At 36.5% G+C, this 144,179-nt stretch overlaps 1 protein-coding gene across 1 annotated transcript; it reads left to right on the top strand.

The window, feature by feature from the left end:
- Positions 1-45,200: 45,200 nt before the first annotated feature.
- On the top strand, positions 45,201-109,259 carry SYT10 (synaptotagmin 10). Its single transcript, XM_010954099.3, has 7 exons — positions 45,201-45,788; positions 61,703-62,063; positions 76,603-77,170; positions 94,632-94,752; positions 97,802-97,973; positions 100,319-100,448; positions 103,117-109,259. The coding sequence occupies exons 1-7, from the start codon at positions 45,638-45,640 to the stop codon at positions 103,186-103,188; spliced, it is 1,575 nt and encodes a 524-aa protein (XP_010952401.1). The 5' UTR covers positions 45,201-45,637; the 3' UTR covers positions 103,189-109,259.
- The last annotated feature ends 34,920 nt before the right edge of the window (positions 109,260-144,179 follow it).

Raw genomic sequence — 144,179 nt, 5'->3', positions numbered from 1 at the left:
ACCAGCCAGTATCTACAAATTCCGAACTCCCAGTCTATCCCTTCCCACCCCACTCCCCTCTGGCAACCACAAGTCTGTACTCTATGTCTGTGAGTCTGTTTCTGTTTTATATTTAAGTTCATTTGTCTTCTTTTTTTACATTCCACCTGTGAGTGGTATCATATGGTATTTTTTTTCTTTCTCTTTCTAGCTTCCTTCACTTAGAATGACATTTTCCAGGGACACCCATTTTGCTGCAAATGGCATTATGTTGTCATTTTTTATAGCTGAGTAGTATACCCTTGTATAAATATACCACAACTTCTTTATCCAGTCATCTGTCGATGGACATTTAGGTTGTTTCCATATCTTGGCTATTGCAAACAGTGATGCTGTGAACATTGGGGTGCAGGTGTCTTTTTGAATTAGGGGTCCTTCTGGATACATGTCCAGGAGTGGGATTGCTGGGTCCTATGGTAAGTCTATTTTTAGTCTTTTGAAGAATCTCCATACTGTTTTCCTATGACTGTAGACGGTGGTTTTAATATATACTTTGATGCTAATCATTTGTCAGTTATGTATATTGAAACAAAGGCTTGGTATTTGTCAGACTCGTTGAATGATAACTTCACAGTTTATGCGCTAGCTCATGAGAGTGCTATGTAAATATTAAGTAAGAGTTAATTACAATCAAAAGGTATATTTGTATATAGTCCTCAGGCAGTTTACAGGTCAGTTAGGACAAGCACAATCACCCTCAATTTCTCTGGTTGAAAAAGCATTAGATTACTAAAAATAATCACTTACCTAAAATGAATATTTGTGGTAGACAAATTCCATAGCTTTATTTAGTTTACCACTTGGGTTCCTCTTAGAAGAAAGTGTGTGGGAAACATCCCTCTATGAAAGAGTGAGGTCATTGTACTTCATCAGATCGCTCAAAGACAGCAGGAAAGGAGAAGCGGAAGAACACTGCAGCCCCGAGACACCTGGGCCTTTTGGCCACATTTTACCTCATTCTTTACTACAAAGTGAATAAGGGAAACACCTGTCTAGACATATTACCTGCCCTTTGCAATAAATCAAGAGGAATGATTTTACTTGGTCACAAATTCATGAGCTCTTAAACTTTCATCTGTTTAGATTATTGTGCCTTGAGAAGAGAGGTGTGTTCTGCCCTTTACCAGGTCCAGGTAAATGCCATGAAGTTCTTGTTTCTCATCATTACAAAGTTTGTTCTGCCTGGTAGGAAGAAAAATACTGAATTTTAAAACCTCAAAAGTGTTAAAAATAACTTGTAAATGTGATCATGGGTGTTTCAAAGTTTCTGAACATTTTCAAGGTTTTAGTATAAATGCACCCTAAGACCATCAGATTGAAATTTATCAAAGCCTTTGCAAAATTTAGTGTTCTATGAACACAAGGAGAAGCTGCTTTCAACATTAATCCACAGGCTTCTCAGAGTCTGATGAGAAGGAACAGAGGCCAATATAACTAGGTCTGCCTCCTGACGTTATTCTGTGGCTGAGGGGGGCAGGTGTTCTCTGTGTGGGTCTTTTATAGGGAGGGCCCATTACTTACGGCAGAAGTGAACATGGCTTGTACAAGAAACACATAAAAAAAACAGGAACTACAGAAAATTTTGCAGTTCTAAGTAGGATCCATTTAAAAGTCTCCCTTATCTGAATGCTCATTTTATCACAGTGAATCATTATACCGCTTGGCCAGTATTCTCAGTCACTTGGGTTGCCTCCGGCTTCACCCATCGTTCCTTATTCCGTATTCATTTCCCTCAATGGTTCGCCCTCTTCTCCCTGAATTTACAATGTTGGAGTAGGCCAGGGCTCTTTCTTTGATTTTTTTTTTTCCTCTTCTTTATAGCTCACTCTCTCGGTGACCACATTCAGCATCATAGATTTAAATGCCATCTATTTTCAATCTCTAGTCCAGGACTCTCTCCAATACTGAAGTTTTTTTTTTTTTTTTTTTTTTTTAACTGAACTACTCATTGCCATTTCCACTTGGATGTCTAGATGTATTGCAATTGCAGACTCAGCAAAACCAAAATGAACTCCTGAGGCTCCCCTACGCCCGCTCCTCTGCCCCAGCCGGCCTCTCATAGACTCTTTGACCACTATTGATGGCCACTCCATCATTTCATTTGTTCAGGACAAAAATTCTGAGCCCTCTTTTTCTTATGGCCTACATCCAATCTGCTAGAAAATCCCACTGTTTTCCCTTTAAAATATATTCTGAGTCTGATTGTTTTTCATAATGTCTTCTGTTAACTCCCCTGCTCTGGTCCACTGCCGTTCCTTATTAGGAGGACTGCAATGGGTCCCTTAACAGAACGTCTTGCTAGCAGGCTCACCAAGTCGAGTTACAACACAGCAGACAGAGTGTCCTTTTACTACATAAGTCAGATTACAGAACTCAGATCACGATCTATTTTGCTCAGAACTCTCCAATGACTCCCCACATACTGGCCTACTAAGATTTACATCGTCTGTCTCCATGTCACCCCTCTGACATCATCTGTCCCTTACTTCACCTCTCTGACCACTTTTTCCTTGTTTCTCCTACTCCAGCCACAGCAACCTCTTTGCTAGTTCTCAAATGTTCAGGCAAACACACGCCATACAGCCTTCACATTGTTTTTCCCTCTGCCTGGAACATTCCTCCTCCAGATAGCCACAGAGGTTATCCTTATCTCTTTTCCAGATGTCACTGTGTCGGGGAGGGGTGCCACGGTCACGCTGGGAAGAGCAGCTCACCCACACTGGCCCAGCACTCCCACTCATTCTCCGTCTCCCTCACCCCAGCTTGTCTCCCAAAGCGTTTACCAATTTCTGGCATACAGTATATTTCATTTTGTTCCCTATTCCCATCCCCATAATAGAATATAAGCCCCATGAAGGAAAAGGTTTTTGTCTTTTTTTTTTACTGATATATTTAAAGCACATAAAATAAAGTTTGCCTCACTACAGGGGCTCAATAAACATTTGCTGAATGCTGACTTGAAATCTTCCATATTTATATAGATTATTTAGATTCAGTTGTATGACTTAATATCTAAACTGCATACTCAGTAAAGGCAAGTATTATGCCTCTCTCGTTCACCATGAAACCCCTAGTACTAACGGTGCTGCTTGGCATAGAGTAGGCCTTCAGTATATATTTGTTGTATGAATGATCACAAAATACAGCAATAACTGGTCCTTTATGATCTACTCCAAAACTATATAGAAAAAAATCTACATGTACTATAATCATGACTGATTCTGGATTCTGGACTTTCTCATCAAAGGACTCATTTTCCTATATTATATTACGATTTTCCCCAAAGTGTCACAAAAGTGGCCAGGCTGTTATGCCTGCCACACAGCTTACCCATCAGTCAGTCGATCAGTCCATCCACAGTCAACCTTATTAAGAGCTTTGGGCAGAACTTGGTAATTTTCAAAGTCCTGGTCTTAATTCATGGAAAAATTCAAATGCTTGGTTCTTGGCACTTAGTTCCTATAACATTCATTTGGCAAATAACCTGGAACAGTACTGTAGTCATTCTGATAATCTACTTACTTATTCATTCATTTATTCATTTATTTTTAATTGAAGTATAGTCAGTTTACAATGTTGTATCAATTCCTGGTGCACGGCACAAAGCTTCAGTCATACATGAACGTACATATATTCATTTCCACCATAGGCTACCATAAGATATTGAATATAGTTCTCTGTGCTATACTAATCTTTTAATTTTGTGCTTTTATTCACTTCATCTCTCTCTTTTTTTTCATTTCATTTATGTGCTCATGTACTTGTTACATTTCTTTCTTACCAGTTCACAAGCTGCTTGAGATCAGGACCTAAATCAAATTTCTTTGGATCCTAATTAGACAATATTTTTGCTCCTTGGGTTCAGATTACATGGTCAGGTTCTGCAGTAACTTAGATGTCTAAAAACCTTATCCTGTGCTGACTTCAGCTATCCTCGAAAAAATTAAATCACTACTATAAAAAATTTGGATAAGCACTAGATAAGGTTTAAATATTGTTTGGATCAAAATTCCCACTGGAGATCCTTCTGAAATTTTTCCATGAAAGGAAACACTACCCAAGGGTAAAAAAACAATTTATTAATGACTCACAACATTCTAGGCATTTTACCTACATTATTTTATTTAGTATTCACAGCAACCACAAAAGTTTGTGTTATTTTCCTCAAGTTTTCAGATGAGAGACTGAGAGATGCAGTAATTTGGGAAACGTTACATACCTGTAAGTGTCAGAATGAAGTTTTCAGTCCTGTTCAGTCTGACTTCAAAGTCCATGCTCCTTCCACTTCACCAAGTTTTCAAAATAACCGTGCCTTTTCAGATACAAAATGACACAAGTCTGAGAAGAAACTAAGCACACTGACAGCTAACTCCTCTGTTCTTCTGAGGGGTGCTTTAAATAAAAGGATGTCCAAGAGAAAAACGGAATTGCAATAAAACAGAATATATTCCTCCTGATTTTTCTTTCAATTTTCAACTTTTGGTCTCAAACAGATGTTTGAAGTACAAAACAAGGCAGTCCCTAACAGTCAAATGGCATAGAAAACATAATAAAGAATTAACACTTGACTCAGCTACAGACTAGAATGTGTGTGCTATTTTTTCATAATACAATGTGAACGTAATTTGTGAATTTACATTTGGCATATTCAAGGAAGCAAACAATTTACTGGCTCTATGTTTTCCAAACTTATTCTATTTTTTTTTCAAACTTATTCTATTCACCTACTCTATGTAATTTTTCCTTTCTTACCACTACGTATCACAGAAAATGAGTCTTCTTTAGGGCTCTCTCTACTGATCAGTAACTCTTTCATTCCTGTTGAGTATAAATTCCTTACATAAACTATATATTCCCATAATACAACATTTCATGAAAAGGTCATTACCTAACTACCCTTCTCTTGTAACAGAGAGGAACCAACCTCACCCCAAATTGGATCTATTCCTTTGGCTCTAACCTTTGTGCTCTGTTGCCTGTGCATAGCCATGCTGGCTCTGCACGTTTGTCTAAAATACTGTTGCCTCTAGCCTGAAATATACATGATCACCCATTTTCAAGGCTCTGTCTTCCAGGCTTGACCTTTAAAGGTATAACACATTCCTTCATATGGAAATAAAAATCTGCAGAACAGAAAATAGTATTTGTCTTGCTGGAGGCTTACAGGAACATCATGATGAGACCTATGTGGACAGTTGCCAGAAGAAAGGATAAACATATCCCCTCTGAGAAGGGGCTGGCATCAAGAAGTTTACAACAACCAGTCACACCCCTTCCCCTTCTAATATAAAAGAAGCCTGAGTTCTAACTCGGGTAAGACTGTTCTTTGGGACACTAGTCTGCCCTCTTCTCAGTCTGCTGGCTTTTCAAATAAAGTCACTATTCCTTGCCCCAGCACCTGAGGCACCTGGGCAGGATGAGCTTGGATTCAGTGATACCCTCCCACCACGTGGTAAACACTATTCCTAACTCTTTGGTTAACTCCATGTAGAAGCTAAATCATCCTGGCAGCCTACTCAGGAGGCCTCATATTTTCGTGATGATGGCAAGGTGCGTGAAACGCCTTCTCTGATTATTTTACTAAGGCATCACAAACTCTGAGCAGTCTGAGGGGTGTAATTTTGAAGTTTCAGTCAATCACTTGCCCAGGTACTGAAGCAATGTATCTGAGCAAGACCCTGCGGGGCCTTCCTGGGAGAGATCGCTCCCCCATAGGCTCTGTGGTCGCTCCTCTCTGAAGTACCTAGGTAATAGCATCTTATGAGTTTTTCAGATGCTAAAAACTATCACTAAATGAAAGTAATAAATGAACAGTGAGGAATATGTAATCATATAATATTTGTAACCGCACAGCTGTTATCTAAAATGGCTTCCTTCCTGCTGAAGCACACACTAGCTTGATTTTAAAATGCCCATTTTTCTTTTCTTTAGAACACAAGCCCACAGTCCCCTCCCTGCGCACCCTTTCTTCCAGGCACAGGAATGTGAAGAGATATAGTTCATTAATTCCTGGAACAAGAGACAAACAAGAGACCGCAGCCTAATGAAGGAGGAGGACATGGTCTAATTGTTGCCGAGTCCAAACTCATTCTGTTCACTGCATGACAGGCCCATAAATCAGGAGACAAGGTGTTGGGGCAAGAAATAGTGACTTTATTTGGAAAGCCAGCAGACCAAGAAGATGGCAGACTAATGTTCTGGAGAGCCATCTTCTCCAAGTCAGAATTCAGGCTCCTTTAATACTAAAAAGGGGAAAGGGTGTAGTTGGTTGTTTCAAACTTCTTGATGTAGGAATTCTTTGTTCTTGGAATCCTTTCTTTTTGCACCTGTCCATGTGGGTCAGGTCATGGTGCCCCTGTAAAACCTCTGACAAAACAAACATTATTTTCTATTCTGCAACTTGTTATCTTTATAGGAGTGCAAAAGTGTTAATATCCTTAAAGGTCAGAGCACCTAGAATAGGCTCTCCTGTGTATTTCAGGCTAAAGGCAACATTGTTTCCCAAAAGATGCACAGCTGGCCAGACTGAGCCTAGAAAACAGGGCACAGGGTTAAAGCCAAAGGAACAGGTCTAATATGGGGTCAGATTTGTTCTTTTCTACTACATGGTAACTTCAGGAACAGGAAGCCTCATCACTAGATTTCCTTAATAGCAATGTGACTACATCAAAAGGAAAAGAATGCAGCCCTGTGTATAACTGGATCCTTGTCAGAAGCACTGTTCCTTGGACATTTGCTATAAAACTGCCCACTACCCCTCCCCAAGGGGGCTCACAGTCTTGAGGCAATAGCTTGCTGTGGCCTCTTTTGCCTGGCAAGGAAATAAAGATACTCTTTTTTACTTCACCCAAAACTCTGTCTCCAGATTTCAATTCGGTATTGGGACACAGAGGCTGGGTTTCAGCAATAGCAGGTACAGATCTCCATTATAAAAAGAATCTTGTATTTGCCTACATTACCAAGGAGGGACGATGCCATGTGTAGGTGCAATCCACCACAAAACATGATTCAGACTGCCCAGCCACCATACTGGAAAATCAACACTGCCCATGGTCATGTGTTCCCCACAATATAACAGTGTTTCCTAAATCAGCAACATAAGAGACAAACAATCAGAAAATAAGATCTTATGTCTACCTTTTAATGCCTACCAAAAACCTAAATAAAAGATTTAATATTTCAAAATAAAATTTAGGAAATTTGTAGTTCCAAAATGAGTCAGTTATCAGCCCCATCTGGCAAACTTTTTAAAAGACCAGTTCCTGGGCCTCATTCCTCATGTATAAAATTAGAATCTTTCTCTGTTGGAACCGGGAATATCTCCTTTTTTAGTGTTCCCTGGGTGATGCTGATGATCAGCCAGATTTGAGAGCATCCCGTTAGGAACTTTCTCTAGATATAATAAACTCTAGCTTGTTAGTCTTTGTACTTGAAACACAATGGCTTAGTTCTTTACAACATCCTCTTTTTTGTCCTGTCATGTCTTGAACTTTAATGAAATGATCCCTCAAGAACGATCATATGAAACCTACTTCTACGTTCATAGTAAAACCGTAATAGGGAAGAACAAATCTGACTCCATACTAGGTCTGTTTCTTTTACTTTAAACTTTCTGTTCAATTGCTTTTTCTACAAGTTAATCACTAAAAGGATGTTGCATGCAGCTTAAAGTACATGTAATCGCCCATCTCTGAGAACCCTGACTCCCATGCCTGAGATAAAATACCTTTGTCAAGCTCACAGTGTAATAGGGAAGAACAAATTTAACTCCATATTACATCAGTTCCTTTAGCTCTAACTCTGTGCCCTGTTTTCTGTGCTTGGACATGTTGGTTCTGTACCTTTTATAAAAAGAATGTTGCCTGTAGCCTGAAATATTCGGGAGAGCCTACTCTCAAGGCTCTGACCTTTAAGGGTATAATACTTTTCCATTCATATAAAGATAAAAAGTTGCAGAACAGAGAATAATGTTTGTTCTGTTGAAAGTTTTCAGGAACATCATGACCTGACCCATGTGGACAGCTGCAAGAACACAGGATTCCAACACCAAGTTTGCAACAACCAGCAACAAACTTTTTTTTTCAGTAAAAAAGGAGCCTGAATTATGACTTGGGTATGACGGGTCTCCAAGACGTTAGTCGGCCATCTTCTTGGTCTTCCAGCTTTTCAAATAATGTCATTGTTCCTTGCCCCAACACAATGTCTCCTGATATACTGGCCTGTTGTGCAGCGAGCAGAATGAGTTTGTACTCAGTAACAACAGGAAACATCCTGACCAGGCCCACCTGTGAATGGCTGCAGAAAAGAAGAAATTAACACATCCCCTCCAGAGTCTGGCCAGAAGCAGGAAACATTTGTAACAACTTATCTTTTTTTTTTTTTTTTTTACTTTACCTCTTCACCTCCTCCTCTTTGTTGTATAAAAGAAATGAGCTTCCAAACTCAGGCAAGATGGTTCTTTGGGACACTAGTCCACGATCTTCTCATTCTGCTGGCCTTCTGAATAAAGTTCCTATTCTTTGCTCCAAAAACTTGTCTCTTGATTTATTGGCTTACCACGCAGCAAGCAGTAGGAACTTGGACTTGGTAACAAAACTACCCATTATGCCATTCAATATCCATAATATAAAATCTTGAGTGAGAATTTTTTTAGAATATTGTATCAAAATAATTATCTTTCTTTCCTGATAAACTGGCATGTTTCCAGTGTATACAAAATGTATAAGAATGATTAGAATACATCTTGCTTTCTTTTTGTCTGAGTTGTAAGGAGTCTCAGAGTTAATTTTTATTCTGAGACACAGAAACTTTATCTCTTAAGACTAGTATTTTGTTCCTCCTTTTTTCCCATGCCTGAGTTCTCCATTTACATCTTTGTTCATTAACTTTATTATACAAAGCATCTGAGCAACAGCTTCAATCTTTAGAGATTCTATTGTATATCAGTAACTATGCTAAATACTTTATATAAAATACTTTAACCCCACAATGTCTTAGTCTCTTCTGTTTGACCTGCTATAACAAACTTCCATAGACTGGATGGCTTATATAAGCACAAATTTATTTCTCATCATTCTGGAGGCTGAGAAGTCGAAGATCAGAGCACTAGTGGATTCAGTGTCTGGTGATTACCTTTTTCTTGGTTCATAGATGGTCTTCACTGTGTCCTCATATGGTTAAAGGGGGACAAGAGAGTTTTCCAGATCTCTTTTATATGAGCTCTAAACCTATTCATGAGGGCAGAGCCCTCCCAAAGGCCCCACCTCCAAATACCATCACACTGGAGACTAACTTTCAGCATATGAATTTTGGGGGGACACAAACCTTAAATCTATAGTACATAGCAAACCTTAAAAATAGATATTATCAACTAATTATTTCAAATGAGAAAAAAGGTTTAAATAAAGAAATTAAATATCTTTCCCAGAATCATGCTTCTAGTAATTAGCACATATACAACTTGAATACAGAATCAATTCTTTTGCCTAGTGTGGTATCTTCCTTTTAAGGTCATTCTTTTTTGTGTCTTCAATAATTTTGGGAGGGGGAAGGAAAAGGAAAAGACAAGACAGAAAAGTAAGGAGAGATTTAACAAGTGATGCTTTGTATATGGTTGTTAATGATTTTATTATGTTAGGGTCTGACTTATTCTCTGTATCTGAAATACTCAAATGTATAAAATATAGCATTAAAGAAATGAGTTTCCACCTTCCCCAGGAAGTGATCTCCATTGAGAGACATGAGCATTCTTTTCTCTCGTTCAAGACAACAAGCAATCTAGACTATTTGCATATTATACAATTGAATGCATCTTTCATTATTATTTCTAAATATCACCTTTCCATTAGCGAGAACCTGGGTTTTCTACAATAAAGCATAAAATGCGTAAAAAATATAAATAGTACTTACTAAATGATGCAAAAAATCTCAAATGTTTATTTAATCAGTAGTTGATAATCTAAATACCACTAATATAAATTTATACCTAATATTAATATTAAAATTTTTGGTGAATATTGATTAAATTATTTCTCAACAAATTATATAACTATATGACAAATATGATGGCTTCAAATTAATATGATAGGCCATGGGATAGTCATTCCAAACTGCCCTTGGAGATTTTTTGTTTCGGCACTGCAGAGGTTCAAACGTCTGTACTTAGTACCAAACATGAGACTACAAAAGGAAGGCATCCAGCATCAGTGCATGAAGTGGTACAAAAGAGAAAAAATTTCAATAAAAGCTACTTACACTTTAAATTTTTTGCTCTTTTCATTTTGTGACAAAAAACAAAGAAAACCCCTTCAGTCTTATTGCATGCTCTATTCTCTATTTCCGGTGCAAATTACCTTTGCGTCTTTGATTTCTGAAGGGAACTTCCTTGTGAAGCACTCACCACCTGGTGTCTCGTATTGCTTCATCTGATGAATTTCACTCGGCGTCACTTCAGGCTGTTGTTAACGTTTCACGCAGTAGTCCACATTCAAATAGGAAAGTGCAGCAAAATGAAACTGGCAAAACGAAATCAAGGAAATAAAGTAATTATAGACATTAAGGCTGGACTATCTATTAAATAACAATCCGTTTCCTTACAGTATTGGTTCCAACTATATAAGCTTACATTGCAAAAGGCCAGCGAATACAGGACTGAACAAAATTCCATGCATGTGGGTTAGGAAAATCCTGAAAATTGTGATGAAACAGAACAATTCCTTTTTAATCATTACCTAATTACCATTCTGTCATAAAGAAAGACACTAGAGTTCCTGCTATGTTAACACACAAGAGGTTAGCTGCTTTTTTTCTTATGGAACCACAGCTCTTTGAATTATAAGGCATTATCTAGCCTAATTTGAGACTTCATACGACATTGTGCAACACTTAAATGTTGGCATTATTTATATATTTAAATTGTCCCCATCATATGGCCTGAAATTTGGCATTATGTATTGTAGCATTCCATAACAGAGGTCTGCCTAATTTTAAATCCTTGTTTTTGAATATTCATCATTCCAGATTATTTGTTTGAGATATTGAGAGAGCATTTCCAGATTATGTGCTTTGAGATAGGGCATATTAAAAAGAAATAGTTTCTCCAGGCCTAAACATTAAGCAACAGATCATAAACTATATTTGAACTAGTTAGCAAATTAGACAAGCAGTGGCTCAGAATTGAAGAAGGGTATGCTCAAAACATACAAACAAACAAATGCAAACTTGACTCTCAGAACAAATCAAATTATCTCTCCCTTGTCCTCTATCTCTTCTAAATTATGACATAATAAAAAAATGATGTATGTGGGGGGTGGGTAGGAAGAGGGATGACAGTTTGAAAATATCATCATATTTTCCCCAGTTTATTTTTTATTTATATAAAATCAACAAAATTTTATATTTATATAAAATCAACACATTTTCAAAAATTAAATCTAAAATTATATTAAAAGTAACTATATTATGACCAGCTGCAGTGTATCCCAGAAATGCAAGGTTCGATTAACATTCAAAATTCATTGATATAATTCACCACAATAACAGACTAAAAAGGAAAAAAAAAAGAACATTATAATATAATTAAGTGAAGAATCCAAATTCCATTTCTGATTAAAAACTCTCAGTAAACTGAGAATAGAAAACTCAGGAATAGAAAACTTCCTATTCCTGATGAGAATATCTGATCTTGTCACTTCTGTTTAATGTTATACTGAAGATTCTAACCAGCGCAATAATTCAATAAAATGAGATTAAAAAACATCAAGATTGAAAAATAAAGAATACGACTATCTTTATTTGTTATGTGATTATCTATGTAGAAAGTCCTTCAGAATCCACAAAAACTACTAAGACTCAGAGGTGAGTTTACCAAGTTTGCAAGTCAATATACTAGGGGGAAAAAGTGGTATTTGTGTGTCCCTGTAATGAATAATTGAAATTTTCATCTAGCAAAAAAAAGTCCAATATTACAAAATATGTGAAATATTTAGTGATGAATTTTATGAAAAATGTGCAAGACTTGTACACTGATAACTACAAACCATTGCTGAGAGAAATTAAACAAGGCTAAGTAAGTGGAGAGACAGAACACACTCATGGAACAGAGGACTTAATACATTGTTAATACTGCCAGTTAGCCCCCAATTTTTCTGCAGATTCAGTGCATAATAAATGGAAACCCAGTGGGACTTTTAAATTGACATACTGATTTTACACAGTATATGAAAATACAGAGTACTTAGAATAGCTAAAGCAAATTTTGAGAAAAAAAATAATTTTGAAGGACTTACTGTTCGAATCGGAGAGAAAGGATCAGAGACAGCTCAACAGCAGAGTCAGGTTTATTGGGAGAAACCTGCAGAGGGCGCCTCCAGTTAGACTGGAGCCAGCCGTCTGTATACAGGCTTTGTTATTTATGCCTGGAGGGTAGGAGCTGACTGGGGGGTTCTTAAGGAAATAAGGGCTGCTGAACGTGAGAAAGACGTGTCCGAGAGAGGGACGTGTCAGATGGACTCTCCCACCAGTAGTTCTCACTCAGGTCCGGGGAGGGTTTTACAGGCAGAAGGCGGAAGTTGTGGCTTGCGGTGGGCTCAGCTTGTCGCGAAATGGTGGCGGATCACCAAATTGGAGTTGGTCTTGTCTATCACTTACACCACCTAATTTAACAATTATCATAAAACTTCAGTAATACAGATAACATAGCGTTGATGTGAGAATTGAGAAACAGATAATTGGAACAGAACAGAGAATCTAGTAAAATGCCCTCACATATATGATCAACTGATTTTGAACAAAGTGTAAAGGCAGTTCACTGGTAAAAAGGGTAGTCTTAAGCAAATGATGCTGGAACAATTGAATATTTTTATGCCCAAAAAATGAACCTCTATCCATATCAAACACTATATTTAAAAAGTTAATAAAAATGGATCACACCTACACACACACACACACACACACACACACACACACACACACAAAGGATCATAGACCTAAATGTAAAATCTAAATCTATGAAACCTCTAGAAGAATATAGACAAGGAATCTTTGTAACCTCTTATTAGTAAAAGATCTGTTAGGTATGACGGCAAAGCTAAACTATGCAAGAATTGATGAATTGTATTTCATCAAATTTAAGCACCTTTCTCGTCAAAAGACAGAGTCAAGAGAATCAAAATAAAAGTCCGAGACTCAGAGAACATGTTTGCAGGTTACACTGATGAAGAGTTTGGATCTAGTATATGTAAGAAACATTCAATGAGCAGTAATAAGAAAACAAACAACTCAATAAAAACAAAAAAGCCAAATTGATTTGAGCCAACACTTCACAAAAGAAAATGTGCCGCTAGTAAATGGCCACATCTAAAAATGCTCGACATGATTAGTCATAAAGGAACTGGAAGTTAAAACCACAATGGTACACCACTACATACCCATCAAAACGGCTAAAATGGAAAAGATTGTACCGCATCTTGACAAGGATATGGAGCGCTGGCACACCCACTCGCTGCTGGTGGGGATGTAAAATGGCATATAAAATTTAGAAAATAATTTGTCATTTTCTTAAAGTTTAAACACACATTATTCCACTCCTAGAAATTTACCTAAGAAGAATGAAAGCAGAGCACATATTCACACAAATACTTGAACGTGAATGTCTATAATAGTATTGTATTAACCAAATACCCATCAAGAGAAGAATGCATCCACAAATGCTGGTACGCTCATTATCTCGGTTAGTTCAGGCTGCTGAAACAAAATACCATAATGAACAACAGAAACTTGTTTCTCACGGTTCTGGAGGAAGGAGTCCAGAACGCGGGTGCCTGCGTGATCAAGTTCTGGGACGTAGACTGCCACCTCCTCGCTCTGCCTTTCCGTGAGCGAGGTCAGAGGGAGAAGCAAGCTCTCTCCTGGCTCTTACAAGGGCAGTTAACCCCATTCATGATGGCTCTACCCACGTGATCTCATCTAATCCTAATCTTCCCCAAACTGTCATCTCTGAATTCCAAACATCATCATGTCAGCAGAGTGGGGAAGTAGGGCTTCAACATATGAACATTTGGGGGTGATAAACTTTTAAGTCCATAACACTCATATGATGGAATATTACTCAGCAATAAAAGGGAATAAACTATTGATACACCCAGAAACATGAATGATATTCAAATAATTGTAGTGTGAGAAAGAAGCTAGGTAACCAGAATACACATTAGATGCTTCCACATAAATCAAACGCTGCAAAATGCAGACTAATCCATAGTGACTGAAATCAGATCCATGATTGCCTGGGGCTGAAAGGATGAATGACAGAGGGAATCACAGGGAATATGAGGAAACTTCTGGGGGGTGATAGAGATATGTTACATTTATATGCTCATTGTGATAATTTCACAGGTGTAATACATAGATGTTAAGACTTAAAACTGAACACTTAAATATGGGCAGTTCACTGTATATTATTTATACCTCAATAAACTGCCTAAACCCCACTAACTGTAATAAGTTAGTAATAAGTAATTGAGGACTTTTCTCTAGGAAATTATAGACAACTATTGAAATATAGATGTTACAAAGATAGTAAAATATAGATGTTACAAAGATGGTGATCAAAAATCATCATTATTGTTTTATTAAGGTATAGTCAGTTTACAATATTGTGTCAATTTCTGGTGTACAGCACAATTTTTCAGTCATACATGAATATACATGTATTCATTTTCATATTCTTTTTCACTGTGAGCTACTATAAACTACTGAATATATTTTCCTGTGCTGTACAGTATAAACTTATCTATTTCATACATACCAGTCAGTACCTGCAAATCTCAAACTCCCAGTTTATCCCTTCCCATCCCTTTCCCCCGACAACCCAAGTCTGTGTTCTGTGTCTGTGAGTCTGTTTCTGTTTTATATATAAGTTCATTTGTCTTTTTTAGATTCCACATGCGAGTGATATTATATGGTATTCAAAAATTATTAGTCATTGTAAAGGAATAATTCAGTCACTATTTTACTAGCATTTGAAGGGGAAAAAAGAGCCTTGAAAAGATGAGCTAGAAACAGTATTTCTGGCCATGCAGGAGGAATGGGGGTGAGAATGGTAACTGGGGTAAGAGATAAGTTGAGAAAAGCAACTACGGGAATATGGGACATGTTAAGACATTAAAGCGGGTGAATAGACCCCCACAATTGCAAATCCAGGGCAGTGATTTACATGGCAATCAAGTGGCTAGAAGAAATTGTGTGTCAAGGATGACAGGAGGAAAAAGACTGGAAGTGCAGAGCAGAAGAGAGGAAAACTCATTTAACCCAGATGTGCCTTTGACTGATTTATTTCTGCTAGGACTGGGCCAAGATAGATGGACTTAACAATATTGCTGTGTGTTAATTGACATAAACCTAAAATATTTTCAGGAAATCATTGAAAACTGAAAGGAAATTGTGTGCATGTGTGTGTCCTTTCTGTTTATTTGGCAACTTCTACTTCACGTATCTACCCATTGATACAGACATAATTTTGTGGAAAGTTGGCATTTTCTTTTATGTTAAACAGATTCAGATATAGTGTATAAAACAAAACAGAGCTTGCCATCAGAATTATTTTCTGTGTCCTATCAGATTCCTAAAATTTACCCCAGCATATGCCCTACATAGAAGCTACCCAAATTTTAACACATACTTATTATTTATACCCTGCTGATTCCCAAAATGAAGCAAAGGAAACTCAGTCTAAAAGATATCACTTTAAATGAATAAATTAGAAAGAAAAATGAAGAAAATACCTAAGAGATATTATTGAATACAAAATATATGTTTTCTGGTGCTCAAAATGACAAAAAGTAAGATATTTTATTCTTATTATATAGTGAAAGTATACATCAGATTTAGAAGAGATACGTGTTTTATGAGTACAAATTTCTAAACTTTGTTCATCACAAGTGATAGAACTGTTTACAAGTAGCATTGAAACTGTTGGTATCTGTTTTCAACGATGGTTTAATGGGACATAAGTTTCAAAATTGTGTCTCTTTTAAGACCCCCAAATCTAATTGTAACGTGTATTCTGAACAACAAAAAAGAAAGCAATTTGTTAAGTTCATGGTAAACACAGCCTGTCTTGCTTCTTACTGCTGGAAGGCTTAGTGCAGTGGGTAGGACGGCCATGCCTTGACTCTCCCAGGACAGTTCCCATTCTTCCTGTTGCTCAAGCTTGCTGATTAATAACAACCTTTCACTTCCGAGAGGTGTCAGACAGGATGATAAATTATATGGTCATTCTATAAATAGCTTGCTCGCAAGATTTGGTGACAAATGTCATCAGACACAGATGAGTAATAGCTCCATAGCTCTTAGAATTGTTAATATTGAGTGCTTTTCTCTTAATAACAATCAAGTAAGAGAAATATATTAAGATGAACTAAAAAGTCATGTGAAAAATACTGGAAAATCCAAGTTAAGGTATTTTAATTTCTTTTAAGGAACTACTTTTTCTCTGCAAATTCTTTCCCCCTCTCCCATCATCATCATTGTTCTTTAGAACACGTCACTGTTATGAACAAATTTCCTTATACTTAAATATGTAAATATAGACCTGGTGCTATATCGGGGTCTGCTGATAAGAATGATGACTAAAGTTTTCCGTGTGGAAAATTCATTCATAAGAACATTGAAAAAAAATACATTTCTTCCCATACGTCAAGGCTGTCATTTCAATGACTCATTTGGAGGTTTCTTTCCAGTGGCTAAGAAGACTGTAAGTTAGAGCCACAGTGAGAGAGAGGTAATTAGTGCCCTGGCACAGGACAGAAAGTTCATGTAACACAGCAGGAAGGCTGTTGGCGAGGGGAGACAGCAGGAGCTGTAGAATTCTCACATCTATCAACATTTATGAGGTCAGCAAACAGTGAAACTGTGTTCGTTGAGCTGACCTTTTATTTCTGCGCGTGTTTAAAGTAAAAAGACAAAAATGCTGGTTCCTTTCCTGAAACTTTAGTTGCATAATAAGTACAGATTTTCAGTTTTCCACAGATGCAGTCTACTTACATATTAGGGGATGCTTTAAAATAATTCTTTGATTTCTTGGTCTAAGGCATGGAAATGAGCAAGTGTTGAAATGCTCCCTATGCATGAACGATATTTTGATGCAGCACCAGGGTTCAGGCTTTGGAGCCGTTTACTCAGGGCCACTGTTGGTGGGATGACCACAGGACACCAAGAAAGAGAGCAGGTGCTGGATGCTAGAGCCAAACATGATTCAGGGTCCTAAGGGAGAAGTGTGCCCAAGAGAGGAAAAAAATAGGTAAGAACTGAGATCTCTGTATAAATAAGTCAAACATGATTAAGAGTAAAAATAAGAACAATGCATAGACATTAAAGGTTAATTTTTTTTTAAATTTTTTTAATTGAGTTATAGTCATTTTACAATGTTGTGTCAGATTCCAGTGTAGAGCACAATTTTTCATTTATACATGAGCATACATACATTCACTGTCATTCTCTTTCACTGTGAGCCACAAGATCCTGTATATATTTCCCTGTGCTACACAGTACAATCTTGTTCATTAAAGTTTAATTTTTATGTAACTGAGAATGATCTCTCACAACTCTAAAATGCTGAGTGCCCATATTTTTATTTATTTGTTTTTATTGAGGTCTAGTCAGTTTACAGTGTTGTGTCAATTTCTGGTGTACAGCAGAATTCTTCAGTCATACATGAGTACACATATATTCATTTTCATATTCTTTTTCACCATAAGCTACTGCAAGATATTGAATATAGTTCCCTGTGCTATACAGTATAAACTTGTTTCTCTCTTTTATCTATACCTGTCAATATCTACAAATCTCGAACGCCCAGTTTATTCCTTCGCACCCACCTCCCCCTGGCTACCACGAGTCTGTATTCTATGACTATGAGTCTGTTTCTGTTTTATATATAAGTTCATTTATCTTTTTTTTTTTTTTTTGGATTCCATGTATGAGTGATATCATATGGTATTTTTCTTTCTCTTTCTGGCTTACTTCACTTAGAATGACATTCTCCAGGAACACCCATGTTGCTGCAAATGGCATTATTTTATCATTTTTATGGCTGAATAGTATTCCATTGTATAAATATACCACAATTTCTTTATCCAGTCATCTGTCATGGACATTTAGGTTGTTTCCATGTCTTGGCTATGGTAAATAGTGCTGCTATGAACACTGGGGTACAGGTGTCTTTTTGAATGAAGGTTCCCTCTGGATATATGCCCAGGAGTGGGATTGCTGGGTCTACTTTTAGTCTTTTGAGGAATCTCCATTCTGTTTTCCACAGTGGCTGCCCCAAACTGCATTCCCACCAGCAGTGTAGGAGGGTTCCCTTTTCTTCACACCCTCTCCAGGGTTTATCATTTGTGGACTTTTGAAAGATTAAATAGGCCCATATTTTTAAGGCAACTTTCAAAAATTGTTTTCTCATCGGAATGAGACTTACTAAGCAGCCAAGAGTTTAAATTAAACCATATGTGATGATCCTTATTCTGTTTAAGAAGAAAAATGAAGTGTTTTCTTTTTCTTTCTTTGCTACCTTACACATGAAAAAGGTATAAGGACTTTGCTCCACCAGAGCCTACTGCCACCTACTGCCACCAGAGCCTATTCTAAACTAGTGTTTGTTATTTATTGAATATCTACTATGTGTCAGGCACTGTTCCAGGCAATGATGATAAATAAAAACAAAATAGAAAGACATCTATTATGGAGCTCATGTTATGGAGAAAAAGAGAGACAAAAAAGAAGATAAATAAAATATATGTGTGTAAGATAATGATGATCATCAAGAGAAAAAAAGGGAAAGTGACAGGCACGACCATTTTAGATTGGTTACGGAAGATCTTGCTAAAAATACGACGTGTGAGTCAGGACAGGAAGGAATTGAGGGACAAAGTCGTGTGACTATCTGAGAAATGAACATTCCAGCCTGGGCATGGAAGGTGCAAAGTCCCAGGTGAGAGGTGTTTGACCTACGAGGGGGAAATTTGTGTTGAAAGCACAAGAATGGGAGAAGTGGGCAGAGAGGTAACCGGATAAGATGAGTGAGAGATTATGAAGAGACTTGTAAGATAAAGAAATGACTTGGCTTTTACTCTGAGTTAGAAGACTAGCAGTTACAGTGTTTTGAACAGGGGAGTGATGTGATATGACACGTTTTAATAGGATTTCTCAAGATGTTCTAGTGGTCAGAAATGGAAGTGAGGAAAGAGTGGAAGCAGAGACACCATTATAAAAGTCAGAGTTGAGAATGTCTTAGACCAGGATGGTAGCTGTGGAGGTGATAAGAAGTGATCAGAGTCTGGAAGTATTTTAAAGCAGGCTGTATTTGTGGATGTGAATGAATGCAAGAGAAATCGAGGTGTGAACATAAATCCATAGTTTCTGGCCTAAAGATAGAATTTCCCTTAATAATGTCGGAAAGAGTGTAAACAGGGAAAATTGAAAGGGCTTAGCTTAGTACCTACTCAGTTTGACTTGCCCATTAACCATCAGCATAATCTGCCAGTTTCAGAGCCAGAGAAGCTCGAGAAGTCTTCCTTCACTTACAGCAGATCTCAGCTGCTGTCTGTTAAGCAAGATGCCTACTTTGGATGGTCCACATCTGATTGTTCTTTGTGGATATAATGGTCCAAGATACCATACGCCACAAGTGGGAGTATGTTAGTATGTTTGGAAAGCTCCTGAGTTTGTGCACGAAGCACGAATGTGGTGGGGTGGAGAGAGAATTGGAGTAATGGTTGGTGATACTGTGTTGACTGTAATCCCTGGTAAAAGTGTGATGTTCACTTGGTAATACGATACAATAAATCATCACTGTCTAGTTGGTACTTTCAAATTGATTACTTTGTTTGTCCCACTCCATATCTGTTCTAGAATGCAACCTTTCAGAAAACCGTCCTTATCCATTAGTATCAAGTTGTTTGAACGAAAGAATCAGTGATGTGCTCACATAATCCACTTGTATTGACATTTACTAGGAATCCTTTCTGTAGTTTAGAGAATTATTGTTTTGCATAAAGCTATTATTTTCTGCAAAAGAATTAATTGCCAAGCTTTAGAGGACATATAGTATCTAATTATGTAGTTTTTTCAAAAGTTAATTTTTCTTAAAATACTTAGCACACTTCTAAGGCTGAAATTTATTTTTACCTATTAAACATAGTTTTTCAGTAGAACTCATTTTAAAGCTTTAAAGTTTAACTGGATCAAAGAACAACATTAGAATTTTTAGGAGGGGAAGACAGAGGTAAAGGGAGAGTGTAAAAGAGAAGAAGGGGGGAACCAAGAAAGGACAAAAATAAGTAGGAGTTGTGAATGAAGAGAGAGATGCAGTAAGGATTATTGTCAACATGGACTACAAGACCTAATTCCATTTCTCTACTGAGTGTTCTGTGACCCACCAAGTAGCAAAAAGGCACAGAGTACAAGTCAGTTGGGAGCAAAGCTCAAATTCTATCTTTCTCCTTGTTTACCTGGGACCAGAGTAATAAAAGATGGTGTGAAAATTTGAGTCTTTATGCAGTGTTGCATTTGTTTTCAGATTTATTCATTTATTTCCAAATAAGAGTTTTATGAAGACTTTCACCAAATTTAAGTTTTCGTTTTTCCCTATAACAAACCAAAGTATAAAATAATTTCCTTTACTTTGAAAACAAGAGATGATTACATTACTACCCAATAGCAAAATGAGTCTGCGACGGGTAATTGTACTGGAGTGATCTACCAACGCTGAAGGAAATCGTAACATTTGAATAAGAAATAAAAATTTTAAATGTTCAAATTGTTCAAATTGTATTTCCAGCCCAATTATTTGAACCAAGACTTCAAAAATAAATTTGTATACATTTTTTCTAACATCACATCTAACATTTTTTTTTTTTCACTAACATCACAGTGGAGGAACACAGACCTTAAGCAGCAAACTTTGGGAAAAAAATCATTTCAGATAATCATAAATGTTATGAATAGTGTAAATTAGAATAATGGGGTCAAAGGTAATTGAAATTTGCAGTTGGGGAAGGAGGCTACATAAGAGAATGTTTAGGTGATGCCTCGTTCATGAAGGGACATCTGAATGAAATTATAAGAAGAAAACCATGAGGAGATAAGTGGAAGATAAGAAGATAAGAAGAAGGCTGGGCCTAGAACTACATTCCCTGCTCTTTCTTTGGGAACTGAAGCACCAAGAATGGTACTATGGCAGAGAGGAGTGGGAAGGTCAGAGGTTAAGAGGGGGCACGTTAGGAGCACAATACAACATATTCTACTTTGGAGACCATGCCAGGTGAAGGGAGGTTGTGTACCCTTTATTAAGGAACACAAAATCTGAGCTAATGGGCTGGGGAAGTTTATGAAATCTCTCTTTAAGAAGACAAAAAAACAAAGGTAGGGCAGTTAAAGGAGAGGTCACCAGAAGCAAGAAGACAATTCTAAAGAAAATACATGTGTAGTTACATAGTTTGGAAAAGGTGTTAACTTTTCTACAAGCCTATGATTTCCCCGAGGACAGGCTCTTTGTCATTCATTTTTCTATTTCTGATGTGGTCTGCTTACCCCTTCCGTCATCCCCCAAAGCATCTATGATTGATTGTGTTTTTACAGAATAAATATTCATTAAGTATCTGTACAGAGTATTTGTGATGTGGAGCACATTTAGGCAAACACTATATGGAATTTCACTTACAGGTCATTTGAAAGGGATGGATGCACCCAGGAGAGAGGCGAGGGACACGCTTTCATGGCCATCCACCACAGACAGCGCGTATCACGGAAAATCTCAAATAAGTGAAGATTATTTTTGAACCATTCTGTACAAATTTCTCCAGAAATCTTTGTGAAAAGTATAACCTTTGTTTGAGTTTTACTTTCAATTAAAGTTTGTATATTTTTCAGACTCATCCTTTTCATCAATGAAGAAGGAAAAGAGCAATCACGCAACTGGTAAGAGCTAGGACATACAGCGTGCCAAGCTTGAAATTAGCGGTGGCAACAATAATTAACAGATAATGTCAATGCAAAGAAGAGTTGTCACAAGATAACGGTCTCCAGCTGTTATATAAATGTTGAAGTGAGACCCATTTTTCAAAAACAAATGTCAAAGTTGAGACAAGGATTTTTATCCTGTAAAGTAATAACCTTTAAGCAACATTCTACTGCAATAATTTATGTCTGATACTTCAACCTTGCTCTAAAAATACACCAGGAAAAGTAATTATTATAATAGAGATGCTATAATTGTGTCCCAACAGCTATTTGTTATCATGTTCAATGTTGTGATTATACAACTTGATCAAAATTTAGCTTTTTAACAGTTTAGAAATGTTTTGATGTCTTTTCCAATATAACTAGTTTCAGTTTCCATTATCATCCTATTTCCTATGTAGATATCCTGCCTACTTGAAAATAATGATTAACATCTGAGAGTTAAATGGCAGATTATGCCCTTTTTAAATCAATAACCATGTCTTTGTGTTAAAATTCACTGTTACATTTTTATCTAATACCTTCAATTGGACATTATAGATTTTATGCCTATTTTTTTAACTAAGTTACATTTTTGCCCTAACAACTATATCTTCCCAACTCTAGATGATGGTAATATCACAAACCCAGATGACAACTAAGTAGTCACATAGGGATTATTACACGACTCATGAGCTAATTTTGGAGGGTATTGCTAAAGTTAGAGATCTTTGTGTGACTTATTTTATTTAAACTTACTTTGTTGAAGTAATTGTGTGCCAGTTGTCAATTTATCGCTTCTCAGTTGAAACACCTCTTTTATTTCCTGCTATGTAATACTGAAAATAGTAATGTAACCTTGAAAATATTTCTCCTTTGCCAGTTGGCACAATGTTAAGTTTTGATCAGGCAGAGTGCTGGCGGGATCCAGCGGAAGGAAGGGGCTGACTTTTTTGGTTTCAGAGCAATCCTTTGTTAAATTTCTGCAGTGTTCAGCAGCCAACAGCACTCCTCCTTGAGCAGCTTTCCCCAGAAGGTAACCTCACAGTCCATGACCCTTGCGAGAAGGTAGCCTCACAGTCCATCACCAGTGAGTTCCACAGTGCAGGGTCTCAGCAAACATTTCCACCATCCTGTGGGCAACGGCCACACCCTCTCCAACAAGGTCTGGGGCTGCGCTTTGGCAGGAAATTTCTTCCATATTTGTTCCTTCCTTTGGTGCTCTGCCTCAGCCAAAAGGAAGAGGCTCTTCCTTGTATCTGCTCTTACTGTCTCCCCGTTAGTAAGCAATCCATTACAATTAAATCTTTATATTAATCTTCTTTATATTAAACCTACCTTGTTAAAATTAGTGTGTGCTTTGATTGGACCAGGACTACTGTCAACTTCATCCCTTCATTTTTGTTCTTGTTAAGTCCCTAGAATATACTGGGTTATTTTCTTATTGAGGTAAAACTTATTCAATATAAAATTAACTATTTAAAATTATATAATTCAATGCATTTAGTATATCCACAATGTTTGACCACCGCCTACCTCTATCTGGTTCCAAAACACTTTCATCCTCCCATAAGAAAACTGTTCTCATAAAATGGTCACTCCCATTTCCCCCTGGCAATCATCAGTCTGCTTTCTCGCTTTATCCGTGTACCTCTGCTGATTATTTCATATAAATGTAACCATATAATACCTGACCTTTAGTATCTAGCTTCATTCACATAACATAATGTGTTCAAGTTTCATTCACATTGTGGCACATAGTCCTTCATTCATTTTTAAGCTGAGTAATGTTCTATTACATGCATATACTACGTTTGCTTATTTATTTATCCAGTGAAAGACATTTGGGTTATTTGCACATCGTGGCTATTGTGAAAAGCTGTAATGAATATTCATGTGCCAGAATTGAAATGAGTACCTGTTTTTAATTCTTTTGGGAAATATACCTAGCAGTGCAAACACTGAGCCATATGGTAATTCTGTTTAAATTTTTGAGGAATCACCGAAATTTTCCCATGGTGGCTGCATCATTTTGTATTCCCATCAGCAATGTACGAGGGTTCCAGTTGCTCCATAGTTTGGTCATGTGTTCTTTTGTGTTTTTTTGGTAATAGCTGTCTTACTGGATGTGAAGTTGTACCTCACTGTGGTCTTCATTTGCATTGCTCTAGTGATGTTGAGCACCTTATGTGCTCGTTGGCCTTTTGTATATCTACTCTGGAGAATTGTCTATTCATGTCCTTTGTCCATTAAGTTCAGTTGTATGTCATTTCTGTGATTGAGTTGGAAGAATTCTTTATATATTCTGGATAATAGATCTTTATGATTATATATGATTTACAAATATTTTTCCCCATTGTGTAAATTGTCTTTTTTAACTTTTTGTAATGTTCTTTGCATAAATCCTTACGTGTTTACATAGACCAACTTACCTACTTCTTATGTTGCTCACACTTTGGTGTCACATTGATAAATCCACTGTCAAATCAATGTCATAAAGATTTCTCCCTATGTTTTCTTGTAAGAATTTTATAGCCTTATCCCTTATATTTAGGTCATTGACCCATTTTGAGTTGATTTGTGCTTACAGTGTAATCATCAAATTTAAGCTTTTGCGTGTGGATATTCAGGTTGTATAAGCATTGTTTGTTGATGGGCATTCGGGTTGCTCCCATGACATCACTGGTCGTAAGTAGTGCTGCAATAAATATTGGGTTCATGTATTTTTTCAAATTAATGTTTGTGTTCTTTCCAAATACATACCCAGAAGTGAAACTGCTGAATCCCATGGTAGTTCTATTTTAATGTTTTAAGGAACCTCCATACTGTTTTGCATAGTTGCTGCACCAGTTTACATTCCCACCAGCAGTGTAGGAGAGTCCTCGTTTCTCTACATCCTCTCCAACATGTTACTTGTAGACTTTTTAACAATAGCCATTCTGACAGATGTGAGGTGTTACCTCATTGTGGTTTTAATTTGCATTTCTCTAATAATTAGTGACACTCAGCACCTTTTCATGGGCCTGTCTGTCTTCTTTGGGAAAGTGTCTATTCAAGTCTTCAGCCCATTTTTTAATTGGATTGTTTGGTTTTTCAATGTTGAGTTGTATGAGCTGTTTGTATATTTTGGATATTAACCCCTTGTCAGTTACATCATTTACAACTATTTTCTCCCATTCCATAGGCCATGTTTTCACTTTGTTAATGGTGTATTTTGCTGTGCAAAAGCTTTTAAGTTTAATTAGGTCCCATTTGTTTATTTTTACTTTTATTTATTTATATTTTTTGTCTTGGGAAATTGATCTAAGAAAATATTGCTACAGTTTATGTCAAAGAGTATTTCATCTATGTTCTAGGAGTTTTATGGTGTCATGTCTTATGTTCAGGTCTTTAAACATTTTGAATTTATTTTTGTATATAGTGTGAGGTAATTTTCTAATCTCATTGTTCCATGTGTGACTGTCCAGTTTTCCCAGCACAGCTTGTTGAGGAGACTGTCTTTTCTCCATGTATATTCTTGACATCTTTGTCATGGATTAACTAAACATAAGTATGTGGATTTATTTCTGGGCTCTCTGTTCTGTTTCCTTGATCTGTATTCTGTTTTTATGCCAATACCATGCTGTTTGGTAAATATAGCTTTCTTTGTAGTAGTCTGAGATATAAAAGTGGTATACATCCAGGTTTGTTCTTTTTTAATCAGGATTGATTTGGCAATTCAGGGTCTTTTGTGGTTCCATACAAATTTTAAAATTGCTTGTTCTAGTTCAGAGAAAAATGTCCTTGGTATTTTGATAAGGATTGTACTAAATCTGTATATTGCTCTGTGTAGGAAGTTTATTTTATAATATTTGTTCTTCCAATCCAAGAGCACAGGATGTATTTCCATTTCTTTGAATCATTTTCAGTTTCCATTATCAATATTTTACAGTTTTCAGCATATAAGTCTCTCATTTCCTTGTTTAAGTTCATTTCTAGGGTCTTTTGTAGTTGTTGTTGTGGTGGTTTTGATGTGATTTTAAATGGGATTTTTAAAACTTTCTCTTTCTGATATTTCATCTTAAGAGTATAGAAATGTAACAGATTTTTGCATATTAATCTGTATCCTGCAACTTTGCTCAATTAACTTAATAGTTTTAATAGTTTTTGAGTGGAGACTTTGGGGTTCTCTATACAGAATATCATCTCATCCACAAATTGTGACAGTTTTCCCTCTTTGTTTCCAATTTGGATAGCTTTTTATTTGTTTTTCTTGACTGATTGCTCTGGCTAGGACGTCCAGTACTATGTTGTACAGAAGTGGTGAGAGTGGGCCTCCTTGTCTTGAATTTCACAGAAAGACTTGAAGCTTTTCACTGTTGGGTATCATGTTGGTTGTGGGTTTGTCATGAATACCCTTTATTATGTTGAGATATGTTCCCTCTATACACACTTCGATGAAAATCTTTATCATAAATGGATGTTGGATTTTTCCAAATGCTTTTTCTGGGTCTACTGAGATAATCATGTGGTTTTTATCTAGTTCTTTTTGTTAAAGAGGTGTATCACATTGATTGATTTGCATGTGTTGAACCATTCTTTTGATCATGGAATAAGTCCAACTTGGCCATGGTATATGATACTTTTTATGTACTGTTAGATTCAGTTTGCTAATATTTTCTTGAGGATTTTTGCACCTATATTCATCAAAAATGTGGGCCTGTAATTTTCTTCTTTTTTAGTGTTTTAGTGTTTAGTTATTTTTCCTGGCTTTGGTATCAGAATAATGGTGGCCTCATAGAATGAATTTGGGAGTATTCTTTCATCAGTTTTTTGGAATAGCTTGAGAAGGACAGGTACCAGTTGTTCTTTATATATTTGGGAGAATTCCCCAGTGAAGCCACCCAGTCCTGGACTTTTGTTTTCAGTGATTTTTTAAAAAAACTTACAGATTCTAGTTCACTTCTAATGATCAGTCTGTTCAATTTATCTGTTTCTTCTTCACTCAGTCTGAGGACACTGTATATTTTGAGAAATTTGTCCATTTCTTCTAGGTTGACCAATTTATTGCCATAACTGTTCATAGTATTCTCTTATGGGTTTGTTTTTTTTTTTGTATTTTTGCTTTGTCAGTTGATATTTCTCCTCTTTTGTTTGTTATTTTGTTTATATGGTTCCTCTCTCTTTTCTTCTTGGTGAGCCTGGCTAGAGGTTTGTTGATTTTTTAAAATACCAGCTCTTGGTTTTATTGATCTTTTCTATTTTTTATCTCTATTTTATTTATTGCCTTTCTGATCTTGATCATTTCCTATCTTCTGCTGAGTTTGAAAGTTTTTTAGTTCTTATTTTTCTAATTCTTTTAGGTGGGAGAGTAAAATGTTTTTTGAGATTTTTCTTGTTTCTTGAGGAAGCCTGTATTGCTATGAACTTCCCTCTTAGAACTTCTTTTGTTGCATCTCATAGATTTTGTAAGGTTGTGTTTTCATTGTCCTCTGTCTCCAATTATTTCCTGACTTCTTTTTTAATTTCATCATTAACACATTAATTTTTAGTAGCATCTTGTTTAGTCTCCACATGTTCATTCTTTCCCCATTTTCCTTTCTGTAGTTGATTTCCAGTTTCATACAATTGTGGTCAGAAAATATGCTTGATGTATTTTCCATCCTCTTAAATTTGTTGAGGCTTCTTTTGTGACTTAGTATGTGGTCTATCCTAGAGAATGTTCCTTGCATGCCTGAAATGAATATGTGTTATTCTTTTTTATTTTGGATGTAGTGTCCTGTATGTATCCGTTAAGTCCAACTGGTCTATTGTGTTATTTAAGACCTCCATTGTCTTGTTAATGTTTTGTCTGGATGACCTATCTGTTGGTATCACTGGGGTGTTAACGCCTTCTTGTTAAACTCTCCCTTTAGGTCATTTAGTATTTGCTTTATATATTTAATTTCTTCTGTACTGGGTGTGTATATATTGTGACATGTAATATCTCTTCTTATATTGATCTCTTTATCATTATATAATGCCCTTTGTTGTCTTTCATTATAGTTTTTGTTTTTAAAGTCTATTTTGTCCAAGTATTTCTACCTCCACTTTCTTGTCATTTCCATTTGCATGAAATATATCTTTCCATCTCCTCACATTCAGTCTGTGTGTGTCTTTCTCCCTGAAATGGGTTTCTTACAGGAAGCATACTGCAGGTTCTTGTTGTTTAATCCGGTCAGCCACCCTGTGTCCTTCTGTTGGAGAGCTAAGTCTATTAACATTCAAAGTAATTGTTGATGGACATGTACTTATTGCCATTTTATTCCTTGTTTTCTAGTTGTTTTTGTAGTTCTTCTTTTTCATTTCATCTTTTCATTTTTCCCTTTGTGATTTGAGGATTTTCCTTTGTAATAGTTGTGAGTTCAAATTCTTTTTGGTTTTGTGTATCTACTGTAGGTTTTTGATTTGTGGTTACCATGGGGTTCACATATGCTGACCCATAATTATATCTACTTGTTTTAAATTGATAATCACTTAAGTTTAAACACATTCAAAAGATCTACAATTTTTACTCCCCTTCCCCATATTTGGTTAGATGTCCTATTTTATATCTTTATCTTTTTACTGTTTATTGTAGATGTAGTTGCTTTTACAATTTTCCCCCCAATTTTTAATCTACGTACTGGCTTATTTAAATGATCTTCAATCCTTACTGTGTATTTGCCTCTCCTATAGATTCTTGCTTCTTTTCCATTTAGAGAAGACCCTTCAATATTTCTTGTAGGATAGTTTTTGTATTACTGAATTCTTTCAGTTTTTTGCATGTCTCTGGTATTCTTTATCTCTCTTTCTATTCTAAATGATAATATTGCTGGGTAGAGTAACCTAGGTTGACAGTTTTTCCCTTTCAAGTCTTTGAATATATTATGCCACTCTCACCTGGCCTGTAAATTTTTGACAGAGAAATCAGCTGATAATTTTATGGGACTTCCCTTAAACATGGCTCTATTTCTCTCTTGCTGCCTTTAGAATTCTTTATCTTTTGCTGTTTTAATTATGATATGTTTTGGTGTGGATCTATTTATGTTCATCTTGTTTGGAACCCTCTGTGCTTCCTATACCTGGATATATTTTCCTTCTTTATTGTCGGGAAGTTTTCAGCCATAATTATTCAAATACATCTTTGATCCCCTTCCTTCTCTCTTTCCCTTCTGCATCCCCTATTATGCATAGGTTGGCACATTTTATTATTTTATAGATCTCATATGTTGCTTTAACTTTTTTCATTCATTCTTCTGTCTGCTGTTCTGATGAGGCGATTTCCATTATTCTACCTTCAAGATCACTTACTCATTATTCTGTGTCATTTAGTTGGCTGTTCATTGTTTCTTGAGTGCTTTGTACCTTAGAAATTGAAATATCTATTTTTGTGTGAGTTAACTTTATATTTGCTTGTTCCTTATTAAAATGACCTACTTTTATAACAGTAACCCCTCTTAATTTAGTTAGCATTTTTATTACCACCTTTTTGAATTCGGTGTCTGGTAGACTAATGATCTCTTTATTTTTTCAGAGGATTTCTCTTGCCCTTTCAATTGGGAGAAGCTCCCCTTCCTTTTCATTTTCTTATCTTTCTCTATATCTATGAATTTAGGGAAACTGCGATCTTTTGTGATCTTTAAGGAGTGTTTTAATGTGGGAGCATCCCTGTGTAGATTGAATGTGTCAGATGTCTTTGGTATCAGGGCTGGTTTTGATGTGGGCTTGTCTTTCCTCAGGGTGTGCTGGCCGCTATTGCCTTGATAGAAGATGTGGTTGGTTTTGGAAGATCTACAGCCTGTACAGTGTGTGAAGTGGGATTTCTTTTCTGCTCCATGGCTGTTTCCACACAGTTAGGGGTTAAGTCTACTCCTTAGTTGCTACAGCATAAGCCCTGCGAGTCAGGCTTGAGCAGGCTTTGTTTCCTCTGAGTTTGTGTTTTGCCCCAGCAGATGGGAGTGCTATAGTAAGTGAGACTCCTGTGCTCACAGAGGTCTGATGTGCCACCTAAGCAGACAGCTACAGCTCTGCTCAGACATAGCCCAAGGTTGCATACCTACCCTTGTTTTGGTTGTCCCAGACCTAGTGCAAGGCTATGATGTGAAGTGTGTAAGGCTACAGTATTCCCAGGCTGGGCCTGGGGGTTGAGGTGTTCTGGTTGCAGGAACTGTACTGGCTGCAATGCCATCAGGGATCTGGGCTGTTTCTGGGGGTGCTGATGGATCTAGCACCAACACCGGCTGCCATCACCCCTACTGAATCACACACCAGGCCCTTGAGCCTCCTCTGCATCCTTAGATCTTCTCCCAGGACCTGTCTGCCCCAGATCTGGCAGCAAGCCAGAGCACCCACTTGGCTGGCAGCAGGACAGCAGAGTGCTGATTTCAGTGGTTCACAAGGTGTGGCTTGAGTAAACACCAATAATGGCCACCACTGCTGCACCCAGACCATATCCCATGCCCCTGATCTGTGTCCTTAGGCTGAGTCTTCTCCCAGGACCTGTCTGCTCCAGATCCAATGCTAAGCCATAGCACTGAGTACGTGAGACTGAAGCATTTCTTGACAGGGACTGGGGACTACAGCTTGCTGGTCATGGTGCCTCTTCAGTAAACACCAACAATAGCTGCTGCCACCCCATCCAGCCCACACCCCAAGCCCCTAGGCTCTCTCTGCAAAGCTAGATCCGTTCTTTTCCAGCTGGGCCCAGTTCCCATGCCAAGCTGTGATGTGGAATGAGTGGGCTGAGTTGTTAAAACTTACTTGGACAGGGGAGAGCAGCGAGGCAGCAGCCACTAGTGCTGCGCTGTCTTCATCCTGGTTTTTGGCAAGCTAGCGCCTGCGCCTTCTTTGTGAGTGGAGTCAAGGCTTTTCCAGCCCTTCTGTCTCTCCTAGTGGTTCTTCCAGTAGCCGGGGGGCCTTGTCTCCTCTGTATAGGACCGACAGGACTGGGGCACCCAGTCTGTGGCTTGACCCACTCACTCTCCACGGGGAGGGTCCACCCATGTGAACTTTTCCTTTCAGATCCCTCTCAGGGGTGGAGGTCCTGCCCCTAGGTCTTTTCTCCATCCTACCTGGTATCATGGAGATCTTTCTTGTAGCTTTGGTTCTTCTGCCAGTTTCCAGTTAGATCTCTATGAGAGTTTTCCCACGTGTAGATGTGATTTTGATATTTTTGTGGAGGAAGGTGAGCTCCTCATACTTCTGTTCTACCACCTCACTCTGAATCTATTCACCATTTTGCCAGCTTCATGACTGTTTCAGTGGAGTGAGCTCCATACTTTGCCAATTTCCAGGTTGTCACTCTTGAAATTTTGTTAAAATGTTTTACACAAAAAGTAACAAATTATTAAGACAGAATTCATGAATTACAAATGGAAATAATTCTCTCATTTGCACTCACAACTTACTTATGAAGACATTCTCTACAGGATCTAGATTACTGACAAGCTTCGCTAAACCTCTGAATTCTGTAATGTGATCAGATTATTTTCCAAGCTTGCCCTTTTAACAATGGCCTTTATGTTTCTTGAAAATCTATTTAGAATTTAAAAGTAGTAAAATTTCTTAAGCAGATGTCTTTTAAAAGGGTCTTATTCTATCTATTCTAGCACATTTTATTGGAATTCAAGGATATAGTATAGAAACATTAAATATCTTTAATTATATTAAAATTATAAAAACATTTTATAAGGGATTTCCATTTTCTTTTAATATAATCATGAACACAAGTTTTTACATGGTTAGACCAAGACTAAATATCTTAAAATTTTTAGGCTATAAATGATTGTAAACATCTAAATTCTCCTCTAAAGAATCATGCTACTTCCCAGAAGAGGTGAGAAACCTTCCTCCCCAGGTTGGCTTAGCGTTGTCACACTGTATAGACCAGAACACCATGCAGTTTTTTCCTCTACATTTCATTCCAGTTAAAAATGAGAAATTAACTCAAGAAGAGAACTCATTTTGTAGTAAATTTGTAGACTCAATTCCATTCTTGTTTATGCTATGAAGAGACACTGTATCTGTTTGTTCATCAGTGATGGGTGCTACCACTCTTTGGCTACTTGGAACAATGATGCTATGAACATCAGTATTGCTTTTTGTGTGTGAACAGAGTTTTCAGTTCTTTGGGGTATATTCCTAGGAGTGGAATTTCTGGTCATACGGTAACCCAATGTTAAACATTTTGAGGAACTCCCAAAATGTTTTCCAAAGTGGCTTTCATTTATATTTCTTGTTTATTTTGTTCACCACTGTATCCCCAGCACTTAGAACTCCGCCTAGTAGGTCTCAATAAATAGATATTGAATGAATGAATGAACATAATTTTTGTACTTACTAACACATTTTTCACTATACCAAATCAGTGCCAAGCACTTATTTAAAAGATAGGATTATAAGGAGACATTCTTAACTTCAGTCTCATTAGCTGAAGCAGAAAAGAATCTCAGATGATAACCTACAAGTCAGGAGCACATGTCTTAAGAAATAATCCTCATGAACATAATTTAAGAATACAGGAATTACACATTCAAAGTAACTGACAGAAATATATCATAGTTTATTCATAATTAAAACTTAGTAAATCAGCTCCGTTGGCTAGTATATACACCACTAAAACCAAGGTGGTAAGTTTGAACCCCATAAAAGGTGGTTCTGTTGGCTTATGCAGTGGCCACATATTGCAGTCCACTCTCTGGGCAACTGAACGCTGTAAAAAAAATAATAATAAATTGATTGCAACTTTAGCAGAAATGGCTAGCTCTTCTAGACAAGGTGCTTGGGGTTCGTTGCCAGTTTCAGAACTCTGTCTATATTTACACAATACTCAGGTGTAGATTTAAAGGTAATATTTACCCTATGTGTTCCAGATACTTGAGTTCAAAACAATTCAGAAGCATGATTTTATTTTAAATTCCTAGGCAATTGTGTGCCCTCATTTGCTATTAACCCCACTAAGAGTTATGCTTATGAATCCAAGGAAGCAGTGATTCTTATTTATCAGACACTGATGTGTCACTGTATTTTGAACACTAGGCATCATTTGTGTCAACTTGAAACAATCAGTGATCTGAAAGAATCCGAAAATCACTTAACTACAAAGTAGAATTTGTTTTCTTAAATAATGTCAATGATAATGAAATGCAAGTTCACATAGAGAAATAATTTCTATTTAATATTTTCATGATTTTTTTTCCTCTAATTTAAATTACCTTAGGACATTCACCTAAATTGATTTTGATGTTGTATAATGAAATGCGGTTCAAAGCCAAGCATTTAAAAAAGATATGCATGGATGTTCTTATGGTCAAAATGGAAAAATGTTAGCTCTATAAAAGTTTAAGGGAGGCAGTGAGACTGCCACCATTTAATTCCTGTAAAATAGTAGGCATTGGGATCTCAGCTTTACATATACCTCATTTAATTTTATCACCATAGACAAAATGCTATAATCCTCAGTTTATAGAAAATAACTCTGAGACTTTAGAAGGTTTATGAACTAAAGATGCTAAAGGAGGAAGTGGCAGTCCTGGGATTTAAAACTACTTAGCTAGTAAACTGTAATACCATGTTCCCAAAAGTTACCATAATTTTAAAATAAATTTCTTTGTAAACTTTAGATTTTTTCTAAACAATATTATTATTATATAGTTTTTTTCATATGACAATAGTAATCCATGGTTGTTGAAAATTAGGCAGTATATATAAGCTGAAAATAAAAATAGAAGTTATCCAATCTTATCAGTGTTCAGTATTCAGAGAACAGAATCTTTTCCACCACTCTACACCAAAAGAGACTTTACTAAATACTAAATGGCTTGCAGAATTACTGTAAAAGGTAAAAAGCCAGATTCTAGGCTGTGCTATTGGGCCACTGATTCTTCAGTGATTAGATGTTAGAATTCAAAATCATGCTATGATTTTGCTGCTTTGCAATCTACTCTGTGATTATGATATTACACAACAGCAAAATGCATGTCCCGTGCTTAGCTTGACAGTCACATTATAAATGGCTCAATATTGGGGTCCCTTTGACAATGTAGCAAAAAATCAAACGCTTCCATGACTATGCTTGAGAGCAGAAATGGCGAGTGTATTTTCTGCTTCACTAGTAACTTCCAAATCTCCTGCAGTAACATGGGGTTCACAAGGGTTAAGTAGATACAGAGCCCAAGCTTCGGTGGAGTCCAAGAAATGGAATTTCTAACTTTCTAGTCTCTACAGGACAGGACCGCATCTAAGAAGACGATGAAGGAGGTGTTGAGCACCAACCATCATAGCTGCTAATCCCAACATCTGACATAACCACAGTGAACATTTCTTGCTTTTTCTTAATATTTATAAATCATTAAGTCTGTACCTACTTCTCTATAATCTAATTATTTTATTGAATAGCTGAGTGGTGTTCAATTTTATGGATATATCACAATTGATCTAATAAATACCCTATTTGGAAGTGCAGACATTTATAACATTTTTAATATGACAAATAATGCTTCAATAAATATTTTTGTTGCTAAATCAATGAACACATTTATGATATTTTCCTTAGGATAAACTCTTAGAAGTGAATTTCTAAGTATGCAAAAGAGTAATTTTAGAGAAATAGAGTATCAATTTATTTTTTTAACAGCAGTGTACACAATTACCCACTTTTCCCCCAAATCAAGCCTACACTGGGTCTTATCACTTTCTTAAAAGATTATCATATTGCTAAATTTTGTAGCTACTTGACTCAATGAGGTGTGAAATGTTCAGACCAGCAGCATCTTCACTAGGAACTTTGAAATGCAAATTTTCATACCCCACTTCAGACTTACTGATTCAGAAACTCTGAGAGTGGGGCCCTGGATTTGTGTTTTAACAAGCCCACCAGGTGATTCTAATACATGCTAAGATTTGAGATCACTAATTTAAAAGATAAATAATGACTACTCCTACATCCCTTCTTTTAAAAATCAAAAACAAATGTTTTAAATTTTAATTTAAATTCATTTAAACACACTATTTAGGTAAAAATTTATAAAAATGTGTAAATATGACCATATCGTTCATTTTTTTAGTGAAGTCTTTGAAAAAATGCACTCAAAATAATGGCAAAATTTTTAAAGTAGTAACCTTTATTTTTGTAAGTAGGGGATGCAAAGAAAATTGTATTCTTGTATATTTCTGGTAGAAATATGATTTTATTTTATTTTATTTTCAGTTTCTATGTGGTTTTCTTTCTTTATTCTTTTCTTTTTATTGAGTTATAGTCAGTTTACAATATTGTGTCAAATTTCTGGTGTACAGCACAGTTTTTCAGTCATACATGAATATACATATATTCATTTTCATATTCTTTCAGTAGAATTATAATTTTAAATGTGACTTCATATGGCAGAATTCTCTTCCTTGGGAATCTAAATCATATTAATAAAATTCTAGGGCAGGAGGGTGTAGCTCCAGTGGTAGAGCACATGCTTAGCAGGCATGAGGTCCTGGGTTGAATCCCTAGTACCTTCTCTAAGAATAAATAAATAAACCTAATTCCCTCCCCACACTGAAAAAAAAAAAAAAAAAAAAGGAAAAAGGAAACAAACAAACAAACAAAAATTCTCAGTATGAAAGTAAACATTACTTAGGAAGTTTACTGCCACGGCCTTACAGAAGGATCCATAGTGATGAATAACTAAAAATCAAGTAAATCTCCATCAGTAGAGAAAGATGAATAAATGACGGTATAGCAGTACATTGAAAATTTACAGTCATTTAAAATAAGTAAAGCTACCCATTCGAACTGGAGTTTTCATTCACTACAGTTGGGCAAGAATTGTAACTTTTTGAGAAATAGACAATGACAGAACACCTATCCATACACTTATTTAATTGAATGAGAGGAGATGACAAGATGTGTGCTAAGTTCTTAAATGGCGTAACTACTGGGGATAGAGATTGGTTGCTAATGTGAATGGAGAAGTAGAGAAAAGTCATACTCTTATCACATGATTTTATCAGTTGTACCTGCCTGGCTGAATAGTCCTTTGATCTCATTCTGCCTACTCTGTAAGCATCTCCAGAGGATGGATGAGAAGCAGCAGCACACTGCAATCATTAAGAAACTAAATTTATTCTGCAACCATATGGACTTAATCCAAATCTAGACTCTACTACCAATCATTACATGGCCTAAGAAAGACTCCTCCACCTGTGACTCAGCTTTCTCAGCTGTAAAATGGGGAAATACCAGCGCCTACCTCATAAGTCCATTGTGAGAATTAAGTTAGTACACGCGAAAGATAGAACTATGCCTTGAGTGTGCTAAATGAGTTAGTATATGATTTACTAAAACAATTAGCTTACAAAGTATTTCATTTTATTTATTTAAGACATTATCATTATTAAATAAAATAAATAACAGATGACACAAAGCAGATGCTCAGAAGTTGGTACAGTTCCTGAAACACAAGGGACCATCTTCTTTCTCTCAAAAGATGTATTCCTCTTATTCCGCCTCTGCCAGCCTCCCTGGGAATAGAATAGTTTAATCCATTCCCACCATATCCTGGTGTTTCTCTACTTTTTTCCCTCCAGTTTTACTGATCTATAATTGCCATACCAAACTGTGTAACTTTAAGGTATATGATATACTGATTTGACTTACATACATCATGAAATAATTACCATGACTGGTTTAGTGAACACTCATCATCTCATATAGGTACAGAATTAAAGAAACAGAAAAATATATATATTTTATTTATGGTGATAACTCCAGAATTTACTCTCTTAACAACTTCCATTTATCACTTACAGCAGCAATAGTTTTCTTCATCATGTTGTATGTGACATGCCTAGTACTTATTTATCTTGTAACTGGAAGTTTGTCCCTTTTGACTACCTTCCTCTAGTTCTCCTTCCCCCGACACCCTGACTCTGGTAGCAAGAAATCTGCTCTTCTTTTTAAAATGAGTTAGTTAATTAGTTAGTTAGTTAGTTTCTGAACATTATGTTAGTTCCTGGCCCATACTATAGTGATCCAATATTTCTGTACATTTAAAATTTTCCCCCATAATAAGTCTAGTGGTCCCCTGTCATCCTACAAAGATATTGCATAATTACTGACTATGTTCCAAGACTGTACATTTCAGACCTGTCATTCAATTTTTTTGGTAACTGAAAGTTTGTATCTTTTAATCTCCCTTTGCTATTTCTCTCCATCCTCCACACCCTTCCCCTTTGGAAACCAATGTTTGTTCTCTTTAACTATGATTCTGTTTCCTTTTAGTTACGTTAGTTCATTTGTTTTGTTTTTCAGATTCCACATCTAAATGTAATCATATAGTACTTGTCTTTCTGTGTCTGACTTTTTTCACTTAGCATAATACCATTTAGGTCCATCCATGTTGTTGCAAATGGCAAGTTTTCATTCCTATTCATGGTTAAGTTATATATATATTATATATATATATATATATATATATATATATATATATATATATATATATATATATATTAGGTCCATCCATGTTGTTGCAAATGGCAAGTTTTCATTCCTATTCATGGTTAAGTTATATATATATATATAATATATATATACATTATATATATATACATACACATATATATATATATATATATAATATATATATGTATATGTATGTATCTCCACCAACTGATGGGCACTTAGGTTGCTCATATATCTTAGTTACTATAAATAATGTGCAACACCCATAGGGGTGAATATATCTTTTCTAATTAGTGTTTTCATTTTTTTGGATAAATACCCAAGAGTGGATTTGCTGGATCATATAGTAGTTCTATTTTTAATTTGTTGTGGAATTAAGTATTGTTTAATTCCATATAGTTTTCCACAGTGGCTGCACCAATTTACATTCCCACCAATAGGGCACAAGGGTTTCCTTTTCTCTACACTCTCACCAACATTTTTTTTTTTAATAATAGCCATTCTGACAGGTGTGAGGGGATGTCTCATTGTGGCTTTGATTTGCATTTCACTGATGAGTAGCAATGTTGAGCATCTTTTCATGTGTTTACTGGCCATCTGCATGCCTTCTTTGGAAAAATGTCTACTCAGAGCCTCTGCTCATTTTAAAAATTAGGTTGTTTGGGGTTTTTTTTGTTTTTGTTTTTTGTTTTTTTTGGATGTTAAATTGCATGAGTTCTTTGTATATTTTGGATATTAACTCCTTGTTGGTTTTATCATTTGCAAATATCTTTCCCCAATCAGCAGGCAGTCTTTCTGTTTTGTTGGTAGTTTTCTCCACTGTGCAAAAGTTTTTTAGTTTGATCTAGTCCCCCTTGTTTATTTTTCCTCCTGTTTCCTTTGCTGGGGAGACTTATCCAAACAGATGTTGAAGAGCACACTGCCTATGGTTCAGGCCTTACATTTAACTCTTGAGTTTGTTTTTGTGTATGACGTGTGAAAGTAGCCCACTTGGATTCTTTCACATATAGCTGGCCAGTTTTCCCAACATCATATATAAAAGAGCCTGTCTGTCCCCCACTGTATATTCTTGCTTCCTTTGTCATAGATTATTTGTCGATATAACCGTAGGTTCATTTCTGGGTTCTCTATTCAATTCCATCGATCTACGTCTGTTTTTGTGCCAGTATTAAACTGTTTTGTGATTGTAACTTTGTAGTATGGTTTGAACTCAGGGATCATGATACCTCCTGTTTTGATCTTCTTTCTTAAGATTGTTTTGGTTATCTGGGGTCTTCTGTGTTCCCATACAAATTTCAGAATTATTTTTTTGTAGTTCTGTGAAAAACGCCCTTGGTATTTTGGTATGGATTACACTGAGTCTACAGATTGCCTTGGGTAGTATGGTCATTTTAATATTCCTCCAATCCATAGGCACAGTGTATCTCTCCACCTGTCTGTCATCTTCAGTTTCTTTCATCAGTGTCTTATGGTTCTCCAAGTACAAGTTTGTTATCTTATTGGATTTATTAGCAGGTGTTTTATTCTTTTTGATAAGATTCTACACAGGATTATTTTCTTAATTTCTCTTTTGGATAGTTCATTGTTAAGTGTATAGAAATGCAACAGATTTCTCTACATTAATTTTGTATCTTGCAACTTTACTGAACTCACTGATGAATTCTACTAGTTTTTAAATTGTGTCTTTAGGATTTCTATGCATCGCATCATGTCACCGGCACACACTGACAGTTTTACTTTTTCCTTCTCAATTTGGATTCCATTTATCTCATTTTGTTATCCAGTTGCCGTGGCTAGGGCTTCCAGTACTATGTTGAACAAAAGAGCAAGCATCCTTGTCTGCTTTTATCTCAGCGGAAATGCTTTCACCTTATGACCATTACGTATAATGTTAACTGAGGGCTTATCATAGATGGCCTTTATTATGTTTAGGTATGTTCCGACTATACCCACCTTGTTGAGGGTTTTTATCATAAATGTTGAATTTTGTCAAAAGAACAGAAAGCACAAAGTCAAACAATTCGGTAAAGAACAAAGAAAATGGGCTGAGATCAGGTCAGGTAGGGCTCCAGAGGCTGCGTTAAAGGCACTGTATACATCTAGGGCACGATGGGAGGGCACCGGGGAGACGTAACAAGTGTCCTTTTTAAACAGTTAAACATGATGCACTGAAGATGTGTGTTCCCGCCCTTCTTGAAATGACACTGAAATGACAAAAGAGTGAGAAAAGGCAATAAATTCAACAGGACAAAGAGAATAGAAAAAGACACAGGAGACGACAAAAAATGTCAAGAGCTTTACAGGATGGAAGCAGGTGACGGAGGAGTAACTGCTTTCCGGAGCACAGGGAGCTTAAACCTCCAGAGGCAGATGGCAGATGAGAAGCTAAGGTCTACCTCACAGAGCCTCAGAAAAATACAAATATGGAAGTACCTTGTACTGATTCTCTAGGAGCTGGGGGTAGGGTGAGAGGCTAAAAAAGGTGGGGCTAGGAGTTGGGTGTAATTCTTAAGATGTCTTGAGACTCAGGTCTCCACCCACATAACTCTTATGGTCAGCTGATTGCCCTTCCCCATTCTTGCAAATAAAAATTTTTCTCTGGAGATAGAAAGACTCCAAACATAAGATGACAGAATTCCAAGAGGGCAGAATGAGGCCCAAAAAAGGAGGTTTAAGTATAAGCAGACACACTTTAATTAAGACCCCACGTCTCTAATGAAACATTAGGTAGTTCCTCTCTGATATTCTGGGGTGCGTCACTTCAAAGTACCCTGAATCTCCCTTCAGTGAAGCCCACTGGTTATAAACCTTTCTAATGTGCTTCATTCCATATTATAGTGCTCTTAAACATAAATGGGTAACATTTATATTTAGTCATTTATATCACCAGACACCTGAGAAAATCCCACAACATCAAAAGCAACAACTAAACAAACAAGCAAACAAAGTTATTCAGAGAAAAATACACAAGACAGAAGCAGTGGAGAACCTTAAAATATATATAATCAATATAGTCTGAAAAAGAAGTACAGATGATATATATCCATGAAATAAGAAACAACACAATCAAAAAAAAGTATACAAATCTTAAAATGATAATAACTGAAGCTGCAGTAATTCAATAGAAAAGTCAGAAGAGAAAGTCACGGAAATTTCCTCAAATTTCAACTACAAAAAGTAAGGGGTGGTAGAGAGAAAACAGGAGAATAACATGAGTTAAAGATTCCGTCCTGGTGGTCACAAATGCAACATGAAAGAGTTCCAGAGAGAGACTGAAAATAGAAAGAAATGGAAAAATAGAAGGCAAAGAATTATTGAAGGAGTAAATCAATAGAACTTCTCAAAATTGAAGAACTCAAAACGGAGTCTCGGAAATGCTCACTGAATATCTGTCAGGATGAATAAAAAAAACAAAACAAAAAAAATGAACACAGGGGAACAAGAGAAGACACCAAACCTTCCAGAGTGATGAATTGGGTTGATTTAAAGGATCCGGGGTCAGAATAAAACCAGACCTCTCAGCAGCGACACCCATGCACACAAGCCAGAAGCACAGTCCTCATCGTTACCATTTGGGCGTGAACAGTAATGCCGTTCTCCAAGTTAAGGAGTATGGGAGGAGGCCCAAGCGTGTCCAGGAAGTCTGAGCTCCCTGTAGAACACAGAAAAGAAGGTGGAAAAGCTGTAAGTTAATATATAATATTTGTCTCTCACCTTCATTTTCAGATTGAGCTCAGCTGTTCTGAGATTTCCTCATTTACTCCCCCTCTTACTTCCTGTCTTTGGAATCGAGTAATGTTTGAAATTACAGTCTCAGGGATGAGTCTCCAGTTCCCTTTACCTTGGGGGAGATGTCTACCTTAAGGAGGTAACTCCCTCCTCTCCAGATTTTGAAAGGGGCTTGGGAAGGGGAAAGAGAAAGCATTGGGCAAGGCCTGGGCCTGCCGGGAAATCAGGGAATGCTGAATGCCTAGAATTACCACCCAAGAAGCTAGTTAGCTCACACAGGATTTCTCTTAGGCTGTTCACCCCCAAACCAATTCCTCCTCTTCTTAATGCAAAGGTCATACAGAGGGAAGCTGTGACAAAGACCTTTGTGACTATCAGTGCCTCACATAGCACTTAGCACAGCGAGTCGTGCTCAGTGAGTATCAGTCTAACCTCCTCTCAAGAATTCACAAGATAAATTCTTGTTAGCTTATCCTTCATCGTTGAAACAAATGACTTTCCATCTATTTTCTACTTTTCCAAAGCTCTCACCGGAGCTGTTAATAAGTGGTATGAAAAAAACTGACTTGATTCACCTGTTAATAAGCTGTGAGATGGTCTAAAGAACAAAGAAAATAAATCAAAATCTGATGGTATTTATTTTAGATGAAAGCAAAATATTTCAGATGAATTCAGAAAAATGAATAGCCAAGTGAAATTAATTCTGCTCGTTGTGGGAACACAGCAGTAAAGTAGTAACAGGCCAGGAAGGGCATCAACAAACGCCAGGAAGGTTATTTTCACAACTTGCTTACCTAATAATGTTTAACACTGAAACCAAACGTAAGAGAGTCATGAGAGAGACGTTCTGCGTTATTCCACGTAAGCAAGTAGGGTCTGTAAGTAGTATAAAGTTACTGACTTGGTCATCCCGCACAACAGCTTGTTAATACAGTAAATACGCAAATGCAGCCTTACATTGCAGGCTGTTTTACAGGGCTCTGTCTGTCTGGATTGTGGAGGGCTGGAGGACAAGGGCAATTGGAAAGGGTCTTAATAAAATGTATTACTTACGAAACCGAGCAGGACCCTGCGGGGCCTTCCTGGGTACAGAATCCCCTGTCCGTGTCCCTCATTTCTTATTTGTAGGAAAAAAGGCTTTAGGTTCCTGAGGCCTTCCGTGAGTTACCAAAAGCAGGCTCAATAGCTAATGATTAGAACAACAGTCATAGGACCCCCTAGCCTGTCTTGAAGGGACGCAGATAACAATCTGATCCATATCTTTGAGTTGTTCTGTAGAAACCAAGGCCCCCACCCAGATGGAGGATGGTGACTATGCGCTGACAGCAAGGAGGGAGGCCCCAGACTGGTTGGAACCAGAAGACTGAGATTTCCAAAACATCACCCTGTTACCTCTCCACCAACCAATCATAAGAATGTCCACCAGCTGATTACACATCCTCAGACTCTCCTTCCAACACTGTCTTTAAAAACCTTTGCCTTTAAGCCGTTTGAGCATGAGCTTGCCTGTTCTCCTTGCTTGGTGCCCTGCAATAAACTCCTTGCTTTGCTGCAAACAACCCGTCAGTTTGGTTTTCTGTGCTGTGGACACACGAGACTTTGTTCAGTAACACTTAGCTTCAAACACAGTGGACATTCAGAAATTCTTTAAATTGACAGTGAAATTATTTCTTGAGTCAATCTGATCTAAAACACAACCCACATCAATGTGCATAAAAACAAAAAAGCAAATGAAGCCTACAGATTTTACTGTCTTGATACAAGATAAAAAGCCCTGCTTGTACCAGTTGTCCTATGAATCAGTCAAAATGATTCAACTAATACATGCTTACCTACTGGGATGCTATGCCGAATATTTATAGTAAGCATTAGCATAGTGTCCTAACAGAGGAAATAACTGATCACAGATGACCAAGCAGTTTAAAGTAAAACCACCTATTCTAAGGGAGCAAAACTTGCTACCCCAAAATGTTTCTTTGGCATGCAGATTATTTTGAGCTGAAAACAATCCAGGCCCATAAGACTTAGGAAGAAACTTTGATCTTTCCTCCTAGCTGCCTCAAGAGTGTAGACAAGAGCTGTTCCAGGAAGGAAGTCATCACCACAGATAACTATAGTATGAACCAAGTATGCAGACTGGGAGGAACCTAGCAAAGTCTGTTTGTTAAAATTCTTATTGTCACCTACTGTCTGTGCGTGGTCTAGCAAACATTTATTTACCGATCATTTGCTTTTCCATCTTTATGTGAATTGCCTTCCTCCCCTCAGAAGTCCCAAACCACTACCCCTAACATCCTCTTTTGCCTTTAGTTGAAAATGCTGTATAAGGTGTGGGACTCAGTCTCTCCGATTATACACATGCCATTAAATTTTTGTTTGACTTTCTCCTGTTGATTTGGTGCATATGAATTTAATTCTTAGACCAGCCAGAAAAACCTAGAAGGGCAGAGGGAAATTTCCTCCCTGACACTAACAAGTTCAGGATATTTCACTTCAAAAACAAAGTATCCTTACCAAACAAAGGTCAAATCAATCCTCAGGTTATATGGGCTCAAACTGTGTCTGAAAACAATTTACAAGCGATGTAAACACATTTCCTGCAAACTTGTGGCCCACGTTTATTAACCTTGTTTCATAGCTTTGGCTCCATTAGTGATTATCACTCCTGTGCATTAGAGAATTACAATCAAAGTTCAAGTCCTTCATTTCACAGACTGAGATAAGAGACCTGAAAGCAGTTTCTTCAAGGCTAAGCAGTGATGTGTGTAACAGATCTGAACCTAACCCTCCTCTTTAACACCTGTGCCTTGTCTTTTTCAGTATTTAAGTCACTTGTAAGAGTTGTGAGTGAAAAATGTTGCCTGCCATGTCAGTAAACAAGGATGCTGCAGCCATCCAGCTACTACAGACGCCCCAAGGGAGCCCTGAAGGAACTCGGGATGGAGACAAAGGGCTGCCAAGCCCTCAGCTACTGCAGCCACCCCAGTGCACCCAGAGGGGCCTCGGGATGGGAAAAAACAGAATACTGCTCCAGATAGCTAAAGTGCATATCCAAGGAATGACTTCAATGAGCCCAGGCTCTTGCATCTTCCTATACACAGAAAAGCGCTAAGTTCTTTACCCTGAAATATCTACTTTTCTTTGATTAGCAGTAATCTTTTGATGTTCTGACTACCTGGTCTTTGTTGCAAAAACTTTTGTGTATTCTGGCTCCTCCCTTATCTCTTCAGAGCAGTCCCTCTGTCTCCTGGGCTTGAAGGCTTCAGAAGGTCCACCAAATAAAACATACTTCTCAACTTTGAGGTTGTGCTTTTTTTTTCTTCCCCAGTCAACAAACAGGGTGATAAAAGGGTCAGGTTATTGCTATTTCAATTGCCAGTTGCAGATTAATGGACAGAATCCTAACTTAACATGAAAACAAATAACATTTCATTTTGTGATCTCCTAAGGTTAATAAACAAACAACAAAAAATCAGAAAGGCAATACATTTAAATCTGCCTATTCACTTTATTTACGCATAAAGAAAAACTAAACTGGGTAAACAGTGAATGTACCTTATGGTGAATTTCACTACAAGTAATGAAAAGATCTCTCCGGTTAAACATTGTCTCTAAACCATCATGATTAGAAATCATTTTAAAAATACTTTCCAGGGACGTCTTTCTTCTTTCTATAGACGTCTGGTTTGATTACTCATTTTCTTCAATTTAATTTTTTCCGGCTTGTTTTCAGTTGGAATGACTTTTCAGAAAAGTGGAACAGGATAGAACACAGACAGCAGCACATATCTGTAGTAGGCCTGGGGTGATTAGGAGACTGGGGTACCGGGTACGGATGCTGGGAAAGGTACGGAGAAAAATCGAGATCTCTCTGCGGCGCAGAGCGCACAGAAGAGCACCCCCGGGGCTCAGCAGGCGAGCCCAGCAGGCGCGCCAGAGCCCCCTCCCCCAGTGCCAATCCCACCCCACCCCGAACTAGAGAAGGGGGATCGCGCATCCCGCCGGGGGTCACCGGGCCCTCGCAGGCTGCGATTGGACGCGCCGCTGCCAGGCACCCGCCACAAACACAAACGCTTGTGCGAGTCGAGGGCTTTAGCTTTTCTGCGTCCTCTCCTCCCCTCCGCGCTCCACGCCGGGTCTCTCTCTGCAGCTTGCTTTGGCTCCTTAGGACGGCGTGAGAGTTCCCGAAAACCTCGCGTCGCCGCCGCTTCGCGCCGCTCCTGCCCCAGCCTCTGCGCCTTCTCCCGAGCCCTCCGCTCCCGCCATGGGGCCAACGTGGGGCCCCTAAGAGTTGCCGCCTCTTAGCCGCGCGCTCCCTGGCGGGCCCGAGCCCCTGCGGGCGGGATATGGCTTAGGGCGCCAGAAGGGCCAGCCTAGAGGTGACGCGAAGGGGAAACGACGGCTCCCGGGGGTAAACGAGGCCAAACAATGAGTTTCCACAAGGAGGACGGAGTGAGCAGCCTGTGCCAGAAGGCGCTGCACATCGTCACAGAGCTGTGCTTCGCGGGCCAGGTGGAGTGGGAGAAGTGCTCCAGCATCTTCCCCCCGGACAGGGGCAGCCAGGGCGGCGGCAGCACAGGTAACCGGGGGAGGGCTCCGCTCGCGACCCCGCAGCCCCCCGGGACTGGCATGGGCTCCGGGCTCCCGGGTCCTGCGCCGGCCGCGCCGCGCCCGGGCATCTTTGGGATGCGGCGCCTTCCTGTCCTACCTCGCTCCTTCCTTCTCCGCGCCTGGTGACTTTGCGCGCGTGCTGTTTGGGTTTTGTCTCCTCGTCTCCGTCTGCCGGGCTTCTTCCGCGTCTCTGGTCCGCTCCTCGCCAGCCGGCACCGTCTCTCGCTCCCAGGCGCCCGCACCCCCCTCTTCCCGCGCTCTCCCACGCTTCCGATCGCCCTCCCGGAGCCGAGAGGCGAGCGCGGGCGGCGGCGCCGGGACGGTTCCCAGAGCGCTGCCCGCGGGGGCCGCTCGCCATCGGACTCCGGCTGCCCTCGCTCGTCCCGGGGAAGGGACCGGGCCGGAGAAAACGTGCTTGGGCGCCAAGAACCGCCAAGCAAACGGGGCTGCCTTGGTTCCCCGAGAGCAGAAAGGATCCCGATAGGGGCAACCCGCGACCGCAAACTGTGGAGCATGTGCCGGTGCCAGAGCTCTTTCACGTAATACATATGCTTTTCCAGGGCTTCGTGATGCCTTTGGCGCAACAGCAGGGATTACTTCCATTTTTTTGAGGCGACAAGTAAGGCTCAGCGCAGATACAGAATTAAGTGGGAAGACAGGGAGGAGGTTATAAATCCCTTCCATTCACGCGCTCATACGCATCCCAACACACAGGCATCCTCTCTGCCCCTTCAGGAAACTTGCCAAAACCCTGAGTGGGCTCAAGAGCACAACGAGCAGCAGAACTCTGGAGGCGGAAAGAAGTCTCAGGTGACAGGTTTTTCTTAAAGAGGGTGGGGGGGCGTATCAGAGCCAGTGTTTTGGTCATGCTCGGGGGAGAGGCGATTTGTGCAGCCTGTTGTGCTGTGGACGCGGGCGAGATGGATTTCGGGAGCTGCGGGCCCCGTGGTTTCAGGAGTCCCTTGTGAGAGGGTCACTTGTTGCTTCGGGAGACAAACTGGCTTCAGATTTTCGTCATCGGGCTGGAAGGTTGCCATTACTTCTGTAGTGCCTTGTTTCTTTCTCTCTTTGCTCTCCTGTCATTTTAGGACCGCGGCGGCCTTGGTGGGTTAAGGGTAGCCAGGGCAACAAGTAGAGCTGGACCTCAGCTCAGTGCGCAGCGCGACGGTGGAAAAGCCTGCGCGTTGGGAAGGAGGCGAGGAGCCCACTGTCAGTGATCCCCCAGCCGCCGCCACCACCAGAGGCAAAGGGAGAGGGGATGGAGGTGGGGAATCGGTGTGGCTTAGCTTTTACATACCATTATCTAGGTGGAATATCTGCCCTTGTGAAAAACCTCTGATCATGGCAACAGGAACCAAGAGAAGCTTCTATCTGCATTTGGCAGAACTGGAGAAGATGCCCTGGAGTGGAATGATGCATAATTGCTGCAGTGCATGTGCTGAGAACTTAGACATTTTGTGAATCGCAACAGACAATGAGCTTTTTTCCATTTGTTCAGTGGGTGTTACATTCCTAGGAAGTTATGAAACTGTATTCGTGGAAGGGGCTGAGTGAACACTGAGTATACGTGTCATGTGTACAGCTGCTAAGCATGAGGTAAACACTCCAAATAGTGAGAACTTAAAGTCCTTTGTGATGATGGAATAAGCTCCTCTGAAATGCCTTTGATGATACGCGCGCTAAAGATAAGACTCGGAGACAAAGCTGCAGTGGAAGAAATGAGAGTATTTAAGTTTGAAGACCTATACGTGGTCGTTTAATAGTTGATGCTGTGGATAAAAGTACTGATTTCCACCCCACACCCCCTCCTTCGTGATCATACACCAAGGATTGATTTCCTGGGTCTCGAATTGACTGATAATGAAGAAAATTTGAAGATTGGAAACCAAATACTAGCTCCTAAATCTTTTATCAATACACAACTAGCAGTTTGAGGTCAAACAATATATGAATTGTCTGAGCTTGTCAAAAGCAGAAGTAGTTGTAGCCCTAATTCCTCTCGGACTTCCCCTTGAGAGCAAAAAGTGGGCAAAAAATAGCCTAAAACAATCACATGGATATTTTTTCATCCTTAAGGGAAAATATATGCTATTCAAATAAGGTATTTGATTTAATATAAGACTATTTATTGAATGGTTATCACTAGAAAAGACATTCTACAAGATTGTCTAAGATATAAAGAGGCATAAGATTGATTTACATTCTCTATTTGTAAATTTGTACAATCATTGAAAGTAAAATACTCTAATCTGCAAATAAACTCCCAATACCAATAGAGAGCTATGAAATGGATTAAAGATTAGTTACCAAATCTTAACTTACAGTAATTAGCCACCCAGCCTCACTTTGTTCTTTAAAGTAGGTTTTTTTTTATAACATATGCACTTGTGCCCTTTATTAAAGATCCCTACATAACATACTTCCGGTAGGTGGTCCTACTTGTTTGTTTAATGAGAAAGACATAGTTGTAGGAGGACATGGACATTGAATGGTACAGTGGTTTTTTTACTTTAAATGTCTGTCAGCACTGCCTGCCCAGATGGTGTCAGTTACCCCAAAGGTGCGGTGACAGCTGCAGGTTTGCAGATTGTGTATATTTTTAGATTCCTTCACATAGGGGCAGAGGGAAAGAATGTCAGGTACAGTCCTCCCTTGGTATCCATGGGGTATTTGTTCCAGGAGCCCCTACAGATAACCAAAATCCATGATGCTCAAGTTCCTTATATACAGTGGTGTGGTGTTTGCATATAACCTAAAGCCACATCCTCCCATATCCCTGAACTCATCTCTAGATTACTTATAAAACTTAATGCAATGCAAATACTATGTAAATAGTTGTAAATGTAATGTCAATAGTTGCCCATAGGTGGCAAATTCAAGTCCCGCTACAGCAGTGTTACTGTCTTGAGGATCAAACAAGCAAATTGACAGATCCTCTGCTTTAGTAAAATTTATGAAGCTTAACTGCAGATGACAACACCAGTTAATTTACTCTTTTGGAATAGTTTATTAGAGACTATTGAAGGCATCATTACTAGCACACTAGAAAGTTCATCATATGGAATTTCTTTGGAAAATCAAATTTTTGCAGTCATTCTACCACTGATTCTCCCTCTACCCCTAAATAGATAGTCTACCCACTAAGTCATTAACGTACAATATGATTTAGTATTAGAATACTTAGGGAAAATACAGAATAAGCAATTGGCCTTAAATGTACTGTGATGCAATATACATAATAGTTTTTGAACTGGATTTGAGTTCATTTCCGGTCAGAATTTAATTGCTGCTCCATATCCAGATGCTTATGAGGTTTTTGGAAACCATGGTGATTGAAAGACATACCGCATAAATGCAGCTGATCAAACCCACCTAAGCTCACAGTCACATCACAGCTGTATAGACCTAACCATGATTTAAATATTTTAAATAAACTTTTAATTCATCAATGTTGTAAATTTGCATTTTTACACTTTTAATTTGGTACTGAGAATTCTAAAATAAAAATTTAAACACATTCTTCTAAATTCAGATATATGTTCTTCAGTTTCTTAGCTGTGGGGACAGGTAGGTGTATGGCAAACAATTTCATTGAAGTTACTGGACTAATAAGAAAAAAGACGGCTAAGTAAAAATTTTAATATTACATCATGATTTCCCCCGAGAATAAGTCTACCATAATTGTTTAAAATGAGGAGGGGGCTTCATAGGATTTTTTTCCTACAAGTATAAAGCAAATGATTACATAATTAATTTCATTTTTTTGTGTCTGAGTTTTACACATTCTAATGATTGTATGAAGAATTACAATTTAGAAACTTAGTAGAAAGTTTTCCTTGAGACTTACAGGTCTGAAACCTATAGTTGAACCACAAAGAATTCAAAACTATCAGCCCATCTGAAGAGCTATATGCCCTAGAGGGTTTTTTCTTCCCAGACATTGATACTCCACTGAAGAATGTCCAGTTCCTACTACTTCCAGTCTCATTTTTATATGATCATCAATGCACATTATTCTTAGTCTCATTTGCTTCAAAGGGAAATAGACAACTCCCTTGGCTTCAAAGGCCACGCAGGTATCAGCAAACATCTATTATTCCTCATTCTGAGATGTCAATATTTTGGCAGTATTGACAGGATTTTTTTTTTTTTTTTTGCCGTAATCTTTCTCCCCCTTAAGACAAGTTGAGACCTATATTTCCTCTTTATATGAGCTGTGAATCTCTGAAATCTGATTCTTTCAAGAATGATTTAATATACAAAGTATATAGCTGTCCATTTCATTCTGATCACATTTTCTTTAAAAGCTAATCATCATTGTAATTTTGTTTTATGGAAAGAAAAAAAAAAGGCCATTATTTGGGATACATCTGCATTCATTTACAAATTTTTTTGGTACAAGCTTATGGCAGAAAATAAACATTATCATAAATGTTTAATAAATGTCCAATGCCAATTAAAATAATCTATACTTTGAAAACATAATTGTGTTCTGATCTACATTTTATTCTGCTAATGGCATACATGTTAATTCAATAGACTAAACTTTTTAAGGGAAGTGGCTTATTTACTGTTTTATCCTCAGTGCCTGGAAAAATCTGTGGCTCCTTTAAGAATCTCAATAAACATTTGTTGAATGAATGAAAGAATGAATAACTAATTAACGTGTTTATCCTCAAGGAGCCTCAGTATACTTATTTGTATAGCAATGGGTGCTATTTAATAATCTCCAAATCCATTCTGAACCTAAATTGTATATATTTGTATCTTTGTCTACAGCGTCCAGTACGTATCCTATGTAGATATGCCTACCAGGTATTTAGCTTTCTGATAATGGCAAAAATTAGAGCACTCGAGGCATTTAAAAGGTAGGATATAATGGTCAACATACTCATGAAAAGGCAATTGAACATCGTATGGATGTCCATTGACTTTCCTCAGAGTGTGTTCAGGTAGGACTATGATCCATGGCTAAATTTGTAAATGTTACATAATAAAGGTATTGAGTTTATTAAAGTTCTAGAAAAGTGGGAATATCTGTTTAATACATCCATTTACAATAGTAAAAGAGAACCTTGTTAGTTTGCTTAAGTAGAAAGTAGCATGGGAGAAATAATCATAATCATTATTCAAATTTCTGTTAGTCGTTACCGTTAGAACAAGAAATCATCATTTTGCAGTTTTGAAAACTAAGGGAGGAGAAGTTAGCAGCTTCCCCTCAAATCACACCTCATTAGTGATTTAGCTAGGATAAGAACTCAGGGCTTCTTAGATCCTGTCCTAGGCTCAACAAAAAGTAGGAATAATAAGAGATCCTGGAGACACTCGTGGTGGTAAAGGGCAATGGAACAAATGTTTGTAAAGAAAGGCTTTTTATTATTGTGCTATTGACTATAATTAGTGGCATATTGGGAGGTATCAATTAGATTTCTCAGTGTGCATTATGACCCAAATCCCCAATTTTTTTTTTTGAGGCTTGCTGTCATCCAAATATAAGACACAATGTTTTCATTGTGTATTTACTTGAGTATATGCCTGCATATGTGCTTAAGTGTGCACTAGTGTTTACTCATATTCTTGGCCAAATATAATTGATTTGTTTCAACCTTAACATCATGTAAACAATTTTGGTGTGCTTGAAATGTACAACTTTGAACTCATGTAATTAGCAATAGAGCTCTTTTTATACATTCATTAAAAAGCCTATGGTGAAAACAGATGAAAACTCAATTATCAGCTAAATTGTTTTTTGATAATTTAAAATTAGAAAAATAATTTATTAAAATCTCATCCGTTTTATTTTCCTACTATATTTTGACTAGGTTATGTAATTAGCAATCCATATTATTATTAAAATTCAACACTATGAGGCATTGGAGACAAAATACTACAATGGAAAAGAGCTGAGAGTCATTTGTTCAAAGGTCCCGAAGTATAATAGTATGGATGTTTCCAAGAAAATAGACCTCCTAATGAGGAGTGTTACTATTAAAGGTCAATGAATTATTTTGTTTGTTTCTAATCTGTACAATAGCAATTTCCTCTTTTGGTGGAATGCCCAACACTGACCAAGTTTAGAAACTGAATCCCTGACAGAAGAGATAGCTGCTGCTTATTATCTAAATAAGGTAATTTTTTTCCCTCATAATTTAATTACCCTAAGTGGCCACTAAAGCTGTAAGAGCTGACATTAAACATGGCTTAGGTAGACTATCAGAAAATATAATACTACATGTGTATAATATGTAACACAGTATACACACGCGCACACGCTCCTTCATGGAATGGTGCTGTGATGGCCGAAGAGCTAGAAGGCAGCATTATCAACAAGCGGTGGTGAGAGGAAAAAGGAACTGATATTAACCTTTATTTTTCACTCAGATGGATCCCGAAGTGTGTTATGATCTACTGTTTAATTTAACATTCTGTTATTGAATAGAGAACATTACAGTCAGTTTTAAAAGCCTTGTAAATATCAGCTTGTCCATACTGCAGAATGATTTTAATTAAACAATGAAGACAGTTATTTTCTCTTCAGTCTCCATTATTTCCTTAGTTCTGTTTCAGTAGTCACAGATTTGTAGTCACAGACAAAGCAATATTAAGAAGCCTATTATCATCTCAAATATGTTATAGTATGAGTTGTTAATGTGAGAGGTGGTTTTAGTATTATACTTTTATTCAACAAATAGTTATTCAGCTTGTACCATGTGAAAACCACTGTGCTGGACATTAAAATGTCCTGGTACTAGTAATTAACTGTTGTGCATAGCTGTTCAAGTTAATGTAAAGGTGGAATTGATATACAGTCACAGATTATAAGTCATTACTCAATTATGAATATACATAAAGATTTTAAAAATAAATTTGGATATTTCTTTTTTATTTAAATAGCTTTATATTTTATTTATTATTATATTATTTAATTATTTTATTTTGGTGGGGGGGAGGTAACTAAGTTTGATTTATTTTTAGAGGAGGTACTAGGGATTGAACCCAGGACCTCAAGCATGCTAAGCCAGTGCTCTACCTCTTGAGCTATAACCTCTCCCTGGATATTTTAATACCATGTCTGGTACCATACTTGATACCATGTTTCATTGAATCTAAGATGTTGTTAATTATAAGATGCACCATTATTTTATATGGTATGAAAAAGGGGAAAAGAATGTTGTAAATGAAATTATGGCTTGATGCTTTCTTATCACATAGAATTTTTATTTTATACCTTACGTTTAACTGGCTATTATTTTGGTCTTCTGTTATGGGTGTCAGAATTACGCCCTATTATAGTAACACCGTATGAAGAGTATGAGTAAGTTAACTGCAAAGATAATTAAAACTTTTCACTTTAGAGGCAGCTTTCCTCAGCTTTCTTTGAATAAGAGGTGCTGATCTGAGTTTTATGACTGCTCACTCTCTACAGACTGTTGCCATAAATGTGATCAGTCCTCAGGCAGCAATGGAGAATCAACCAAAGAAACAAAAGGCTTGGAATAGACATGAACTGAATTATAATTTCAGATTAGTTGAGAAATAACTTTTTGGCACATTTGAAAAAATTAAAGAACTAGAATTCTAAAATTTAAAAAAGTGATACAGAAAAGACACAGGATTATCAACTAAGGCAGCAGGAATTAGAATTGAAAGCACACCAATTGGTCTGTTCTTTCCTGCATCGTTATCTGCATGGGTAATAGGTAATTAGATCTAACAGAATGTACAATCCATGGTGATCAAGACTGTGCAAATGTTATGACCTAATCATATACTTCAGCAAAGTTCTATTTTGCTAAAAGTTTGAGGAATTGGCATTTTTTTGGCTTACTGTTTTCTGATGAAAGTGGTCTTTTTAGTGTTTTCAGAACTATGTCACTTTTTTGAGATATTAAGACATGGTAAGAGTGACATCTTTATAGCTAAAAATGGGTCAGAGCTATCAAGTCAGTCAGACAGACAGATGTCTATAGATAGTGGTGGAAACAATTATCCATATATGCCAATGTGTGTGATGAAACCAGAGTTTGAGCAATTTTAAACCTGATTATTTTTGAATGTAATCTAATTTTTGTCAATTTCATGAACTGTGATTCTTACTGAGATAATCACTCAATGAATGGCATATAATGGATTCTCTTTGATTATCCAGAGACATTGAAAGTCTGTGCTAGAGAGATCCTATTCCTCCAGTTTGCTTATTACAGTGAGTAACATCAAAGTCTTAGTGGAGAAGGCAATCCATGCATATTCATCACCCTGGCTCCCCAGTGGCTGGCCCCTTTCCTCCGGTGGCCTTCTCCTCCTCTCTCCGTTACCTTGGCTTTTATGGTCATGCCCAAACACTTGTCAACAGTGCTGTGTTAGAAGTATAAATTCAGATATCCCAATCTCCAACCCAAACCTGCTGTGCTTTTCTCTCTCTCATTGGGAAACTTCATGCACTTTTCTACTTCCTTGTGAATTCCCTGTCAATAAATACGGTGTTGTGCTTAGCATACATCATTTCATCCTTGCAATCACTTTCGAGTTTTATCACATTCGCCTGAGAGGGTAGGGGGTTCTCATTCATGGATAAATCAATCTTCTTCTCTGCTCATACACCAGAGAAACTGAAAATTTAGGAGATTTTAAAACCAAGAAGACCGGTATCATTCTTAGTCTCCAATTTTCAAAAGAACCCTCAATTCTGACCAGACATCCCATGTTTTCCTATTCAGTTTTCTCCTGTTCTCTAAAGTTCAAACTTTTCCCACTCTATTAAATATTTCAGATTATTCCCAAAGATCCCAAAATAAGTGGCTGTTGATCCTAACTCGTACTTTGTAGAGAACATTATAAACAAGAATTCACTTGACTTCCAGCCTATACCTATAAACTTACCTGATTCAGAACCATCTCTTTCCTACAAGGAAAGAAGTGATCCAAACCGCTCACCTTTGCTTCAGAATCCATCCATTGTCACCTTTTATGAGACATTACAATTAATCTTTCACTCTGCTTAATTTCGTATCTCTTGGCTACTCACTCCATTCCATAAATTTTGAAACATGCTAAAATATATTGCACATACTAATAAAAACACCTCCATCAATTTCATGGGCTGCTCTAGTGCTGTCTCCTTCCTCCTTTCCTAAATACAGGTTCCTAAAGGAACTATCTTCATTCACAGACTCCAATTCCTTACTCCTATTTATCCATTAAATGGCGTCAATCTGGTTAACACAGCCTCTGCTTCACTAGTCTCATCGAATTCACTAATGACTTATTTGTTCAAGTTAATGGTTACTTGTCAACTCTTGTTTTAATTAAACTTATTTTAACTTTTTATACTGCTTACCACTTCTTAAAAATACTCTTTTCCAGACTTCTATGAAAACACGGTGATCTCATTTTTTTCATACATCTGCTCTTTCTTGGTCTTCAATGTGCATTCTTTGTTCCTTCAAGTTCTCTGTCTTTCAGTATTGGTGCACTCAGGGTTCTCTGGAGTTTTTAATCTTCTCTTTCATGGGTTCAGATTCTACTATTTGAGAAATTCCTCCAGTTTTATCTTGAGTGGCAATCATGTGTGACCAACACCTTATTCAAAATTTCTGCTTGTGTGAACACAAGTGCTCCCACCCCAGTTCAGCTAAAGGTGAAGTCCTGGTTTTCCTTACTTTAGTCCTGTTCATCTCCCAGCGAGTCCTGTTCTGGTCCTTCAATCTTTATACTTCTTCCCTAGAACTTTTAATTTCCCAGTTATCTCCAGAAATCTATTATTTTTCTCATTTCAGCAACCCTTGTTCAGAGCCACTGTGATCTCATACGGATGACTACCATAATCTGTTAACTACTTTTCCTTTTCTAATCTGGCCTCCACTCTTCTGCCTAGCCAGAATATTTCTGAAGTATATATCCAACCATTTCAAAACCTTGACTTAAAAATGTTTCTGGGACTGCTTATTTTAATTTGAACTAAGTCCAAACTCATACCATCCCCCATGTCACAGTTAAATGTTGAATCATAATCATAAAAAAATCATTTTAGACACTTTGATGAATTTTGATCTCACAGATCCTCCCTTCATCTTTTGATAGTCAGATTCTTAGTAAACAAATTTTGTTGAAAAAAATAATCATAAAGACCTAAGAATTAAAGTCTTGGTTTTGTTTTTTAAAAATATTTTTAAATAATTAGTCATGATTGAAGTAATAAGCAATGTAGAACTATGTAATACAGTAAGCTTGTTTTTATAATTTTAGTTTTATTTTTCTGGGTAAGATTCTAATTCATAGAAGTTCTTTTACTTTTTGCTGTTGTAGGGAAATCCCTTTCCCCCTTACTTTGCATTTCTAGATGGAAGGAGCTACAAGAGAGGAATAATCATAGAATCTTGGCCCATCCCATCTCTAAGAAATGACTTATCTATTTCTTCCTTTTTTGGGGCATAAGCTTGATACCCTCAGGAAAGAACTATTCTCTACTCTTCATTATAGTAAACCTTACAGGGTCAAGTGCCCATGGGGAACACCGATGGTTGTCCAGCCAGGCCTGTGACTGTACGGGCAAGTCCACAGTTAATTCAAGGTGATGTGCTGGCAAGTTCACTTTCTGATAGACCTAAGCTGATGTTTCCTGGTATTTTAATCTCTACCTGTGTCTCTCAGTTGTTCTGAGCACAAATGGGTAGGAAAATAGAATGGTATTTATTAGCTTCTGAAACATTAATATTTACTTAGAAATTTTGGTCTCCATTATAAACAAATTCATTCCTTTCAATGCCATACATACAGCAGTAGAATCACTTTTCTTCTTAGTGATCTGTGAATCAGCGTTCAATTCATACTCAATCCATACCCACGCCTCTTTTCCCCTAGGTACTCTTGTTTAAAGAAAAAAAAGATCATTGATAATAGTGGCAACCCATTGTTGTACTTATTATGCAAATTATGATGCTAAATAATTTACATACATTTTCTATATAAACCCCACAACATTCTGATGAAATAAACATTCCCCTATTTTACTGAGACTGTTATTAAAGTCCAAACAATTTGCCCAAAGTCACACAGTGGTGGAGTTGACATTTGAACCCAGGTCTGAATGGTTCCACAGTATGTTATACCATTTTCCTAGAATAAGGATTTTTGCATATTTCCTTCATATCGCTCAATTTTTAGTTATCCAGCCACCTTGAAATTCACAGGCATTTGCATATCTTTTCAGATACTTCCCAAAGTATGTATTCAGTAGCTCCATAAATGTTTTTGAACATGTGATACACATTGAACACTAAAAATAAAAAGGAATAAAGGGAGTGAGTGTATTGGTAGGATGAGAGCATTTGGAGAGCAAAATATGTAAACATCCACAATTCCTTATCCCCAATTATGAAACCTCCAAACCTCTGGAAACTGAAAATTATGTTGTAAATTATCCAGTTTGGCACCAGCACCTTACCTACATTGGTTTGGCATTAAGCTGCCTACAGTTTCAGTTTCAGATTCAGTGTGACTAATCCGTACATTTTATTACAGATATATTAATGTATTTGGTTACTAGATGTTACCCTAGATAATGTGTACCCTACTACCTTTCTGATATCCAAAAGCAAATAATAATAATTTTGAAACACATCATGTGTCCAACATTTGGGATAAAGGCTTTTAGGCCAATGAATCATTACAGCACTCGTGCTATGGTGGTGGGTGTGCTTTAAAAGCCCTTAGAACAAAGGAGAACGGGAGAGCTTCAGAGGAGAGGTGCTACTCGGTCTAGTTAATGAAGCATGAATGTAGATTTGCCAGGCAGCCAGATGAGAGGAGAAAATGCACTGGAGCTGCTTGAAACAGCCTGAACAAAATCATGAGAGAGTAATTAGTGATCAGGGGAAGGAGAGTGGCAGAAGAATGGCATTGGATCAATAGTCAAATCAGAAAGACACTGAGAAATGCCATGCAAAGTTTGGATTTGAACCCAGATGGCTAAGGGGTGACCTGGGAAGATGTCAGTCTTAAAGAGGTAGGTTGACCATCTGAGTTGCCAGACTACGACAGTTTATTCCCACTACCCTTGTATGGTTTATAGTACAGCCTTTCACTTTCAAAAGTGACTTGACTTGAATGAAATATTTTATGACCCACATTAGTGAGAAGGGAGGTGTGATATTGTGTGTATATGTATAGCCTTTGTCCACAGTTCCTGACTCACAGCTCCCAGAACCCTTGGAATTTCCTTAGTGATGAGAGTCATAAAAGCGTCCTGTTAGGTTGATAAGGTGACTTTTGGACTCAACCTAAGGAGAGGGACTGGCTTCCAGCAGAATCAACCATATGATTAGAGGTTTGGAATTTTCCTTCCCACCCTTGCTACTAATAATCTCCAGGGGCGGGAGGTTGAATCAGTCACCAGTGGCCAGTTATTTACTCAATCATGCCAGTGTAATGAAGCCTCCATAAAACACCAAAAGGATGGGGTTTGAGCACTTTTGCGTTGAACATGCAGACATTTGAGGACATCATGCTTTCAGAGGGCATGGAAACTCCATGGCCTTTTCCCATGCATCTCTTGCATCTGGCTGTTCTCAGTTATATCCTTTTGTAATAAATTGGTAATCCTTTTATAATATATCCTTTTATCTTTTTGTAATAAACTGATAAATAAGTGAGTTTCCTGAGTTCTGTAAGCTGCTCTGGCAAATTAATCAAACCCAAAGAAGGGGTTGTGAGACCCTCCAGTCGGTAGCTGGTTGGTCGGAGAAGAATCTGATGCTACCTGTGGGAGGGTAGTCAGCAGAACGGAGTGGAAAGAACATGCAGTTGGTGTCCAGAGAACTGTTAGCGGTGTGGGGACTCCCCCTCCCCCCACTACACACAAGTTGAAACTGGGTCAAAGAACCTAAAAATGGGAGCATTTCAGTCATAGACTGAAAACTACTTCTCTCCTTTCTTCTAACCCACATTGTCCAGCAGTTTCCTTATGTCTTGGCTTTGGCTCCAGCTGGGTAGAAGTTAGTTTGTGAAAGAAGTTAATTGAGTTAAAATGTCCAGGAAAATCTAATGTAAGTGAAACTGAAAATACATGAAGATTATAAAGCCATCGTTGTAATATTTATTCCTCCATTTTAAAATGAGTTAATAATTAAGAAACACATTAATTATATATTTTTCTCTTTTCCTCAAGCTTTGATGCCAATGAATAATTTTAAAAAGTAAAAATAAACTATAAAATACAAAATACGATCACACATTCCTCATCAATGGAATATAAATGGAAAATATATTCAAGGCAGCTTCAGTAAGCAATGGAAAAATGAAGAGAAACATTGGTGTCTATGGATCATAGCATGTCAAAATTAATTTTTATTCTTATGATTAAGGAGCAATAAAAACTTGGAATCATTTCAATTTCTGAATGGATTTGCATTAGCTGCAAATTGAGAATTTAGCCAGAACCATTTTATCTTACTAATCACGGAAATGTAAATTGAAACAACCTATCATTTCCCCATCAGATCAAGATTAAAATACAGCAATATTTCTCCAAAATTGTCAGAACTGGTAAATTTATATGATGTTTTATTAGTCAGTCTTTTTGGAAATAATTTAGTAAAACTAAATATGCACGTATGACCCTGCAGTTCTATCTTTAGATACTTACCTTAAAGAAACAGTCCCCAGATAGCAGGGACAAGGGGACAAGAAGGTAGCTGTGCTGTAATAGCAAATATTGGGCATTATCCAAATATCTTTTTTGATGAAGTATTATGGAGTGCTGTGACATGAAGTTAGACCTTAAGTATTGCTGAATTTAAAAAAATAAGCAAATTGAATAAAGAAAGATGCAGTAATCATTTATATAAAAGTGTATTAAATCGTTCTACCTGGGTGCTTAGGAGATTTTTTAGTTTATTAGTGCTTGAGCCGAACAGACAGACATAGCACCAAGCTGAGGTCCGTGGTTGCTTTGCCTTGTCCGCGGGACCTCCTGGGTCTCTGGTGGTGGTTAAAGGGAACTGGGTTTGTTCTCTAGTTTGCTAGGCCTGCCGTAGCCTAGTGCCACAGACTTGGCGGCTTCAACAGCAGAAACTTACTCCCCGGAGTTGTGAAAGCTGCAAGTCTGAGATAAAGGTGTCAGAATAGCTGGTTGCTTCGGAGTCCGCTTCTCTTTGGTTTATAGGTGGCTGCTTCCTCCCTGGGTCTCCAAGCGGTCTTCCTCCTGTGACGATCTTTGTCTTCATCTGCTCTTACAAGGACACCAGTCATACTGGATAAGGGCTCATCCGTATGACCTCATTATGCCTTCATTACTAATTTAAAAGGCCCCGCCTCCAAATGCAGCCACATTCCCAGGGACCGAGATCAGGGCTTTAACATAACGCATTTGGACAGGGTGGAGGAACGGACACAGTTCAGCCGATCCCTGTATCCCTAACATCTTTATTTAAAACAAAAGATATTGGATTCATATTGGACCATGATGTTAAACAAAGTTGTAAAAGAAAAGTATAAGCTTATCTAAATCTAGAAAAATTTCCCTTTATGGGAAATCCATTTGTCTTCCGAACTTTGAGAATGCTGTAGCGCCAGATGGCTAACGTTGGTTATTCTGGGAAGGTGAAAACGAAAGTGATAGGGGGATATTATTAACATTTTTGAAAGGATTTTACTTTTTAAAACAGTTGTAGATGTGCAGAAAAATTGGGGAAGATAGTGCAGCGTTCCCATACTCCCCACACCCCCTTTCTCCTGTTATTAATGCTTTGCAGTAGCATGGTACATGTCTCACAGCTGATGAACTAGTGTGGATACATGCTGACTAACGTCCATACTTTATCCAGATTTCCTTAGTTTTTACCTAATGTCCTTTTTTTTTTTTTTTTTTTTAATTCCATCTAGGATACCACATTACATTTAGTTGTCATGTCTTCTTAGTCTTTCTGGGCTGTGACACTTTCTCAAAATTTCTTTTTTGACAACATAGGCAGTTTTGAAGAGTACTGGCCAGGTATTTTGTAGAATGTCCCTTTACTGGAATTTGTCATAAATTTTTCTCATGATTAGATTCAGGTTATTGGGTTGGGGAGGCAGACCACAGAGATAAAGCGCCATTCTCAGCACATCCTGTCAAGGGTACGACATGATTGGGCACTGCTGATGGTCACCTTGGTCACCTGGGGGAGGTTAGTATTTTTCAGGTTTCTCTTCTGTAAAGTTACACCTTTTTTTACCCCTTTGCAATGAGCATATATTAATTTGTAATTATTTTTAAGTAAGAATATTTTAAACATACTTAGGTAACAAGTCATTAACTAATTTTGGACTTTAGCAATTAGGAGCATGCAAGCTTATTAGAAAGGACCTAGGGAGCTTGAAAATACAGCTAACTGTGTACCTATTCTCTCTTAGCAAGGTGTTATTCTCATTTAGACCATAGAAAGCAGTTTATATGCACATATTTAACATTATTACCTGCTCAGAGCACAGGGAGTTTGCATCTTTAGATCAAAAGTGAAGCTCACAGAAGCCCTGCTTGTTCTATACAGATTCAGAGCTTCTTAAGCTTCATGACTTCAAGGCAGGTTACAGATAAGTAGCCTTCATTTTGCATTCTTGGACCCCTTTTACTGTTCCTGGAAATTATATGTACATATCATGCTTTTGTTGTACACAACTGGAAACTTCCTGGGGTGAAATTTTTCAAACATCTCCATTGTGAATTTTCAAACATAATTATTATTTCCTCCTTACAAATAGAACTTAAGTAAATTTTTGGAACTCTAAATCAGCAAACTATTACTAATACCCATAATGTAAAATTATGTCACCATTACTGCCTTATAATGTGTACTGTCAATGACTTTTTTTTTTTTTTTTTTTTTTGCGTTGTAATTTTTCCAGACATTTCAGTCAGCCTGTTAGCAGTCGTTGTCAGCTTTTGTGGCCTGGCCTTGTTGGTTGTCTCACTTTTTGTCTTCTGGAAGTTGTGCTGGCCTTGCTGGAAGAGCAAACCCCTGGCTTCCAACGTCAGCACACTCCCACCGAGCGTTTCAAGTGCTCCTACTGAAGTTTTTCAAGAGACTGAAGAGAAGAAAGAAGTTAAAGAAAATGGAAAGCCAGCACTAAAAGCTATTGAGCCCGCAATAAAAATCAGCCACACTTCCCCTGATATCCCAGCAGAAGTCCAGACTGCTTTAAAAGAACATTTAATTAAACATGCACGTGTGCAGAGACAAACTACTGAGCCGACATCTTCATCCCGGTAAGGAAGGATCAAAATAGATAAAACTACTTGTGGGGCGTGTGTGTGTATGTGTGTGTGTGTGTGTTGTATGTGATTTCCTAAGAGAGAAAAACTGAGGTGGGAAAGGAGAAAAGAAAAAGACCAACAGAAGAAATGAGAAAGACACAGGAAGCAGATAATAGAATAAGGAGGGAATGGGTGGGACAGAATAAGTAGGGATGGAGAGAGAAACTGAAGACAAAGACGCCAAATAGAGAGCAGTACCGTGAAAGGGGGTTAGGGGAATTTGAGGTCTCATTAAAACCATCTAACTAGAGATCATTGTTTATTGACTCTTTCCTTTGAAGTCTTTGCAGTCTTTCAATTTAGTTTAATTCAGCCAATCAATATCAAGAAAACAGCCAGGGATTTCATGCAATCACCCAGAAATTTACAGTCAAAACTGAGTAACAGAGACTAATGTTTAGTCTACAGTGGTTTAGCGCCTGTACCATAAACTGCTGGAAAATTTCATTGCTTATTTGGGCTCACATAGACCAAGCCCTTATCCTGGTCAGAGTATGGTAAGTTCCACAGGAGTGTCAGTGAGTATCCTGGACATACCAAGGAGTGTACACAGCAGGAGGGGAGGGGGAACCCTCCTTAAGGAGACACATTTTAAGGATGTACATTTTAACTTAGCCTGGAAAAATCAGCAGGAATTTGCTTGAATGAAAATAATTTGCTATAGTATATTTCAAATGATGTTAACTATAAAGGAAAAAAGAAGATTCTTGTAAAAAGCCATTTTTTTCTACTAAAGTATGGTCTTTAATCTTTAAAATGAAAAACAACATGTTAGTAGCAGTGTTTCTCTGATTCCCAGAATAGCAAGTAGTTTTACTCTAGGACAGGGTGAAAAATCAGTGGTAATGGGAATTAAGTGCTGTTTCCTGCTGACTAATGGACTTCCTAATCTTACCTTGCTGCCTCTAAATCAAAGATGCATTCATGCTTTTCTGACACAACTTACTTTTGTGGGTCTGGAAGTCAATCAGATTGAAAAACTGCCTGGGTCATGTTTGGTACTAGGATTGAAAGATTATTCACTGTATCTTTTATAAATAAAACAGGATTGTATCTACAAATAAATCCTTTTCTTTCTGAAATAAATTCCAGAGGAATAAGAATAATTGTTACTTTGGGATAAGGAGGATGGGGAGGTGTTACACTTTTCTCAGCTATTTAAATTTTATAACCAAGATATGCTTCATATTTAATTATTATTTTGACAAGTTTTCCTGAGCAGTGGCATCTAGGCATTTAGGTTTATTTTTGTGTGTGTGTGTGATTTTTACATCATATGGTCCAGTATACATTAATTGAAATTTATTTATTATTGATATTTAACTATAAAATAATTATCCCATGTGTCACTTTTTTTATATTTAAAGAAAAAACTACTTTAAAATTATCTCCTGTGGTTACTTGATTATCGCTGCTATTGCAAACGATGGCTAAATATGATGTTTAACAAAGCCTTAATATACTCATCAATTTCAGGGTAAAAATGTTTAAATAATCTACAGAACATTTAAAAAATATTGGTAACAGCTATGACTATGTATCAACTTAGCATTCAGAATAATTCAACTCTTTTAGTTGGTTAAGTGCACCCCACAAAAGGACTCTCAATTTATGAAAGCAAATTGAGGTAAGCTATGAGAGTAGCTTGCCATTCTTTGCTCAAATTTTTTTCGGAAACCTCAGAAAAACAAAGTACTATCTCCAAAATAGTATCTGTTGAATGTAAACATACAGCTTATCTGATGATCCCTAGCTATGGGAGAATGAAAAAATTCATACTGAGAACACATGTGTGAAGACTTGGTTTTGGATACAGAATTGGTTTCTAGAAATAAAACACAATAGGAATGACAACACATCATTCTGTCCCTGGATTTCTCAGTAATTATGTGAAATTGAAGAAATCAGAAGAAAACCTGTTTCTTTCAACCTTAAAAAACAAAATTGATTGTGCTTGTGTATCTCATATTTTCTGAGCGAAAAAGTGGAATACAAATTCATAGTTTTGCTAGAACTTTGATACCATTTCATCGGTTTCTTTGAATTTCCTTGTTTATGAGTGGCTGGGGAAGGAAGGAAAAAAAATGTATAGTTTTTGAGTGCTTGCAACTTAGTCACTATGGCAGACACTCTTCCTGATAATCTTCTGGCAACCTGCATGAAATGTTATTAATTATCCCTATTACTTGTGAGTTAACTGAAGCCCAGAGAGATTTAAAACATTGCCTACAGCCATACAGCTGGTGAAAGTTAGAATTCAAATTTATCCAGATTGATGGAACACAATTTAAGAGTTAAAGCCAAGAGGATATGGTTTTTCACAACCAAAGATGGTTATGAGGTCTGCTGAGGTCAGGTAGTTGGGAGGCTGGAAAATGAGGACACCTTCCTGCTCATCCTGCTCAGTCAGAAATCTGGAATTATATGTGGTTATCATGAATGACTACAGTTACGGTTTTAATCTATTTGGCCTTGGGATGAATTCCTTGCAGAAAACTTGATTGTTCCCAGTTCTCAAAAACCTTTATCTACATTAATTACATCATCATACTAAAAATTACCTTTATATGGAGAGGAAGGGGAAATTACCAAGTTTATTATGCAGACACAGAGATTGCGGGTACATTATTATGAATCAGATTGTTCTGCTCAAATGCTAACTTTTCACTGCAGTGTAGTGAAATCAAACAACCTCCACCCCACTGCCACACACAATAAATTTAACTTTAATACTTGGTTTCCTCACCTTATTAAGATATCTCAGTTCAAGTTTGGTGTTGAAACTCCCTTTTATTTGGTTCAGACAATAAATGACAGACATCATATTCCCTCAGGTTTTACTTGTCTCTTTAGTTAAGAGACATCCTGATTAATTAACAGCATTGCTGGAAACTGCCACATTTCCCATATTCTCATCTTGCTTTTCGAATACCTGGACAGTTAACCCCATCAGCATACTGGCAGTCAGTCAAACAACCCAACAGGTGTCTGTGTATTTCTTACTATTAATATTCTTCTATTAACAATCTTGATTGATTGTTCATTCATCTAATAGCCTTGCTAAGTTGATATTAATGGCTAGATATGAAGGGGCAAAACCCACAAAGTGACCAGCAAGACCTCCCAGGCTTTTGTGCTTCTGTAAAATGGCTTGCTTCTAGGAAAACAAAACTTAGTCCTAAGATTCCATTGGTTCCCAAAAGCTCACTCCTGATTGGCCCATTTCTAACACCTCATTTGCATTTACCCCTAAAATTCCATTGGTTTCTGAAAGCTCACTCCTGATTGGTCCATTTTTAACACCTCATTTGTATATGGCACAAACTTAATTGAAATCTAAAATCCTATAAAAGTATATATAAACCTACAGATGGGGTCCAGAGCTTGGAGTGTTAACTCCTCTGGGCCTGCTGGCTTAATAAACCTGAGTTCTCCAACCCTCTGAGTATCCCTTGGTCTCTTGACAGGATTCAGGTTTCTGTAACAGATATAGTCAGTATATTCTGCATACTCTCCACTTTGCAAATTCTAGGAAACTAGAAAAAAAGTCACATCATAATGCAGAGAGAGAAGACACCATCTTCAATTTAAGGAATTACAAGTACAAACTGTGTGGTGGAGAATGTGGAATTAATAGAATAGAAAAATCACTTCTAGCTGAGGCATGGAGAAGGGCCATTAAACTGAGGCCACAGAAAACTAGGAATGCATCTAAATACCAATTGGAAGAGGATATGCATTCCAGATGGAAGCATTTTATGTGAAAAGACACGGAAGAGGAAATCATGCTACGAAAACACCAAGTAAATTACCTTGATTGGAAAACAGAGGTCAGTGGAGGAATAATGGAAGATAAAGTCAGCTAGTGTTAAAGTCTGGGGAGGCCTTGCAATCATGGCCAAGATGTTCAAAGTCTGTTCTGTCAAAAATATTTTCAACAGAAAAGTCCCTTGGATAAAGAGCGGTGTGTTAAGAAAATTAATTTGGCAACAATTTATAGGACACTGTAGAAAAAAGACATCTATTATGAAACTAATTTAGTAGGCCAGGTATGATCAAAACCAGGAAGTTACAAACAGCAACAAAAAGAAACCTGCGAAAAATTATAAAGGAAGAATCTCAGATCTCTTATAAAAAGAATTCAGTGACATTACAGTCATTCTAAGTCTAGTCCAAACCTATTAAAAGTCTGACAATCAAACTGTAAAAATCTAATGACACCGAGCTCCCATTATAATATTTCGGTTCCATATTGCCCCACACATATAGCTCCATGCTGCTTTGTTAGGCAGAGAACCTGCCGATTTCACTTCTGTATTGCTCTTGACAGCTAGACAAAGCACTGTAGGAACAAGAGGGTATATTTGTTGATTTAAAAAAATCAGTAAGTGAATTTGATGACTGCATCTTATCTTCCCAAGTGGATCTCTCATGGTTACCAGTTAGAAGGGGGCTTGGTCCTTTTATCATCTTGCTATAGACCTCAACTCTCTGTCTCTTTGCTTTTGCTCAGACTGCTTCCCTCGTCTAGAGTGATACCTCTTTTTTGTAATCTACTGTAAGATCTTCAAGGAAAATGCATCTGCGAGTACCTTTTCTGTCCCATTATAAGCTATTGTCCTTTATTATTTAAAGCCGTAGCTACAATCTAGCAGTAACATTGAGCTCTAGTTGTTTGCCAAACCTGAGATGCTAAGTTCTTGGAGAACAAGGCTGTATAACCTGCTTTAAGGTGCTCCTAATTTCCATCAATGAGTAGGTGCATAAAAAGCAGCACGTGGTTTTGATTGATTGATTGATTATCTCTCCACTTTTCTTCCTTAAAGACAGCATTGGGTGGTGAGGTAAACAGTGCTAATATTAAGAAGAGGTTAATGATGATACACTCCCAAGGATGAGTATAAGGACCAATTGTCTGTGTAGTCGTTAATGGTATGAAATGAGGTGACTTACAAATGGCAAAATAATTTGAGAAATTTTGTAAGTTAGCCACTGTTAGAGAGGATTCTAAGTATCTACAAAAAGTAATTAGGGGTCCTAGCGGCAGATCCAACTGAACACGAACAAAAAGCAGGACATGCAAGGAGATCATTGACTCAAGTGTGCTGATGGATTTACAATGAGCTGTGTTTGCTTAGAAAAGTAATTCTTCAAATCATTACACATAAAAGTTAGAAAGGACACTTAATATACATTGTTATAAGAGAAATGAAAAATGATGTAAAAATATATAAAACTGGATTGTGAAGTTTTCTTTAAGAGATTTTTTTTAGTTAAATTATTCTCAAGAGATAGCAAAAATTACAATTTTCATTCCAAGATATGGTAAGGAATGGGAAGTAAACTGTTACACAAAGGAAGAATTTAAAAGGTATTTAATTAGCTAAGATAGGACGTAGTGCTTGCCCTAAACAATGGGAGAACCTGTGATCTGTCTCCATGAAATAAAAGTTCATAAAACATGCTGTGCAGTTGCTTGAGGTAGTTAAATAATCTCCTGTATGAAACATACGTATTTGGTATATAAACTAACTTCCTTTCTGGAATGGAACAGCACTTCGAACCAAGGTCAGAGGCAAAACCTTACAAAATTTATCCAACTTGGAGAGTTTGTTTTCTATCAGGGAGAAATATTATCTCCTCTTTACAAACACTAATTATATGTTGATTGGGCCCTCCTTCTTCATTGTACAAATAATTCTTGGGAAGTTGGCTTTTATTGGTCACAGGAATCTTGGAGTAAATGATTTCATACAAAGTCTTAACAGACAGGTCATGAAATCCCAGCATATATTTAATATGAAGTTCATGAAAAGATTAATGATACTTAATTTCTGCCGTTATAAAGACCACAGTCTAGTAAAAGAGTTGGGGAATGGAAAACAAATCTGAGAATAGGTCATTTCAATACGCTATGTACAATATGCTCAGGGAGATGTGGATACACAAAAGGAAGGTCCCAGGGTCGGGTAGGTGAACTTAGCTGGAAGACTAACATTTTCCTCCAAAACCTAGCTGAGCTTACTAGCAACATACTTCCAAGTAAGGGAAGGCCTAAGTGACACTTTGAGTGTAGAAATTTAGAGCATCCATAATTAAGGTCAAAAGACTTTATAGTGACCTAGTAGTACCAACCAGAATGTTCTTGGATTTATTATTCTAACACATTGTTATTGAGATATTTTTGTATAATTTTAGGCTTCATTTTATATTACTTCTTTTCTTATAATATAAAATATTACATTCTCAGAAATTTATTTGTAGATCAAAACTACCAAGAAATATTTCCTGACCTAATCATTTCATATGCATTCCTTTAAATATTTGCAGGATCAAAAGCAATTGCTTATCTCTTGTTATGATTTGTATATCTTTTTTTTTAACATGATGAGAGTTGAAGGGACAAGTATTTTCAGAATAACTGAACATTCACTTCATGAACTGCTATTAAAAAACAAGTTTCCTGTTAATTCTTTGAATAGTATAAAGATAAGTTACCTAAATTAGTTTCAACCATTATATTGCATAATTGAGAAGAAAACCAGTTTTTTTTTTGTCTCAACAATTTTTATTATTATAGGGTTATTAGTCATATGGCTACATTTTTCAGGGAAATTTTTAAATTAATTAATTTATTCAATAGTATTTATAGAACACTTGTTACATGCCATTTTTCTAAACATTTGATACACTTTAGGGAACAAAACTCAAAAATCCCCACCTGCGTTCTTGTGGAGAGGGACCAAACAGCATAGTAATTACATGATGTTTTAGGAGATAACAAATTCTGTAGAAAATAGTAGTGTGAAATAAAGGATTGGTAGGTCTGAAAGGGGACCAGCGTCCCAATTTAACATTTGATAATCAGGGTAGAGTTTGCTGAGAAGGTAACATTTGAGCAAATACTGAAGGAGGTGGAAGGGTGGTCCATGTGGATGTTTGGGAAGAACTTCGCGTGGGGAAGACCCTGAAGGTGGAACCTGCTTTTTGTGTTCCATCAACAGCAGGGAAGCCACTGTGGGTGTAGCCGAGAGAACAAGGTGGAGAATACTAGGAGAAAAATCAGAGAGGTAGCAGGACCTACACCATTTTGGCTTTTACTCTTGAGTAACATGGAAAGCCACCAGAGAGTTTTTAATCAGAGAAGTGCCATGATCTGACTAATGTCTTGAAAGAATTTCTGTGTTGTTTTGAGTATCAACATTGAAGGAGGCAAAAGGGTAGAAGCAGAAAGACCTCTATGGAAGCCGGAAGTGATGGTGGTTCAGAGCAGGGAGATGGTAGATCTGGCTGGATTCGAGATATATTGTGAAGATAGAACACACAGAATTTGATACATTAGGCACATGAGTAAAAAGAGAGGCGTCAAGAATGACTCCAGTGTTTTGGCCTGAGCATCTGGAACGATCAAATTGAGAAAGATGAGTGGAGTGAGTTTGAGAGCCAAGAACAGGAGATCTGGAACTATTGTGTTTAAGGATTTTGTTGGAAATCTAAGTGGAAAAATGGAGTAAGCAACTGGATAATGACTCTGAAATTCTGGAGAAAACCTGTGATAAATACGTACATTTGGGGTCCATATAGAGATATATCAAAGAGGTGAGTGCAGATAGGAAAGAAAACCAGAGATGAATCCTGGAGGTACTCCAACATTAAGACACCAGGAACAGCACAGTAGACTGATAAGGAGAGACTAGTAAAGTGGAAGGAAAGCCAGGGGTGTATAATCTGAAAGCCAAGTGAAGAGAGTATGAACAATCAGGAGTGATTAACTGTCAGGTGACTATGATGACGTCAAGGGGGGTGCAGACCATGGATTGACCCCTGAATCTAGCAATGTAGGGGAGACATCATCGACATTTTCAAGAGCGATTATGCTAGGGTTTGTATGTGAGACTAGAGTGGGTTTATATAGAATGGGAGGAGATAAATTGGACAGTGGATAAACTGTCCTCAAATCTTTGAAGGAATTTTGCTACAAATGTATTAGAGAAACAGCACAGCAGAGAGAAAGGAAGTAGGGTGAATGGAATGTTCCTTTAAGATGGCAGAAACAACAGTACCCTCTTGTGCTTATGGTAAAAATCCAACAAAGAGGCGGAATTCAAAATGCAAGAATCAAAGAGGAACAATCTCGAAAGCGACATTGAGACAACAAACTCGAAAGAGAGTAAATGGAATTTGGTATACAAGTGGAGGGACTGGCTTTAGACAAGAGCATGGGTCATTCATCTAATATTGATCAGGAAGGTAAAAAATATGGGTACAAATGCTGATAAGAAGGTTGATGAGATAGTGGAAGTATGTGGAAGGTTTCTGCTCTTTGTTTCAATTTCATTAGTGAAAATATGAAGTAAATTTCCATGAACGGAGGTTGGAATGAGGAAGGTGATGGAGGTTTGAAGGAAGGTGAGAAGGTGTGAAAGTTCTTGTGAATCTAGGAGACTGAGCAACAGGAGGGTTTACAAGAGGAATGTGGTCATGGATTTCAAGTGGAACAGTGAGAGCTGTTTTGTCTGTCTCTGGTTACTTTCACTTGCACATGTACGGGTATAGAGGTGATGGAAGGTTGGATTCAACCAGGACTGATTTTTGTCCTGCAACAAAGAAGGTAGAGAGCAACATGGGAACTGGGGATATACGCATGAGTGGCTCTAATGATTAACCATGGAACTGAAGCCAGATAAAGAAGGAAAAATGATATTAAAGAACTAGGGATTGTGAAATAGTGATAGAATCAATGGATTAGAGGTTCTTGTGAGTTGGAAAAGTTGCTTGAGTCGGAGCATAAGAGGGTGTGAGCTGGAAAGAGGTGTTGATCAGAGAGAGACATGCATGAAATTGGGGTTGTGGAGAGTTTGCAGAGAAAGCTAAGGAGGAAATCTGGCTGTGTACATGGTGGTATCAGACGTAGGTAGACAACTTCACTGGCGGAAAGGAATTCAAAGAACCTAGAGGTCAAGTAGTTGGAAGAAACTTGTGCATTGCTAGGAATTAAAACAAAAACATTGTCAAGGAGAATGTTAGTGAACCAAGAGATTAAAATAATGAAAGCTTTAAAGGGAGGGATCTGAGAATGAGTAAATGACTGACAGTGAGCAGTAATGGGGATATGGTGGTTTGACTTGAGCTGCAGAGTTGGGAGCGGTGTGTTCAGGGAGGATGCTGTGAAAGTGGTGATGGAGGGCAAGAGCTACTCCACCTCTAGGTCCAGTGGAAGGAGGACTATGGGGAAAATAGCCATCACATGAGAAGGGCACAGAGGAAAAACAGTGTCCTTGGGGAAGAGCCAGAGCCAGGTTTCTAGTGAGCAATAAGGTGAGAAGAACACTTAAAGAAGAGATTAAGGATATAGAACAATTTTGTTGACATCAGAGAATAAATTAGTCTCAAAAATTCATTGTGCTATGTTATACAAGTTGGTCTGTCTTCATATATACAGCGCCCTGCACAGTCTGTGCTCAGATACCCGTGTGATGAGTGAATCGCGCTTGTCCTTGTTCCAAACTGAACAAATTTCTTCCAAACGGAAGAAAACAGGGAACAAAGATGAAAACTTAACCAGAAAATTGATACACTCTTTATATTTGAGCCTCCTTAGCTATGAAATGGGGTTATAGCTTTAATACATGTTAGTTTCTGATATAAATGTCAATATTAAGACAAGAAGAAATGAGCTCCTTGTAAACGTGTTGAATTAACAAATAAAATGCTACTAAGTATATTTTTGCTTTTCCCCATCTGATTTCTCAAGCAATATCTAAGGTAAATTTAATAAATTTTGCAAGTAAGAGTAGGGGGATGTAGGTTTCCCACTGAAGGAAGAAAGAACTGCTGGGTGCTGAGAAGTGAGCGAGTCCGAGGGCACCTGTCGTCCAGGACGTGTTCACACAGCAGTGACTCTGTGCCACAAACAGGAAGGCTAGGTTTGAGACGGTCAGATCCAGAGAGTTCACTGTGGCGTTTGCCCTTTGGCTCCTTGGGTCCTGAACTCTAGTGATAATTATTATCAGTATGAAAAATGATCGGTTTTAAAGCTATCTGTCATATCTCACTTGACCTTCACAACTATGAAAGAATTGTCTTATGGAGGAGAAGAGTAGAGCTCAAACTTAGCACAGTGACTGGCTCAGAGTTGCCCTCACTCCATACGGGAGGCTGGTACCAAACTGCAGTCTGATTTCAGCCCAGCCCAGCATTTGTTCTGTCTCATCTCAGGGTAACGCAATTCTGGGTAGTGGGGAAAAATGGGCACAGTTTCCAGTGAGATTCCAGGACTCTCTGTATATCAGCCAAAGTGGCTCCTATTTATATTCAACTTCTGGTCTCTGATTTTGTTTGAAAGGATCTGTTGGTAAAAAAATATTTGACAATCACCATATTAATACATTTTATTCCTATGGCATCGAGTAATGCCTAGAGCTACTCTCAGGTGCTCCAGGTGAAGTGGGAAGGTTTTCCCTTCTCCATCTGGAAGAGGACTGACGTGGTGCCTTCCTGGGTTGGAAGGGTAAGAATGAGATCAGTCACAGTCAAATGGTCTGTTTGTTAATTGGTTGGACATTTGTGTGAAACTAAATAGCCACTTACCACTGTCATTCCCAAAAAGAAGAAAATGCAAGAAGATAAAGAAGATCTGTGTTGTCATGGCAATAGTTTAACACTGTAATAATTAAAGCGTCTCTTAACTGACTAGCTAAACTGTGACTTAGTACGTGCACTGTTTACTCTGTAATTAGGGCACTGGCTTAGTAGAACAAAAATGTTACTACTCTGATTCCTGTGAGAAGGGGCTTTACAGCTGCACAATTATATTCCAGATGCATGAGAAAGAAATTATTGATTTTTTTAAGGAGAGGATAGAAGACTAAATTTTTATTACATTGAAAAGCTTAAGATAATGTGAAATTATAGATCAATTTATGGAAAATAATTAATTTCTTGGGGTTTTCTTGCTCACAAAAATTAAAAAAAATAATAAAAATCATTGCATAAGTGAAGAATTTTGGCAGAAATATTAGATTGTTCAATAAAATATTCTACATCTCTTAGGAATATTGAATATATAAACTGGATTATACTAGACCCGTTTAATAAGCCATAACAACATATACTACTTATATTACTTTTTTCTTATTATTTTCATAAATGCTCCATGATTGTTCCCTGACCCTCATTTAAGTCCCTGATCTTGTGTATCTGGGATAGATTCAGAGCACATTCAACCCATTAAAGTGGGATCAATCTGAAGATCAGTCTAAGGAAAAAGATCATTTTAAGCTTTAAGTTAGTAACGACTTCTGCATATATACTCACTTAGACACTGAAACTAAAATATTGGGTCTTAAATTCCCTATGGATTTAATTAGGAGCTAATTCCCTAACCTGAGACGGAGTAGCCCTAGTTTGTTTCTTTATATAGAAATATTTTTCAATTATGATCAAAATTTTTTAACTTAATCATTTTGACAAACAATACAGCAAAAATTGCCTAATGAGTTTCACCTTGCTACTTGGTATTTTCAAAACATGTTATTTCTTATAAAAGAAAAACTATTGCCATGAGAAAAGTATTGTACATGTCTGATATAATTTTACCTGCAAAGTAAACATCTTTGTTCCCTTTCAATTTATGGTAACTTGCCAAAGAAGTTAAAAAAAAAAAATCTGGAAACATATCTGAAGTTATTTCAACCAAGTAAACTTTGGATCTTAGTGGATTACATAATTATATTACATATAATGTTTAAGTGGAAAATTTTATATCAAAGCATATATAAATAATTTTAAAGTATCTTCTATAGCTACTTGGAGTTAATTTTTAAATAATTTAATTGAATGGAATAATCACTACTTTAACCGCATAGCATGGTGGCACAGATTGTGGCCACTGGACCCAGACTGCCTTGATCAGATTGGTCATATTTTAGTTTTAGAACCTGCCTACTGTGTGACTTTAAGCAATTTACGTCTCGTGCTTCAGTATCCTCATTTGTAAAATGGGAAACATAGTGGTAAATACCTCATAGGAAGCTGATAAAGAATTTACAGTGTTCCTGCCACAGAGTAAGCACTCAGTGTGTTGGCCTTTAGGCAAAATCTGAAAAGCCAGGTCAGACTTAATTTTTTTATTGAGAAAATTTTATATGGTAGATTTCTTTCATTTTGGGGGCTTTTATTATTCAACTTTTATTTCATCCCTAATTGTCATTGGGTAGTATTTTCTCCTATCCTAACTCTTATCTGATGCTAGAATATTATTTTTCCTTCAGCCTTCTCCCTTCTTCCATATAAGTCTTTATGACAGCACACTGAAGGCCTCTCTTTCAGGTGGTGATATGTCTATTTAAAAAAAATTTTTTGAGCTAAGTCTGTAAATAACACGGTAGCAGGCAAAGCATTGCTGGTATTTTCACAGATCACTTTATTTCATCTTCTTTATTTGTATAAAAGGAGACCATAGGAAGGTTGAATTAATTTCAGTATAGCTCCAAGTATTCGTTACAATGTTTAAATAATTGTTCAGGGTTTCAGTCCAGTTTATAGAAAGTAAGCTAAGTGTAAGAGAGTGAATTTGGAACACCTCAGTTTAAAATTCTGATATTTAAAATTTCATTTCATTAATATACATAGTAATGATATTGAATATTTAGATAGCTAAAATTACAGAAAGTAAGTGTTAGAAAACACTGTGGTCTAGCATCAAGGCAGAAATTTTTTCCCTTCAACATCTGACCTTTGTTTCTACATTTCTTGTTGGGGGAGTTTATTGCTTCACCACGTTGGAGATCTCTAGACATTTTTAAACATTTCATTATGTTGAATTGAAGTCTATCTATGTAAATTCCATGAGTTCTTATTAATTCTGTCCTGAAAGTCCTTCAGCTATTAGACAACAGTTAGTGTCCATCTCACTGTTACTCTTGCCTCTGCTTCTTCCTTTCCCGTCCAGGTTCAACATCCTCAGTTCCTCTGACCACTTCCCAAACGAGATTGTGCCCAGGTAGCTCACTTCTGGGTACGGACTCGTTTTCTGCTCCTCTTAAATCAGTCCTTCTGTGTATACCGGTGAGGCAAATATTAAGTAAGCAAAGTCCTCAATATTAACGCTATAAAAAGATACAGACTTAATGCAACAGACAACATAAGTGAGTAAATGTTTTGATGTAGGTGCTAGAGAGATACTGAGTATCAGAGAAAGCTGAAAGAAGGAAAATCAAGCTGCAGGTCTACTGTAGAAAGCAGAGTATGACTGAAGAGGATCTGGACCAAGTAGTGATGGGAATGGAGCAGAATGGACAAGTATATGAGATGTCGCAAAGCAAAAATCAAGAGGTCTTAGAAAATCGAGTAAATCCCATAGACTGAAGGGGAGGTGATCCAAAACATACCACAGGCTTCCAAGCACAAGCGACTGATAAAAGCATTAGCACTATTTATTGTCAGAGATCGTGGAAGACAGAACTGGTTTGAAACTGAAGACAAAGATACATAGAACTAGAATTTTGTCTGCCTGAGACATATCTAAAGAATCATCAGATGCAAGACAATAACTCTAGCCCCCAAATTGATTCTTAGTCTGACGGAGTGATTGAGAAAAGAACAAAAGATCTGGGACCAGGCCTTAGGAGACATGTTAGTTGACCTAGCTCTCACTAGAAATCATGGAGAAGGTGTAAGAGAAGCAGATCTTAATGTGAGCCACATTTACAAGACATTAGTAAGCTGATAGCTAGTGTTCTGGACATGTTGGCGGGATAAATAGTAACTGAATGGGAAATTCAGTTTGAATTTTAAGAACAATTATTTAGCCCCAAATTCCAAAATTCTACATTTTTTTTAATCTTTAAGAGTTTCTGAAGCCCATTCCATGTTGAAAAAAGGAAAATGTACTTGTTTTGACTATTGTAACTATATGTCCTTTTGAAAAGTAAACATTCATTTAGTTATCTTAGGTATTTGAAATAATTAATATAGTATAGGAATATGGACTTCTGATACATTCTTTTTAATACTGTCATCACTAAAACGTGAAATTCATGAGACCAAAATATCCAGATGAAAAGAAATCAGCCATCTGAATGATTTGTCTATATAATATTTACATCTAGATAAACATTCCAGAAAATCGGTAACATTGATAATAGTTTGTGGAACACTGAACTTTTTTGGTACCCATCTTTCTTTACAATTGTATTTAATTATGTGCTTATGATGGTAAGTAAAAATTCCAAAAAGTCATAAAAATGTAAATTTTTGTGCTTTAAGTGTTTCTATAGTTTTAGGAGACTTTTCTTTTGAATATTGCATTTCTGGTTTTTCAAAAGCAGCTGTTTGCTTACGTGTGTGTGTGTGTGTGTGTTCACCTGTTTACTTCTGTGGATATAACGCTTTCATTATCCTGGGTGTAGGGGAGTTTACATGCCACTGTGGGACACTGTCATCAGAATGACCCACCTAAATGATTTTGTGTGTGTGTGCGTGTGTGCAGCCACAATTCCTTCAGAAGACACCTCCCAAGGCAAATGCAGGTCTCCAGCGTCGATTTTGGCATGGGCACGGAACCCGTCTTACAAAAAGGAGAAACCACCACCAGCATTGGGAGGATAAAACCAGAGCTCTACAAACAGAAATCAGTCGACTCTGAGGACGACAGGAAGGAAGATATCAAAATCTGTGGGAAGCTTAACTTCACCCTCCAGTACGATTATGAAAATGAACTTCTAGTTGTTAAAATTGTCAAAGCCCTAGATCTCCCTGCTAAAGACTTCGCAGGAACATCTGACCCTTACGTGAAGATGTATCTTCTTCCAGACAGGAAAAAGAAATTTCAGACCCGTGTGCACAGAAAGACTTTAAATCCTCTATTTGACGAAACTTTTCAGTTTCCTGTAGCATATGATCAATTAAGCAACCGAAAACTACATTTCAGTATATATGATTTTGACCGATTTTCTAGACATGACATGATTGGGGAAGCGATTCTTGACAATTTGTTCGAAGCCTCTGATCTCTCCAGGGAAGCCACGATGTGGAAAGATATCCATTGTGCCACCACGGTAAGTTATAATTCCACCAATGTATTGCCTTTTGTTTGACCTGCAGTGATATAAAACTAATTATTACCCAGATTATTTCTACCAAGTTAGGGAGTTTATGCCCTGAAGACCTGCAAATGGAGTATATGATCATGTACATACATAATTAGCCTGGCACTTAGCACTATGTGGGTAACATTAGTGATTGTGTAAATAAATTTAAAAAAAACCACAGCTTTTGTAATTTACCAAAAACAGTAGGCCTTTTCTCTTGTGAAATACTGATCCGTAACCTATTCTCAGCACTTAATTTCCTCACAGTTATTACTGACTTTTATTATTTAAGATGAGTTTGTTCCTCAGATCAAACCTAAGATGTACTTGCTGCTCTTTGGAAAAGTCCTTGATTTGGTCTAAAACAGACCGTTCCTTCAGTAGCTTTTGTGGAATGGATACAGTTTGAACTGCTAAATGATCAGGAAGTGATTCTTTTTCATTACAAGATGCCTTTTCTGATTATTAAATAATTTAATATTAAAAATTTGAAAAGCAGAATAAAAAGTATAAAATAATCTTACCATGCCATGACTTATACGTAAAATCTTGGCGTATCGCTTTCCAGCTTTTTTCTATGACTGTTTTAAAATAATTCAGATCAAACTAAGTTTAAGTTTTTTCACACTGATTTTTTTCATGCTTTATTTGTTTTGGTACATAATGTTTAAATATATGATCCATTAACCTAACCATTTTTTTATTTTTGACATTTAAATTGGGCATAAATTTTATTATACTAAACACTGTTGTGTTTTTTTTTTTACATAAATATTTTTATTCAAGATGATTTTGTCTAGAATAGAATTAGAGAAGCAGAATTAGGGAACGGGTTTCTTGGGAGGTTAGGCTGCTAAACTGTTTTCATTTGTTAGTTTTTAAATGAAAGCACTTAATTTTCTACCATGAGGTTGTCTGTGTATTTACCATCTTTTGTCTAAGGTTTACCACAATTTATAAGCTTGAGATGTTGAAGTCTGGACAGAGACAGGGATTATTAAAAACAAGAATTATTTTCTTAATTCAAAATAGCTCCTTTTGTATTTTTCTCATCAATATTTTACTAAGTACAGTCAGTATTTGGAGTCATTATATTTCCATTATAAAGTATATGGATACATTAAATTAAAAATTATATTGTCAGTTTATTGCATTACATCATCAAAACATTTTTAGTTCTAGGGTTTTTATTTCATGGTCTACACTGATAATTTATTAGGGAACAAACTGGACCATATTTCAAAGGCACATTGGAGTTCTTTTGATTTCATATTGTTTTTCACCTTATAACATATTCCTACAAGGATAAGGAGTGCATTTTACTGTTTTAAATATATGACACCTTTTAGAATTCTACAAATGCAGATAATAATTAATTATTAGGCTATTTCTCTTGATTCTCCAGTCTTATATTATACCTCCTTTTATTCATTCAACAAACATTTGCTAATTGCCTCCTATGTGTTTGGCATACTCTAAGTATTAGGGATGCAACAAACATTACCATAAAAATTGTTTTGACACATGTTCTATTCATATATTTGGGTTCAGAGGTAAGTAACCACCAAACGAGGACTAAAAATTGGCATAATTTTACAGGTGATTAACAGTGGATTTTTTTTATTACATTAATAAATTTCTCTGTTCCATACTGGTCCTTAAAAAAACAGTAAGAATTACTCATGGAATTTTCAATTTTTGACTGCTAATAGAGCATACCTGGTTTTTTTTTTTTGGTAAATATTAATACACCCCTCAATTTTATTTTCAACTCTCCTATGTGCTTAATGTATTTATTTTCTATTTCTGCTGTAAAAGTTACAAGTTTTGTGTCTTAAAATAATGCAAATTTATCATCTCATACTTCTGTAGGTTAGAAGTCCAACCTAAGCGACAATGAATATATGTATGTTCATGTATGACTGAAAAATTGTGCTCTACACTGGAAATTGACACAACATTGTAAAATGACTATAACTCAATAAAAAATGTTAAAAAAAAAAAAAAAAGAAGTCCAACATAGGTGTTAATTGGCCGAAAACCGAAGTGCTGGCTGGTCTGTGTTCCGATCTGGAGGCTCTGGTCTAGGGGTGATCTGTTCCCCTGCCTTTTCAGATTTTAGAGGCCACTGGTATTCTTTGGTTTTGGGTGAGCCTATGTGAGCAAGCAAGGATATTCTCCCCATCTCATGGTTTATAATCTTTTTTTTTTAATTGAAGTATAGTCCGTTTACAATGTTGTGTCAATTTTGGCTTATAATCTTAATCACGTCTGCCAAGTCCCTTTTGGCATGTAGGAACCATATTCAGATCTGGAGGTTAGGACGTAGCCATCCTTAGAGATGCATTTATTTTGCCTCCCCAGCTATAGACATTTTCATTTCAGTATTCTGGATATAAAAAGAAGTATGCGGATAATAAAATGTATGATTAAATTATTCTAGTCAAATAGTGTTTCTCTTTAGCTGGAACACTGACCCACACACTGTTCCAGAAATGCTTGTGGCTTTTTTGTTGAGAAGATTGTCATGAAACCTAGATTTCTTGACTGTGGGATCCCAGTTCACAGTATACACTACTATCATCTTTATGGTTAATGTAGTGTTTAATTTAAACGTCCCTTCAGCTTTTGAAAAATCATTAAACAATTTTATATTTTCAGATCAATAAAATAAGAAAAGTGATGTGAGTTGAAATTTGCTTAAAAGCTTTCTTCTCCTACTCACATTTTTAATTTTAAACGATTTCACACAGAAATCACAGAGTTTTCTAGAAAGAAGGAGAAGGGAAAGAAATAGAAATTAATGTAGTCATGTGCCCTCACTAGATACTTGTTGAAGAAATGACTTAGCATATTTTCGTGTAAGGTCCTAAGTGAAAGAATGTGTGTTAGTACACACCTCCCAGAAGAAAAAAAACAATAAATACAATGATGTGTCCTATTGATATGCTTGGTTATATTTGTTAATTTTGACTACTTTCTGTAGACAAAAACTTAAACGATTATTCAATGTATAGCACAAATTCATATGTAAAATAAACCAGTAATATTTAAAATTTATTATTAAAAATCCTATCAAGTTGAAACAAGAGTCACAAATTATGTATTCATAATTTCACCACTAATAAATTATTTCTATATAAGAAATATTAATATTTTAATCAGGAATTAGCAAGTTTTTTTTTAATTTCAATTTGAATGACAAAGAAAACAATAAAGGTGTGTCTTTATCCTGTGCGAAAAATAAATTTTCACATTAAAGTTTATCCCACTATATATTATGGATAAGGCAAGCCAATCAGCTCTTGCACTAACATAAAAATATTCCCAACTTAGGGACAAACCACATTGAAGGATAGTGTGTAACCTTTGCCACTACTTCTGCAATAGGAAGGAAAAATACAGATTCATATTCAGTTATATATGCAAAAATAGTCTATGTAAAGGCACACAAAGATTTAATAATAGTTGTTGGCAAAAATGGTAGAAACTAGATGAATGTGGAAAAGGAAGGATTTGTAACATACTGCTTTAGATACATTTTATTTTTAAATACGTGAGAATAATATTATTCAAACTTTAAATTAATTTTTTTCAAGAAGTCCATCATTATACATGTTTGAATCTATTTGTTTAGAACATCCTCCTCGTGTCTTATTTTGTTTGACTTCTGTTTTCTGTTTCTATGAATTAGGCGAAATAGCTAACTCTCTCTGGTCTGGATGGGGTGGTCCTGCGTGGCTCCATCAGTGTGAATGGCTGTGCCTAGTGGTTCTGACAGGCTGGCTGAAGCTGGAGCAGCGCGGGCCGGGGCAGCTTCTGGGTAGTGCTGTGCCTGGGGCTGCCCCTGTGGGGCAACTGAAGCTGATCAGGCTAGGCTGGGGGCCGTCCTTGAGGGATGCTGCACCCGATGTCACCTTGGGGGTTGGCTGTGGCTGGAGCTGGAGCAGGCTTGGGCTGGGAAGAGTCCCAGCGGGACTTAAACACTGGTGGTCACTGCACCTCCGACCCCAGAGAGGAATCCAGCATTTCCTTGCTCATCTGGCAGAAGCTCTAGCCTTAGTAAATGGATTTTCTTCCTGTATAATACGGTATAGCATCCTTGCTGGGTCACTTATCTGTTATGTCTTTGGGCAAGTTACTAAATCTCTCTGAGCCTTAATTATCTTATCTGCTAAATGGGGATTATGAGAAGGTGAACCATAGTTTGTTGACTACACTAAATAAGATAAGTGCTTATGATGGAACCAGGCATTTGTAAATGCTTCATGTACATTAGCTGCCAAGAAGTGTTTGCAGAATGTTATCGCTGGGCCATGGATCTGGTTGTTAATGTAGCTGACATACTAAATGGGAATGAAGATCATGGTGCTAAAAATGGCTATATCCTATCATCATGGTGAGGATTTCCACTTTCCACTGCTCCTCACCCTGTTTGGTGCCTCAAGAGGCTGGCCTTTTGGTCCACAAACTCTGCTCTCTGAGTTCTGGCAAGAGATGTCAGGGCAGGACGAGAATGACACACGGATGGGTGTTCTCTTTAGGTCTTCCTCAAGCTGGCTGTGTCCTTCCCCTGAGGGTACAGTTCCTCTCAGAGCAAGCTTTTCTTCTTGCCACTTCTCTCTGAATTCAGCTGTCCCCCCTCTTGCCCTTTCAGGCCTAGCGGTCATTACAGCCCTTGTGCTGTTACCAGCGTTTTTGTGGTTTCCCTGCTTCCTGCTCACACGTCTGTAGACAGTCTCCCCATTAAGCCCTCTGGAATTACTCTAATTTGTGTGTGCCATCTGTTTCTTCCTATATCCCCGCCTGACACCACTAAGAAAGAACAAGATTCCTGATTACAAACAGGTTAATTTGCTGTAACCTCCTTGGACCATGCCACGTCCTAGGATGTTTGGTGTGTTTATTACCTTTAGGGAAGCTAAATTAGTCCTTTAAATACTGGATAATAAGACAAAGTTTTCATCCACAGAAAGAACCATGACATTGTTAAAAGCTTCTCATCTTTTTTTACACAGAGAATGAGAACCTCCTTCCAGTGGAATTTCACATTTCATCCCACCTGAAAACATCTGAATTTCTGCTTCTTAAAATCAAGGTTTCAGCAAACATAATACATGATGTATTTAGAATAGTCTGGAAAAATAAGTCTATTTATGGTAATTTTATAGGCTTCAAAACATGTATTTATGTGCCCAATTTCTTACTTTAGAAATATAAAATAGAAACACATGAAAAGCTATACATGTCCTTACTTTTTAAGTAGAAGCTACTGAAAATGATTTAACTTTTTCTTGACAGTGATGATTTTTGTGACCATTAATTATGAGAGTAAATTTAGAAAGCAGATTTTAATTTTTGTCCATCATTCTTCAGTTACACAATTCTTTCCCCTTTGTAAGTATACATGCTTCCTGCATTTCTTAATTCTTTAATTTGTTGCTTTTTAATAAAATACCTAAGTTGGGAGAATTATATATATAAGTAAAATCAGTAAGTCTTAGATAATGACCTGAGATCTTGCTCTCAGAGTAAAGTACGTGAGACTTACTTATAATAGGTCAGAAGTCTTTTAATATTAAGTTAAAAGTTCATGGGTATGTTCTAAGTAGGATTTTGAGAGTCTAGATCTTATTTTAGAATTGGTAGAGAGTTCAAGTGATCCTTTGACTTCATAGTTTAGCAAATGGAGGTCCATTGATATTAAGAAAATCACTTAAATTCCCACAGCTGATTAATAGAAGGTCGAAAACTAGATTCTAAATCTTTAATTAACTCTTATTTAAGTGTTGTTTGCCCTGAATTATGTTAGATTGTTACCAGGCTTGAAACATATGAAAAAGAAATGAAAAGAATTCAATTTTTTAACATGGAAGTTCACTTTTGGTTTACAGAATTAAAATCTCAAAATACTACACAAATTGAATTAAAGAAATTTTTAATATGATACTTATGAAGAAATATATACATAAGGCCTTTAAAATGTATAATCCTGTCACATTTATTTTGCTAATAATGTTTATCAAAATGCATGAAGAACTAAACAATGACTCCTCTGGCCTTATTCAAAAAAGAGCAGTCAGAATCAGAGTTCTAGGCCATTTTTCTTTCTTAAATGTAATTGGTAAAAAATCCATATTGGAGGCATAATTTGATTGTACCATTTGTGCCTCTCTGCATTGTAATGCTTGCAGGTTGTGGGAGACAAAGGAGAAGCCTTTTATCCCCATGATGGTCTAGCCATGTACGTGGGTTTGTTGCAAGCTTTAGGAATTTAGTATAATTCTAAAGGTAGCGTTGAGTTAAAATTGTCTCTTTCTCTCTTACATTTAACTAGTTTAATTATTAACATTCTCTTACATAGCGAAAAGAATATACAGTTGAATTTAAATGTGAACATTCAAAATATTCTCTTCCTGTATAATAAACTGCGTTAAATAGTTTCCTATAATTCAGGTAACTGATTTTCTAATTAAAAAATTCAAAGATATATAGTACTTCATTTGCTAGCTCTGAAATCTGAGGCCATGAAAACAATTTTGAGTTTGTTCTTCTGGCTAGTAAAATGTGAAGCATTATTTCCACGGGGGAAAGTCACAGAGGAAAGCAGAAGACCGCAGGAACTCAGAGTGTCCTTTAATCAGAATCCTGGATGTATAACCATCTGACCATTTCACTTTGGGTAAATTGCTTAACATTTCTGAACTTCTTTCCACATCCATAAAAAGAAGTTTATAATAATATCAACCCACATGAATATTTTGAAAATAAAATAAGATAATAAATGTGCAGTTCTTGTAAAACTTAAGGTTGCTAAGTGTTAGTTATCCTCAACATCTTACAAAGTGGATATTTGTTATCCACTTGATTGCTAGTATCCAGTTCCTTCCATGTCTTAAATTTCTTACTTTAATATTTCTTAATGTATTGCCCTCACAATTAGAAAAAATGAATGCAATATACTTTTTTGTTTGTTTTTTTGTTTTATTTAAACTTTTTTTATTAAGGTATAGTCTTTTTACAATGCTGTGTCAAATTCCAATGTAGAGCACAATTTTTCAGTTATACATGAACACACATATATTCATTGTCACATGTTTTTTCGCTGTGAGCTACCACAAGATCTTGTATATGTTTCTCTGTGCTATAAAGTATAATCTTGTTTATCTATTCTGCATATGCCTGTCAGTATCTACAAATTTTGAACTTCCAGTCTGTCCCTTCCTCCCCCCCTTCCCCTTGGCAACCATAAGTTTGTATTCTATGTCTGTGAGTCTGTTTTTGTTTTGTATTTATGATTTATGTATTTTTTTTTTTTTAGATTCCACATATGAGTGATCTCATATGGTATTTTTCTTTCTCTTTCTGGCTTACTTCACTTAGAATGACATTCTCCAGGAGCATCCATGTTGCTGCAAATGGCATTATGTTGTCGGCTTTTTATGGCTGAGTAGTATTCCATTGTATAAATGTACCACATCTTCTTTATCCAGTCATCTGTTGATGGACTTTAGGCTGTTTCCATGTCTTGGCTATTGTAAATAGTTTTGCTATGAACATTGGGGTGCAGGTGTCATTTTGAAGTAGGGTTCCTTCTGGATATATGACCAGGAGCAGGATTCCTAGGTCATCTGGTAAGTCTATTCCTAGTCTTTTGAGGAATCTCCATATTGTTTTCCACAGTGGCTGCACCAAACTGCATTCCCACCAGCAGTGCAGGAGGGTTCCCTTTTCTCCACAGCCTCTCCATGAATGTGATATACTTAGTGTTTACTCTTATCCTCAATCTTGAAATTGAATAAAACATGACAATGTTTTAAAAGGCTGTGCTGTGGCATACATGGCATTAAGTCTTTTTAATTTAATTCACTAAACCATGGATCTCACTAACTGAATACCAATGTTCTTAATACTTTTGGAGTGCTTTTAAGTTTTCTATATTCTGTGCACAATCTCACGCCCACAGTAAGTAAACGGATGCTTCATAAGTGCAGGCACCTTAAAACCAGTCTACAGAAGCACTTAGATAACCAGAAGGAGAAAATTATGTCCAAACAGGCTGTTGTACCAAGTAGATTGCAGATGTTTTAGTTTATAATCTGATTATTTACCGAGAAGCAAGCATGATATATATTGCTCATCCAGAGAAAAATAATGACCAAGAGAACATTTTGTAACAGGCTGGTTACCTGCTGTGCCCACTTATAGAAAAAAAGATCTTAAATCTGTCAATTCAGCCTATTTCTATCTCGTTCTCCTATTTACCAGAAACTCTTCTGGATGTTTTAGGACATAAAATGTTCCCAATTTAATAAGACCTACTTTGTAGAAAAAGGAGACAGATAATAATGAAAGAAATATGTCGTGTGTCCAGTGAATGGAAGGGCTCTGTGAAACCCGAGGCAGGTGAGGGATGAGAATGGCAGTGAGGTGGGGCCACTCTTCACAGGGCGGTCGGATGAGAGGTTAGGAGATGAGATCAAAGAGCCAGATCACCCACAACCTTTAGGTCTTGGGAAGAACTTTGAATTTTATTCTGAGTGGCACGGGAGACTACGCATGGCTTTTGGTCAGAAGTGAGCTGTGGCCTCATTTATTATCAATAAGATTTCTTGCTACTGTGTGGAGAAGAGACTTCGGGGGGGAGGGATGAAACCAAGTAAACCAATGTCTTATTCTTTAAAATAAACAAAGCCAAGTTCATTCAGCTCAAGTGTCTAGGTGCAGCAGTACTGAGAGGGAGTCCTTCAATTAGGAATTTTGTAATGATGTTTAAAAGCATCAGATACTCCGGACAGCTGTATACAGTTTACCACACAAGTTTCTATGCCCCTCTCTGTAAATGGTGATGAAGATTTGAGAATAAGTCTCCAGTTTGTCTTAGCAAGGAGCTCATGAGATCTGTTAGCCAGTATGATGAAGGGATGCGTTCTTACCAAATTTGTATCTTCTTATTGTGTCCCAAGTTCCTCTTGTCCCAGTGCCTACACCAGGCCATCCCCTCTTTGCTTCAAGGTCCTTAGAATGTAGGTCGTTAGAAGACTTGCTCTGTTAAATCCAGGAAAGGCTGTTTTAAGGCCTCATCTCTGTCTCTACAACCTGCACACTTCTTGACTCCCGGTAGCTATGAGGGAGAGGGTAAGAACCAAGCCATCGTGCCCAGCAGAGTTATTGCCCACTGGAATGAGGGCTGAAAATTATTCTCCCACTGAGAAGAAACACAGGCACTATTAAACAGTATCTCTGGCAGTAATAGCTCTGGGTTGTGGCCATTAAGCCCCACTTAATTCCCAGTGGGTTTGCAGTTGTCCCGTCTGACACTGCCATGCTCTCTGCCCATTTCTGCCCTGGCTTCAGCAGTTTCAGCTTGTCTTTGTGCCATGGCCAAGAACACAGTGCTTAATATTATATGTTTAATAGAAAATACACTCCTTCCTTCTTATAAAAATACAAGCAGGTCCTGCTGAAGGACACCAGGTGAGCATCTTCTCTGTCTTCAAGTGGAGATGGTGGGAAAGAATCAGTAATGAAACTGTGATGTAAAAATCCAGAAAGGCAACTAGGTTCTGTGATAGAACCCCACCTCCGGCTGCTGCTTCCCCAACCTTCACTGTGTTGCCGGTGGATGCAACCGGTGTTCCAGGTTCTTGTCCCATCCCAGAAAGAATTCAGAGACAAGACGTAGTGTTTAAAAAAGTAAAGTGAGGATTTGTTAAGGGATGGACAGTACGCTCTCAAGGGGAGAGCGGGCAGGCTCAGCTGAGCGGCTGTCCTCAGTTTTTTTGGCAAGTTAGTTATATAGGGTGTAAAACCGAATGGGTAGAATATTCATTGGGGAGGAGAGGGTTTGGGGTCATATTCCCTGATCATCATCCCAACTCCACCTCCCCAAAAGGAGGAGGGGTTTTTGTCCTTATTTAGTCTGGATCGGAGGTGTCATGGCGTCCGTGCATGATGGGTACTTCTGACCTGCAAGGCTAATTTTATTGATATGAGGGCATAGTGAGCAAAAGGTTGCATTCGGACACTGGAAATTCCTGCCTTTTCTGACCTTTCTTTGTTGGTCTCCAGGCCACTTATCACCCCAAAAGGTGTGGCCCCTTATCAGCCCAAAGGTTCCTGCTTTTCTCTCTCTGCCCAGGGACCCCTGATGCTTCCATGATGTATATTTTCCTGCGTTTGGCTTGTGCCCCTCCTTTCTGCCCAATCCCTGCCATTTGGTCTGTGTCCGCCTTTCTCTGCTCATATCTGGCTGTCTGCCTGCTCTAACAATTGAACGTGATGAAAGCTAGTTTAATCAGAATCACTGAGAGGGAGAGGAAGGGCTTGGAGGAAGTGTTGTATGAAAATTGGGATTCTTTGAAGGAGAAGGAGGGAAGTGGGCTAGAAACTGGAGAAGGGTTGTAATGTTAATTACATTTCCTAATTGTATTCTGTCAAACAGCTTCTCCCTCCCCATTTGCTTCCCATCGTCACTAGGCTGCTTATGCTGGCTGAGTGGAGGAGATGGCCAGGTGCACAAAGTAAAAGAGCATTTTGTCCACCTTAGGGATACATTTAATTCTGAAATTCCAATGTTCTACGGAATTATAGCAAACATAATACCAGATGGCACTAAAGTGACATACAAATAGATAAACAAGTTTATACTGCATAGCACAGAGAAATATATTCACTATCTTGTAGTAGCTTACAGTGAAAAAGAATATGAAAACGAATATATGTGTATTCATGTATGACTGAAGCTTGTGCTGTGCACCAGCAATTGACACAACATTGTAAACTGACTATAACTCAATTAAAAAAAAATAAAGTGACATATAAACAAATAAGAGTTCAGTAAAACTACTAGATGAGAATACTGTGACTTTAGCTTCCCAAATCCTTAGTGTACCTTTAAATGGCTCACAAGTGTTTTGACTGTGTTTATTGTTCCCTGAGGGCCACCATATACTGGACATGCCCGTGCACACTTCTAGGGGGTTCTGCTGACAGCCTTCAACTCTCATAAACAATGCCTCTGCTCACTTGTTCTCCGGTTACTGAAAAGTCTTCACTTCTTCAAAGGCTAGATGTCCCTGCTACCACTGAAGTCAAGACCTAGCCTGATGCTCGTATGATTTATTTATTCAGTGTACTTTTTTACTGAGCATCGACCTTAGATCAGTCACTGACCCTAGAAAAACAGTTATAAACAAGAAAAAAAATAGTATTTTTTGGAGCATCTGCTATGTGTCAGGCTGCAAACTGGGCCCATGACACGTTATCTTTGTATGCTGTCCCTTTAAATCGAAATGCACCCTGTCTAGGTAATTGCTGTTAGCTGTGAACATGGATGTCATCCTGACTATGGAGGAAAATGGGGTTGATCTGAGTTAAGTATTCTTGAGAAAGGGTCATTTATAATAAGGCCACTGTGTTGCCATTTATATTATCCCGTGGCATTGCCAGAGCCAGTGGTTTCTGTTTACCTTCTGGTTGTGGTTCGACACTCCAGAGCCTCCCCTCACAGCTTCTTTATATGCTGCTCCCTCTATTTTTAATTCCCCTCACATCAGTCATTCTTCAAGATTCAGATTGAAAGTCGTCCACCTCTGAAGGCTTCCTAGATCCTCACGGGAAGAATCAGGTACTTTTCATCTCTATTCCCTTAACTAAAATCCAAGAATCCCTCCACAAAGCACTTACAACACTGGATCCAAAAAAGCAAGTACTTAGAAAATATGCAGGCCTATGTTTTTATTCCAGCTTGTCCCCTGATTAATTACGTGATGTTCTGAGAGATTATGTGACATGTCCAAAATCCCAAATAAGCCCTACGGGGAGGAAAGTTTTGTCTTGATCATCGGTGTGTCCCTCCCAGTGACTAGAGTAGTGTCTGCCGTTCTGGATGTTCTCAAAAAACAAGCGTGCTCGTGAATGGATGACTGTTCAGAGGCTGACAGGGCACTTAATACAGCTGGAGTGCAGAGTTTTGGGGTTTACCAAGTTTAACAAGAAATTGGTAACGTGAGTGGGCGGGTATAGCTCAAGTGGCAGAGCGCATGCTTAGCATGCATGCGGTCCTGGGTTCAATCCCCAGCCCTCCTCTAAAAATAAATAAATAAGCCTGATTACCTCCCCCTTCAACAACAGAAAAAAAAATGTTAAAGAAACTGGTAACACGAAGGTAGGAAACAACTTAGGGGCTGGATTGTTAGGGATTCCATGTGTCATGTTGATGAGTGTGGACTCTATTGTAGGCCCTGTGTGTCCAACGCGTATCAGAGAGTGAAACACGATCTCCTTGAAATTTTTAGAAGAGACAGCAGACAATATAAATGACATTGCACACACTTATTGTCTAGTGTGGTATTTTCTCTTCTTTTAAAACATTTTTGTTTGTTTGTTTTCATGGGGATGGTGGAGGTAATTAGATTTGCTTATTTATGTTATTTTTAGAGGAGGCACTTGGGATTGAACCCAGGACCTTGTGTGTGCTAAGCTTGGGCTCTACCGCTTGAGCTATATCCACCCACCCCTGGCGTTTTCTCTTGAATCCCCAGCTAAATCAAGCCTATGCTCTCTGCCTTAAGGGCTATATGCCTCCTCATCTAAGCCACGCTGTCTGGAGATTTAATTAATAGCCATGTTTTATGACCACCTGTTCTCGAACTTGAAATCAAGCTATTCGCACGAGTTGATCCTTTCTGGTCTTTCCAGTGAGGCTTTGCCAGCTCTGTAGCAAAGTCTAAAAGAACCTGCCCATACGTTCCTGAACATACCTGAACTATGTATCCTATTTAGTCCTTATTTTACTGGTGCCTAAGACTACAAAATTTTAGAGCTAGAAAATAAACTAGTTTATCTCTTTGAACACCATCATTTTACACCAAAGAAACCGAGGTCAAGGGGGTTAAATGCTTGAGGTTAAATTCCATGATTTTCTCAGGTGGATGGGAGGTGCAGGTCAGAGAGAAATAAGTATTTTACTGTAAGTTGGATTCGGTAGACCCACTTTGGGTCTGTGTTTCACTGTAGCTTCATTTCATGAAGTAATGTACTAACTCAAAGAAGCAGCTCATTTGATCCCATAACACATCATTTAACAGTGTGAGGAAAACCATCTGTTTCTTACCAACCAGGAAATGTGGAAGGCAGGCTGCATTCAGGGTGCTAAGTGGTTGTGATGACTGCTGTCACCATGGCAACCAATTGTTTGTTTAAGGATTTAAAAAAAAATTAGTCTTGATGATTCTTCTTAATGTATCTCTGAATTCAAACCTTCCTTCAGCCAACACCTTCGCACACCTGTTTACTTCAACGGCCCTTCTGGTTTTTTCCATCCTAATCTAGCCTGCTAAAAATAAAGAAACTTTAAAAAAAAATATGATTTTCATTAGCATCCTCATTTTTGAGTGCCTGTTTACGCCAGGCACGTTAACATGCATGATGCCGACCTTGTGAGGCAGATGTCATTATCCCCATTTTACTTGTGATTAAACCGAAGTTCAAGGAGATAAAAGTGGTTTTTCTATGTACTTGGGAACCAGTGCATGGAAGATGTAGGATTTTAACTCTGGTTTTTCTGAACCCTTGCCCTCTCCATTCTTCTAAGCTCCCCGCTGTTCCGTGTTACCAAAACCTTTGGATCCCTATTGCCCAGACAAGTCACCAGACCAGCTACATCTAGCCTTACCTCCTCCATCATGTCACCAAACTCCGTACTTCTCAACGTACATTTGTCCGTTCTTATTTCTGAGTTTTACGCATAGCCCTCACATGCAGCATTGTTCCTCATCTTCCCTGTGAAATCCCATCTCTTTAATCCTTCCAGCCCCAGAGTCATGACTATTTCCCTCCAGGGGTGATTCCATTGTTATTATGCTCACTAGTTATCGAGCCTTCCAGCTGCCTCCTCTCCATGTTCGCACACTGAGTTGCGATAGCTTGATCTTAGTTTGAGTTCAGTTAGTCCTGAAATAAAATGTGCACTGCAACTATTTGTATATCACTTTATCTTTCCAATGGCTTTTAGTTTCATTTTGGAGAGACAGAACGTAGAAAAAAAACTTTATAACCATGACCGTGTTTGTGATGTTGACAATAGCCAGTCGTCAGAAAATGATCTTTATTGCCCCATCTCTTGTCTGTGGAACCAGGTCGAAGAAACCAAATGTGCAGTCCCTGACTCAGCATCAGAGTTCCTTGTTTCCTTAAGGCCCTTTTCCAGTTATTGAGTTAGAAGACTGTCATTGTGAACATTTCACCAAATAAATTGGTGTGTATAAGAATGAAATAAAAGTCTTCTTACCCAAAAGAAATTTCATGGAACATGACATACTACACTTACAGGCTTTCAAATGGTTGTTTGCCCAAAGACACAAAAGTTTTTCAAAGGTTAATATGGGAAGTTCATGTTTATATAGTATTGTAGTAAATGAGATTATCCATAAATAAAATTTTCAGAAACTCAAAACCTTTCTCATGTTAAGCCAAAATTACCACTTCAAAAATTTTAAGGATTTTGGATAAAAATAACTCTTAAAAAAAGAGTGTTCACCTCTCTATCTTCTTAAACAAAACATATAAGAGAATTTTCCCTGGCTTAATGACTGAGTCATCATTTTGAGTATTAATTACTGTTCCAGTCTGTAATAAAATGTTGTTTTTAAGTTACTGGGGCATTATTAGTGTTAGGTGCCCTTGAGAGAAAAGTGATTCTAGATTTCTATCCTTTCTAGAATATCTGCTTTTTAATATGTCTTGTGTCTTTACAGCTATCATTTATCTCTGCCTTCACTAAACCTGGGGCTGCTAGTTCCCCCATCTCTACATTTCACATGTGAGTTTTGACCTGCTGTGGATGGATATACCAAGTCAACACTCTTAGAATTTTGTCTAAAATAATAGTAAATGGGTGTTGAATAAGAGATGATATATTCTCCTTATATAAAGGAATTTTACTGCATAACTTTGTTATATATAAGCTGTATGTTAGAGACTTTTCAGTTTATTTCCTGGTTCCTTGCTGGGCACTAGAAGTTTCAGATTGTTGAAACTGAGTATGACCTTCCTTACAAACCTCAGTGGTCTGGGGCGAGCAGAGAAGAGGCAGCAATTAAAACTCAGCCTGCTCCCTGGAGTTGGGACATTCAGTGGTGGGTGCTGAGACCAGTGCGCACCGTAGCTCAGAGAACTGTAGCCAAAGTCTAGAGTTCTGATGTTGCATTTGCTACAGGACCTTTTTAAAGGTCCCACACCCATTTACCTTCATTGAGTTTATTTCCCATAATTATCTCTTACATTGCTTTCATAGCTAAAAAGTTGAAGAATATTGAAGAATATTTACCTTAAAGAGTATTTTGCCCTTTTCCATAGGTAGGCCATTTTAGTTCTTTCACATTCGTACTTCCTGAAGGAAAAATTTTGTCTACTGGAAAACCAAACTTTTGTGCAATTATCATGCATGCATACTATACATTCGTCTTCTCCACGCAGTTCATTTCAGTTTCCTTAAAACCCCTGACTACTTGGAACTTAAATATTTAAGTAGATTTCTTACTACTAAAAAGCAAACTAGCTTGTCACACAGAGCTGCTCAGGGATGTCCTTTAATCATGCTCTTTGCTTTCAGTTTATCTGGGCTGGTTCTTTGCTCACTCCTCAATTTAACCTCTTTATATTTGCCAGTACTTGTTAACAATCAAAATGATGTTGTAGCTGGATTCAGAGAAAGGATCTTTGAGAGATGGGCCCAAACACAGCAAACTGTCTTTGTTCCAGCCAGTAAGCACATGATAAATCTAGAGAAATAGAAAAATTACTTCTATAGGTTGCATAATGTGTAACAATAAAACCGTATCAGTCAAACATGTGGAGAGGTCTTGTTTACTAATCCTTGGGATGTCTCTGTGTATGTTTGTTTTGCTTGTACGCGGTACCTTTCATGTTGAAGTCTAAGCATTTCATCTCCGAGACCGTGTCTCCTGTTTCTTTCCTAGCTTCTCCGTCCCCACCCCCGCCACGTTCCTTGGTGGTCCTTGGTATCTTGTTCTACAATTATAAAGGGATTCCTTAAGTTTTACTAGCTTTCAACACTATACGCCTACTCTGATTGACAGTTCTGGGAAGGGGAGATGTCCAGTAAGGGGAAGATGGATGGCTCCCAGAGGGAGAGCTTCAGCCCATTGACTGAGCCTGAAGAAACACTTGGAAAAAGAGAGAGAAAGAGAAACAGAGAATCATCAGATAAAAATAAAATTCAGACATATTTTCGTAGTTCTTTATAGCCCTCTCTCTTCCTCCTCAACCAGGATCTTCAAGGGCAGAGTCATGCCGTTTCTATTTTGGCTTGTGCAGCACCTTCCAGTGCGTCTAACATCTGAGGCTCAGTAATTGCCTGGTGGTGGAAAGAGTGAGTCCCAGTAGGAGGGTGTACGCTTCCTGTTTTCCCCCAACCCTCTCCTTTTAGCTGTTGCTCACTATTTTGGATCTGCAGTAATCCAGCAGCCCAGAGGAGACCCATTTGGATATATTTTTACATAATTGCTTTCTTAATAATTTTCTCAAAAAATTGCTTTCCTTTATTAATTTTTTCTTACTTATCCAGTGTTTCTGAACACCTGATCTGTGTTAAGTACTGCTCCACGTGACGGCAATATAGCAATGAAAAAATAACGTGCTTTATCATATGCCAGACACTGTGTTAAATAGCTGGGGCTTTATTTACATTATCTCAATTAATGACTTAAAACCCCTTTGAGTGGCATTTTTCTCAACCTGAAAATGAAGTTTCCGATACTCAAAGCTTAATTAAGTTTCCTAGGATCTCACAGCTAAGAAGTAGCAAACAGGAGTCAACTCAAGTTTAACTGACTTTAAAATTTATGTTCTTAATTACTAGGCCCTGCTACTTCTAGACCATGAATAAAGAAATGGGAATTACATAAATTAGAACCTGAGCTATAAGAATACGTCCAACAAATGTTAATAATTCATGAAGAATTTTTAAGAACCCAATTCTATGGACCTGGATGCAGAGCAATTTATTTCCCCCCATATTAAATCTACTACAGATTGTCTTTCCAGGGATAATTTGATTAAATCCTGTAAACAACTCTTTGAGAAGGATCTTAAATTGTTCACAACTCATTTTCATTTGTCCACCATCTCTGCAGCCATTGATCTTTTTTGCTAGGTTCCAGTCTTTTTTTCAATGGTTTGTTGTAGTTGCGAGGAGAGGCGAGCTCGTGGTCCTACCACTCCACCATCTTGACTCTCTTCTTCCTCTTTTTACTACACTTTTTTTGCAATGTAATCTGTATTCTCAATTAGAAACAATTTAAAATGACACTCAACTACTCCATTAAAGTGATTTTTCACCAATTATATTTTGTTTTCACCATCTGGTATTTGAAATTGCTAACATGACTGATTGTCTTTCTAGGAAAGTATAGACCTGGGTGAAATCATGTTTTCCCTTTGTTATTTGCCAACTGCTGGACGTATGACATTGACAGTCATCAAGTGCAGAAATCTGAAGGCCATGGATATCACTGGTTCATCAGGTATGAACACAGTTGGCTAGTGGGTCAAGAGTATATTCCCAAAGAAAATACTGTACCTAGCCAAAATTCTATATCGCTGCTGAAGTACTGAGTTCATTTGTCTGTCATGGGATACTATAGAAGGAGAAAAAGATTACCAAATAACGTGCTCCAGACACCTCTTTAATTTATCATTGTGACATTTTTTTAAAGGTATCATCAAATTGATTGACTGTGAACTTGGGTTTCTCTTTTTATTTCTTTCTCTGCTGATGCCGTTCTTTCTCAAAAATAAATCATTTACCATACACTTCCCTACTTCCAGCTAGTCAATTGCTTATTAAGGGAAGAGCCTTGGACTTTGAGCCATTCAGCTTAAACTTGCATTAATCTACCAGTAAGAGCCACGTGAAGACATATTTAGACCAAATTCATCTCCTTCACCTGATCTGCAGAGAAATAACAAGTTTCCAAAACCACCATTTGCATTTGTATTCTTAACACCTTTCTCATGAAAAATTTGGACAACAGTAGGGACTGAAAGAAATACTAGAGTAAATGAACACTTCTTGACGTTTCTTAAAGACATTCTTGAAGGAAATTTCTCTTGTGCTAACTTTGATAAAAGTAGTTAAACCACTTCATTCTCTTTAGTCCCTCCATTTAAGTCACCTCAGTTGTAGAGGGTTATTTATAACTTAACAGGTGAACTCTGGCCCAGCTCTGTGGAAGCAAGAAATGATGAGGGCAGAGTAGGAAGGTCAGTAAGCATTTGTTGAATCAAATAAATAAATAGTAGTAGACTATAACTCAGTTAAAAAAATGACTGAAAAATTGTTCTGTACACCAGAAATGGACACAACATGGTAAACTGACTATAACTCAATAATAAAAAATAATAGTAGTATAGATATAGTAATGGATGACATGGGGAGGGGGATCAATAGCTGGTTCTTCAGAACAAAGAAACACACTAAATTTGCATCACAAAAAAGTAGGAGGAACTCTAAGGTCTAGTGTAGAAGGAACTCCAGAGTATACTAAGTGAATAAAAAATTGAGGTGCAGGCATAAATGTATATTCCCCTCTATGTACGAATGGGGAATCTTGGAGTATGTATTCATGTTGCTAATATCTGCATAGAGAAATACTTAAGTGATACAAAAACTTAAGAGGTGGAGAGGTATGGGGACAGATGAGAGGGACACTTCTCGTTGCACATCGATCTCTGTTATCTCATTTTTGAACTATGTGATGAATTTACTCTTCATTTTTTAAAATCTGCAGTGCACAGTTGAAATATAAAGATACTGAGTAAGTAAATTTATTTTGGTGAAAAGGTCTTAGGTAAGTAAATGTTGAAGAACTTAAAGATAAATAGTGTATTGTGCAAATTATTTTACTCTTTCTGTCATGTATCATAAGAGAACCAAATTTTGAGACAAGCAAACAGCACCAAAGTTGTCGCTAAGTGCAAGACTACTTTTTATTTATATGAAGCTTCTCATTGAGGGAGTGCCTGCTTTAAGAACATCACCTCATTAATTCTCACAACAGGTTTGTAAATCAACTAAGGAGCCAGTGAATTATCTTTGTCACTAGTAGAGAAATGTCATCAGAGACATGATGGGGGCAGCAAATGACAAACCAGGCCTCGTTCCCACTATTGATGAGAAGCCTATACAAAAGTGTACCACAAAAGCCAGCTTCTTCCTTAGAACATACTTCCCCTCTTGTTAAAAAACTGAAACGTAAATAGGAAACAGCCACCGAACGTCGCTCTTTTGCCTTGTATTCCTCGTTATACCCTGTTACTAGCCACAAAATACGTCTTTGTCCGTTAGTAGAAATGCTTGTGAAATAATACAGATACATTTTTGTAGAGCATAAAAAGCATTCATTTGCTCAAATAACATTGCCGTGTTTTTTTGGCTTATTCTAAAGAAATAAGATTTTTTTTCTTATTATTCCATTAATGAAAAGAGAAAAAGAGGTAGTGGTGCTACAGTTGAAGAGTGACCAGAATAAAAAAAAAAAAAATGAAGACAGAACAGACACTGATTGTTTTAACCAAGTAGCACACTCACCCCAGTGCCGACACTCCCTCCCAAAATGATGCCTCCTTTGTATTAAAAGGTACAAAAAGTAAGGCTTTTAAAAGAAACTTTTGATTGGTACTATATAATTTTCTACAATACTGTAATAGTAGAAAAATACTATTAAAAAACTATTATTATTGTTATTATTAAGGTAGCAGGAATAAGAGAGTAGAGATGAGTCAGTCAACTGGGGCAGAATTTCTTAAAAATTATTTGCCGTCTTTAGCCCATAAAAATATAGTTCAATTCCAGCTGAGTTTTTCTCTTTCCAGTTGTCACTACACAGGCAGTGCGTATCAGGAAGCTTCCTTGAGGACGTCTGTAAACCAAATACCACCTTTCTTAAATTGTATGCTATTGAGGATTTAATAAATGATGTATAGTAATCATTCCTTCAACCCAAACTCCTTCTCAAGCCCTATGACTATAAAATGGCACCTCTAAGTTCAGTACTTTTTCCAACAATTCAAAATGGTTCTAACAAATACAGTTTTTGCTAATTTCAGGTCCTTGTGATCCTATATACTTGTTGAAATACAATGTTGCTCTTTCGTAAGTTTTAGTCTTCTTATTCTAAATCACTGTGAAGGAAATTAACTTTAATACAGTTACTTCTCCTTGTTAGGATCACATGCCCTAGAAGTCACCTGGGACAAAACACTCCCTCCTATAGCTGTGACTAAAAGAAACGTTACAGGTTTGATTGGCTCTTGATAAACTAGTGAGTTTTAAACATTATTAAACACGGTGGTCAAGTTGATTCTTTTCTAGCTCATTCAAGACAAGTTCTTCCATTTAAAGCAAGGAATTTTAGAGAGTCTATGGCACCCAGCTAAGTCATTTGAATTTAAAACTGGTAATACTAATGGGCTTAATATACCACTTTCCTTATTTAGTAACAATTAACCACAGTTTTACTTACGCTTTGAACTATTACATTCATTTTAATAAAATTGCCGTCCCATTCCTAGATCCTTATGTCAAAGTGTCTCTGATGTGTGAGGGTCGAAGATTAAAAAAGAGAAAAACAACTACAAAGAAAAACACTCTGAACCCCGTGTACAACGAGGCCATTGTTTTCGACATCCCTCCAGAGAATGTGGACCAGGTCAGCCTCTCCATTGCAGTCATGGATTACGACAGGTGCGTTCATCTCTCTGCTCAGCTACGTTTAGTCATATGTAGATCCAGTTCAGCTTTTCAGGTTATTTTCTGCTCTAACAGTTTTCATTGAAATTGGAAGAGGGAAAAAATTACTCATTCAAAATTCATTTTTCCCCATGTTATAACATTTCTTTTTTCTTTCCCCAAAGATGTCATTCTTAAGGACAGGATACCTGGGCTGGTGAGAGAACGAGTGTGGAAGTTGTATGATAACGTTGTAGAAAGCTCTTTTGTGAAGTCTTTTTACAGTAACAACAGAAATTATGATCAACAGATTTTGCTTTCCCAGCTGGGCTGGAATGTGAATGTCATGATATTTACCTGAGCTCCATTGTTAACTGGTCGTGTGAAAGGGCGAGTTGTCCCTTAGAGAGTCACTTGTCCATTTGTAAAACCTGAGCACAATGTGGACCTGTGAACAGTGGGTATTAAGAGAGGACGGTGAATGGTGTCCACAAGGATACTGCCTTGATGCTTTCCCACCAGTCTTAATAAAACATCGCTTTGTGGGTAGTTCTGCCAGCTCACACCCTCTGATCACTTCCCCTTTCATAAAGCAAATGGCAGACTCCTGAGTGCAGCTCTGAAGCCTCGTCTTGCTGTAGCTCCCATTCCCTTCCTCATCTGAAATGTTGCCCTGCTCAGCCCTGATCAGGTCACCACTTCTGTGTCCTTCTCGGCTAACCAGCCTCTTCCTCCTCTGAACTTTTGTCCCACTGAAGATTTATGTCTCTTATTTGGCCCTTGCTATATAGTTCTGATTATTTCGCTTTGTATATTTATAAGACTTTTGAAAGGAATCTTGTATGTTTAATCTACAGAATTAAGCATGTAGACAATGTCTTACTACATGTATTTTGTCCAAATGATAACACAAATGGTACAGAATAAACATGCACAAGTATTCAAAGAGTGTCTATTTTATATTATTGTGCAGCCTTTAGTAATCAGGACCCTATAACATAGAGACATTAAACTGTATCCTCTGGATGAGAGCTAGAAAAATGAAGCACTGAAAAAGAAAATTATTTATGCCATCTATTTGAAATTAGTTTACATCACAGTATACAAAAAAGCCATCACTATTTAAAGAATGAGAGAGAAAGAGAAATCTTGAATTAGTTGAAATGGCAAACTCTAAAAATGCTGTAATGTTTTCATCACAAGTCATCATTCTAATTTCCCAAAAAATTACTCCTATTAATTTCTCACAGCACAGATTACAGGTAGATACAATTGAGCATTTGTCACCCAAACAATTTTAGGGAAATGGATACTGACAGTATATAAAATAGAAAAATTTTTTCAAAGTGATTTTGAAAAACGTACTTGTTTGGGAAACTTCATATTAAGGACATTTCTACATCAATGACAGGCAAAAAGAAGTGAAAAGTCCTACAATTATCTGAGAAGTCTCCTTAGAGATGTCTGTCCAAATAACCCCAGAGAAAATGCCTTTAAATTACACTCCATTCTTGAGACACAACCTAACTACAAACGTGCTTGGCTCAGGTCCTGCCTTTGCCTCTTACTAAGTGTACAAAGGCAAGTGGGTCCCTTGACTTCTGGGTGTTTGGTTTCTTTGTCTGTAAAATGAGATGATGATAATGATATTCATGGTCATGGTGTGAGGATTGAGTCAGTATATTTAAATTTCTTAGAACAGTATCTGGCACATAATAAGCTCTCAGAAACATTAGTTATCATTATTTGGATTTCTTGCTATGAAAACAAGACGTGAATAGAAAATAAGAATGTTGTTCAGTATGCTTTGGGTGCTGTGCAAAAATAAGTCAAATGCCATGGTATTGAACATAGCCCTGCCCTGTTTAATTGTGGTACAAGCAGTAATGTTCACTGACATACGATTTAGAGTCAATTAATTATGGTTATTTATACAAGAAAGTGGGTCTTGAACTCTTGGTGAGAAATCCAGGCCCTTTGGAAAGAATGATATTTGACTGACATCACTTAAAGTTAATAGGTCTGCTTCCAAGGAAGAAACTCATCACATAGGTAAGGACCCGCTGCCATTTCTCACTCACACCATTCTTCCTATTGTGAAGTGTACTCAAGTTACAGGCGCTGAAATTGTTGTGTGTGTTCCTTTTACAGATTCAGTTTTGAAGGCTAATCCTGTTTAGTAAATTTTAGGTTACTTAAGATTTTTCATGTGACCTGAACCTAGTTTAATACGTAAAATTACGTAGAACTTATCACAAAATCTACCGTTTAAATCATATGTTTAAAATGCAGCTAAGGTGTACAAAAATCCATTAATCTTTGAAATTTGGACTGAAAGCATAATATTCTCCAAATCATAGGGTGGGACACAACGAGGTCATAGGAGTGTGTAGAGCAGGACTGGACGCTGAGGGTCTTGGGCGAGACCACTGGAACGAGATGCTGGCTTATCACCGCAAGCCGATAACACACTGGCATCCCTTGCTGGAGGTGAGCGCTGGGACTCTCTGACGTCTGCTCTCTTTTTAATCTATTGCTTAGATATTATTTATCTGCTAACATTTCACTGACATTTTATATATTCACTTAAAAAAAAAAAAACAGGCATTGTTCTTGCTTTGGTCCCACAGACTCTATAATCCAGTATGCAAGGTTTTGTGTGCCTTGCTGGTTTTTAAAAACCACTACACTTTCTGAGTTTAGTATTCCTTTTGACAGTAAGCCCATAAAAACTGCAAGTCTGTGATTTTCTTGGCATAGTATGAAAACTTATATCAGTGAAAGGTGGAGAAATCAAGTAAATTCATTGCTCACTAGAAACAGGTTTGCTGCTTGCCTTTCGTGAAAGCAGCCACCTCACTGCACCTCCTCAGAAGCCCTAAATAGAGGCCCTGTCATCTGACACAGCTTATCTGTGTATGGGGGCACGTATGCAGCCCCCGGCTGTGCTCAGGGAGTTAAAGGCCTCACAGGTTTTTAAAATACTGAGGCATTAGTTTGCAGGAGTTGAAAGCCTGGCTCTGTCTGCTGTGTGACTACATATTGGAGAACCTTGGGCAAAACTTGTCTTCTCCACGTTTCTGCTTTTCCTCTGTAATACAGTAAACTCAAAGAGTAAAACTAAACAAAATGCTGAATGTTAAGTGCTTAGTCCAGAGTACTGCACAGGTTTGCTCTGATTGCAACTAATGTTAATGGTTATATTAGCCAGGAGAAGTATCAGTATCAGTTTCTATCAGGATTTTTGGCCATGAAGTTAATTGTCAATCTACTCAATACACTGAATGTATCTTAAAGAGTCACAAAGTAAGTAATTTATATGACCTGATTAATTGAGAGGTAATACAGGTTGAGAAAAGGATGTATGGTATAGAGGATGAAATTTATGCAATTCAGTAACAAGTTATCGATAACCACGTAGTGAGTGAAGGATACAGTGCCGTCTCGCCCATCGACAAGATCCTGCTTCTTGTCCAGGCAGCAGGTTGAGTAGGAGAGGCAGGGCAGTGGAGTTAACTAAATGTCCATGGGCCTGGGTTCTAAGCTTAGCTTAGTCACAGAAATGTGACCGTGGCCGTGTGACTCAGGATTTATAGGGAAAATTCAACGAACACTGTACAAACAGCACATGCTCAGACAACAGACGTGAACCGCCATCATAGATACGTGTTTTTGTATGTTAATGTTCCAGATCTTTACCTCACTTCGTCATTTAACGTAAATCTTGTATGATTTAGATTAAATACACACAAAAGCACATTCACCCAGCACTTTCCCCCAGGTAGTAGCTCAACAAGCCCTGAGTCCACCTCAGCAAGGTGGTCGTTTCATTTTGACAACGTGCGTTGTCTACAGTATAACGTCTACCCTGCTGCTTTATCATCCTTTTCCTGATTGTCAGCTTTGTTTTTATTTAAAGTTTGAAAGGTGAATATTAATTCTAAGAGCCTAGACATGAGAGTACCTTGCTTGGCTGGCTGCCTAATCCTGGGCAGACCACTTACAATGTCTACAGCGACATTTCTCCGTGTTTAATGAAAACAGAAATGCGCCTCCTACAGAGTCCACAGGAATGACGCAAGGAGAAATGAGCTAATGTGATCAGCAACTTCTAACTAATGAAAGGACCGGTTGTGTTACCCAAGGCGTATTATAATTATTTATGACTGTTGAATAAGCAGTTACACATTTATCTGGTGAAGGGGAGCTATGGAACAGGCATGTGTTTGTGTCTGAGAACATGGGGACACTACTGTCACTGTAGGACACCCAGGAAGAGTAAGCTACAATATGGACATCAGAAGAAGAGCCCAGATATTTTCTTTTAGCAGCTGACTATCAGAGGACAAGTGGGCCAAAAAGATTATGTAAATGGACTTTCTCTAGCAAATAGCTCCTTTTTGTTAACTCACACATCCACATCACTGGTCAAGCAGAACCTAGGGACCAGAAACCTAAGAACAGGCTGGATTTTGCATTGTGGGAAACTGATGGGTGTATAAGTATGTGTCTTGTTGCCAGAGCAGGGATTAAAATGAGGAGGGAGCAGTTACTCAAGAGCTGTGTAAGTTGCTAAGACAGAGACTAAAGCATCCTTTGGAAAATCTGACTGCATCTACCTCGATACAAAAGTTTATTCTGTTGTAATTAAACTTTCCAAACGCATTTAACGTTTAGGGACTGTGAGAAGTTGTAATTTATCATCCGTGGCTCTCAGTCTCCAAACTCAGTCCCTCTCATTTCATTGATTTGCCCCTATGAAAGTCACTTCCTGCCTTAGAGCAAGTGGAATGCAGTCTCTTATGTCATGAACCGTCTTGCTCTTACCTGGCAGTTACCCCTAGCTACGGCAAATCATTAATTATGTTACGATAAGGACTAATAGCCTGTCATAGAATGTGAAATGAATCTGCAGTCATGAACTGCGCCTGCACAGTGTTGCTCTGCAAAGCCATCCACGTACCGTGCTCTGTTACATCTCTGCGAGATGCTTGCGTTTCCTTACGTTACCTGAGGTGAGTTCTGAATGGCACGGAGGATCATGTATGTCTTCTCTTCAGAGACTTGCCTATCATGCGTGAATATTCACTATTAGAAGGTAACAACTACTACCCACTTTTTTTTTTTTACACTAAATGATGAAATTATTATCTTTCAGTTACCTGGCCGGGCGACCAGTTTTGATAGTCAAGGATCCTGTTCATCTCCCAAACCACCTTCCACACCGTAATGCCTCGAAAATAAGACCATTATAGTAAGGACGCAGGACCGTGTACTCAGCAGATCAGAAAAGAGTGAGAGGTTTGATTTCCTCATTTAAAATATATCCTGATCATGAACAAACTTTGTGTGCAACTTTTACTTTTTTTGTCTGCTTATTAACTTTGGACATCTTGGTGTATTTTACTTGAATATTAATGGTTCTTACTTACATAAGGCATTTTATTCTTCGTGCCATAAGCCTGTTAGCACAGAGTGTTTTAATAAGTTGTAAATTCTTTGCATAAGCAAAGAAATACATTTTTTTCAAAAGAATCCATACTTACCTAAAATTAAATATTGTTAATGCTTCTGCTGTGTAAAGTAGCACATGTCACATATGTATGGTTTGGACTTTGTTAAAACTATGTTCATTTCTAGTTGTGTACATGGTTCTATATAAACTTTAATGGAAACTTTGAACTTCACTCACACAGTATTAAACACTTACATAATCAAATTAATATTACTTGTCTGATAATACATTCTTTCATTCTCAGCAGAATCTTTCCTTGATGAGGTTTGGCTCTTGCTAAACTCAAAACTTTTTCTTTCAAGCTCACTCTTTAAGATAGAGAGAAAAACCTGTAATTTAAAGGACCTTTTTGAGTATAAATTTAAGAGTAATATTTAGTAGCTGGAAAATGAAGATTGAGCCATTTGGGTTATTTTATACTGTCTTAAAATTATATTAGTTCAAATATCTATAGCACTGTTTAACTGATATTTTAAAGATTCTGTTACTCTGACACTCAAATGTAGCATTAGTATTCTTAAGTGAATAGAATCAGAACTCGTAAGTGTTTGTAAGTTTCTCCAGTACTGTGACATATTTATTTTGTGACACAAAGCTATCACATAGATCCTGTATTTCTGGGTATAACAGACACCAAAGGTACAATAAATGTCTGTGCTCTTGTGTGGACTGTATGCAGTAATGGTGACTTTTAAACCCAATCAGAAGCTAGCTAATCCTTAGAAGAGGATATTTTCTTAAAGAAAGGATGAGTTATTTTTCAGCAAATTATAGAACTATACCATAAATAATACAACTTCAACATTTAATAAAAGTAAACAAGAACTCTAAAGGCCCTGACCCACTGTCTTTTTATGAAAGGCATTTGCTTTCATAAGGGTCAAGGATCAGACCACTAGTTGTAAAAACTATGCAAATATTTTTACATGACAGAACTTTCCTTTAAATCATGCCAGCCTTTCATTGTTTCATTTCTGGGCCCTATTGGAAGGTATCTATATTGAATGATCCCAACCTTACTTTTTAAGTTCAGTGCCATGGATAGTGTATCTTTCAAGCTTATCCCAAGATGGAAAGTTAAAGGAATCCCCCCCAAGAATCCCAAAAGGCAAGAAAATCTGTAGTTAGAATATAAAAACATATTCATCTGAATGAGAAAATTTTATCAGCAATTACAGAATTTTGATTTTAGCAAAATCCCCTATTTATAAATATTGAAAAAAATAAAAAGTTTTAAAAGTTTTAACATTTTGTGTGTTGGCATCCCTCATATGATGGTGGTATTACCAGTAACTAAAATGTAGATATTTTACACAGTAACGTTTAAGGCAAACACAATTCCCTAAAATTTTTCAAAACTACTTGTGCCATCTTAATGAAAACAAGTATAGCTGGTTAACATTTTCTAGTTGAAAATAATCAAAGAAACCTCTTTGAAAATACCTGGTTACCTTATCAAGCCTAAAAGAACCACTTGCTGTCGACAGAAAGACTGAAGACGACACTTCCATTTTGTAATTCTCTGTTTTATTGAGAAATAAAATAATCAAAGGGGAAGGCTTAATAGAATGACGTTTTTGGAGACGATTGTTTGTAGGAATAGCTTCAGCTTACAATTAATTAGCAACTATATTTCCTACTTGAGTGTAATAATTATTTTCACCTGAAAACATATTTTAAGGACTTTTATTTATTCTCAGAAGCTCATGCTTTTCTTTTCCTCCTATGGAGAGAAAGTCAATGTTTATGATGGAAAAATGCAACCAACCAGCCAACCAGGGGACTTTAATATGGCTATTATAGATTAAAATAATTGTTTAAGGTAATTTAAAAAAAATATTTCCTAGAAATTAGAATAAACCATCACGCCTGAGTATTTGTTAATCCTTGAGAAAGCTTAAGGAGAGAAAATTCACAACTCAGATTTCACGCATTATTAAAAATGATAGTTCATATTATAAAAATGTAATCCTACCATTTGCAATACAACGTGCCCTCACTCTGCATAGCCACACATCTGTGCAAACGTAACTTATCCTCTTTCTACTTGTAATTGAAGACGGAATATTTTTCATTTATTATTTCAAATAAGATTTGATGTTACAAATATTCTCCATTAATTTGTGTGAGACATTGTATTTTAATGACAGCACTGACACATTTTGAAATTGCAGCTTAGGTATATATATTATGAATACCTAATTTCAGGGACATTTTCAGGGATGTGCCAAACATAAATCTAAAAAAAAACTCTAATGAACAACTGTTGATCCATTAGCATAACAACACTGATGTCTTTTTTTGTTTGTTTGCTTTATTTTTTATTTTGTTTGTTTATTTATTTATTTACTTACTTACTTATTTACTTATTTAACCTAACTCACTAAGTAATTAGGAGAATAGGAAATTGAGTATGAAAAAACATTGGTTTGTGGATATAGAATCTTCTCACAAAAATCTGAACAGTAGATAGATGCCTTTTTACACTAGTTTCTGAATAATGGGGGTTTTTTTTTGACAATTTTAACTTTTTTGTGAGGCCAGCCCTGTTTCTGATACTTTGATTTACATATAAAACGTATGATATCAATACATTCACAGCTCAGTAAACATATTTTCAGGAGTAGTGCCAGGGATCTCGAGACGGGAACACAGAACCAGGCACCCACTTTCTTACGCAGTTTTTGGGAGCGTGTGCATGTTCTAATTACTGCAGGGAGACCGCAACTGGTCAATACTGACTCAGGTTTTAGATAAAGAAAAATATATTTGAACCTACTTGATTGTGATATTTAGTTGACAATTCCGCCTGTGCTTGCTCTGTGACGTTCATTATTTTAAAATTTGGAGACATGATAAAGAACTTATCAATTTCTTAAGGCTTTCATTTAACAATTGATTGCTTCACAAATGAAAAAGCCAAAATTTCACTTCTTCCTCAACTTTTACTATCCATGAAACAAAATCTAACTTATTTCTGAATAAGTTATCAAAAGAGCCAGAGACTATAACAAATAAAGGGACTCAGAATCTTAACATTGAACACATGGTTATTTCTTTAACTCTTTAAAAGAATACTTGATATTATCATCTCAGACATATATTTTCATGGAATAGAGTTCCATATTTTTTTTTGCCATCTTATAATTTAATTACCTGATAATTTTTTAGAAAAAAAGAAAGAAAAAACTAGAGTTGTCAGGATTCTAGAAAGTCATGCATTCTCCACTAAATCTGTTTTCTTTACAACTTTTTCTTGAACATCTCCGATTGTTCTGATGCATTTTAATTGATTTAAACTTTTAGAGTTTGTAGACCAATAATTTATTGCTGCCAATAAGAAAGGATACAAAAACATGGAAAGTTCAATTGTTTTTTTCTAATTAAAAAATTTTTTTATATTTGTTTTGGGGTGGGAAGTAATTAGGTTTTACTTATTTTTTTTCATTTTTTAGATGAGGTCCTGGGGATTGAACCCAGGACCTTGTGTGTGCTAAGCATGTGCTCTACCACTTGAGCTATGCCCTCCCCACAGAAGTTAAATCATTTAAATTAAGAATCTATATAGTTAAACAGTTAAACACAGATGTTAAAGCATATGGAAATAAAATAGAATGTTAAAGCATATGCAAAATCAAAACCACCTTTGTATTTCAACTTTTAGGGGAAAGTAAACCTTCTAACACTGTTCAAAAAACCCATGACACAGCATTTTAATGGTTACTCAGTGACATGGCTCAGGATATGATTCATCTGAACCTACTAAGACCCATTATTTAAAAGAAAGTAATGAGTATATATTTTACATGGGAAAGAGAGCTAATTAAACAAAATGTTTCCAATATGTTATTTAGTGATACTCTTTAAGGTAAGAATTTTCTATTTCATTAAAAGACTTTTCCAATATTTGCTCAGTCTTATGTTAAAGTGTATAGTAATTTAATAAAGGATGCATTGGTAATACTTGTCATCTGTCAATATCGGTTAACCAAAAAAATGTGTATTTGAACAGTGGTAATTAATTAATATTGTGTTCAAGTGTTTTCTCATCAAAGTAAAAAATTGTTTTTATTTCCACTCTATTCATTGTGAAGGTTTGACCTGATAGCATGATAAAATCATGCTATAGACTTCAAAAAGAAAGTACTAAATTAAGGGTGGAGGTGAGTCTTAAGGATTTATTGAATGCAAACATTTTGGATACTAGAAATGGTGACTGAAAAAATAAGTAGAAGATATTTAAAGGGAAAAATAAGCATCTTCATGCCTGAAAAAAATTTAAATATACTCCTATAAGGAGAATTGATTAGAATAGTCCTATTTTTGTCTATTCCAAAACACTGGAAATAACTTGCTATCGATGGATCTAAAGAGTAGATAGTATTTATACAGAAATATATTAAGCTCAAACTGACAATGATTTCTTCTAAGCTCTAATCCCTAAGGATCCTCTCCAAAGAGCAAACTGCCTGATTTTGTCATAAAGGTATAAAAATTGGCCATTTTCTTCAGAAGTTTTGTTGTGATTTGCATCTGCTATGCACAGGATCCCTATTTCCTGTACAGGGTGATGGATTTCAATTATTCAATTTCATGTTTTTGTTTTCTCAAAAATGATTCATTGGATAATAATGCATATTATTGAAATGAGTCAAACACAGTTAAGAAAAGTAAGTCCCAATGTAGTAAGGTTAATGCATTGGATTTGTTTTTATTTTCTTTTTCAAAATTAAAAAAGTTTTCCCAATCTAAATGTCAATTATGTTTGACTATGACTTTGCTTTGGAATAAAGTTTGTTAACCAGAAAGCTTCCTATAATCGCTAAGGCTGTGAACAAACTGGTCACAGAATAATCATCTATAAAAATTGCATGGTTTATTCTATTTATATCTATATAGATTGTTTTGTGGATTTTATTATATACCTTTTTGTTTTTTCTTTTAAAAGACCCTTTAAGCTTTCCATTTAAAAGCACAGTAATCCCCAATGTGAACAGCATCATAAATTGTATTACCGTGTAGGAAAGAAGCAGATAGACCAACTCTAATATACAAAATATTTGCATTTTTAGTTCTTATAAACAAAAGTCCAATTCAAGTTTATGTCGTTGGCAATAACTTTTTATTGACCCTTCCAACTGAGAGCAATGATTGGTTTCATCTGCAAAATACAGGTAAATTATGGAACACATGAAGTGAGAATTCCATTGAAGAATGGAGAATGAACAAGTCAAAACAGAAAAGAAATATCTCACATTGTAAATACGATGATTCCACCAATGAATAGTCCAAGATACTTGTCAGTTATTCTAAACTGGCAGAAACCATGAAAATTATTTACTTCATACATGACATTGAGTAACTTGGATCCATTATATTTGATCTTTTTTTTTTTTTTTGTATCCTTCAGTCATTGTTCATAAGGTGGCTTTTTAACTGAAGTTTGTGATATACTGTGTAGCCATTGTTCAAATCAGTATCTTTGACTTCTGTATCATAGAACAGCAATTTAAAAATCTTTTGAAATTCATGTATCTGGCTTTTGTACATGGTAACCAACCATTTGTGAAACTTGACAGCATATAATTGTATTGCTTAGAACAAATGTTTTGCAACCACGTTTAAAAGATGTTACATATCTCAGTATTTTTACGAATTCTTTAAAATGTGTGAACTTATTTGTCAGGTTCAGATGAATTATGTAACAATGAAACCTCAAAGCTGTTATGAAGTGTACAGTTTATGCTTACTTTTGTAAAAGAAAATGGAAAAGCACTTGAAATATAATTCTACTGTTTCATATGTATTTTGAAAAATAAATAAAGTGATTATAAATTATTTTTTTCTTGTTTGAAGAAAATATGTTTTCTAGATTTAATTTTGAGACCATTGTGTTGCTTTTTCTTTAATAGTCATTATTTTTAGCATTCATTAGAAAGCAGTGTGATTAATTTATCAATAATTCAGTAATGAGCTACTGAATATATCTTAAAAAACCTCATTTACTACATACCATTTTTTACAAAAGTATTAATTTAAGGTCCTAGATTTTTTCCATTAAGGAGAAATGAAACAATCATTAGTCAAGTGTTAGAAGAGGTAAATGCCATTTACACATATTAGCTACATTTGTTTTGTCTACAAAGAGTCCCTATAAATACCTTTGCCAGGTGATCAAGTAGCTGGAGTATACCAGTTATCTTATTTATTTGTTCAAAAATGTTTTTATAAGGAATGTAAGTGTAGCAACTAGTTTTAGGCAGTCAACACAGCACTGACTCAAATCATAATTGTTGATAAATCAGGTGTTCTATACCTAGAGACATTGTTTAAAAAAAAAGAATTCGTAAGAAGCAGCAAACAAGTAAGCCTTTGCCTCTGTGTGGAAAGCAGAATAAAGAAAAGTCAGTGATCTGACTTCTCTGTCCTTCCTTAAGTTCCTACATCCAAAAAGTATGAGGAACCTGAATGAAATGTAAGTTGCTTCTAAAAAATTTAGTCAAATGACTACTTTTAAAGACTTTTTATTAGTACTCCCAATTATGTCCCCAGGAAGTGTTTATATTTACACTGATTTAAAATTTATATTTCCACTAATAATCTATGAGAGTTTCCAGTTACCTTGGTTAATACTTAATATTATTATTTGAATCTTTGCCAACTTGAACACAACAAAAATAATATTTTATAAATCTTTTCATTTATATTTATTGTCTATCCAGGGGTATTAATCATTTCATATATATATATTGATTGGAAATATGGATTCCATTGCCTAAGACTTTTCCCATTCTTCTGTTGGAGTTGTCTTCCTTACCCATTTTTAAAGGTTTTTGTTTCATTTTTTAAATGCAGTCATATTCTTTATATGACTACATCTCAAACTTATTTCCAATACTATACGCAAGGCAGATGGCTTATAATGTTAGGCTATAATGTATAAACGCAATTTATATGGTCTATATGAATGAAAAATATATGTGAGGAATACAAAGCAAAGTACAATCAAAAAGTTATCATTTTTATCTTAAAAAGCATGATTATCTTGACAATGATCTAGACCGTTCTGGGCTATAACTACCCAGGTATCTGAAAGGATTTGAAGGCATTCATTCACGGATAAGCCATTTTTTATGCTTTTTTAATGCTATTTTTGTGTTATATTTGATTTCTGTCAATTCAGTTCACCCTCATAAAATTAAATGGAACAAAGGGAAGATATATCCATCAGTGTCTACAGAAAACAGAATAAAAAATTTGAACAGTAACCACAGATAGGACCCTTGATCGTTTCCATGTTTTTCAAGCCCAGTTTTCCTTCAAATGAAAAAAATCATTCAGAGTGGAATCAGTTCCCACTGTAAATGCACTTAGTGAGTCTAACTGTTTAGCTCGTGTGCATTTCCATCAGCAAGATTTTGGGTTTTTTTTAAATTTTCAGCTATTTTTAAAATAATTTTTCAGGACATGTATGATTGAAAATTGTACCTTAAATGGGAAGGTAGACTTGAGTCGGTGACTGGAACTTAAACCAGAAAGTAAAGGAACTAACAGGTAAGAATTGTACTGAAAACATGAGACAGGCCACCAACACCTGAAGGCATTGATCACACTAGTCTATGTGAATGATGCCACCAGGAGCATCTGAATCGAACCACCTTAAATTAGTGAAAAACAAGGGAGCAGCACGCTGAAAGCTACAGCGGTACCTTAACCAGAAGCAGTGATTGAAAGCTGGAGTCAAGAATTGGAGGAGATTTTTTTGGTTTTAATTGCAGAGCACAGCTTTGAACAAAACTCATTCCCAAAGTCTGGGCTTTTATCCTCTACGTGTCATGAAATATACAAGCTAATATTTATACAATTTTAAAATATTTTCCCATTTGCTGTTTCTTAATTCTTAGCAAAAAAGATATGTGGTTTTTTTTTTTTTAACTCCCGTTTTACAGAGATGATGATTGTGGTTAAGAGTGGTTAAATGAAAGCCCCAGGTCATATGGTAGGTGGCGGGACTGGTCCTCAAGTCTAGATCTTTGGTCCTCAAACTATGTGCACAAGCAACTGATCCTTTTTCAGTATAACACTCTAAAACATGCCATGAAACAAAGGACGCTCTGTTGTCTTTTTTGCCTCTAGATAAATCACGAAGATGAAATATGTATAAACCTTACCAATCTTTACTCATCTATAAAGTTCATCTATAATGAATATATGTACATTCATGTATGACTGAAGCATTGTGCTATACACGAGAAATAGATACAACACGGTAAACTGACTATAACTCAATAAAAAAAAATTAAAAATAAAAACAAACAAAAAACAAAAACAAAATAGCAAAATAAAAATAAATGTCATCTATAAAGGTGAGATCAGTTGTATCTGCCGGCTCTATCGATTAGTTAACGTGTCATTGTTATAACAGGTCAATGCACTAGGCACATAGTAGGTACTACTTCTATGACCAAAATCATTCCCATCATTAATACCTAACAAATATGAATGTAATAAATATTTTTAAGAGTCATCAGACAGGAATAGGTACAGATCACTTTGCTAGGAAGAAGGAACTCCCCTCAGATACCAAATTGACACTGATCTGACAAAAAAGAACAAAGAACAGAAAAGAAGGATCACCTCTCATTAAAAATTATTTTTCCAACAACACTATTCTGGTTCAAGCCATGAAACCTCTTGACTGCATTCTATGAATCTTGTTAATTGGTTTAAAAGCCTCCAGATTCTCATAGTTGTCACTGTCTGCTACCCAGTGCTGTTAGGTCCACCTCTAGAAAATGCATCTCTGTGCATCCATATCCTTCCATGAAAACCATAAATGAATCTTAAAGGGGAAAAGAATGATACTAGACCAACTGTGAATCCATAAGAGAAAAATTTGACTCCTGCCTCATATCATACATAAAAATTAAATTCAGATACAACAGGGCTTGAACCTGTAGAGCTTGTGGAAGACCAAGTAGGACGCCTTCCTGATCTTTTTGTAGGCACACCTGGCTGAAACTTTCTGGCTTCTTAAATGTTGAATGTCTTAAAAATGTAAAGACTTAAAATTCATCCAAATTAATCTAAAGCAACTCAACATTTCAAAACAACTCCAATTAAAATCCCAGCGAGTCTTTAAATTTTCTTTTAATGAAATTTGACAAGCTGATTCTTAAATGGGTATGGAAAAATAGAGGTCTCTGAACAGCCATACTGCTGAAAAAGAAAGACAGGAAGCGGTGAGACTTACGCTTATTCTGAAGTTATAGTAATTAAGACGTGTCATACTGGCATAAGGATAGACAAATTGGCAAAACAAATAGAGTAAAACATGTCAAGCAGATATAGAAATTAGATGAGAGGGCACATGGGAAAAAAATGGAACTATTTGTTTAGTAATTACAGCTGTAAGAAAGATTGTCTGTAGGGAAAAATATAAATTCCAATCCCCCTTTCAGCCTGCATACTAAATTCAGTGTGAAATGGTATTAAACATCAAACAAAAACTTTCAAGATTCTATTATAAAGTATGAATGATTTAGAGAGAAAGAATGATTTCTTTTTTAATAGAATTTTAAATGTTATTTTTTATTTACAGTTATTTAAAAATATTGGCTATATTCCTCATATTATACAGTATATCCTTGAGTTCATCTAACACCCAAGAATTTGAACCACCCACTGCCCCACCCCTGTATTGCCCCCCCCACCCCCACTGGTAATCATTAGTTTGTTTTCTATATCTGTGAGTCTGCTGCTTTTTTGTTATATTCACTAGTTGGTTATATTTTTAGATTCCACATGTAAGTGACATCATACAGTATTTGTCTTTCTCTGTCTGACTTAATTCACTTAGCATAATGCCCTCCAAGTCCATCCATCCATCCATTTTGCTGCAGATGGCAAAATCTTATTCATTTTTATGGCTAAGTAATATTCCATTGTGTATATCTTCATCCAGACATCTGTTGAAGAACACTAAAGTCATTGCCATACGTATCTTGGCAGTTGTAAATAATTATGCTATGAACATTGGGGTGCATGTATCTTTTCGAATTAGTGTTTGTTTTTTTTCAGATATAAACCCAGGAGTTGAATTGCTGGGTCATACAGTAGTTCTATTTTTAGTTTTTTGAGAAACCTGCATATTGTTTCCCACAGTGGCTGCATGATTCCCACCAACTATGTAAAAGGGCTCCCTTTTCACCACATCCTCACCAACATTTGTTATTTGTGTTCTTTTTGATGACAGCCATTTTGGCAGGTGCGAAGTGACATACTATTGTGGTTTTGATTTTCATTTCCCTGATAATTGGCAATGTTGAGCATCTTTTCATGTACTTTTTAGCCATCTGCATCCCTCTTTGGAAAAATATCTATTCAGTTCTTCTGCCCATTTTTTATTCCAGTTGTTTGTTTTTGATGTTGGGTTGTATGAGCTGTTTATATATGTTGAATATTAATGCTTTATCAGATATATCATTTGCAAAAATTTTTGCCCATTCAATAGGTTGTCTTTTTGTTTTTTCAATGGTTTTCTTTGCTGTGCAAAAGCTTTTAAGTTTGATTAGGTCCCATTTGTTTATTTTTGCTTTTATTTCCTTTACTTTAGGAGAGAGAGCAAAAAAATATTACTGTGATTTATATCAAAGATTGTTCTGCCTATGTTTTCCTCTAAGAGTTTTATAGTATCCAGTCTTAACATTTAGGTCTTTAATCAATTTTGAGTTTATTTTTGTATATGGCTTTAGAGAATGTTCCAATTTCATTCTTTCACAGGTAGCTGTCCAGTTTTCCCAGCACCACATATTGAAGAGACTGTCTTTTCTCCATTGTATATACTTGCCTCCTTTGTCATAGATCAATTGACTGTAAGTGCACGAGTGTGTGGGTTTATTTCCGTGTTTTCTGTATTGTTCTCTTAATCTATGTGTCTGTTTTTATGCCAGTACCATATATATATGTGTGTGTGTGTGTGTGTGTGTACACACATGTACACACACACACACACACTCACACACACCTTCTTATCCAGTCATCTACCCATGGCTATTGTAGATTGCTTCCATGTCTTGGCAATTGTAAATAATGCTGCTATGAACATTGGGGTCCATGTATCTTTTCAAACTAGAGTTTTCTCCAGGTATATGCCCGGGGTGGGATTCCTAGATCACATAACTATATTTCTAGTTTTTTAAGAAATCTTCATACTGTTTTCCATAGTGGCTGCACCGATTTAAATCCCCACCAGCAGTGTAAGAGGGTCCTCTTTCCCCCACAACCTCTCCAGGATATCTTTCTTGTAGATTTTTTTGCTGGCGGCCATTCTGAATAGTGTGAGGTGATACCTCATTGTAGTTTTGATTTGCATTTCTCTGGTAATTAGCGATATTGAGCATCTTTTCACGTACCTATTGGCTGTCTGTATGTCTTCATTGGAGAAACATCTGTTTAGTTAGGTCTTCTGCCCATTTTTTTGAGTGGGTTGTTTATTGTTTGTTATTGAGTTGTATGAGCTATTGTATATTCTTAAAATTGCGCCCTTGTCAGCTGCACTGTTTGCAAACATTTTCTCCCAGTCTGTAAGTTTCATTTTGGATTTGTTTGTTTCCTTTGCTATGAAAAGCTTTTAAGTTTAATTAGCTCTCATTTCTTTATTTTTGCTTTTATTTCTATTGTCTTTGAAGACAGACCTAGGAAAACATGGCTACGATTTATATCAGAAAATGTTTTGCCTATGTTATCTTCTAGGAGATTTATGGTGTCCTGACTTATGTGTAAGTCATAAAGCCATTTTGAGTTTATTTTTGTTTATGGTGTGGGGGAGTGTTCTAACTTTATTAATTTACATGCTGCTCTTCAGCTTTCCCAACACAACTTGACAGAGACAATCTTTTCTCCATTGTATATTCTTGCCTACTTTGTCAAAGATTAATTGACCGTAACTATGTGAGTTTATTTCTGAGTTCTCTATTCTGTTCCATTGATCCATGTGTCTGTCTCTGTGCCAACAGCACTGTGTTTTGATTGCTCTAGCTTTGTAGTGCTGTCTGAGATCTGAGAGGGTTATGCCTCCAGCTTTGTTCTTTTTTTTCAGGATTGCTTTGGCAATTCTGGGTTTTTGTGCTTCCACATAAATTTTAGGATTATTTGTTCTAGTTCTGTGAAAAATGTCCTGAGTAATTTGATAGGGATCGCATTAAATCTATAGATTGCTTTGGGTATTATGGCTATTTTAACAATATTAATTCTTCCAATCCAAGAGCATAGGATACCTTTCCATTTCTTTAAAACATATTTAATTTTCTTTATTAATATTTTAGTTTCTCTGCATATAAGTCTTTCACCCCCCTTGATCAGGTTTATTCCTAAGTATTTTTTTGGTGCAATTTTAAAAGAATTTTTTAAAATTATTTTTTCTAACATTTCAAGTGTAAAGAAATGCAGTAAATTTCTGTATTTAACCTTTTGTCCTGCTATCTTGTTGAATTCATGTATCAGCTCTAGTCGTTTTTATGTGGCGTCACTAGGCTTTTCTATACATAATATGATGTCATCTGCGTATGATGACAATTTTACCCCTTCCTTTCCAATTCGAATCCATTTTACGTCTTTCTCTTGTCTGATTGCTGTGGCCAGGACTTCCAACGCTTTGTGGAACAGCAGTGGTGAGAGTGGGCAGCCTTGTCCTGCTCCAGCTTTCAGGGGGAAGGCTTTCCATTTCTCCCTGTTGAGTATTGTATGGCTGTGGGTTTGTCATAAACAGCTTGTGTTAGTTTGAGATATGTTTCCCCTATACCTAACTTGGTAAGTTTTTATCATGAATAAATGTTGAATTTTATCAGAATCCTTTTTTCTGCACCTGTTGAGATGATCGTATATTTTTTGCCCTTTTGTTGATGTGGTGTATCACACTGATTTCCATACATTGAACAATCCTTGTGTACCTCAAATAAATCCAACTTGTTTGTAGTCTATGACCTTTTTTCATGTGTTTTTAGGTTTGGTTTGCTAATATTTTGTTTAGTGTTCTTGCATCTATATTCATCAAAGATACTGGTCTATAGTTTACTGTTTGGTGGTGTCTGTCTGATTTTGGTATCAGGGTGCTGGTGGCTTCATAGTATGAGTTTGGGAGTGTTCCCTCCTCTTCAATCTTTTGTAAGAGTTTGAGAATGATCCATATAAGTTTTTCTTTGTATGTTTAGTAGAATTCCTCAGTGAAGCCATCTTGTCCTGGACTTGTGTTTGCAAGGAGGTTTTGTTTGCTTGTTTGTTTGTTTTTAAATTATAGATACTATTTCACTTCTAGTGATCAATATGTTCAAATGACCTATTTTTTCTTGATTCAGTTTTGGTGGACTGTATGTTTCTAGAAACTTGTCCTTTTTTTTTTTTTTTTTTTTTTTTTTTGTTGTTGTCCAACTTGTTGGCACATAATTGTTCCTAATAGTCTCTCCTGGTTTGTTGTATTTCTGTGGTATTGGTTGTAATTTCTCCTCTTTCATTTCTTAGTTTTGTTTATTTAGGTCCTTTCTCTTTTCTTCTTGATGAGCCTGGCCAGATGTTTGTCAATTTTGTTTACCCTTTCAAAATCCCAGCTCTTGATTTTATTGATTTGTTCTACTATTTTTTTTAATTTCTAAATATTTATTTCCTTCTTGATCTTCATTACTTCTTTCTTTCTGCTGACTTTAGGTTTTGTTTGTTCTTCCTTTTCTAATTCTTTTAGATAATAAGTTGCATTGTTTATTTGAGTTTTTTTGGTTAGTTTTTTGAGGAAGACCTGTATCAGTATGAAATTCCCTCTTAGAACTGCTTTTGCTGCATCCCATAGGTTTTGTGTGACTGATTTCATTATCATTTGTCTCAAGGTATTTTTTAATTTCCCCTTTGATTTCAACCTGGACCCATCGGTTTTTTAGTATGTCTTTTACTCTCAATGTAATCTTTTTTTTTCTCATTTCCCTTTCTGTGCTTGATTTCTAGTTTCATGCCGCTGTGGTCAGAAAAGATGCTTGAAATAATTTCTATCCTTTTAAATTCATTTAGGCTTGTTTTGTGTTCAAGTATGTGGTCTATCATAGAGAATGTTCCATGTGCACTTGAAAAGAATGCATATTCAGAGTGGTTTTTTTTTTCTTTTTTTATGTAATAGCCTGAAAAGAACAATTAAGTCTAACTGTTCTACTGCATCATTTAGGATCTCTGGTCCTTTTTTATTATTATGTCTGGAAGATCTGTCCATTGATGCTAGAGGTGTGTTAAAGTCTCCTAAGTTACTGTATTCCCATCAATTTCTCTCTTTATGTCTGTTAGTATTTGTTTTATGTATTCAGATTCACCTATATGGATTGCATATATGTTAATGAGTGTAGTATCCTCTTCTTGTATTGCTCTTTTTATCATTGTATAGTATCCTTCTTTAACTTTCTTTATAGCCTTTGTTTTAAAGTCTGTTTTTTCTCATATGACTAGTGCTACCCACCTTTTTTGTCATTTCCACTTGCATAAAGTATCTTTTTCCATCCCTTCCCTTTCAATCTATGTGTGTTTGTCATCCTAAAGTGGGTGTCTTTTAGGCAGCATACTGAAGGCTCTTGTTTTGTTATCCAATCTGTCACTTTGTGTCTTTTCATTGGAGCATTTAGTCCATTGACATTTAAGGTAATTACAGATATGTATTTATTGTAATTTTAAATTTTGGTTTTTTTTTTTTTCAGTTAATTTTATATTTCTTCTTTGTTCCTTTCTTTTTCTTTTTTACTTTTCTGGTTTGATAATTTTCTTTTGAATTATGCTTACGTTCTTTTCTTTTTGGCTTTTGTGACTCTATTGCATGTTTTTGATTTGACATTAACATGCTTTTCAAGTATGCTAACCCATGCTATATCTACTTGCTTCAGACTGGTAGGCATATAGACTCAAACACATTCTAAAAAAAAAAAAAAGGAAAAAAATCTACATTTTTATACTTCCCTCCCTTATATTTTATGATTTTGATGTCCTCTTTTAAATCTTCATATTTATTTTTTCCCTGTTCATTGTAGTTATCACATTTCCAATTTTGATTTTCTCTTTTCTTTGTTCTTTTCTATTTAGAGAAGTCTTTTCAATATTTCTTTTAGGATAAATTAAATATTCCTGTATTCTCTGAGTTTTTGTTTGTCTGAAATATTCTTTATCTCTCCTTCTAGTCTAAATGATAATCTTGCTGTGTGGAGTACCCTTGGCTGCAGGATTTTCTCTTTTAAGACTTTGAATATATCTTGCTACTCCTTTCTGGCCTGCAGTTTGTGTAGAAAATCAATTGATAGCCTTATGGGGGTTCCCTTTTACCTGTCTCTTTGTTTTTCTCTTGCTGCCTTTAGAATCTTCTAAAGGGGAAAGGGGGGGGAGGGATAAATTAGAAGTCTAGGATCAACAGACACATACTACTATATATAAAATAGATAAACCACAAGGACCTACTATATAGCACAGGGAACCATATTCAGTATCTTGTTATAACCTATAATGGAAAATAATCTGAAAAATTATATCTATATAGTATAACTGAATCACATCATTGTACACTTGTAACTAACACAATGTTGTAAATCAATCATACTTCAATAAAGAATAAAATAAAATAGAAAAATAATATGGGAAAGAGATATAAAAAGACATTTTTCCAAAAAAAGATATGCGAGTGGCGAATGAGCACTGGAAAAAGTGTTCAGAATCATCAGTCATCAGGGAAATGGAAACTGAAACCACAATATACCACTTCATACCCACTAAGATGTCTATAGTTTAAAGGATGAATAACAGCAAGTGTTGACAAAAATACAGAAAAATCGAAATCTTCATTGACAGTTGGTAGGCATGTAAAATGGTACACACTTTGGAAAACTGTCAGACAGTTCCTCAAAATGTTACACATGAAGTTACTATATGACCCAGCAAATCCACTCCTAAATATACACCCAAGAGAAAAAAACCCTCGTACATGAATGCTTATAGCAGCATTATTCATTACAAGCAAAACAGAGGCAACAATCCAAATGCCCATCAGCTGATGAATAGTAAAGTACAAAGTGGTGTATCCACACATGGAATATTATTTGGGAATAAATAAGAATAAAGTAGTGGTACGTACTACAACACGGTAAACCTTGGAAACGTGTGCCAACTGAAAGAAGACAATCACAAAAGACGATGTATTTTATGAATCCATTTATATGGAAGGTCCATAATAGGCAAATTTATAGAGACAGAAAGTAGATCTGTAGTTGTCTGGGGCTACCTTGGATGAGGAGACGGGGGCCAAATCCCCCCTGCAAAGGGAACATGATTAATTTTGGGGGTGATGAAAATGTTCTAAAGTTGATTGTGGTGTTAGGTTTTACAAATATGTGAATACATTAAAAACCATTTAATTATGCACTGTATGTGGATGAATTGTTTTATATATGAATTACATCCCAACAAAGGTATTTCCAAAAAAAAAAAAAATCAAGAGAATGACAAACAAAAAGTTCAAGATAGTGTTTATTTGGAAGTGGGAGCTAGAAGAATAGAATAAGGATGAAAAAATGTATAGGTTTGAATAATTAGAAATTGTCCAGTTCTTAAGATTTGAGTTCATGGGTGTTCTTTGTATTAATAAATGCACATATATGCACCATACCTACAAACATAAAATAAAAGACCTTGCATGGACCAATGAAAGATAATTTGTCTACAAACCAAACATTATGATTAAGACAATTCTGCACAATTGAGGCTTTTTAAAAAATTCATTAATTAACATTTATCCTGTTATATCTTACATATTATATCCCCAGTTCACAAAACTGAATCAGTGGGTCAACTGTCATTCATTGAATCTGTTAAACAGAGATAAAAGTTAAATTTTATAACATAAAGTGATAAATGCAGAATGAATAGGCTTTGATCTCTTTAAATCTCTCTTCTACCAGGATTGAGAATTATGTTGGTGTTAATTCTCCCACTGTCCCACGTCCCATGTCCCATGTTCATATTCCCTTTTTAATAGAATTCGTTCGTTTCATTTACCCTTAGAGTGTCCATCATTATGGGGAAATGAAAGAAAGAACAATGATAGTAGCAACGTTGGCCAGAAAACTGACATAAAATTGGCAGTGGGGTAGAGATTGTGGAGAATGTTCTTATACAACAAAGCATGGTTTATAAATAGTCTCATGAAATGTTTAACCTAAAAAATTTTGCTTTGTTATTTATAAATCTAGTACTTTGAAATAACAGTTTTAGTGTTTGTTTTTCTGTTTGTTAGTTTGGTTTTGGGCTTTTATTATTGCATAAATGCCTCTTTACCCTTCTCAAAGCTTTTGTTTCTCTTTAATGCTTCTCCTTTTCAAAAGGAAGTGGGAAATGGCCGTATTTTTTACTTTGCCATCCTTAAAGCAAAATCCCCAGCCCTTCCTTAATATATGTTTTGTTTCATGTAATCCATGATGATATACATTCAATCTGTTTTCAACAAGCAGTATTATTTCCTGCATAATACACCTTTGCCTACTTCACAAATAGTTTGGGAAACAAAATGCCTATCATATCTCAGATGCATAGTGTCATAAACTTTGTTTTAAAGTTCAGAACATTTTGAAATTCCTTACAAAGTTTCACTATTACTCAAACCAAATGATGGATTTTTCACCTCAATAAAATTCAGATTTATGTAGGTGTCATATACATTATCATACACCTCATTTAAATTAAACTTTAAGATTCATTATAATAACCTCTTCAAGTTGTTTCCAACTGTTTCTTCAACACCGGCAAAATTTAAGAATCTCTTCTTAAACAAATTTTGATATTTTATTCAGCTGTCTTACATGAACTGACAGCTGTCACTTACTTGTTCGTCAAATACACCAGAAACTACTAAATAAATCCAAAAGGATCTAGTTACAATGCCATGCAGCATTCCAGCATTTATTATTCTATTTTAAATTTGTACAATTTTATAGGAATATTATCTTATAAACTAAAACGTTTGGATAGTTCTTTTAAGGATTGTATTCCCAGTGAAATAGATTGTCTTTCTTAAATATAGATATGATTATGTAAGTAAATGTAGTAACTGAATTTCAAGTGCATTCTAGCTGTTTAACCTGTTGTGAGCGGTAAGGAAATTTGATTGTAATTGTCATTATCAGCAATAGTTTTACCATTAAATTGGAATTCAGTCCTCAATTATATTGATTTTAAAAGTATTTAATGTCCTTTATATTTTCTGAAGTTTTCCAATGTTGTTGTTTAAATTAGAATGTTTTATATCATAAATAATGATTTTTCATGAGTAAAATTTTAACATTAGAACAAAGGACCCAAACAAGGAGAATCTACCTCATACATAAAATGATGAGAAAAATCTGAACCAAGATATTTTAAAATTTCATGTTTTCTTTTTTCTTTTTTTTTTCATGTTTTATTTTAAAGTTTCCTTGCTTTAAAGGTAAATTTTGATTAATAAAAATTCTTCCTTGTTTTCAATGACTTTCAAAACGTGGCTAATTATAACCTTATTTTGAACCTCAAAATATTCTCATTATACTGGCACCAGCTGGAAACTTCTTGACAATAATAAAATTGTTTGTTTCACATTCTTGACTTAGCAACTGAATGCACAGAAATTCCCGTGAAAATGTCAGTACAGTCTTTTGCAGTTTTAAAGTCATCACAGCTATCATGTAATAAATTATATCCAACCACAGCCGAAATTTAGATTTTGTGTACTCCCATGATAATATTGCACGATGTCACCATAAACAAGGAGGCGGGCTTGAACAGGCATGTAGGCAGAATGTAAGCAGGGCAGAGATGATAACATTGAAGCATGAAAATCAGTTTTATTTTCGTTTGCTTTCTGGCTGAAAATATTGCAGTGTTCACCTTATCACATAAGCAAATGGAAACATGATTTATCTTTTACATTACAGATCTCCTGTACTTTAAAAGATTTGCAGATTTTAACAGTTACACATTCTTAACCCTTCAGATTGTGGGTATGGTGCAGGGTATATGTATCCCCAAATTTACTTGATCTTATTCTTAAGTTCAGAAAGCAGAACAATAATCTCTGAGTTTTACAGAGAAAAAAATATGATAAAATTTTTATACAAGGCTGAATTGTATTCAACTGTAAAGACAGGAAAAGATATTTTAGGTGTACAAATATCCAGAAAGTACAGTGTATATGTAGACTTAATACAAAGTATTTGAGGAAGTAGTTCAACAAAATGAGGAAAAAACAAAAAAGCAAAGATCTTAAGAATAGAGAAGTACTAATATAAAGAAATTATCTTTAAGAAAAATTGAGTAAGTATTATTATAAACAATATAATATAAAAAATCTTGAAAGAGAAGATATAAAATATGAAATGATAATATAGATTTAAATTTCAGATTTCACTAACAAAAACTGGAAATTAAAAGGGAAAGAGACAGAAGAAGAAAGGCAAATTGAATGTGTTGTAATATATGGAGCCTAAAAAATGCTTAGATGCAATCATTAAAGGAAAATCACAGTTAGGGTACAGTTACCTAAGGACAGATATTATTATAATGGGAACAGATAATACACCTTCTGAATTAAGAGAAAAAACTAAAATTGTCAATATAGCAAAAGACCGTAAAAAAGAAGGAAAACAATAAGAAACCATTAAAAAACAATAAATTATAAACAAGATAACATATGTTAAAATATTAAATAAGATAAAGTAAGAAACCTCACCTATTTATAGCAAACAGTGTTGGACTGAGTAAATAGCATGAATATCCAAAATAAAACTATAACAAAATAAGTTATGTCACATATTGCATTTAAAATCACATTTCAGAAGAATACATAATGATGTTAGAAAATTAGTTTTTAAATAATTTTTAAAGAGAAATTGCAAGCAAAAGATTTGGTTTATAACACAAGCTGCCTTTTGAAGAGAATGAGCACACAGCAGTGCTGGTAGACGTCTCAACTTCCATCTCAGTTACATTTTGATGCATAGAAAGAAATTTAAAAGAAGACAAAACTGTGAGTATTTTAAGAGAATGCATTTTGGTGTGACTGTTTTTGGCTTTATATATATTTTAATATATTTCAAACATAAAGAATATATTTTTCTGTAAATGCCAGTGATTTTTCCAACATGGGGGAAATTCTTTACTCACTAGTTCATCCAATAAATATCCTCTGAGCAACTATTTGACGTCAGCCATTCTTCTGGAGACAAAATTCATCAGTGATCAAAAATATGAAAATAATCAAAATCCGTGATTTCACAGTAACTGACTTCTAATCAGAGAGTCAGACAATAACCATACATAGTTAATAGAGAAAATATATATGGTAGAGTTTGATAATGGTAATAAATAAAAATTTAATTTATTAAACTTAGTATGAAGAAACAGATTTGAGTAATCATGGATGCTAGGAAGGGTGGGTTGCAATTTTATTTTATTTTTGTTCTGTTTTGTTTTGTTTCATTTTGTTTTGTTTATGGGGGAGGGAGTAAATAGGTTTATTTATTTATTTATTTCATGGAGGTACTGGGGATTGAACCGAGGACCTTGTGCATGCTAAGTGTGCACTCCACCACTTGAGCTACACCCTCCTCCAGGTGGGTTGTAATTTTAAATAGGGTGGTTAAAAAAAAGTTTAAAAATTGGGTAAGCCATTGGGAGGTCACATTTAAGCAAAGACTTAAAGAACAAGAGTTAGTTAAATATGATACCATCTGGAGAGAAGAATGTCCCAGGCAGAGGGCATTTCCAGTAAAAGATCCTAAGACGGATCATTTTTTTTTTTTTTTTGATAGAGGTACTGGGGAATGAACCCACAACCTTGCTAAGCAGGCACTCTACCACTGAGGTATGCATCCCACTGATTATACTTAGATGCTCAAAGAAAAGCAAGCTGGTCACTGAGCTACAATGGAGGAAGAAGGCAGCTGGAGTCGAGGTCAGACTATAAGTGGAGACAGTTCACATAGAACTTTATGGGCAATTGTAAAGACTTTGGCTTTCTTCTAAGTTAGGGAGTGATTAAGCGGGTTTCAGAAGATGAATGACAAAATCCAATCATTACAAGAAAAGTTAGCACAGCTATTGTGTCAGGTATAAAGTCCGACTGACTGTATTACAGGGAGGCAGAGAGACCACTGAAAACACTAACAACAATCTAGGTGAGAGATAATGACCACTCACACCAGGGTAATAGTAGTTAGAGATGGAGAGAATTGATTGCTTTTTAATATATTTTAAAGTTTGAACAAAAATTTCCTGGAAGATTCAAAGATTACTTTTGGCTTAAACAGCTGAAAGGACTAAGGTGCCTTCAGCTAAAATGGAAAATCACGTAGAAAGAGTGGATTTGGAAGCAGAACAGAAAACCAGTTTTGGACAAGTTTAAGTTTGAAATATCATGTAACTGTTAAGTAGGAGAGAAGTCCAGACTGATGACATAAATTTGCAAGTCAACTGCATATAATTAAACTTTAAAGCCACAGTATCATTAATTTTAGTATCATTAAAAGAATGGATATAGATATAAAAAAAGACTGAGGCACAGGGGATTCCAACAGTGAGGCACGGATCAAGGATAGGAAGCCATAAAGGAGACTAAGAAGATGCAGAAAGGATGATGGAGGAAAATCAAAAGGATGCTGATTTCTGCAAGTCAGGTGAGGAAAATGTATCAAGGAGAAAGATTTCTTCACCTGAAGTCAAGTGATTCAAAAAGACCTAGTATGAGGACTGGGACTTGGCCAGTAGATTTAGTAACATGGGAAGTGACTTGTGACCTTAAGCACAGTTTCAGTGGAAGGATGGGGCCAACGTCTGACTGGGAGGGAAAAGCAGGGGGTTAAGAGATAATTAGAGGTGAACACAATTGCAAAGAAGAGCAGAAGAATGAGACTGTATTTAGTGAGGAAAGTAGGGTCAAGAAAAGTTTTCTTTTTTCTTTTTTTTAAAAAACATTTTTTATTGATTTATAATCATTTTACAATGTTGTGTCAAATTCCAGTGTAGAGCACAATTTTTCAGTTATACATGAACATATATATATTCACTGTCACATTTTTTTCTCTGTGAGCTACCATAAGATCTTGTGTATATTTCCCTGTGCTATACAGTACAATCTTGTTTATCTATTCTACAATTTTGAAATCCCAGTCTATCTCTTCCCCACCCCCCACCCCCTTGGCAACCACAAGTTTGTATTCTATGCCTATGAGTCTATTTCTGTTTGTATTTATGCTTTGTTTGTTTGTTTGTTTTTAGATTCCACATATGAGCAATCTCAAATGGTATTCTTCTTTCTCTTTCTGGCTTACTTCACTTAGAATGACATTCTCTGGGAGCATCCATGTTGCTGCAAATGGCGTTATGTTGTCGGTTTTTATGGCTGAGTAGTATTCCATTGTATAAATGTACCACATCTTCTTTATCCAGTCATCTGTTGATGGACATTTAGGCTGTTTCCATGTCTTGGCTATTGTAAATAATGCTGCTAAGATGGGAAAAATAATGTCATGCTTATGTACTGTTGGGAATAATAATGTAAACAAGGAAAACATAATACAAGAGGTGGGTGCAGAATTTCTGGAGCAATGTCTTTAGATGGAGTGAAAGGAGCTGAGGTCTAATGCACTCATGAAAGTCTGGGCTTGAATCAGAAGCACAAGGAGATCATATACTAATGGGCTATCAGATCTTTTAGCTACAGGTGTAGTAGGTAGGTTGGTAGATGTGGTGCTATGATCTGGTGAAGTTCTCCTTTAAGTGATTCCATGTCCTCAGTAAAGAAGGAAGTGAAAGGGGTCAGGTGAGAAGGAAAGCCAGAGCAAAGAGTCAGGGTGTGAGAAAGGAAGATGTGAGCAAAATCTTCCAAGAAAGTAGAGTGTGAGCAGCCCAGGGAAATGTACTAGCATTGCTAGGGATGTTTAAGGGTCTACTCTGAAGTCTGTGGCATGAATTTAAAGGAGGAACAGTCAATGTGATTGTATGTTTTTCTCCAGTTATGCTCAGCTTCACGGCTATAGGCACAGTTGATGGAAATAATAGAAGTGAACTGGAAAGATATGGCATAGCGATCCAAGAGCAGAGTGCATGAAATTGAGGTAATAGAAGGGTTACAGTTATTTATGTTTTCCATGAGGGCTGGTGCAAAAATAGTTTTCCACACACTGAGTTTGAGACATCTAAATGTCCATTTCGAGTAGCCCCAATCATTGGCTCAGAATAAGAAAGAAATAAGTCTTTAAAAATAGAGAGGAAAATTCTGAAATGGTTATTGACGAGCATGAGAAAGCTACACTAGTTAATGTTGATGCTGAAGGGCTGAAGCATAAAAATAAAACAATTAAAGCACAACATGGGTAGACCTTGAAGGCATTATGCTAAGTGAAATAAGTCAGAAAGAGAAACACAAACACTGCACGATCTCACTTATATGTGGAATCTAAAAAACACTGAACTCACAGAAGCAAATAGGAGAGTGGTGATGGCCAGGGACAGGGGGTGGGGAAAATGGGGAGATGTTGGTCAAAAGAGAAAAACTTCCACTTACAAAATAAGTCCTGGGGATCTAAGGGACAGCCTGGTGACTATAGTTAACAGAATTGTATTGTACACTTGAAAGTGGCTGTGGGAGTAGAGCTTTCGTGTTCTCACCATAACAACAAAATGGTACTTATATGAGGTAAAGTATATGCTAATTAACCTTATTGTGGTAAATATTTCACTATATATGTATGTATAATCATAACATCACGTACTTTAAACTTACACAATGTTAAATGTCGATGTTATCTCAATAAAGCAGGAAAAACTTATGCCAGTAAGTTATACAAGCCAACAAGAAATGTAAGGTTGTGGCCTTACAGTGGAATGTCTGAATTGGGGATTTTACATCGAAACAGTTTTGGGTGGCAAAAGGTACAGGGTACACCAACGGGAGTGAGATTCTCAGGTGGATGAGAGAACACCAGTTCAAGCGGGTGGTCAAGGCATTTGTGACCTAAGTGTTTATATATGATCTGACCTGGAGATTAGTGGGGTGTGAACACGTGAGCTCCTGCAGATTGAGGGATGCTGAGGTCAAGTTAAGGCAAATGTGTTGAAGACACTGAGGCTATATAAGAGTTTGCTGATTATAGATCAGGAACATCAAATGTCACAGTGAAACGGTTCAGGGGAGAGTGGAAGGGGTGAGAGCCAATCAATGGAGAAGAGCCCCAGGATGACGAGAACGTGACCTTGGGAGTGGTTGGATGGCCAGAGTGTCTGAGAACAGGAGAAATGCCAAGTGGCAGATTTCACTTCAGAGCCTACTGGGCTCTCAGCTTCCCAGGGTTGCTGAAGTCTGGAAAGGATGCCAGGTGTTTCACGATGGGGCAGACATCAAGCTTCCTTGATCTCTTTGGGAGGCAGTTGTGGGAAACTCCAAGGGAACATTTTCTTTTTAATTAAATTGTGTTATCAAAAGCTCAATTGTACTTCAGTTCTCTGAAAAAGTTAGTTTACTCCCAAAAAAGAAAGGTTAGTAGCTTTCAGTGAAGGTTAGGAGCATGAGTCACTGTATCCCCAGGATCACCCCCATGCCCTGTGAGCCAATCTGGAAAGCCAACTCTCTAATGTGAAGTATGTATTTTTATTTTCTGCTGCTTGATGGAATTTGGATAAAGTGATATGTAACTCAACCATAAATGATGACTCTCCAGCAGAGGTATGATGGAGTCTTTAATTAACTGATTCTCTTATTCTAAGTTATTCACAAGTTTTTTTTCACAAACTGGCAACCCAGTTTTGGCTAAATGGATTATTCCCATACTCTTGTAAGTTGTGTCTTTATCATGAAAGCAATGACTAAACCACTTAAAAATCTCTTCACATAAAGTGATTTTTCAACTTGGTTAAGAAAAGTTTTAAGAGTTGAGGCCGTTCTTTAACTGCCATATGCAGAGTAGCACACGCAGGCTCTCTTCTGAGTTTCTCAAGGGAGAGAAGACTGAAAGGAAAGCTTCAACTAAATTTTTATCATTTGAAATGTTACCCTGAGTATCTACCTTATTTATATCTAGTGAATAGTTTTAGACAATTTAGGAATAAAAAAAAAGATTTGGTTTAAGCTCTCTCTTTTTGAACCAAAAGCCCTGAGCAAGCCTTCAGGAGATAAATGACACCTCTCCATCCTGGTTCCTCATTCCCCAGAATTCAAAACTCATCTCAAATAGCAGGTCTTCCCTTCATGAATTGAAAGAAAGACTGAGAGCAAGAGCCCTGCAAAATCTCAACCTGAAAAAGGACCACACCCAAAACTTCCAATGGCCATAAATCTTCCTTATAATTCATTTTTTTTTTGCTTTGATTTGATACAGTCAATTCATGGTTCAATTAAGAATTCCCCTCCAAATTCTTAATTACACAAAACAAATCTTTGGCTTAGTAAAAAATGCTGAGGAACAAGATCATATTAGTGGGATCAATAAACCATATGCTGTCTTCTTGTTTTGATTGTCTCAATTGTATTTTCTAGTTGGTCTTAAAAATAAAAATCTGGACTAAAAAAATCATCTTGTATATCATAAAGATATTACTTTATTACTGTAAATATAAATTGTCAAATCTGATTATTTTGCAGCTTATTACTCTATTTCTCCTGGAGAGAAGGCACTTCCTAGAATTTGTGATGGTAAATTCATGCAACAACAGCAAAAAATGTTATGCTATATTTTTTTCCTCCAGAGACTAATGGTCTCTCTAGCAAAGAATTTAGATGTAGAAACCATGAAATTTTAATCATGGAAATAACTCCTTTCAGCTTGATAGTAAGCATTATCATGGGGAGTAGAGACTTGCTCAAACTAGACATCAAAGGTAACCAGTAATGAAGTGAAGGAAAATAGATGGTTTGAAATAGGATGCCACTGGTGTGTGGTCTGGTTTTAGATCAGGTTCCCTACAGAACTTGTATTGGACAATGCTGTGAATATAAATAAGGACAGTAATGACATTTCTGGGGACATAAGAGAATTGGAAACAAAGAAAGACAACTCAGTAAGAGGTGAGATGACTGTGGAGTAACTCACCAAGAGAACCATACTCAAAATAAGGATGCCTGAAAACCTCAATGCTCTAAATGAGACTCATATAAGTGAATCACATAAATGTAACAAAAGCTAGTATTTTTCATTTGGGATTATTTGTAAGAGAAATTCAAAGCATGTGAAATACAATAAAAAGTGAACCAATGTGGAAAACTAATCTTTCTTGTATACATGGCTGCATGTACAAATGGGGATAGGATAAGTTTAACATTAATATAAGTTGGAGTAAAAACCAAGATCTAGAACAATGATGGGGAAGGCAATTGAGGAAGGGTCCAAAAAGATGGAAAAACAGAAAGAAGGGTCCTGATTGACTGTGGATATTGGGCAATACAGACTTAGGGCAACGAATCTCACCATTACAATCTGGGGATATGGGATATCATTAGAAGCAGCAAGAGCAGACTCAGTACTGAACGGATATGTAACTGGCATAAATTCCTAAGTACCTCTTGCCTTGGGTTATGATCTGTACTTACATGTGGAGTATGTCTATACCCGCAGACATGATTGAACAGTTTCAGTCTCAGTCCTTAAAGTGTTGCGGAAAAACGCGTCACAGCTTGGCGTTACAGCTCAGTTGTGACAGCAGCCTGGATCCGGGCGAGAGACCAAGCAGCACTGGAAGACTTGCAAAACTCAGGTTTATTGCACCAGCAGACCAATAGGAGTTAAAACTTCAAGCTCTAGACTCTGGCAGTACGTTTACACAGGCCTTTTATAGGCTGCCAGTTTTACACTTTGCAACATCATATGCAAATAAAGTACAACAGAAGTTGACCAATCAGGAACAAGCTTTGTAGAAATTGACCAATCAGAAGTGAGCTCCATGCAAATGAAGTACTACAAATGGACCAATCAGAAGTTAGGGAAGTGGGCCAATCAGAAGTGAGAGTAATAACCAATCAGAAGTGAGCTCAGGGAACCAATAGAATTCTAGGTGTAAGTTAGCAGCTTTAGCGGCAAAAAGTGAGATAGAGCTTCTGGGCCAGGGAACCGGACGGTGCTAAGAGGAGAGCAGCGGCCCTGCCTACAGGTCCTGCTGGTCTTTTTATGGGGCTTCCTACCTCAAGAGAAATGTAAAGGTGAGAATTTCAAGAGTTATTACATTCTCTGAAACTCAAATTAGTTACTTTTTAAAATAAATTCTATATATGAGAACTAGAGAATACAAAATGCCAGTGAAGACAGGGAAGTAAGACATTGCCTATTACAATCTCAGAATCCACGGATGAAACAATTCTAGTTACATGTTAAAACGTATATAATAATCACGTTGTGCCGTGACTGACTGTAATTATACTTCTCAAATACATATGCTTCAAACTAAACTGCCTTGACATGATCTGATCCACAAAGTTTACTCTCATGTTTCTAAATTTATCCCCTTCAAAAGGAACTATGGGAGAGTATTATTAGAAATAGAAGTGCATGGCAGGTTTGATTCATATTTTAAGAAAATTAAATCAATATTTAATTAGAGTAATTTAGACTCTTCCTCAGTACTTCGGCACTATCAGTTTAGTTTATTTGTATAATGAAGATAATTAATACAATGTGCTCCAATAATATAATTTGTTTCCAGAAACTGGAGACAGAAATGAGAAAGTAGAAAATGACACTCAACATGTTGTACACATTTATTTATTCTGTTATTTTGAGTCAGACCCTGCTTTGGTACCAGGGATATATTAATAAGAAAACACACAAGGTTGCTGTGGTCATAGAGTTTATATACCTATCGGAGGTAAAGAGAGAGAATAAAAATAAATAAAACAAAAAGATAATGTTAAACTCTGATAAATACTAACATATTAATAGATAAGGTGATATGATGAAGAGCAAATGAGTGGACGTACTTTGAGTAAGATAATCAAAGAAGACCTTTTTGAAGATGGCACATTTATGCTGAGACCTAAAAGATGAGAAAAGAATATAAGTCAAGAGATAAACTAAGACACAAGCTGACAGACAGCAAATGCCAATTCCCTATGCAGCAAAGAATTTGAAGGAAACACTGCGCTCTAGGTCCTTTCAGGGCACATTATTACCTTGAAATGCTCCCGTTCCCTACCGCCTGAAATGGGCTGCTTCCAAGCCTTTAATACAGGTGTCCCAAATCTGAAAGAGACCTACAGGTATGCCTGGAGCAAAATTAATGGGATAGAGTAATATAAGATTATACAGGAGCTACCATGTGGGAGGGTGAGGAGCAATGGGGGCTCCTAACAAGGAGTTTAGATACTACTCGAGTGCAGTGGGAATCCAAAGAAGGACATTCATCAAGATTATGATGTGTGAATACATGTTTAATAAGGCCAGCATGGCTTACTTTCAGGGAAGCCAGAGAGCCGTGAGAAATAGACATTCTACTACTAAATGGCACATGCAAAATCTCACAAGCTCCAAAACCCAAGGCAGAAGTAATTTGGCAGGAACCTAGCTCAGACCCACTTGTTAATCTTGGAGTACTTCCAGGAGATGCAGGAGGCAACTGGAGCTCACGCTGGGGACACAGACGTTGGCAGCAGCCATTTTGAGGCGCTTTTCCTACCATGATGCTGGTGCTGGCAAGTGTCATTTTGGAATCTTCCATCTAGCTTATTACCCTCAGGACCTGACCCCACCCACCAGGCTGTCTGCACCAGCACTGGGATGCCTCAGGCCAAGCAACTAGCCGGGCTAGGACTCAGCCCCACTCAACAACAGACCATCAGTCACCGTAAGTCCCCTTAAGCCTACTAGTGGCTCAGGACATGGCTCTGCCCACCGGAGGGCCCAGGACCAGATCCCATACACCAGTGGACTTGTACTAGCCCTGGGACCCCAGGACCCTGCAGCCAGATATCCTGGACCCAGCAATGTTCCAACTACTTGGTCTTCATTGCAAAAACTCCTATATATCCTGGCTGCTCCCTTGCCTCTTCAGAGCAGTCTCTTAGTGTGATCTCAGGGGCCACTTTCCAGGCTCAAGTCCTCAGAAAACCCACTAAATAAAATGTAACTCTCAACTTTAGATTGTGCTTTTTTTTTTTCAGTCAACAGTTATTTGGGGAGATTTCTCTGTTTTTCTATTGATTCGTCTATATTTTTAAGGCAATGTCACTTTGTTTTATTTACAGATATATTGAATATCTGTCAAGATGACTATTTGGTTATTGCCCTTTGTGAATTCCCTTGCCTATTTTGCTTATTCTTTCAGATAAAATTTATTGTTTTATTAATGTTGCCAAAATTGTAAGTAAAATTAACAATTATAGAAATAAAATGTTTTTTAAAAAAGAATTAAAAAAAGAGATAGCCCAAATCAATAAAATCAGAAATGAAAAAGAAGTTACAACTGACACCACCCAAATACAAAGAAAGATTATAAAAGACTACTATGAACAGCTATTTGCCAATAAAACGGACAGCCTAGGGGAAATGAGCAAATTCCTAGAAATGTATGATCTCCCAAGACTGAAGCAGGAAGAAATAGAAAATATGGACAAACCAATTACCAGTAATGAAGTTAAATCAGTAATAAAAAATAAACTCCTAACAAATGAAAGTCCAGGACCAGAGGGCTTAAGCATTAAATTCCATCAGACATTAGAGAAGAGTTAGCACCTATCTTTCTCAAACCATTCTGTTGCCAAGCCAAAACCTGGGTCTGCTCACCTGTGTGCAGTAAAACCAATCTACTGACACCAGGTTGTGGTGAAGGAAAGTGCAGCATTTATTGTAAGGCGCTCCCATATAAGGAATCCAGTACAGCTAATGCTCAAAAAGCCTGAACCTCCTGATAAGTATCAGCAAAGTATTTTTAAAGGCCAGGTGAAGGAGAGGAGTTCCAAGTTATGTGATAAGCTCATGCACAATACTCTACTTGGCTGATGGTGAGGTGACAGGGCAGTGTCACAGGGGTTAACATTATCAACCCTCAAGCTCCAGTAAGCCTGGGGGATGACCATGTGCTCATGGTCATCAAGTAAAGGTCTTCCATTTGGTGGGAGCTTTAGCATCTGAAGCAAATCAGGAAATGTGCATCACATACTATCATCAGAGGGGAGCTAAAGTAGAGGATATGGGGGAGGGGTTTGTCCCAGGAAGTCCTCATAGGGTATAGATGAGTTAAAATTTCAAAATATTACAGAGGAAGGAATGCTTCTGAGCTCATTCCATAAGGCCAGCATCATTCTGATACCAAATCCAGACAAAGATATGATAAAAAAACAATTACAGGAAAATATCACTGATGAACATAGATACAAAAATTCTCAATAAAATGTTAGCTAACTGAATTCAACAACACATTAAAAGGCTCCATGATCATGTGGGATTTGTCCTAGAGATGGAAGGATGATTCAGTATCTGCAAATCAACCAATGGGATACATCAAATTAACAAACTAAAGGAAAAAATCATATGATCATCACAATAGATGCAGTAAAAGTTTTTGACAAAATTTGACATCCATTTATGATTAAAAATTCTCAAAAAAGTGGATATAGAGAGACCATACCTCAACATAATCAAACCCATAGCTAACATCATACTCAATGGTAAAAAGCCAAAAGCATTTCCTCTAAAATTAGGAAAAAGACAAGGATACTCACTCTTGCCACTTTTATCCAACATAATTTTGGAAGTTCTAACCATAGCAGTCAGGCAAGAAAAAGAAATGAAAGGAATTCAAACTGGAAAGGAAGAAGTCAAAATGTTACTGTTCACAGATGAACATGATACTATACATAGGGAATCCTAAAGATGTCACAAAATACTACTAGTGCTCATCAAAAAACTCAGTAAAACTGAAGGATGCAAAATTAATATATAGAAATCTGCTGCATTGTATACCCTAATAATGAACAATTAGAAAGAGAAATTAAGAAACAATCTCATTTACAATTGCATGGCAAAGAATGAAACACCTAGGAATAAATGCATCTAAGGAAATAAGACTTGCACTCAGAAAACTACAAGACACTGATGAACAAAACTGAAGACAGCATAAACAAATAGAAAGAGATATAGTTCTCGTGGACTAGAAGAATTAATACTATTAAAATGACCACACAAGGCAATCTAAAGATATAGTGCAATCCCTATCAAAATACCCATAACATTTTCAAAAGGACTAGAATAACTAATTCTAATTTTTTTATGGAAACATATCCTGAATAGCCAAAACAATCTTGAGAACGAAGAACAAAGTGGGAGTTATTACACATCCTGATTTCAAACTATACTACAAAGCTACAATAAGCAAAAACAGTATGGTATTGACCAACAAACACACACATTGATCAATGGAACAGAGCAGAGAGTGCAGAAACAAACCCACAGTTACATGGGCAGTTAATCTATGGCATATATAATTGGGAAAAGACAGGTAAATCAATATATGGTATTGCGAAAACTAGACAGCTACATGCAAAAGAGTCAAACTGAACTTCTCTCTCATATAATTTACAAAAATAAGTTCAAAATGAAATAGACTTAAATGTAAAATCTGAAACTATAAAATTTCTAGAAGAAAACATAGGCAGTAAATTCTTTAACATCAGTCTTAGTACTATGTTGGGGACTATGTCTCCTCAGGCAAGCAAAAGTTAAAAATTGGGACTACATCAAAATAAAAGCTTTCGCACAATGAAGGAAACTCTCAATGAGATAAAAAAAAAAAAAAAAACCCACCTACTAAGTGGGAGAAGATATTTGTAAATGATATAGCCAGTAAGGGTTAATATCCTAAATACGCAAACTCAACTCAAAATTAAAAACAAACAAACAACCAACCCAATTAAGAAATGGGCAGAGGAACTGAATAGATATTTTTCCCCCCAGGGAAGACATACAGATGGACAATAGGCACATGGAAAGAATCTCAACATCACTAATGATCAGGAAAATGTAATTCAAAACCATAATGAAGTATCAACCCACATCTGTCTGAATGGCCATTATAAAAAAGACAAGTAACAAGTGTTGGTGAAGATGTAGAGAAAAGGGAATTTTTCACTCACAATAGTGCATGGGAACATATACTGGTTTAGCCACAATGGAAAACAGTATGGTGGTTCCTTAAAAACCTAAAAATAGAACTACCATATTATCCAGCAATTCCACTCCTGCTTATTTTTCTGAAGAAAACAAAAACACTAACTAGAAAGATACATGCACCCCTATGTTAATTGCAACATTATTTACAATAGCCAAGACATGGAAGCAATCCAAATGCCCATAATAGACAGGAACCCATCAATAGATCTGGCATATATGTACAATGGAATATTACTCAGCCATAAAAATCTCGCCATTTACAACAACATGGATGGATCTAGAGGATAGTAAGCTAAGTGAAATAAGTCAGAGAAAGACAAATACTGTAGGACTTCACTTATATGTGGAATTTAAAAGAAAACAAAACAAACAAGCATAGTAAAAACAGAAATAGAGTTATAGAGAACAAATAGGTGGTTGCCAGATGGGATGGGTGGAGCAAGAGAGAAATAAGCAAGTGAGATCACCAAGTACAAACTTCCAGTTGTGAAACAAATGAGTCACAGGTATAAAATGTACAGTGTGGGGAATATAGTCAATAGCTATGTAATTTCTTTGTTTGGTGACATAGCACAACCACATTTACCATGGTTGCCATTTTGAAATGTACAGAGACATGGAATCACTACTTTGTCTAACAGGTAACAAAGCATCTTGGGTCAATCATACTTCAAAAACAAACAAACACATAGAAAAAGAGATAAAATTTGTGGTTACCAGAAGCAAGGGGTGAGGAGAGGGAAAATCCAATGAAGGTAGTTCATTGGTACAAAATTCCAATTATAAGATAAAGAAGTAGCAAGGATGAAATGCATAACATGGTAAAGATAATTAACAATGCTGTACACTACATGACAGTTGTTAAGAGAATAAATCATAAGAATTCTCATCAAAGAAAAATTTTTTCTATTTTTAAAATTTTGTGTCTATGTGAGATGATGGATGTTCATTAAACTTATTGTTGTAATGATTTCATGAGGTAGGTAAGTCAAAGCATTATGTTGCACACCTTAAACTTAGTCATTGCTGTATATCAATTTTATCTCAATAAAACTGGAAGTAAAAAAGAGTGAATGAGAGTTAAAATGAGAACTGGAATGAAAAATAAAGCAGAGGAATAAATAACAAGATCATAGACAGTAGAAAAGTAGAAACTAAAAAATATGTGATTAAAATTAATACATGAGAGAAGTTTGCCTTTTTTTTTAGATTCCATAGATAGGGGATATTATATGGTATTTTTCTTTCTCTTTCTGGCTTACTTCACTCAGAATGGCATTCTCCAGGAACATCCATATTGCTGCAAATGGTGTTATGTTGTCAGTTTTTATGGCTGAATAGTATTCCATTGTATAAATATACCACATCTTCTTTATCCAGTCATCTGTTGATGGACATTTAGTTTGCTTCCATGCCTTGGCTACTGTAAATAGTGTTGCTATGAACACTGGGGGTACATGCATATTTTTGAATTGAGGTTCCCTCTGGATATATGCCCAGGAATGGGATTGCCGGATCATATGGTAAGTCTATTTTTAATCTTTTGAGGAGTCTCCATACTGTTTTCCATAACAGCTGCACCAAACTGCATTCCCACCAGCAGTGTAGGAGGGTTCCCTTTTCTCCACAGCCTCTCCAGCATTTGTCATTTGTGGACTTTTGAATGATGGCCATTCTGACTGCTGTGAGGTGATAACTCATTGTAGTTTTGATTTGCATTTCTCTGATTATTAGCAATATTGAGCATTTTTCATGTGCCTATTGGCAATTTACATGCCTTCATTGGAGAATTGCTTGTTTAGATCTTCTGCCCATTTTTGGATTGGGTTGTTTGTTTGTTTATTAAGTTATGTGGGCTGCTCATATATTCTGGAAATTAAGCCCTTGTCAGTCTCATCTTTTATAAATATTTTCTCCCATTCCACAGAAACAGACTCACAGACATAGAAAACAAACTTATGGTTACCAGGGGAGGAAGGGATGGGAACAGACAAATTGGGAGTTTGAGATTTGCAGATACTAACTAATATATATAAAATAGATAAACAACAAGTTCATACTGTATAGCACAGGGAACAACATTCAATATCTTATGGTGAAAAGAATATGAAAATTAATACATATATGTTCATGTATGACTGAAGCATTGTGCTGTATATCAGAAATTGACATAGCATTGTAAACTGACTGTACTTCAAAAAATATATATGTAGATAAAAACTTCCAAAAAATTAATATATGATAAATTTAAGGTGAACAGAACTCACACAATATCTTAATGGCCTATATTTGAAGTAATACATGTGGCAAAGGGATGTTCTGGGGTGACATATTTTGATACCCCTCACTGCACACTCTAATGACTTGTAACTTCTTTCTTTTTCATTTAATGTCACGGTGATCTATGCAGTAAATTTGATGACTGCATTATTGGTTTTTTCAGTTTACAGGCTCTACAGATGATTTTTAATAAGGGGAAAATTACAAAAAGTCATCTATTTACTTATCATAAATTTCATTGAAAATATATTTAGTTTTGTTAGATTTATGGGGTATTACTCAGATTCCTGCCTCAGTCTATTAGTATGATGTGTTTAACTGTCTAATATAACAGTATTATTATTTTTATCTTCTACTTGATGAGATTTTTTAAAAAGAAGATGAAACACTCCAACTCCGCAAAATTTATATCTCAAATTTGTTAACCCAAGATTGCTACTATATAATTAAATATAATTTCAGCTCATGTTGCCTATTCAATGTTCTTAAATATATTTAGACTTCTCTAATCTACGTTTTTGTGTTTCAAAACCAATTTTTCTTCCTGGCTTTAATTCATTCTCATACCTGACAAAACACTCATTCTGGGGAGAAATGACTACCGGAAGAGATGTTGATTCGTGTTGTGAAATCCCTTTCCACAACATTTTTTAGATTTTCTAATAATTTCATTATGCATTGACTTTTATACAGGTTTAGCACACAGTGTTTGTTGAGAGTTAAATTAGTCATCATAGACTAGTTATTCTTAGGTAAGAAGCAAAAAAAAAAAAAAAAAAAATACCCTGAAATCTTAATGAGTTAATCCAATACAAATTATTTTTTGCTCACTTCAAAGTCATTGAGAGTTGATGACTCCTCTTCCACCTTGCAGCTCTCTCTGTAATATATGGTTTCCAAAGTCCGCACCTCAGAAGAAGAGAGAGCTGTTTTTAAGGGACAGACTTGGCTGCCACTTACCTTGGTAACTGGCCAGGACCTGGTCATTTGGCCCTAATTCAACTGCAAGGGAGTTTGTAAAATGTCATATTTCTGTGTGCCCAGAGAAAGAAAAAAAACGGTATTTTATAAATGTATAGCATTGTCCTTGTCATGCAAAGTCTTCAAGAAGAGTGACAATAGAAATGGAGAAAACAGGAAAGTATGTTTTTCAAAACAAAGTATAATTTGGGTTTGTTTCATGTTAGTGTGAACTGCCATTTTAAGTAATTGAGACAATGAACCTCATTGTGAAACTATTAATTAAAAATTAACCTCTTGAATTAAAACAAATAAAAAAACATCATATGCCTTTTTTGTGGAAGCTGTGGAAGAGTTGATTGTTTAAAATGTGACACCAAACCCCTACAACTCAAAAGGAAAACAAATAACCTGATTTAAAAATTGGAAAGGACTTAAAACAGACATTTCTCCAAAGAAGACATACAGACATTTCTCCAAAGAAGAAATGCCCAACAGGTATATGAAAAGATGTTCAACATTGCTAATCATTGGAGAAATGAAAATCCAAACCATTTCACACCAGTTAAGATGGCTATTATCAAAAAACAAAAGTAAGTAAGTGTTGGCAGGGCCATGGAGAAGCTGGAAAATTTGTACGTTGGTGGGAATGCAAAATTGTGCAGCTGCTACCAAAACATATGAAGATACCACCAAAAAATTAAAAATAGAACTACCACATTGTAGGGGAGGAAAAATAATTTTCTCTCTAACCTTCTGAGTTCTTGGCTGACACCCCCATAATAAGAGACAGTTTAACAAGAAAAAAACAAACACAAGTTTATTAACATGTATACCTCACGTGTACATGGGATATACCCAGGGGAAAAATGAGTAATTCAAAGAAGTTGTTTAGAATGCCAGCTTAAATACCATCTTCAGCTAAAAACAAAATAAGAAAGGTGTTGGGGGTAGGGGTGGGAGACGGAGATGAGTTATAGGGAGGTGACCAGGACAGGCATGGTCGTCTAGGGTAAGTTTTGCTACGCAGATTTAAGTTGTTGCCTTCTCTACTGACAAGATTCTCTTGTCATGGAGTCACCCTTCTCTTCTTGGCACAAAGAGGAAGACACCCTTACGAAATGGAGATTTTCTTTATAAATGTAAATGTCCCTTACCAAAGGGTGACTTCCACTCTGTTTCCAGAGCTTCTCCACTATCTATTGTTCTATTTCTCAAAACAATCAGCTCAAAACAATCCCTATACTAAGAGGCATATTTTGGCTTGGCATATTCTGCTACCCTTTACCTACATAATACGAGAAAGAGTTAAGGAAATGTTCATAGTTCTGCACACTTACTCATAGGTTGATTTTTTCAACCAGTCATCTATGCATTATAAACCTATTATTAGTATCAAAGAGCCATTTCCTTATGAATGTATTCTCCTTTCTTTGCTGTTCTTGATGTAAGTATACTAATTATGACAATTAAAAATTTATTAAAATCTATAAACATATGCTTTAGATTCTGTGGAGGTTAAAACTATGGCCCTCAAAACTTGACCTATGCAATTGTAGGATGGGGTGTATCACACTGATTGATTGGCATATGTTGAACCATCCTTGTCTGCATGGGATGAACCCAACTTGATCATGGTGTATGATCCTTTTCATGTGCTGTTGGATTCTGCTTGCTAATATTTTGTTGAGGAGTTTTGCATCTATGTTCATCAATGATACTGGCCTGTAATTTTCGTTTTTGGTAGTATCTTTGTGTGGTTTGGGTATCAGGGTGATGGTGGCTTCATAGAATGAGTCTGGGAGTACTCCCTCCTAAGAAAGTTTTCATATATTCAAGACCTTTAAAATTTAAGATCATGTTTTATGGAATAAGAGATCCTACATCTATTAATTACTTTGCTAACACATTTCTAAAATAAGGCATCGCACATATTTATTCAAACTGAGTTGCTCACAGGCTGCCAAAACAAGGTGAGAAACGGTGTGTCATCAAGAAAAATACAAAAGCTTAAAAAGAAGACTAAGTTCTATTGAAGACACATTTTTGAAAGCCTGATTTTATTCCCACTTTTCTGTAAGATCTGTTCTTTCTTCCAAATAATCCCTAGAATATTCCATAGAAGTTTGTCATAAACTTTCTCAAATATTGATAACCAGCATTTATTGAGTCCTGCTATATACCAAGCACTATGCAAGTGCTTTGGGGGGTGAGGGGCATTGAGGGAGGTTATTACCTTTTGCCAACTGAAGGACATTTGAGTTGTTTCCAGTTTGGGGCAATTATGACTTGTGTCACTATAAATTCTCACATACAGGTTTTTGCATAAATAAAAGTTTTCATTTTGGGGGAAGTAAATGCCTAGAATGGAATGCTGAGCTATAAGGTAAGTGAATGTTTAACTTCACAAAAAATTGCAAACTGTTTCTTAAACTGGCTGTACCATTTTGCATTTTCACCAGCAATATATGAGGGTGAAATATATTTCAGGGCTCCCCGTCCTCCCTGGCACTTGGTATTGTCAAGTATTGTTATTATTATGTTTAAATTTTTAGCCATTTTAAAAGGTGTGCATTAATAACTCACTGTGTTTTTAATTTGCATTTGCTTGATGGCTAATGATATTGAGCACATCTTTATGTTCTTCTTTATTACCTAGTTAAAAATCTTAAAAGGTAAAAAGAGCTAAGGCGAATTACTTCCAAATTTGGAGATAATATTTCTGTATCATTAGGATTGTGATAGAGCTAAGACCTGAGTAAGAAGAATTGATAAAACCAAGCTAAAGTATTCTGTTATAGCCTGAAAGACACTGGCATAAATTTTAAACCTATTTGGGGGGAGAGATTTTAGGAATTGTCCCTGAGCACATAGGAGTGTACTATCTCATTTAAATTGCGCTGAGTGGTTCAATCAAATAATTCAAACCCCTGCAATCAGTCTGCCGCTCTAAGATGAGTTATAAGAATCCCTTGATGCTACAACATGCTGAGAGTATTCATATCTTTTCAAAAGTGGTAGAAACTTATCAAAACACGTGCTTTAGTCTGCACGAATGGTCATTCCTTAGATCACTGAATTTTCATTTATGAGTTTAGCTCTCCTACTAACATTAAAAAATGGGCACCAGTTCCCATGAAACTTGATATTCATTTAAAGTGTATGATTTACAGTAAAGGAACATTAGCAGAACATGAGCTACATAGAGTAAGCATGTTCCTCAGATAATAAAATCTTAGCATTTTTATTGAAATTTCCTTTTTTTTTTTTTATAACCTTTGTTGGGCTCTGAGCCCAATGTGAGAAACAGTTAACCTACCAATAAAGGTGGCTGCTTCAAGACCCCAGCGGTGTCAACTAAGATTCTATCATGGTGTCGGCTCACACACCTCGAGGTGCATGAGACTTAAGAGGGAGGTCACTCAAAAGCTTAAATCTTCACTTTCTCTAAAGCAGTATTCATTATAGCACTAATTTTATTTTTATTGTTTTCAGACACAAAGTTCTAAGATGACAGACTATGTGAAGTAAGATCTATATTACAGCTATTTCCAGTGACAAATGTCTCACTGCCCATCACTGAACTATAGGTCAAATATGCTTAAATGCTTCCTTGAATCTGTTGTACAAAATATGCTCTCCTTGAACAGCTAATCTTTAGTCAAATACAGTGTGCACATGTGTTCTTTTTTCTTTTAGCTTTTGGCAGCTTAATTACAACACTGTCAGAAAGATCAGAGCAAAAATTTATTCAGTTCTCATCATTCTCATTCAAATCTGTCTTTCAGTGGTGTGTTTGGATTTGTTAGTTAAGAGAAAGATTATGTAAAAGGTATATTTTTATGGTATGAATGAGTAATCTGTGTAATATTTGTTTTTATTAAAATAAAAAACAAGAGCATTATGTGGAAAGACCAGAACATTGATAATGCCATAAATATTGAGATGACATTCATAATTAAGAACACCTGTTGTTAAGTCAGATGGCAACAGACACCCCTCTGCAGAACAGGTTTTGAAGAAGTATATATTTCTTTTCCATTTACCTCTGAAAAATGTTTTTCTGTTGAATGTAAATTCTGGCAAAAATAGAAACAGTTATTTAAAGTGAAACTGAAGTTATATTTTGAAACAAATTAAACACCAGCTAACTTCCAGCCAGAGAGTCCTTACACCTCCTCTCACAACTGTTTCAGTATTCCTTCACTTCAAGTAAGTCACAAGGCAGCGGTAATGCCTTATAAGCTGGACCATTTTAGCAGCTCTGAGAGGAGATTATAACTAACGGCGAAAATGGGGAATTATTTGTGTAACTGATGTGTCCCACAAATCTACCCACGGCCATGGTGAAGTAGATGGAGTAGTCCTTCATTTCCTGTAACAAGATCTTACTTAATACACAACATCATTTATGGGCCATACCACCTTAGACAATTTTAGTCAGAGCTTGACAATGTCAAAATGATAGTAAGAATGAAGTTTATCTGCATACGACAGAAAATGCAGAGCCCAGCACTAACCCTGCCTAGATGTATACAGGATTAGTTTTCTTTCAGTTAAAAGAAGTCCTAAACAGAGAGTCCAGGCCTAGTATTGCTGTTGCTTTGTAATTAGTGTTTGTTTATATTCAGCCATCCTAAATCCATGAATTTCATCCTTATGGTTGCCAAATGTTCCAACATGGAGGCTGGAGCACCAGCCATCACTTAAGTACTCCTGGAAGGAAGTAGCAGGAAAGGAGGCAAGAAGGGAAAAGAGTCCATCAATATAGTCTCAATAACTCCTGAATTTTTGGAATTTATACATTTTTGTGTGTTCTATAACTTTAAATCACTATTTAAATGATGTAAAATATGTATAATTATTCTATTGCCATTTGGAAAAGGTTATATTCTCTATCTATAAATTATAAACATTTATTATTCATAGACTTCAATAAACCATATCATTTAGCTCCTGTTATCTTTAATTAGTTTTTAATTAATTAATTTTTTATTATTAAAGTAAAGCTGATTTATAAAATTATTGGTGTAAGGTGTACAACAGAGGGGTTCAAATTTTTTTCATTGAATTGTGGTTGATTTACAACATGTGTTAGTTTCAGGTGTACAGCACAGTTATTCAGTATTTTTGCAGATTATATTGCATTATAAATTATTACAAGATAATGGGTGTAATCCCCAGTGCTATACAGTGTATCCTTATTGCTTACCTATTTTATATATAGTGATTTACATCTGATAACCCATAATTTGTATCCCCCCCCTTCCCTCTTCCCTTTGG

This window comes from Camelus bactrianus, chromosome 34 (assembly GCF_048773025.1).
Source record: "Camelus bactrianus isolate YW-2024 breed Bactrian camel chromosome 34, ASM4877302v1, whole genome shotgun sequence".
NCBI classification, from domain to species: Eukaryota; Metazoa; Chordata; class Mammalia; order Artiodactyla; family Camelidae; genus Camelus; species Camelus bactrianus.
The sequence above is the reverse complement of the archived record's forward strand: the minus strand, read 5'-3'. Positions and strand labels throughout refer to the sequence as shown.

Bases quoted from the DNA above. Each gene is read 5' to 3' on its own strand.
- SYT10 (XM_010954099.3), top strand. From the start codon at position 45,638: ATGAGTTTCCACAAGGAGGACGGAGTGAGCAGCCTGTGCCAGAAGGCG. The intron at 94,753-97,801 runs GTATGAACACAG...TCCCATTCCTAG, and splicing joins GGATATCACTGGTTCATCAG to ATCCTTATGTCAAAGTGTCT. The intron at 97,974-100,318 runs GTGCGTTCATCT...TCCAAATCATAG, and splicing joins GCAGTCATGGATTACGACAG to GGTGGGACACAACGAGGTCA.